The 112,052-nt window shown below is 45.8% G+C and overlaps 3 protein-coding genes across 13 annotated transcripts; all 3 read left to right on the top strand.

Annotated features, from left to right (window-relative positions):
* Positions 1-9,918: 9,918 nt before the first annotated feature.
* On the top strand, positions 9,919-30,757 carry ARFGAP1 (ADP ribosylation factor GTPase activating protein 1). Of its 9 annotated transcripts, XM_032126562.1 has the most exons (16): positions 9,919-10,037; positions 10,273-10,410; positions 13,791-13,854; positions 14,163-14,272; positions 15,261-15,432; positions 16,353-16,453; positions 17,134-17,220; positions 17,714-17,810; positions 19,179-19,235; positions 20,216-20,248; positions 21,546-21,575; positions 23,363-23,419; positions 24,723-24,782; positions 25,626-25,736; positions 25,912-25,988; positions 26,453-30,757. In XM_032126562.1, exons 3-16 carry the CDS (start codon positions 13,795-13,797, stop codon positions 26,778-26,780), a joined length of 1,380 nt encoding a protein of 459 aa, XP_031982453.1. In that variant the 5' UTR covers positions 9,919-10,037; positions 10,273-10,410; positions 13,791-13,794; the 3' UTR covers positions 26,781-30,757. The 9 variants fall into 9 exon arrangements, with proteins under 9 accessions (XP_031982453.1, XP_031982444.1, XP_031982445.1 ...); XM_032126553.1 differs by lacking the exon at positions 25,626-25,736; XM_032126554.1 differs by lacking the exons at positions 21,546-21,575; positions 25,626-25,736.
* Positions 30,758-39,126: 8,369 nt separating this feature from the next.
* On the top strand, positions 39,127-55,122 carry LOC116452284 (DEP domain-containing mTOR-interacting protein-like). 2 transcript variants are annotated; one of them, XM_032126551.1, is made up of 9 exons: positions 39,127-39,405; positions 45,622-45,800; positions 48,789-48,912; positions 50,090-50,268; positions 50,881-51,066; positions 51,442-51,582; positions 51,870-51,940; positions 53,579-53,719; positions 54,837-55,122. In XM_032126551.1, exons 1-9 carry the CDS (start codon positions 39,320-39,322, stop codon positions 54,960-54,962), a joined length of 1,233 nt encoding a protein of 410 aa, XP_031982442.1. In that variant the 5' UTR covers positions 39,127-39,319; the 3' UTR covers positions 54,963-55,122. The 2 variants fall into 2 exon arrangements, with proteins under 2 accessions (XP_031982442.1, XP_031982443.1); XM_032126552.1 differs by having other exon boundaries at positions 39,137-39,405; positions 53,579-53,683.
* A 2,479-nt stretch (positions 55,123-57,601) lies between these two features.
* COL20A1 (collagen type XX alpha 1 chain) lies at positions 57,602-110,913 on the top strand. Of its 2 annotated transcripts, XM_032127206.1 has the most exons (40): positions 57,603-57,969; positions 63,235-63,319; positions 65,659-65,769; positions 67,390-67,533; positions 67,771-67,929; positions 68,829-69,029; positions 70,220-70,375; positions 71,353-71,472; positions 71,646-71,810; positions 73,055-73,219; positions 74,157-74,329; positions 74,926-75,055; positions 75,540-75,685; positions 77,353-77,476; positions 77,936-78,075; positions 78,673-78,802; positions 79,329-79,471; positions 80,546-80,678; positions 85,694-85,836; positions 86,427-86,556; positions 87,090-87,146; positions 90,084-90,122; positions 91,859-91,997; positions 93,661-93,803; positions 94,167-94,276; positions 94,984-95,142; positions 96,499-96,576; positions 97,185-97,271; positions 99,415-99,468; positions 100,280-100,375; positions 100,890-100,943; positions 101,285-101,338; positions 101,665-101,718; positions 103,059-103,130; positions 103,799-103,834; positions 105,104-105,170; positions 106,022-106,210; positions 107,535-107,612; positions 108,421-108,576; positions 109,073-110,913. In XM_032127206.1, the coding sequence occupies exons 2-40, from the start codon at positions 63,247-63,249 to the stop codon at positions 109,084-109,086; spliced, it is 4,422 nt and encodes a 1,473-aa protein (XP_031983097.1). In that variant the 5' UTR covers positions 57,603-57,969; positions 63,235-63,246; the 3' UTR covers positions 109,087-110,913. The 2 variants fall into 2 exon arrangements, with proteins under 2 accessions (XP_031983098.1, XP_031983097.1); XM_032127207.1 differs by lacking the exon at positions 68,829-69,029 and having other exon boundaries at positions 57,602-57,969.
* Positions 110,914-112,052: the final 1,139 nt, after the last annotated feature.

Raw genomic sequence — 112,052 nt, 5'->3', positions numbered from 1 at the left:
TCCTCTTTCCACATATGCCTCCCCGTGCTGGTGCTGGCATGTTCGCCCTGAACATTATGAAGCCCCAAACTAACCTAAAATGCAATGGTTTTTCCCATAAAATTTGTCAGGGAGGGTGCACGTGGAAGACAAACTCCTAAAGGGCGATAAGACAAGGAATTCTTTAAAATGAACGTTTGTGGGTATTTTAAAGTATACCCAGGTTTGAGAATGAATCCCAGCTGACTGGGAGCAGAGGGATGTAGGAGAGCATCTCTCTACCTCCAAAAAGTGCTTCTACCTGAGCACCGTGTACGTACCACTCGCTGTACCCTGCACCTGCAGATAAGCGAGTCAGTCAGCTTTAATTGTGAACGCAGAGCAAACCCACAAGCACACAACCACCTCCTTTACATGCCCGAGTCCTTCCCATTGCCTCCCCTCCCGAAGGAGAAGCAGGATCCAGAAGACACAGCTCATGCCAGCCTCTCCTGCTGCACACACTTGAGGCCGGCCTGAGGAGCAGGTCACACGCCACACGTTGTCATCGGGACAGACTTGTAGCTAAGCTCAACACAACAGGATAAGAAGCTTTGGGAGAGCCTCATCTGGTGACAAGGTCGTCTCTTTGCAATCTCTGGTGGCTCCAGCGTCTGCACAACAGTTTGTTCTGTTGCCTCTGGCTGTCCCTTCTTCCTCTGAAGCAAGTCAGTGTTTCATTTCTGCCTCCAAAGCAGGGTGTGACTCCCCACCAGAACTGATCAGCTCCACTTTCATTTTAAATAAGCACAGCCCACTGCTCGTTGCAGTGGGGTGAGAAGGAGGTGGCGGCTGAAATCACAGCAGCTCTATCATTTCACTCAAGGAAAACACTGCCTGCCTATATCCTAAGGAAGCAGGATTGGTCCTCAAGTGCTAGGAATGTTTAAAACCTTATATTAACAACATTATTGTTATTCATATCAGCCACAGGGAGAAACAGAACAAACAAACAAACAAACTCTGAATACCTGAGATTAGAAGGCAGCCTCTGAATTGATCGAAAATCCTTCTGGTTTTAAATGGTAAAATATATTGATTATCTGACCTGTGCATTGTGCATAACCAAGGCATCAACTAATGCAGTCAGGTACAATAAAACACGTTTTATTATACGTGAAAGGAAAACACCCAGAGAAGAAACCAATTTATTTTGCCCAGAAAACTGTGGACTGAAGAAGCTTTGGCAGTATTCATAATCCCCAGAAGGTGGATTTTGGATGGAATAGGCAATGGAGCAAAGACCAGTTTATTTTTTTCATGAATGCAGATAAAACATTCCTTACAAACCACACAGGGAGGTCTCACTCTGCACTGTAGGGTCAGGCAACCTGACATCAGAATTACAACAGGAGCTCAAGTCGGCCAAAAGCAGCCTGGGGTTAGGCTGGTCTTGTTACGTGCTCTGCAAACTGCTGGCAACAACAGGGGAAAACGGGGATACAGCCATGCAGGTTAGAACCTGGCTTTTGTGCCAGTTCTTAAGGTTTTCTGCATCTCTTGGTCTGCCTCCTGCCTCAAAAAACCTCCTGTAGGCATTGCTATTTTCCAGCTCAGTTGTACTGCAAAGGAGACACTGTGTGAAACAGCAAAAGGCATTGCTGCTGAAAGGCTGAGTTTGACAGAAAGAAGATTTTTTCCACCTGCATTTTCATCTTGATAAGCTGTGCAGAAAGCAAGCCCGGCTTGGCTGGGACTCCACATGCATGTGAAGGAAAACACAGACTTTCCTGAGCTTTTTAATAAGGGTGAAGCCACAGGAACAACGCATTCTGTATTTCAAAGAGAGACTTAAATCTCCCAGGGCCTGATATTATAATTTTCATTCATATGATTTCTTATCTATCTGACCATCTGAATTCTTGCATGAGTGCTGCAGGACCACACATCTATCTTGAAAGTTTAATTTGTAAAACCAACTACAACTTTAATTTAGCAAAAAAAGAAAGAAAACCAAAATTGCTCAGTATCCTGAATTTTTTATTTCCTGAAGTATAAAGCTTTTGATGGATGAAATGTTGCTTCAAGAGTCTAGTCTGAATGTTAGAAAGGATTTCTCCTTATTAAGGGGTTCTGGATGGGGTCTGAGGGATTATTAGCAGGGATGTTGGTGTAGAGGGATATGTGTACACAGAGCAAGGCAATCACAGGCAGCTGCATCCCTCACCATCAGGAGAGGACCAAGGACAAAGAATTGGTCAAGCAGTCATTACTGCAGCCCTCTCCAAATGCCAGGCCACAGAGATGCTTAAGAGATCCTGGTTGTTTCTTTTATACTCCTTTAATTCCTGAGGATGTGCTTTCATTTTAAGGTTCTGATGCACATCCTGACTTCATGGAGGGAATGGAATCCCTCCATGGGATGGGAAATATCCTCAGGTTCAGATAATACTCCAGAGATTGAATGTCCCTGTTCTTAGACAGATTTTGAATCAAGATCCTCTTCCCATCCAAATTTATTTTTGCATGGCTCCAGCTGCATTGCTAGGGATGATTAACCTTAGATAGAGGGACCTTGTTATCACCTGTCAGATTATATCCAGATTTCTGGGAGAAGTCCCAGGTTTACTTTAGGAGAAATGAAGAAACAAAGTTAGCAAGGTTGAAACAAAGCAGCAGTACCTTATCACAGCTTGTTATCTCTAATACCTGCAGCCTCCTCCTCTGACAGATCAAGAGGAACAGTAGAGGCTAAAAGTATTAGCTGGGGACGTGTCTCTTCACAGCCCAAACCTGTAATTGTCACAGCTGCTGAAAGCTGGAGATGGGCTTACATCCCACGGTACCATGGGGTGCATTATTCCACTCAGTTCATTCACACCCACCTCCTCTCCACTTTAATAACGTCAGCTGGATCACAGTGCCTTTGCAGATATCTGATCAAACACAGCCGTGTCAGAGTATTCCAATCTTTCCATCCACACCCCAAAGGCAAAGCGTGCCTGTCCCAGTGCTCCAGGAGCTAATCAGCCAGCCTGCTCCCCTGCTCCAGGGCACACAGCAGCCTTCCCAAGGTGGTATGTCACATCCTATTTCTCTGTCACAATTAGAAGTAAGTCCCACTGCCAGTGGCCTGAGTGACGGCAGCTCAGCACTGCACACAGCAGGATTTCCTGCAGCCACATCCAAAATGACAACTGGGAAGTCTTCACATACGAAGGGCATGAGCTGTGAAGCTTCCTGCCACAGGACACTGTGGAAGTTTAGAATATATCTGGGTACAAATGGATTAGGATAAATCATCTTCCTGCATGGAAGGAGGAAAGGGCTCTCTCCTGTCTGCTCAAGGGTAATGTTGGACGCAGGGAGAGGATCTAACTGCTCATGACCTGAGGTTGCCTCCAGTCACCTTGGGCAGCCAGCTCTGGCTACAAGAACTTGACTCTGTGATGTGTCCCATGTGTCTTACTGAAGATTTTCTACATAAAGATTACTGAACCAGCTAGAAAGAGATTATGAAAAAAAGGACAAGAACTCTTGACCTTCTAATTTTAAACTTGCAAATTTTTAAACCTGCCATTACCTGGGCCTAATAACTAGAGCACTGTTACAGAGCTCAGCTGCTCTGGGACTGAAGCCAGCTGAAGCCAAGACTATCATGGTAGAAGACCCAAGAGAGGTGGCAATAGCCCAGACATGTCCTTCTGCTCTTCAGAGGGACCAGAGGGGCAGAGATGCCCAAACTGAGCAGCACCACAGTGGCACACCCTCAGAAGGCCATGGCCAAAAGAACCACACACTGATCTTCCCCTCCTTTTGCAGCCTGGTGAATTAATTGCTGAGGAAAACAGCCTGATGACAGCAAAGCACAATGTTTCAAAAATTGTTCTCATCACTAGACAAGAAAGGGAAAATTCTCAATGACTTTTACGCTTTGAAATGGTTCCCAGAAGCCCAGGGCGATCTGTAAAATTCATCAGAACTGGTGTGTGAAATCTGTCATTTTCTCTCTGATCCCTGTGAAGTCTCCAGTGTTGGGGGGAGGCAGCTCCTAATCAGGGTTTTTCGGCATTTTTACACCACCATCATCTGCATTTCACATTTGTAATTCTCTAATATTAACTTGCTGAGCTGCACAGCAAATTCTCATCACTCTTTGATGAGTAGACAGAGGTAGAAGGCAGATTCACCAAGCTCTCTGGTACGTCAGAGTAACAGCAAGGTGAACAATTTGTCCATATCTGGCTGATGCAGCTGCCTTGTTTGTGTGATCAAGGGCCTGCATGAAGAAAACCTGACTGGCCTCCTTCCTCCCCTGGATCAAACACATCAGCACCCATTTACCTCTATACTGGAGTCAAGGTTCAAATTCACACCGGTACAGCTCTGCTAATGTGGTAATTCTGCCATAACATCCCACAAACAGCCTCTCACAACCATCTTTTTCTATTTCTCCATGTCTATAAAGGAAAAACATTGAGACAGAAACACCCTGGAAGCTGCCAGCATTTTTGTTAGTCTGAGAGGGGTGCCACAAACCACCTCACCTGAGAAGCAGCACTGAAAATCCTCCCTCATCCATTGAAATTCCCCATCTGTCTTATCGGTCTGGAGACCAAAACCATGTAACAGCTACTGAACTTGAGAAAGGCTACTCAAACTAGTGTTGTAGTAGCTCTGGAGATGGCATGTGCAGGGATAAGACCCAGGAAACAGCATGAAGTTGTGTCAGGAGAGGTTTAGGTTCAATATTTGGAAAAGGTTCTGCCCCCAGAGGGTGGTTGGGCATTGGAACAGCTCCCCAGGGAAGTGGTCTTGCCTCCAAGACTGGCAGAGCTCACAGAGTGCTTCGACAATGCTCTCAGGCACATGAAGGAATTGTCCTGTGCAGGGCCAGGGGTTGGACCTTGGTGATCCTTGTATGATTCTATGTCAGCATTCCTGACAAAACAGGCACAGCCTGGAGCAGAGGAGGCAGTGCCCAAAGGGTTAAACCCCGCAGGGGAAGCACAGCTGACACCCCAGCACCTCAGCCATGCAATCCGAGTAGCTGGCAGGATTGCAGCCGCATTTCAAGCCGCAGTTTCACTAGGCACTGTGACCAAGAAGTAATTCAGTGCAGCTGCCAGGGTCCCTGGGTATTGATACCAAGTGATTATTCAAGGTTTCCATGCAACAGTTGCATTTCTCAAATGATATGACAAAAAAGAGAGCCTGAAGGGTGAGAGCAGTCTCCAGTTTCGGGCACTGGCTTAGGGCGGTCTCATTTAGAAAAGCTGCTTCCCCATTTGCTTAGGAACCATTTTTTCCTCTCAAATGATTACAAACTTCCCCAAGCCAATTTAACAAGTCTCAAGTGATGTGATGGAGAAGAAATCAATAACGAGTTTCTTTCAGCATGTCTTTTGAAGGACATCTGCAGCAGTGTGGGTGTGCAGCGTCAGGAGCCGGCATTTGTGAGTCCTGCCCCGAGGAAGGGATGGAACGTGCAGTCCAAAGATATTCCAACACATACACACACAAACCCAGCTATTCTTCTGCTGTGTTTTCAGTGATATTCTCTCTAATCCCAGGCAGGGAGAGCTAATGCGTATTAAGAAGTCAGCAGTGTCAGGTACCACCAGGCTGAGGGAGCATTTTTTACACACATTTACTTAAGAAAGACTTAATTGCCTTGGAAATAAGCCACTTGAACCAGCCTCCCAGAGTTCATTCTGAATATCCACAGAGTAGATTCAAGCAGCACTTCCAGGCTTTTTCCCTCTCCTGGACCAAGCTGGCCACTTTGACAGCTTTGATTGACAGTGCTACAAATTGTGATGTGAAACCCACGGACGTGACATTAACACAAAGTTAAAGCTGCGTGGAGTAACAGCTGCTTTTAAAATAAAAGGTTGCTTTTCTGTTTGCTGTTCTAATATCAGAGTAAAGCTTCCTGTTGTCTCATATAAAAGCTTCCCAAATTTTGTTTAATTTTTGAAATGAAAAATACGTGTACAGGGAGAAGGGCTGATGGGGGCTTCTAATTACAAGTGTCTGCTTGCAGTTTTGTTTCGGCTCTAGCTCTGAGGTGGAAAAATATAATGAAAGGATGTCTGAGTGACCTGATGGGTAGTAGAAACGTACACATTAAAATGCCCTCCCAGATGTGTGGGGGAGTGGGCATAGGGAGCTCAATCAGCAGTGAATTCCCTATAAATATGCAGGGGAAGGATGGGGGTTGATTACTGCCCTGATCCTGTCTGTGCTTTGAAGAGCTGGACATGAAATTCAGTGCTGGAGCCTGTGGTGGGCGGTCATGACATAGGCAGGACTCTGATTTAGCTGTAGGACTAAACCCCTGCCTGAAGTCTGGCTTCTGGTGCCTGACCACCAGCAGTGCTGGTCATTAGATGGAGTTACTGATTTGTGTTAGTGTCAAGTTAACTAAGAAAATGTATCAGAAAACATGGGTTTCTCAGCTGAAAAGGAAGGAAAAAAGTAATGTTCCCTTGTACAAGGAAAGGAAAGAGATTGTTTTATTAAGTGCCTGTGACATTTCTGTAGCTTAATGGCAATATTCATTGTAGCTGGGTAAGTTTGCTAGGCTGTGGTTGCCAAATGCAATGAATATCAATAATCCTGAGTGCTATGATTAACAAAAGTAACTCTTATTCATTCAGCATAATAAATAATAACATAAAAATAAACATTTAATAACAACTGGTGTTTCATCCCATGGCGGAAAATATTTCACATATTATTTTTCTAGTATTTTTTAATGTGACATAACATTAGTAGGAATCTTCTGTCGAGATTTACAAAGATAAGACCCACTCCAAAGTCACTCTGAACTCTCCAGCCCGTGAAGTTGAAAATGAGATGAAGTCTTTGGTGGCTCAGGTGACAACCTGCAGTTCACAGGGTGCTACTCAGAGCATGCAACATGCAGAAGTGCCAAAAAACCCTGCAGGAAAAGGGTGTTACCACAGTCCCATCAATTAACCAGACTTCTCCTGGCACTAGAAGGGCTGAATTTGGGGTTGCATTATTATTCACACAGTTACAGACACAGTTCCGTGTTACAGACACACTTCCATGTTACATTCACAGTTGTATGTTATTCACACAGTAAGGTAAGTCACACACAATGACAGCTCAGAACTCCAGTGGTGATATTTATCATGCAAGCAGGTCCATTCCTCGCTCCTCGCTCCTCAGATTTATTAAGTAGATTTATCTAAGAAGGGATCTGCGTTTCTTCTTGTTCCCCCTCAATTTAAGTGTTGTGACATCCTGATATAGTGGCTCATCTCAGGTGTGTTGGGAGGGAAAAAGGTAATAAAAATCCATAGTTTCTCAGTCCATGACAAGTGCTGCTACTACTGAGTGTTGTAATTCAGCCCACATAGGTATCAGTAAACAAGTCAAAACAGGTTTTTGTGGTATCTCTTTTGCCTTTAATATTTGAAGCCCAGGCTGCCAGCTATTCTAGAGAATTTTTCAGGTATTTTTGTGCGATTTAAATCGAGCGGTAATGCTGCTTCATTTATGTCAAGGACTGCAATATTTAATAACCAAAATCTAGTCTTATTAATAGATTAGAAACGGTTTAGTAAAGCTGTAAAACAGGAAAAAATGAAAATGAATGCTCTTTGGTTTAAATCCTATTCCAGAGATTTTTTTCCCCTAAGAAATTTCAAAGCCATCAAACACAATCAGTAACTTACAAGCAAAATTGCACACTAGGTAGCTTATCTTAGTAAGCTTCCACTTGCTATTAGTCTTCTTCATGGCAATTATGGTGAACTTATTAATGAAATCTCTGCAGAATTTGGCTCTAGCTGTTTTCTGTGCTCTCAAATCAGACTGACCTTTACATGTTTGTGTATTGTCCTTTTGAAGCCAAGCAAAATTACTTCTATCTGGAAAATCTCAACATGGAAAACAGCTCAAGGATACTGTGCCTGCCTTGTATTATTTTATGCTGTAATTTGTTCCTTATCATCATGTTTCATATGTTCTTGACATTGGGCATAACAATTATAACAATGGCAATTGTGCTAAAAATATTTGTCATTTAGTTTCAAGCTAGAAACAGTTCATAAGCAGAAAAAGAGAACAAGTAGTGAAGGCAGTGCAGGCTGCCTTTGTAAATGTTTCTTCTTGGCATTATCTATTATCTCAGAATAGACATTTGCCACACATAGCAGAGATGGGGAGAGAGCTATGCACCCATCCCAAATTCCAGGAACGGTGCAAACTGGACTTGCCAGGGAATGGCATGCATTTATTTGCTTGGTGAGAAAGGCAAATGTTTGTGGCATCCCTTCATTCCTACTGCACACCAGACAGCCCCATCCCACAGCCCTCACGTAGGTGAGTCTTTGCTGCTCCCTGTGTGTCTGAGGTTGAGGATGACTCCTGGCTCAGGCTGTGAGCACACACATTCACCAGAACCACTGCAGAGCCAATGCCAACACCAATCACTGGAATATCTACCAATTATTTGGAAAAACAAAGATTAATATGCTCATTAGAGCCTGTAACACAGCATTTGTGTAATGGGAACCTCATTACCTGTTGGTCCACGTTTACCAGAAAATGATGGTGCTTATGAGAAGAGATTACTTTCTTCTTAACTGGAAAAGCAAATTATTTAAGCTGAGTTTGCTTTATATTTCATACTCCTTCCTCTGTCGGCCTTACACACGCACACTTAAGGGCCCATTATCTTCTCATTGATGTGAGAGCATTATGTGTGTAGCCACCATTAATGGTAATGAAAATGGCTCCCGTTAATCTCCCGTGCACTGATAGTCAGATAATAGCCTACTTATTAAGTACGGAGGCCAGACTAGGAGTTGCACTGAAATGAGCAGCGTATTGTCTCTATGGGATTCAGACATAAATACTAAACCATTGCCCTGTGCCTACAGCTGATGATTAAAAAGAAGTTAACGATGGCATAAACGTGCTCGCCTGGCCCGTGCTTCCAAGCACCGCAAAGCAACTCCGGGTGCTCTTTCCATCTGATCCACCCTCACCTTTGGGAGGATCTCTGGAGACAAAATCCTGAGTTAGAAGGGACACACATGGATCATTGAGTCCAACTCCTGGCCCTGCACAGGAAACCGCAAAATCCCACCTTGTGCATCCCTGAGAGCGTTGTCCAAATGCTCCTTGAGCTCTGGCAGCCTTGGGGCCGTGACCATTCCCTGGGGAGCCTGTTCAGTGCCTGACCACCCTCCGGGGGAAGAACCTTTTCCTAATATCCAACCTAAACCTCCCCCGACACAGTTTCAGCCATTCCCTTTTGTCCTATCACCAGTCACCAGAGAGCAGAGATGGGAGCTGTTCCTCCGCTTCCCCTCATGAGGAAGCTGCAGACCCGGATGATGTCTCCCCTCAGTCTCCTCTGAACAAGCCAAGTACCCTCAGCCACTCCTCTAACGGCTTCTCCTAGATCCTTCCTCTTCCTTGTGGCCCCCTTTGGATGCTCCTTAGTGGCTTTAGATCTTCCTTACAGTGTGGTGCCCCAAGCCACCCCAGTGCTCCAGGTGTGACCACAGCAGCGCAGGCAGAGCTGGACGTGAAGCTGGGGGAGGCCTGGAGGTCCAACCAGCCCCTCAATCTGCTATTCCCAGCCTGGGAGCATCATGAGGCATCACATGCTAACCCCACTTCGCTCACACCAATAAGTGCCTAAGGAAAACTCACATAATTCAATATAATTCACCCCCACGGGCAGCCTCTCCTCAGAGATAACCCCCGGAGGTCGTTTTTGCAGCCTGGAACCGCACCGAGAGCAGCGCGCGCCCAGGGTTCGCTTTAAAGATTTATTTCAACTTTGCCTGGTTGAAACAAATCCCTTAAACTTCTCCCTGGAACATTCGGAGTTGGATATAATTGGACGTTTTCGGCGTTCCTCGCCCGCCCCGGACCGCAGCGGGTTAAGGCTCGCGCCCACAATGCCTCGCGCCCTGCAACGTCGGCGGCGCCGGGCGGGACCGGGCCGGCGGCCGGGACTGGGATCGGGACCGGGATTGGGAGCAGGACGGGGATCGGGACCAGGGCTGGCGGTGCTGCTTAGGGCCGTGGTGCGTCCCCGTCGCCGCGGCTCTCCAAGCCGGGGTTCGCTGTGCCGGGGCCTCCCGTGCCCCGCCAGCCCAGCCCAGCCCAGCCCAGCGCTGAGGTGGCGGCGCTCGGGCCCGGCCCCCGCGCTGTGACACGGGACGGTGCCGAGGGCGGGCGAGGTGCCGGTGCCTGGCTGGCGGGCAGGAGGCATCTCCCTGCCCGCTATTTCAGCTTTTTCTGCGTTATTTTCTTGCCCAGAAAGCAGAGGCCGGAGGGCTCGGCGGAACCCGGCCATGTTTTGAGGGAGGCTCCAGGACGCCGCTGGGATCCGGGTGCCGCAGGTGTGCCTGAAGGAATCGCCCTTCTCTCGGCCCTGCGAAGCGCTGGGTGAGGCGGGTGAGTGTGAAACTGCGCCGCTTTAAAAGTGTGTCTTTGATGTATCTGTGAACATGAGCCGTGACAGCTCCACGGAGAAAGGCGCAGTGTGTGATTCCAAGGGTTTCTTCAGCCGCTGTGGCCTTTTTGCACTGATGGGACTCACAGGGAGCCTTCAGGTCCATGAAGTCAGCAGGCCACGTCAGCCGCTGACTCTTCATGCACTGAATTGCAAAGGCCTTTGCAGGTTGGCTCTGAATTTGCTGCTGCATCAGAGGAGCAAAGTCCTATTACACGTTATTTCCACTTCTAGTCCACTTCTGTCTTTTTGCTTGTGTTTAGAAACTAAAGATTTCATAACCAGAAAACACATATTGTGCACATCTAGTTTTTGCTCTGGGAGCAGATTGTTTGGGAAATAAGAGTGTGAGATTGGTCTGTGTGAAGCTGTCTATTTCCACTTTGGAACCCGTAGTCAAAAATATTCATGTTTTTCAATGGAAACTTACTCCTAAACTAAACACTTTCTTTACTGCTTATGTCTACTTACATTAGATCAAAACAATGTATTTTTCTTTAAGGTGGCTGTGCAGCTTCTTTCTTCAGTATTTAGTCATTAAACTTAAACAGCACCGTGGTTATATGTCCAGTCAGCTACCAGGGCTCAGCTTTTTGGTGGTAATCAATGACAATTTGAACACTTAAAACTTTGTGGGAAAATCACTAAAAATAAACTAGCTACTTCTAAAGACATTACCTTTTAGAAAGCTCAGAACATGACATTTTTCCCTTGTTCTTTAATTCCAATTGCTTTGGTAGAGGAGGACAAGGTGAAAAGCTAGTGGCTTTAGTTGCCTCCTCCTTTCTTGGATGTCATGGTGTGGATGAAGATCTGCCTTCCCACCAGACAGATGTGATAGTTTGGGCAGGGAACTTGGTGCAGAACTGAAAGTAATTGCTTCCTCTATCACCTTGGAGCTGGAGATCTGAAACTCGTGTATAAACACAAGGGGGGCTGGATATTGGCTGTTGGAGGATGGGTGTAACTTTCTGTTTTAGAGACAATTCCTGGCACGTGCAGAATTGGAGTGGGAAGACTCTTCAGCTTTCCTGTTCAGCTCCAGCAGTGCTCATCTGCCATTGAGGCTGGAAGGCCTTTGCATGTAGACTGCCTTTGTTGCTTATTCTGATTGAAAACCTGTGAAAAAGGAGGAAAAATGGTAAAGGAAGGGTAGTGCTAAGAGGATTGAACGTCCAGCTAAAGAGAGGAGCCTTGGAAGTTGTCAGTAATGCACAGGAAGATGCTGGGGAAATTCATTCCTGAGGAAGAGGCATTGGCATGCAAAGAGAAAGCAGCAATAATGGCAAAGAGGAGGGCCCAGAAGGTGCACTGTTGTCTGTCTGGCTGTTCCTGTGAGTTATTTACTTAATTTCTGTACTGCAGAAGAAAGGAAGAATTCTCCCTTATCTCACCAGGGACAAATAGTGGAATTGAGGACATGGACTGGGAGCCATGTAAATGTGTTTATGGTTGTTATTTAGGGCATAAGCAAATGCATGTAGTGTTATCTCCCTTCCTGCTCACATGCACATGAGTAAGTTATGGAAGGCTAAATGTTATTGGAATGCTATTGGAAAAGGTGTGTTTCATTGTTATCGGATTATTGACAAAAATAACTGTGTTCAGTTTTATTTTAACGCAGGATGACAGGAAGGTTTTATTCACCACTACTTGTAGTAACCTTATGAGTCTAAAACACTTTTATCACAATTACCTGGTTTTGCCTAATGCAAAGTAATTAAGGCTGAAAAGGTAGCACATTCTAAACATCAGTGAAAACACTGCCCCTTAAATTCCACAGAATTAAGCATTTGTCAACAAGATGTTTACAGAGGAATAAGTGCTTTAGATAAAAGGCAGTGAGTTCTGCTACAAGCACCTTCTGCTTTTAGCAGTGGCAATATGTGGGTACAACATTGAGCTTTTTCCTTTCTGAGTCATGTTATCTTAGCTGGTGATGCACAGCACTATTTATTGTACTACTCTGCTCTAGAGATTTCTAAGAAGTTGACATAAGTCATACAAATACATTGTTTTCTTACCTGTAGCATTTTTCCTTTTTAAACACCCTTCCTTTATTTATTAAAGATACACCCTCCCTCCATGCCCTGGGGCTGTGGCAGTTGTATGTAACACTTTAATCATTTACCTTCTAAAATTTTTGTGAGATTGTTCATTTTATTGATGTTCTAAGGACTTTTGATTATTTTGTCAAATAGCACAGTGAAATGGTGTCAGAGAGTTGCATAAAGGTATTTTTGCCTCTCACGCCAGTGCTTGGTGAAAATACCAACCTGCTGTTTTATGCTTTGCATCTTGACTGGCTTGACAAAGCTTGACTCTTTGTAGTTGGTGCTGCTTCTAGTCAGCTTGGTGACTTTTGTCTTTTATTGCATCTTAGAAGTTTGTTTTCTGGAGTAGAAATGAAAAGATGGAGAGGAAGCAAAAAGGGAGAACAGATGTTATTTATTTAAAGTTAATTTAAATATGATGCTATTAGTTGGAAATAGGAATTTTTTTTTTATCTAAATTGCAGTCTTACGCTGCACCCTACACTACAGTTCTTCTAATTATGAGTGCTTTGTGTACTTTGGATTTTTCCAGGCTGTGTACTGTGTGTGAATCACATTTTTTGTCTTAATGTGAATTTTAGCTATAGCTTGACAGCACTCCCTGCTGTTTTCTGCGTCATAAAAATTAGACTGACATGATGTGGTCTGCCAGCGAGGCATGTCTGTTGAATTAGAATTCTATTTTGTGTAAAGGTCCCAATAATTGCCTTAATTTCTTAGAACTCAATTGACAAGCAAACTCAATATTTCTGGAAAATTACAAGCTCTTGTATCATCTAGTAAGGGGTTCTTTTAGCAACGTGTTCAGCACTCTTAAGTGTAAGAGTTTCTGCTATTTTTTGCATAGATCTGATGAGTTGTGTGCATGTGATCCTGTGAAATCATGGATGTTATGAAGTGCTTTCAGGAAGGGTAGTGGATGGGTCTGGGAGCAGCATCCAGTAGAGTCTGTTTTGATACAATTTGTGGCATAGAAGAATTCCCGTGTTTATCACCCCCTGCCCACTTTTCAGCCATGACTGAATTACACCATTCCAGTGATGGAGTTAAGATGACTAAATCCCCCTAGAAGTGCAAAGTAAATGGAAAAGTAAGATTGTGGGGTTTATGGTGGTTTGGTTTGTCTGTTTTTCCTCTGCAGCTGGTTGTGAGTCAGTGGTTTAGATTCCAAGCTCTTTATCACAGAACTGTGCTTGTGAGATACTGAGCATCCTACCGAAATCAAATCCGTGATCATGACTTAGTTTTTTCTTTTTCTCCCTTTGCAGAATCATGGCAAGTCCAAGAACAAGGAAAGTCCTCAAGGAAGTCAGAGCACAAGATGAGAACAATGTGAGAAAATTACGATCTTTAGATGGAGATGAAATCAAAACTAATTCTTTGCTCAGTAATTTCCATTTGCTTGTGTGTATTTCCTCTCTGTTTTTTTGTAGTTAGTACAGTAATTTTTATAATCCAAGAGCATAAATAAATACTTGAAGGAAATGTATGTTATCAGGGAAGGTGTTTCCAAACAATAAGAACTCTCCCTTCTGAAATTATTTTCTATGTTTTCATGATTTGCCTTTTTGAGCTGCACTATGAAAACTTCCCACAGACAGTTATGGCAGATTGAAGAAATAATTGTTCTTCTCTCACAGGTTTGTTTTGAATGTGGTGCATTTAACCCCCAGTGGGTGAGTGTGACCTATGGAATTTGGATCTGTCTTGAGTGCTCAGGAAAACACCGAGGCTTGGGAGTTCACCTCAGGTCAGCCTTTCCAACAGACCATGGACTGAGTTGCATTACCTCAGGGTGCATTATGGCTGTGAACAGCCTGTGTTGCTTTGAAATGTATGGAATGTCTCAAATCCAACATTTCACTGGCAGTTTTGCTTCATGCTCCTCTCCAAAGTGGGCTTTTCTCTCTGTGCCTTGTCTGTAACTAGTTGGGTATAAAGTTAGAGTACAAAACAGCTTTATTCTGTTCAGGAGATTCCTGTTCTCTTTGCAGTATAAATGATAGTTTTTGTTGTTTTCCAAGAAACATGCTCAGCTGAGATGGGAGTCTATGGAATAAGAACTGTTAAGGGTTCTGGAGATCCACAGTGTGTGTATGTAATAGGGCCAAAGCAGGGAACAGTTATTCAAATGAGGAAAGGAGAGAAAGTCCAGGAGGGAAATCACCAAAGCAAGGAGGCCATTCAGAAGTACATTCTTTGCTTTTCGAGGGGTGATTTGAAGCTCATTAGTGAGTAGAAATTGCACAGGAAAGGAGCGATTTGAACTGTTGTGTATGTGGCTTGGAAGAAAAAAGGAAATTTTTGAGATGAGGACATAGAATCATAGAATTGCCAGGGTTGGAAGAGACCTCTGAGATCATCGAGTCCAACCGTCAGGATACATGATAATAGACAGAGAAGAAAATTGCAGAGTGAAGTTATGGGAAAAGTTTCTGTTACATAGTGGGTTAGATTAATTTCTGGACTCGAAGGAAGCTGCTTTTTCTGTCACTTGCCTTCTGTTGACTGTCTCCTTTAAATGCCAATAAATGACATGATTTTTGGCTTATTTCAGTGAGGATCTGCCCACCTTCTTATGATGATCTGTCTTTCTGTACTTGGAGAGTGTTCTCTAACATGTTTATACTCTCAACTTTTGAGATAGGTTGTAATAAGCTTTTTTGTGTCACTGTTGATACAGCAGGAAATTATAACAAGCTGTGGTCTAAAATTGTTTTTTAAAACCTGCTTTTCAGTTTTGTGCGTTCTGTAACCATGGACAAGTGGAAGGATATTGAGCTGGAGAAAATGAAGGCTGGAGGTAACAGCAAATTCCGAGAGTTCTTGGAGTCTCAAGATGATTATGATCCATGCTGGACAATGCAAGAGAAATACAACAGCAAAGCTGCAGCTCTGTTTAGAGACCAGGTAAGCTCAGTTTTAGGTGTGTGCTCACCCCGAGGATCTGAAAATATCAAAGTGCTTTGTAAGCACTTGGTTTTGAAAGGAGACAAAGTTGCAACTCTGAATCTGTGCAGTGGTTCCTGAAAAGGTAAATGTGAGAGAGTGAAATCCTAGAAGAGTTAATGTAAACCTGAATGAGTTCATGGCTCAAATATTTGGCAGAAGAGAAAAGGAATGTTGTCCTGCCAGGGAGATACGGTGGGGTTAGAAAAGAGTGTCTTGGGCAGGCAGGAGCCTTTCTGGACTAACTTCCTTATTTTGGGTAACTCTTTCTAATTTAGCCCAACGGTATCCAGAGGGTCTGGTACCTCAGAGTAGGCAGTCCAGGACTGCCCTCTTGGGACCCTACAGGTCTTAGAGTGCTTCTTCCCAAGTCTTGTCAGAGTTTTCTGTTGAAATTTTAATTTCTGTATTTAGCTGAGGTAGCTCAGATTTTCAGTGCTGCAGTTTGTTGCAGCTGTTTAGTAAGTGCAGCTGTCTCACTCCTCACTTCACTATTTCACCTGTACAGTTGTATCCAAAGTGATTTTTGATAAATCTTTAGTGTATGTAGTAACGTACAACAATAACGTAGTTCTGTTCCCCCATTACTGTGTGATTAGGGCTTACTTGTCTTCATTAATCCAGTCTTTCCTCTTCAAACCAAACCTGCCTTTTTGAGGAAATTGTCTTAATTTTCTATTTCAGTTGCCTGAAATAAAACCAGTGTTCAATTCAACATCACAGCCTGGGAGCCAGAAAAAAAATGGTTTATCGTGAAAACAGATTAATTGATCCATGGAGCTGGCAGCAGATTGCAAAAATAGGTTGTCCTCATATTACAGAACCAGTTTATAACTTCTATGGAATCTCTGACCTATTCTTGACTATTCTTCCTCTTGTAGGTAGCTACAGTAGCTGAAGGCAAGGAGTGGTCCATTGAAACTTCTCCTGCCAGGAACTGGACCCCACCTCAACCTAAAATGTCTCTGTCTTCTGCTCACCGGTACGTGCCCTGCTTATCTAATATGGGTACAGATACAGCATCAGATACAGATACAACATCAAAACCTGATATTTAGTGTCTGCTGGGTTTACCCTGTTGCTGTTGGTGTCTGAACAAGCTGAAGTTATGGAGTATGAGGTAACAGGACTTTTATTTTTGGAATCATTCCCACCCCGTGCACCTGAACCTTAAATGATGGCAGAGACAAGTGAGGGAGAGCAGGGGACAAGCCATGTTTGTGTTATCCTGAGTTGAAATGCACCTGAAATTAGACATTTGTGTCACTCACAGGTAGTGTATGACATCCTCACCTTAACTGTGGTGCTGTGCCAGTTTGATGATGGATTGGATGCTAGGGAAGAAGAAACAGACTTTTCCCTTGTGGTGCTAATTACCATAGGAGCATCAAAGCTCTTGTACCACAGCAATTCTGTTGTTCTGCTTTTGCATGTAGTGGTTGTTACTCTGTGCACTAAAGATACAAGTTAACTGCAAAAGTAGTTGTAAATCAAAGGAACAAGAGCTTCATGCCTTTTAGTGGTTGCATTAGAGTTCCCTACTTGATAGATGATATAATTAATCAATTTTTAACCTGTATTGTGGTGATATACATGAAGCTGCACTGCTGAGCTAGTGGGTTTTGCTTTACATGGCTTTGATTCTTCAATGTTTTATTTCAGTTCTGCTGGACAATCTCACACTGCAACTGCCTCTTCTGACAAGGCTTTTGAAGACTGGTTAAATGATGATGTCAGCTCCTACCAAGGGTAATGCAATATTTACTGACTTTCTGAGTGCCTCTCTCTAGCATAACAAAATGTTTGAAGCATTGAATAAAAAGTTTGTAACTCCAGATGTTACTGTGGTGGGTTCAAGACCAGCGAATTCTGATTGTATGTTGTACCTTACGGTGATTTGAATTAAACAGAGGCATTTATAAAGCTTCTTTCATTCCTTTTCTCATTTTCATGTATCACTTTATTAGGATTTACTCAGCTTTCTGATGTCAGTGATCTGTTAAACCTGGAGAATCATTAAGACCACATTAGCTTGCACAGAGGAAATTGTGTTGTCCAAGGATTCCTCAGTGGATCCTTGGTGCTATGTCTTTATGAAGTGAGTAGTTTTGTATTTTGGGTGCTGGGTGCTAAAGGACTTTATTTTCCAGGTGCAAAACCAATTGTCATTCTTCCATGCTTTTCAGTTCTTCTAATGGCTGCATGCTGATACAGATACTATTTATTCCTTTTCCTGTGGCAGTGGCCAAGAGAATCGCTACGTGGGGTTTGGGAACACAGTAAACCCTCCAAAAAAAGAGGATGACTTCCTGAATAATGCCATGTCCTCGTTGTACTCAGTAAGGAATTGCTTGGAGCTTTCTGTATTACCATTTTCTTCTATTTTGTCCTGGTTTGGGAGAACATAAGCAGAGAAGAGAAGAGAAGAGAAACTAAAGACTGCAGGTGGATACGGAGAGTGCAGAGTATTGGTTGTATTCTCAAAGAGTGAAGAAGATATTGGTGAACTTTAAAAGGGAAAATGGAGAAATTTGAGCAAAACTTAAGAGTTATGTCTGGTATCAGTTCATAGAAATAAGTGAGGATATAGCAGTGGATTAAGACATAATCAACAGGGCTGAAGGAAAAAAATGTAATTACCTGTAGGGAATTAAATCTATTAACCATATTACGGATGTTCTGAGGAAAACAACTGAAATGTGTGTGTATGTGAGTGCCAGAAGCCATGAGCAGTGATGAAAACATTTGAAATACTTGTGACAGGGTGTGAACAGATAACAGCATATGGCTGAACAGTTGTCATGATTCAAGTAAAGATAGTGAAAGATGCATTGTTGAAATAAAATGGGAATAAAGTCAGAGGCAGTCAGGGCCATCCTGGTGCTTTGACAGGCTGCAAAGTCACAGTGCTGAACAATATTTGGGGTTTGGAGTCATTTGGAAATAGAGTAAGGTATCCTACCAAGGTTAGTGGCCAGCAGCCCTCTGTAGAGCCTCACTGGCCTAAATACCCACACCAGGTTCTGCTGTTTATTTAAAAATAAATAAATACTTTCACTAGAACTTACCACAGAAAGGTAATGCCTGAGCCTTTGAAGAGGTTGATCACCATATTCCAGGTGATCCCACAGGCTGCTTGGGATCAGCTGAGTATTTTCTAGGTGTCTCACAGTTTTTAGGCCAGAGAGTTCAGATTAGAAAGCACATCTGCAATGTATTGCAGGTGAGCTGAGACAGCCAAGGAGAGGGGACACTATTCACGTTCCTGTGAGCCATTCTTGGAGCGCAGGATCTCCCTGAATGTCCTGGCTGAAATGCCCTCGTGTGAGCACAGACGCACATTGCCGTGTGCTCTGAAGTCCTGTATTTCTGGGAGGCTGAGTTCTTGGCATGGCTGTTCATCCTGGTGAGGAAACCAATTTGCCTTCCAGTGCACGGGATGATTTTTCCCACATTTGTAGCCATTTTTAGCAGAGTGACATCTGAAACACTCTGGCTTGTTCACATTGACACAAATACTGCAGTTCATCGCTCTATTTCAGTTAAGTGAGAGGCTCTAGTTTTTCTCTCATTAGCAGGTAGTTCTTAGGACTACAGGACAAGCTGTATTAGAGAATTTTGACTTAAGCTAATCTGTTTTCATTAAAACTTGATTATTTGCTATTATTATTAACATGTAGCTCATGATTTTCTTGCTTTCTTTAAAGGGATGGAGCAGTTTTACAACCGGAGCAAGCAAAATTGCCTCAGCTGCTAAAGAGGGTGTAAGTAAATAAAATGTGGTTTAGTTAATTCTTGTGAATTCTGGAGATTCCAATTGTGTTCTAATAGTGATGAATCCTTAAAAGTATTACCAAGACTAGCTAAATTTTGCTCTCCTGTCTTTGCCTATGGCTCATAAAATAGTTACATATTGAATGGAGATCTCTTAACCATTTCTCATGTTTCTGGATGGACATTTTTGTAAATCCGTCCACTGGATTTAAGCATCAAGAAAGAACTCAAGAAAAGCTTTCATTATAAAGCAGAAAATTCAGAATTTCAATCTGTGCCAAGCAAGGCTAAATTGCATTTTTCAGCAGGAATTTGATACCAAGTTAAAAACTGGTGATGGGTTTCTATTTTTCCTTGCTTTGTCTTGTGTCTTAACTGCAGCATTTTTGTCAGTTTAAATAAAAAGCTCATTGGGCCAAGATTGTGTCCAGTGGGATGATTTGGGAAAAACGGAGGCATGGTCTTCATGTTCTGCATGTTCTACAAATTTGCACACTTGAGTGACAGTGATTCGACTCACTGTCATTTAAAACCAGAGGAAATAAGAATGTATTACATTTTGCATAGATGCTGATGGAAAGAGACTAAATATTTTTGTGAACATAATGCATTGCAACTTTTTTTCAGTTTTGCTTAATATTATTCCAAATCTTCATAGACATAACAATTACCTGGTACTTTGGGTGACATTATAGGAGACAAAAATACTGATACTCACCTACACTGGCCCACCAAGGTCTAGTCCATTTTGAAGACCCTTTCTTCTCTCTGCTGCAAGTTGGGAAAGACTGACACTTCCCCAAAGCAATGGAATGCCAGAGGTGGTGATATGGGTGTGTTCTTTTCATTGTGAAATTCTACCAAAGCTCCATTACCTTGGAGAGGATAATGCAGCATTTCTAAATGTGTGTCTTTAAAAATCAAAGGATTTATTCCTGATAAACCTGAATGTTCTTGTTTCTTTTCACAGGCTACCAGATTTGGATCTCAAGCAAGTCAGAAGGTGATTATAGATTAGCTCTTAGTCAGTGTAATTGTCTTTAAATGCCATGTGTTTGCCTGCACCAATTGACTTAGATTTGATCATCAACAGACCAGTGTGCTTTTCCTTCACAGTGCACAGTAGTGTTTAGTTCTAGCTTTTAATTCCATGGGAGTTGCAATCAGCTGCAGTGATCAAATTAAGCAAGAGATAAACAGAGATACTCTGCTGTTTGTTCCTGTTGGATGTATTGGAGAGGCTGCAGAGCTTACAAACTTAACATCCCCTTATCTTACTTCTGTGAATCTTCAACTATCTTGAAGTAGTTTTCGTGGTGATAAAATACAATGCAAGCGGTCTTCCCATGGCTGAAGCCTAGTAAGGTGTTACAAATGTGAACTGCTCATTATTAATAAATCAATTTGCCTGTGTGTATTTTAAAAAGTAGCAATGACAAAAGCATTTCATTTATCAAACTGGGGTTAAAACAGAGTCAGAATTACACAGAGCTCTGACATAACCAAGATCTGTCTGCAAGGAAAAGTTTTAAATTGAAATGTAGAAATGTATAAAAGAATGGGATTCCTAATTTGCCTAGTTCTGGGTGAGATAAGCCTTATATATATTTATAGATGGTTCAGGAGTTTTAATTGAACTCTAACTCTTGTGTATGTGCAGCATTAGCCTGGTTGGCTTTTTGATAGGCATAGAAAGTATTGCTCAAAACAAATGTGCCAGCTGCAGACGTTGGTGTTCAGACAGGTCTATGCACTGGGATATTAATCCTTCAAATGGCCAAACTTGGGCATGTTTGCAACAAAAATGCCTTGTTAAAGTACCCAAACTTCCTATTTCAAAGCTTTAAAGTGTTTACTGCCTGGCTTAAGAAAAACTAGTTTTTCTACAGGTCTTCCTCTTCACTCCTTCTGGCAGTTTCCCTTTTAGAAGCTTTTCTTTCTTTAGTATTATTAACAAATACAAATAGAATATTAAGTTTAAAAGCTCATCACATCTACTGACAAGGACCACAGCAACGTGGTGCTCTAGAGTCTAAGCTGTGTTACTGAAAATTAAATTTTGTTCCTGAAACTTCTGACCCTTTGCAGAAAAGATTTAGCACTTTTTTGATGCACTACATTGGTTAAAAGTGTATTTGGGGTCCAGTGACCAAACACATTTCACTGTTTCTCTTGTCAGTAGATGTTAAAAGTTGGAAAAGGTTCATGCTACTTAACTTGCCTGAAAAAATGCTGCCAATTTTTTGCTAAAAGCTGCTTCTACCTTCCTTGCTCTTTTCTCTTTTGCTCTCTGGGTAAAGTTTTGGGGCTACAAGCAGCAGCCAGAGCCGGTAACACCCTCACATCTGTTCTTGTGCATGGACTCCTTGTCTGTTCGTGCTGAATATGTGCATTTGCTCCTGACCTGTCTTGTCTTTTTCTGCCTTATGTCAAACCTGTTTAGAATTATGTTGTGTGTTTTGTATGGTAACATTTCTTCAAACCTACTTAAAATTTGTTCAGTTGGGTAGAGATACCCGAGCTGTGTGCTGTCCGAAAATTGACTGTGCTGCTGTCCACATTCTGATGATTTCAGGATTTCTGTTTGCATGTCTGCCCCAGGAATGTGCCAAGAGCTGGGTGTTGTTGGAAGGCAGACACTTGAATGGAGTGTTTGTAATGGTGGTTAGAGTGCTGTCCTAAATTCAGCAATAGGAAGGGAAGATGAAGTGATTCAGATGAAAGTACAATTGTACCCAAATCTTTCCATTCCACATTTACAAAATTATGCGCTTGACTAAGAGGGATCAGATAAGAATTCTTTCTAATTGTAGCAGTGACTCTATTTAGGACACCTGAACTGTTAGTCTGGGTGCATTACACTCTTTCTTATAAACAGTTTGCTGGGTTCAGTAGACTCCAAAGGGTTTTTCAAAGGTGAGAACACCCCTTTTTTTGTTGTTTTTCTTAAACACTTTGTAGCCTCACTTCCAAAGGTAACAAGCCCTTTGTGATTTGCATTCATGTTTCTCACTGGGTGGAAGTGGGGTTTGCTTTTGCCTTTGCTTCTCAAAGAACTTCTATCCAGTAAGGAGTAGAAGTACTGGAGACAATGGCTGGGGAAAGGGGAGATCCTGGGAATGCTGTGGCTAAGAGAAAGGCTTCTTAGACACCTGGGAGTCTGTGGAGGAAAGATGTTTAAGGTGCTCCATTCCCGGGAAGAACATGAGTGAAGGCTCACACCCTGACCAATGGTAGTGATAAAATATGAACCCTTAGGAAATGAAACTTAATTGCCTGGCATATTGGCTCTCTTGGATTAACCAGGATCATTCAGAAGGCACTCAGTATGATATGGCAGTTGTGAAGAAAGCTTAAATCTGTCAAAGGCTTAATATGGTCATAGAGAAATGAATGATTTCAAACTCTTCTAAACCTGCTGTCCTTGTCAGCATTGCCTTAGGAAAGTAATTTTGTGACTTAGACTGTGGGCTTACATTTTTGTAAACTGCCTCTGAAGTACAATATCCTTGTGCATCTTGTTCTGGATTGCAACAGATTTCTGAAGTTCATTGTTTTTTCACCCTGCAAACCTGGAGCTTTAAAAAAATAACAGAAATCTTCTGTCACAGCTTTGGCTCTTGTGTATTGCTCAGAAACACTTAGGCTCTTACTAACAGATGACAATTGGAGCACTACAAGACAGAGGAATTGTGGGAAAATCAGCCCAAAAGATCTAATTCTACAAGTAATTTAATTAGTATGGAAAAATAAGGGGGGAATGAGGTCAGTTTTTCCAAATATTCAGCTGCAGGCATTAGTAAGGGGCCCATCCTTGAAGCTGTTGCTGGTTGAATCATTGCTTCTGCTTCCAGTGCAAGGTCAGATTTTGCTTGGGCTCTGGGCATCTATTGCCATGTCTATCTGATTTTAATTTATTGTCTTTTAATGCCTCCTACAGCACTTTGCTGTGTGTGCTTTTCAGCTCATTCTGCTTGTATGAATCAAAGCTAAAGGCTTCATGTGTTTTTGGAGATAATGCTGAGAAATGAGCCTGCAGAAGGTGTTGCCTGTGGGTTTTTATTGGGATTTTTTTTAAAAAAATAACTGACTTTGTTTTTGTTTTGCTTTTAAATAGGCATCAGAGTTAGGTCAGACATTAAATGAAAATGTTCTCAAACCTGCACAGGAAAAGGTAACTTTGGAACTAGTAAATGACTTGCAGAAAAACGGTTATACTCACTCAGGGAGTGGTTGATTCCTCCTGTCACAGCTGCCCAGGTTCTCAGGGGGGTTTTCTGAAAAAGGGAAACATCAAACAACTCAAAGTTAGGCTGTTACTAGAAAAATGTTGATGAGGGGTAAATTCCTTCCACCAACCTTTCTCATGTCTACCAGAGTCTGTCACATTCGTTCTTGTTAGATACCATTTTATAGATTTCATGCTTTCAGTAGTGAACAATGGAACAAGGGGAAAATGCACCCTAAATGGAAATAAAATCAGTTATTTAAATATGTATATATAGATATTTATATGTATTAGTAGTTGTATCTCAGTTAAGTTCCTAGTGTTTTACCATCTACCTGCCAGCTTTATTTTAATTCAGGCAAATATCTTTGAGCCATTTGAAAAGAATGTTTTAATGATACTGCAGACTAATTTCTCTTTCATTACCTTTATTAATTCACCATTCTTTACATGGCGTTTTAAACCACAGGAGAAGACTCTAACTGGTTTTCTGTTCCCTAGAATTATCCACAGCTTATTTCAGAGGGCTTAGTTGCATTATTTTCAGGGTTATTTTTAGGGTGCATTTCCTTGAGCTGATTTTTATTTTGTAGGACAATTTAATGAGGAATTACATATTCTGTGTTAAAAAGAGATCCATTTCCCTTAGGATGTTGTGCTGTTAGTTCTAAATAAGTGTTACTTTTTGAACTAACTATTCTCTATATGGTTATACAAAGTCACTTGCTTTGGAACAACTGCCATTTATTAAGTGGTGAAAGGTACCTGTTGTATTGTGTTTCAGCAAAGTTCAAATCCCTTTTAATATTTAAATAAGCATCTGTAAAAGAGAATAAAAGGGATCTGTTAAGTTTCTAAACACAATCTTTATACGTGGTAGAATATATTCGTAAAGCTTCATGTTTGCAGATGTTTTTTGTACTGGTATTTTTATGCTCAGCAGTAGTGTAATGCTAGCTGAACTGTGTGTAAATGATACCTGCCTCAAACTGGGTGTGATACCTTCCTCAGACTGGGTGTTTAGCCATAGAAAATTCCCACAAACTCAAAGGACCGAGGTTCACTCCACTATAGATCAACGGACTTTGTATATCATTTTCTTAACTTTGTTAATTTGACTTAAACCTATTTTAATTCAGTTTGGGGTTGGGTTTTTATATATTTTAGCTGTTAAGCACAAGTGAGCGTGTCTGAAGGTTTCAGTAATCCTCTGTTTTATGACTAATTACCAATACTTTGGTCCACATAGGTGAAAGAGGGGAAAATATTTGAGGAGGTCACCACGGGGGTATCGCAGTTGGCCAGCAAGGTATGAGGTGGCCTGCCTGGCTTTAAGGAGGCCAAACAAGTCAAGCCAGTCTCCATATTCTTATGAAAAATGATAGAAAACCCCAATGCAGCTTTGGTCTGTGCTTGTGTTGAATACAGAAATTTGGAAAGTGTAATTCTCAGCGGGCAGCACTTCTGCTGGGGTGTTAAAAGCTGCACAGGCATGGTGGTGTCCTCTTAGTAATTTGAATGAGGACATGGTATGGTTATAAACAGCCAGTGTCCTAAACAGCAAAGAAAATGTGTGAGGGAATATGGAGACAGCTTGTATTCCACTGGTCCAGTAAAACTTATTAATGCTCTGCACCTTTCTCCTTTGCCGTCCGCTGCTCTCGGTGCTCGGTGACGCGGTAAGTGCTGCCTGAGGCTGCCAAGCACAGAAATCCTGCACAGACTAACACCTGTGGTGATAAATTGCATGGTGTTACCCAGGAATGTGTGTCTTTTAGCACTGGGAAAGTCAGAACTGGAAACACTCTCACAGACCAGCTCAGTGTCTTAGATTTTGGTACTATTTGAATAAAATAAAATAAATGATGTTACCTGTTCTGTTTAGAGCCTGGCCGCTCTCAGGCTGAATTCTGGGATTCATCCTCTATGTCTGTAACTCAGAATAGTACCTTTCATGGTGACACTTCAGAATTTATATTTCTAATCCAATTCTGGGACTCAACTTTTGGCCTGTTTTACAGGGGTAGTGAAATAATGCTGAAACAGAGTGAAAATAGCTTTTTAGAACAGTAGAAATATAAATTAGAGTTATGTTAATCATAAAATATCAGTGCTTTCATTAAGTTGAATTTTATGTAAGGACTAATTCCAGTATTTTTGTCAAGGAAGTCTAGGAGAGAATTTAAAAGATGTTACACTAATGGGTGAAAAAGCTAAGCCTGACCTGCTTCCCACCCTTTCCAGAATCATGATGCTGTCAGATGTATGTTATCTACATCCACCACGTAACTGCCCATCAAAAACATGAATGAGCTGTCAGTTAAATGTGTTTGATTTATTGGAACAAGTGGGGGAATGTGTTGTGGCTTTTGCTGTTGGACTTGGCAGAGGTGTTGGTTCAATCCAAATGAATGGAGTGTCTTTTTTTTATTCTGTAGGTTCAGGGAGTGGGAAGTAAGGGATGGAGAGATGTCACCACTTTCTTTTCAGGCAAACCAGATGATAATTCTGAAAGGTAATTTTTTGTTCCTATTTTCTATCTCTTTAAACACATGATTTTATCTCCTGTACATTCTCTGCAGTATAATAGTGAAAGGTAATTTTTCAATATTAATAATTTATTCTGTCTTTGCTAACAGTCCTCCTCTATGTAATAGGGAGGAATTCAATATAACTTTGTTTATAACTCTGTTTAAACTGAGAACAAAGCAACGCACACCTCTTGGTTTAAAACTTACTCCAAATGCACATTCCCTTGCCCTGGGCCTGTTAAATCTACTAACAATCTTTGAATTAGACTGCAAACTTACATCATTTGGAGCAATATTTAGTTCTGCCTTTATCATCAGGGTTTTTAGGTTTCTTTTAAGCAAAGGGCAGTAGAATTATAGTTTTCTTTGGAGTCATTGATTTTTGTTGTTATGTTTGGCAAAACTAATTTATTTCTACCTTCCTTCCCCCCTCCCCACTCCCCAAAAGACCAGCTGAGGGAGACAGCTACCAGAACAGTGGAGGGGAGGGCTACCAGAACAATGCTATAGATCAAAGCTTCTGGGAGACCTTTGGCAACTCAGATCCACCAAAAGCTCATAAATCTCCAAGCAGTGAGAGCTGGACCTATGTGGACAATTCCACAGAGAAGAAGAGCTCGGATAGCTGGGACGTGTGGGGCTCGGGAACGGTCTCCAACAAGAACAGTAACAGCGACAGCTGGGAAAACTGGGAGACCAACTGGGAGAACACAGGAGGGGAGAGCAAAACCAGAAAACCTCCTAAGGCAACAAAAAATGCGTGGGATGACTTCTAGGACTCTGTTAACCCTGCTTTGCACAGCTGGGAAAGGGAGGCTGTGCTGGCTGATGGAGGGGAGGAAGTTTTACACACGCCTGGAGTATCATGGTTGACCTTTCTGATCTGTTTGTGCTTCCCATTCATTCTCCTTCCTTCTACCCCGGTTTAGGGAAAAAAAAAGTAGCATCTGAATCTTTTCTTACGTAAAGGTGGCTCTCCCTTTTTTAAGGATAGTGGTAACTATATTCTCCTTGCACTACTGGAGCTGGCTACAGCAACTTTCTTAACACGAATGTTAACGGAAAGAAATCAGTGCAAGGACACTTCCATGGCACAACCTTGCATGTGTAGGTTAATAGGTGTTCATCCAGTCCTCATCTAATTTGAGATTTGGGGTGTTTATTGCAAACAAAGGACAGGGTGTGACTTGGAAAGACAGCCATTAACTGAGCAAGCTGCAATTGGATACATCTCGTTCCAATGCCTTACGGATTGCTCTGACTACAGGAAGTCTGGCAATTCAAGATGGTCTTTAACATATTTTTTATTGGAGCTTTGTTTTTAAACATTGTGACATTATTTTTTTTTAATATTTTAAAACTTATTTTTTCCTTTTAGAATTCAGAAGGAATCTAGAGCTAGATGATTATTCGTGTAAACTGACAGGTTTGACCTGAGCTCTCAAGGGACATCCAGAATGGCTCTACTTGCCCACCTTACTCAGTGGATTGAGTTGGTACTGTGCAGCTCTGCCACACAGAAAAGCAAAGCTGTAGTGTTTTCCTTCCTCACCTACACCCTTGCCCCAGTTTGAGTATTTTATGTGCTCTCTTTTTTCTCTTTCTTCCTTCTACCTGTGTAGTATTTTATTAATGCTGTTAAAAATGAAGTCGTTCTGCTGCTTACGGCCTTCTGGACATCTGTTTGGCAACCTGGCAGTGAAAAAAAAAAAATTATAGAGAAGATTCCAGCAAGAAAAAATGGGTGGAAAATATGAGAACATTGAGGAAAGAGCCTGGCAGCAAGCCCCTTTCAAGATGAGTAGGTGTCTGGATTTAATAGTAAAATTTAATTTAAGCAGATGTTTTCCAAATGATTCTTCGTGTGTCAAGCTGTATCTCTGTTTCTGTCATATATTTCTCCACATTTTCTTCCTGGATCTTGTTAAAGAAACACTATTTTGGAAACTTGAGAAACTCCTTGTCAGCATTAAGGACTGGAACAGGAGATTGAGTTATGTGTCAGTTTTGACCCAACAAATCGCTTTGCATGACACAAACCATAACTTCTAGAGAAGAATTGTGACTGTAACATCAAAGGTGTCATAGGTATCCCATTTTATTTTGGGGGATGGGTTGTGAATGTACCCTCAGCACGAAAACAATCAGCTTGCTTGAAACTCAAATCATGATGTTTTATGTGCTCTGCTTTACCAGCATGGAGTTCTTTCTGTGAACCCTGTAGATCCTATTACTGAGCTAAAAAGCCTTTACTTTTTAAAAATGGTTTACTTGTTCAACAACCAACCAAAGGTGTCAAAATTACCTTAAATAACACTTCACTTCTTTTACTCCTCACAGAGGTTTTTGAGCAGATAGTAATATCAACAGCTTAAAAAGGAAAGAAAATGAATTTCCTCAAAAGTAGCAGATTTTAAAGGCTTAAGCCTGAGTAGAAGTAGCTCTATTTACAACCTGATTCTGTATTTCTATTAGAAGGATCTTTCGGATGGTGAACAGAATGTTTTTCCAGTCTTTTCTCACCCTGTTCCACAAGAGTTGGGATTTCTTTTTTCCCCCCGGCTTCTCCTGATAGCGTGGTCTGAAGCTCGTGGTCTCCAAGCCTCTGCAGCAGGACCCAGAGCTGCTCCAGACCCACATCTGGAAAGTGCTCCTCCAGGCTGAGCCATTCCTGAGGTGTCCTTGCTGTCACTGGCCCTTTGGAAGTGCCAAAGGCACGAGAGCTCTTGGTTTGCAGTGCTGCTCGTGGTACCACTGGCAGCGTTCACAGCCCGACTGTAAAACAAGGATTTTTTTCTGCTTTTCTCCAGTTCCAAGTATAATTTTGTCATAGCTTAGCTGCATGTCAAACATAACTTTGTTTTTTTATGCTTACACCTCTGTTGCTTCCTTGTCAACATGTCTGCTGCCCAGTCTGAAGCTGATTCAGCTGCTTCTGTATAAATTTATTACAGTTTCTCTTTCATAAACCTCCTGAAATGGCTCGTGGCAGGAGAATCTTTATTTCAGTCCACTCAGTCAATGGTATTGTGATGTGTGTGTGCACATTCTCCTCAGCTATGAGCTTTGCCTGGGACAGAAGTGGTTTATTTATGTATCACTTGCAGCCACGATTGGCATAAGCCATTTGTTATTTTGATTTGATTTTTGTAGCTTTTGAAACTTTTATGTTCTAAATCAAACAGCCAGAGCCCTGCTCAAGCAGAAGCTTTGGGTAAGGATTTTCTCTCCAGTTGAGGAGACAGGGACAGAACAGTTGCCATCTCTCTTTCTTCAGTGTTGTAGGGAAGCAACGAAATGATACAAAAAAAATGATACAGAAAGATGTTCCTGGAAGATCCAAAAAACCCAATATAATGGCAGAAGGTGTAACTGCAGACACAAAACCAGTGTGCCAGCTGGTCAGTTTGACAGGCACATGGGCATTTTTTAATGGCTTATCTGAGCCTCAACGTGTGATCATGTCTTCCAGAGGAGAGGACAAAACGAGGGCGTTTTCTTTTGCACACCCTCTGTTTTACTGAATTTTACTTTTTTTCAGAGTAGGTGGCTGGGAGGTTTCTGCGCTATGAAGAGATGCATCCCATCAAGTTGCGGGTGCGGAGCAAGCGTTCATGAATCCGACTTTTTTTCTTTTTTAATTCCTCCTCCTCCCCAGATCCTCCCTTTTTGGCCTGATGAGGAGCAGAGGCATTGAGTGCAGGCTGCTGGAGCTGAGGCTGCCTGGCTGAGTGAGGATCCAGCCATGAGCCTCAGTGTGTGGTTTGGAGGGCCCTGGTGTCACTGTGGGCTCCCCCTGTGCTGGGGTGACCAGGGCTCCGCTCCCCTTTCCATCCCACCCCGTGGAGTTGCAGTTTTAAGTCAAACAAGCAAACTGCCAGGAGATGTGCAGTAGGTGAAATTGCTGCACCAGTTGGACATTGCAATGGCTGGTTCAAATCCCATGGTGACCCAAGCTTTTATTTCTTTGTATGGCTTCAACTTTGGAAAATGCAGAGCAGCTGGATTTCTGCAGGTAGCCTGATAAAAGAAAAATGTCAAGAAATCAAACTAAGTGCCATTTGCAAAAGAGTGGAAGTGTTGGAGAATGCTCCCAAACATAATCCTAGCAGTTAGGGATTATTTTAAAATGTTTCATTTGTGTCTTCAAACCTATTAGTAATTATTACAATTCAAGAAGTGCTTGGCCAGCTCTCCCTCATGGCTGAGACCTCAAGGATAATGCTGCTGCTTTTATTTTCCAGGCCAGACTGTAACATTCCATGGGTTCATAATGTACTTGTCAGTGTAATGGTCTGTGCAATAATTTAACAAGTGTAGATAAAACCTTTGTTTAATCCAGGATACATTTAAAGATACAGTGGTCCTCTTGGACAGTAGCAGTCTGCACAATTATTTCAGTTCTTAGCTTGTTTTGGCTGAAATGCTAAATTTCAGTGACCCAATTAAAGGTTTGAGCAATCAGTGATTTAAACAGAACAGAAACATTTCCATGGCCATTATTAAGAGTCTGATCCTAATGGCTTAGTGGCCTCTAGCTGCAGAACCCTCTTTCATTCCCATGCCAGCAGAACCTTGGTCAGTCTGGAGTACTGTATCTTTAATTTTCCTGCTGTGTTTTTTTGTGAAGTTCACAGGAATGGTGATTTCAGTGAACACTATTCATTGTTCTGTAGAGTGGTTCTGGACTTGAACTGCAGTGTCATCTTTTAAAGAGTATTATAATAAAGCAAAGAGATATGGAGCAGAACAGTGGTCAGCCCTTTTTCAGGAGACTTCAGTTAATTTTCAACCCAGGTGCTGGCGTCAGGCATCTTCTTCCCTGCTAGTAACAAAGGAGAAAGGAAGTTGCCAACATTAATAGAGCCAAAAACATCTTTATATTTCATTGGAGTTTCACAGTCTGACTTCAAACTCTTACTTAAAAACAATTTGGAGACATTGTTTGCCTCCTTTATTGAAGGGCAACTATAAAATAGAAATTAAAGTACAAATAAATTTATGTACTGAGATTTTTATTAGCTTGTCTACAAAGGCACTTATTACAGCAGAAAAAGGTAACTTTTAAAGCAGTTTTCCTGCAAGAAGCGAGATTTCTCTGACAAGTCGTTCAGCTATGGTGGTGGTTCATATTCAGGTTCCAGTTTCCTTCATGAGCCAAATGGCCACGTGAGTACTCCAGGTGACTGCACTGGGCTTTGTGCAAATTTAAAATATCTTCTGTTATGTTCTTGGTCAGCAGGACTGAATCCTACTTGCCCTGTAGAGGTAATTTTACTGATTTTTACTCAAATGGACATTTGTGTTTGATAACATCACTGGTATGACTGCACGGGTCGGCTGTATCTGTTCTTGCCATAAGGGCTGCTCTGTCAGGTGCAAAGTTTTCACATGGGATTACTGGCAGTAAACAGGATATGCTGCTTCTGGAGAGAGGATTTTGGCCCTTTATTCTGACAACATCCAGAGCCAATGACTAAAAACAGAATGCCATGAAAGCAGTGATGTGTATTCTGGATTTCAGACAGCACAGTCAGTAAAAGCTGATAGAGAAAGTGGAGTCTAAACCAGAAAACATCACTCTTGGACTTGAGGGAGGACAGGTCACTGCTGCATTGCCATGGCCCCCTCGGTGCTCTGATCCCAGTACCAGCAGCAAGTCCAGTTGGAGCTTTCTGCCATTATTTCTCTGTGTAGGTGCCCTCCAAGGTAGATGCAGGCTCAGAAGGTGATTCTGGGCTTCACAGCTCACTCACTTTAAGCAACCAAACTCTCATGCCCTCTGAGGTGTGCAGCCAGGCACTGGGGATGTGCCCTGGTTTTCCTCCTCCTGCACTCCACCTATTCCAGAAGGTTCATCCACAGGAGCCTTCTGCGGCAGGCTTTGGGCTCAGGAGCTTCGCCATCACCTCCCCAAACTCCACAGGCTTAGCCCAGTACCCCCATACCCGCTGAGGGTCTCCACTGCTTTGACAGAGGTTTGCAGGATGCAGCCATGGAGTGAAAACTGAAAATCCCATGAGGAAAACAAGGGGGAGCTGCGTTGTCCTGTTGGGAAGCTGCAAACCCTGAAGCTCTGACACACCTGCGGTGTGATCATTCCTTGTCTGTTCAGTCACTGATTTGCAGGAGGCCAAGAGATGCTGCCTGGCTGTGTCAGCTCCAGCCATTTGTGCTCTGTCAGCAAGAAGCTGCATCTCCTCAAGGAGGCCGGAAAAGAAAGGTCAGCTCCTCCTCTGAGCAAGGCGCTGACTTTTGCTTTAGGTGAGATAAAACTGCCCTGGTTTTTTTTATCCTCAAATGATGCTTTGTGTCCAATCTGAGTTTCACCAACACTGCCCTGATGGCAACGTTTAAACTGGCTAAAATCAAAAGAGATTAAAGAAATACTGAAAAGATCTCCAAGGAGAAGCCTTCTTGCACTTGAAATTGCTGAGAATGAGTGGGAGAGAGTCTCTGGCAGGGCTGGCTGCAAGGACTGCCAAGAACAGTCGTGTTGTACCTCACCAGCATCGTGACCGCTGCTCAAGCAGGAAAATCCAGTGCTATCAGCTCTGCACACTTTGGAAACCAGTTCTTGTCTTTCCCTCTAAGCCCTGCCAAAGTGTGCTCCCCTGGAGAGGCTGCTCAGCACTGCTGAGGCTGGTGAATTTTACAATAGATAAATCAGCTCCTGCCGGCAAGCACAGAAAGGCTGGAGTACATCTTTTATGAAAAAAATTTCACCACTTCTGATTGAGAAGTGCTGCTCCTTAGTATCAGCAGTTCTGCACTGGATTGCTCATTTTGCCTTCAATGGAATGGTGTTTTACTACCTAGGGCAAAAACTACTTGTACATACATTTTTTTCCCTACTCTGCTGACATGGATGGTTAGTGTATGTAAATTGATGTGCCAGTCTATATAAAGGCCGTTGTGATCAAGGTCAAACTAGGAATTTTCTTCCTTACAGAAGCTTTTCTGTGTGGTGTTGCATTGAAGCTTGATACCATTCGAGATGGAATTGCTGTTTTAATTCTGTGTTCACAAATTGCCTATTGACTCCAGCCACCAGCTCTCACTGGATGTGACTGGATGTCACTTTTGGGGTGCAGCTCAATGCACTAGACTTGAATTACAAATTTAGTTTGCCCAGACAGGGCTTCACTGGTCAAGACAAGCTGCCCAGTGTTACTGCAGGACTGGCAAGAAGAGATAGAATCTGAAGCTGAGGCTACTGCAACTCTCTTAAACTTCTTGCCCACACCAAGGCGTGTCTCTAAGCTGGTCACAGACCTTGGGAGGGAGCACAAAGCATATCAGAGAAGTGGAATAAATACTTCTTGTGTAATCTAGGCTGCTGGTGAGATCCCAGCTTGTCAAATTAAGCCTCTGCAGAATAAGCTCCCCCACTCCCATGTCTGTTAAATGCCTGTCTTCACTCTGATGGTGGTTGGGAAGGGGCTTTAACCATGTGCTAAAGGCCACAAAAAGCCTCTCTTGCACTGGGTGTGAGGAAGGACTGAGGCAATGCACCAGCTCACACAGATGATGCTGGCCTAGTTAAAGTGTCCCTGCCCACGGAGCAGGGGTTGGAACTAGATGATCTTGAAGGTCCTTTCCACCCTAAATGATTTCATGATTCTGTGAAGATGCTCCTTTCAGAGCTGCTGGCAGAGATCTTCACTTGTCACTTCAGCTTCCTTCCTCTAGAGGGGATTGTGTCACTGGGCATGGATGGCTCTGAGGGAACCTCACATAAGGTTTGAAAGCTGGATGCAGGGTTGGAAACGTGTTCCTGCTCGTGGATCTGCTTATCCACAGCCCCATCCTGTCCTCTGCCTGGGACTTTCATGCTGCATTCAGCCAACACGGGGCAAATTCCTGTCCTCCAGCCACACACAGGTGCTCCTTTGATTTTATATCCTGCCTTGGGATTTCAGCTCCCCCATCTCTCTGCCAGAGTGCACCAGGCTGGATGGAGGCAGTTTAAAGCTCACGCTGTAACAAATACCAGGTTCTAGGCTTTATGTTACCCCTGATATCCTGGCCCTTGCTGTTAAAGCAGTGTAAGAGCCGTTTCTTTACGACGAGGAAGAGCAGACTCGTGGTGCAGAGCCGGGACAGGGCTGTCTCTCGTTGCTCCCAATACAGGTTGGCACAGCAATAGCCAACAGCTCTTTTTAATGGATCATGATAGGATTACACTTCCCCTGCCAGGAGTGGCTCCTTTGGCTGTGTTCAGTCCAGGCTAATTGTAACAAAATTAGCACATTCCCATCACAGCAGGAGACTGGAGACTTCCCCACCTCTGAAGCTGGAGCGTTCCTTCTCTGGGAGAAATGTGGATCTAGATTTGGCCCTGGCATGGCCCTGACCCAGATCAGGGTGTTCAGACCATGCTGGGGAACTCTTGAGTGCTGCCCTGCAGTCTGCTCCTCCCTGAATCATTGAATCATTTTGACTGGAAGAGACCTGTAAGATCCTCAAGTCCTGGGGGCTTCTGTGGAGCTGGGGCAGCAGAGGTGCATCTCAGAGATGTCCCAGAGCAGGGACAAGGAAGTCTCTGTGTCCCTGTCCCAGTGGTCTGCAACACCTGATTGATCTTTAAAAAACACACTGAAGAGCCTCACCCTGAGGGTGAGCAGAGGGAATTAAACTCCTCTTCCCTGCTTTGAAGTCTTACACCCACACACTGGCATGGGAGCTGAAAGGTAAGGACTATTGACAGTCTGAAATGTTTCTTCTGATGTTGAGGAATGGGGAAGTGGAGGTGATGCAGGTTCTGTGTCTTGTTGTGTAAGAGCATTTCTTTTGTTGTCATTTGTTCTTTGTTGGTTTTCTTTTTTCCCAGTGAAAACTTTTATTAGTTCATAAAGAAGGTGAGTACTTGGTGGTGTTTTCATTAAAGCTGCAGGTCCTGAAGCAATGCAATCATGGGAAAAATTAATTTTTCAGTGTTTGTTTTTGGGTTTGTCTTTTTTTCCAAGCTAAAGTTTTATTCCTTGTAGTTGGAGAACCACAACTGAGCTGTATTAGTTTACAATTTTAAGGGCAACAAAGATCTCCCTGTTTGTTACTTTGAAGCCAAGCAAATTACTTGGACTTGGATTTGATTGCTTGGGGTTAGCAGCCTCTCTTTTCTGTGGAAAGAAGCAACATATTGCTCAAACATCCAGGTTTTTTTCTGGAACAAAAGGAAGGACACTCAATGACAGGAGAGCTCCAGCTCAGATTTATTACTGGGTAATGAGAAATTGCTGAATAACGTGTTCGTTTTCTGCCACTAGGTGGGAATAAATCTTCCCGCTTTTCTCGGGCTCTGAGAATGCTGCTGTCCAGTCCCAGCTTCCAGCACAGGAGTGAGGATTCTCCAGGGTGCAATGTGCTTCCCTGGTGCACAGCAACCTCCAGGCTGGCTTTAATGGCTACGGGACCATTCCCTGGCTGCTGTGGATGAGGGATCTCCACGCAAGATGTCCCCAGAATTGCCGATGTGCTGTTCCAAGTGGAGGGGGTTGATGCGAGGTGGCCTCCCGCGTTTGCTGTGGCACTGACACCAAAGAGTTAAGCACAAACAGCCCTGGGGGTGGCCTGTGACCTGTACTGCCAAATAGAAACAACTTTTCCCAAAGCAGCAGGGAGGGCCTGGCTCCCGAACAATGCTGGGCGCTCTGCTGCCAGCCCAGCTGGCCGGGCTCCAGCCCAGGTGAGCACACCTTGCCGGGGACAAGGACTTACCCCAGGGAAATGCTCTCTGGCAAGGAGAACCGTGTCAGCTGGCCTGGGGAAGGCCAGAGGAAACACAGGCCATGCAAATCAGGGATTTTATTGTGTTGATGTTGGCAGCAAACTCATTTTTAAATTTTTTTGAAGTTTTTTTTTGCTTAAGCTAAATCAAACTTGGTGTGTGGGGTGAGCAGTGCTGGCTGGCTGCCGGCTGCAGCCTGCTGGCATCGGCTGTGCCAGCTCAGAGCAGGAAAAATCTGAATCTGTCTCTTGCCAGGCTCTGCTCCCCTGCACGGGAGATTTCTCCATCTCTCTGCTTGAAATGCAGAGCCTGAACTGCCACAGGGAGTACAAAATTTAGGCAAAGGACTAAGGCAAATTTTGCAGCTGGGGACAAGGACGGCTGTGACAGCTCTTGGTATCCTCTGTGCTCACTCCTGGCAAGATTTACAAACAGTTCTTTTATCTTTTTACAGCTTTTCAAAACAAACTCATCTGATTTCTTCCTGTCTTTTCCTCAGCCCTGCCAGGGAAAAAAGAAGGAAACAAAAAAAATGAAAGGATGCTAAACCTTCTATTTGATGGAACAAAGTTGGGAACCGAGAACAAAAATATTTGGCTGTACCCAGAGGTGCCTCTGTATTATCTGAGCACTTAATGAGTCAAACTACTTGCTAATCCATGGAAACAGAAAAATTCAGACACTGCAGTTCCTCTGGAGGGGAGACCTAGATGGACTCTGCATATTTGTTGTAGATTGGACTCTGAAGCCATGCCATGGAAAGCACTTTTCATCTGTAGATCGAGACGATAACGGATTCAACTTAATTAATCCCTGCAGGTATGGGGAGTGAGGGAGACATATCCAGGGATTGTTTTTCCCAGCCCTGAAATTCTGTCACCTCCAGGATGGAGTTAACAGCAGCTTGCTGGGTGTATTCCCTGTATTCCCCTCACAAAAGGGAACAAAATGCTTTGGGGGAAAGCTGTCAGATCTGCAGAGGACACTGCTGAGGTTAAATAAGAGCTCGGTGCTGTGAGCACGGGGCTTTGGTTTAACATCCCTTTTCTCCTGAATTGCTGAGATGCTCTTCCCCCTAAATGTCAGTGTAAAAAGCCCTGAGGTTGTGACATTCAGGATGTTGAGCTGATGGAAATTCTTCTGGGCCTAGATCCTTGCTCTGGTGTGGACCAGGAGCAGAAATCAGGGAAAGAGAAGAAATTGTGAGTGAACTCTCCACTAATGTATTCTTGCACCTTCCATCACTGAAAACAGAAGCAGTCATTTGATTTCCATGTTCTATACCAATGCCTGTCCTGCATGAATTTACCCAATTCCTTTTTTAGATTAGACTTTGAGGCTTAACATCCAGTATTGATAATTTGTACAATTTAATTTTATGCAGCTGAAGGGAGGAAAACCCTCCTCTAGTTTGTCTCGAGGCTGCTGACTCATTTCATGAGCTTGGCCCTGGTCCTTGTTGGGAGAACAGCCACTCCAGTCACCTCCTGGAGCTGCAGGTTTACAGTGGTGCTCTGTCCTCTCAGGACAAGTTTTAGTCCATCTCCCTGCCCATCGTCCCCACAGGCAGCTTTCCAAGCACAGCTTCATCCTCAGCAGCCCTGGATATCCCAGCCTCCTGTGCCCTCACTCTGCTCCCTTGACTGTTTCCCAGGCTTGAGATGGGGAGATAATATATTTTTAGTAGCATCTCTTCCTTGTTTTTGTGTCTTAAGTAGAAACATTAAAGTCTAATTTAAAGGGCACGTTTTACAAGGTTATTTATGGGAACAATAAGCTTTTTTCCTCCTGTGTTTTTCATGGAAGAAGCTGGCAAGAGTTGAAATCCTTTACCTTGTTACTGTAAAACACTCTCAGGATTGGAGCTGTCTCTTTTTTGGTTTTTTGGGGTTTTTTTTAAGGAAGATAGTTATTGTCCAATGATTAAAACAGCAGCAGATTTTCCACAGTTGAAGTAGCACAGCGAGCGATGGGATGGGCAGGTTTGGGGAGCTCTCCCCACCGCGTTCATGTTGGGAATGAAGGATGCTGCAGCAGGGCAGGGACAAGCCCAGCCTGCCCTGGGGGCACCTCAAAGGCCCTTTTGCTGCGACTGGCTCGGACACGCCGGGATCGGCGCCGTCGGAGCGGGCTCCAGGAGCCCTCCTAAGCGTGCCCCGGGGCTGCGGGCTGAGCCCGGCTGTGCGCACAAGGGCAGCCTGTTCGCCTGCCTTGATGGCCTGGCCTGAACAGCGGGACGTGGAGAGAGCGTGCTCTGGGACAGCCTGGATAGAGGGAGTCTTGTTGGCACAGCCCATCCTGCTGCTCCCTGGCTGTTTGACTTGGATGGGAGCACCGCGAGCGAGGTTTGTCCAGCCCTGTGTCTCCTGTTCCTTCTCTGGAACTCCTGGCCGCTCCACGCTGCACTTCCCGAATCCCCAAGCCAGGTGGTTGGATTTAGCAGCGTTTATGGCATGGGGGGATGTAAGCCTGGAAGTCTCTGCCGATGGAGACAACGGCACACTCACCGCCTGCTGATGAATTGCTGCTACAGAGGAGCTAATTAAGGACAGCATTTAGTTTATTGATGCTTTATTAGGCTTTAAATTGAAGCAAAACCTCCTTAGCTGATAAAATTTCCTTCCCTGCCCTCACACCCATCTTCTCCATGCTCTCTTTTGGTAGGTTTCTTTTGTGTTTCTGAGGTTTGGTCCCCTGTGCCAGGCAGTATTTTCCACTCCTGATTTAACTGATGGAAGTATGATTGCACAGGAATCTGACAGTAGTGATGGATGTAATTAACCCCCTCCACATCCCAGTTCCTCTGCCTTTTTCTTTGCTGGTCACCATCACTTTCAGGTCAGCTTTGGCCTTGCAGAAAGTTCCTCAAATAATGAGAATGACAAGTGGTAGCTGAGGCAGGTGCCAGTGCCTGGAGGCAGATTTTAGAGGTGGTATCAGTGTCAGCTTGGCACCAGCAGAGCTCCAGATTCACCAGTGCCCAATCTTGCTATTTACAGCCTGTGCTTCTCCATCCAATCTCTCTGGTGGCTCCTGCACAGAGGGAGGGCTCAAGCTGCTCTGAGTCCTCTTTTAAGCAAGTCTTGCCCATGGTGTTGGATGGATCCCAACCCATGGCAAGGCAGAGTCCTCAGGGAGGAAGATGGGAACAAGGCCCACGGCTTGCATTGGGGAATGGCACATCTTGAACCCTTGCAGGAAAGTTACAGCGTAAGGAATGAAGTGCTTTGTCCACCTTATGGCTCATCAAACCACTCCTCCTCCAGCCCGTGTGTGCCCGGAGCCTGCCGGAGTCATCCCCCGGCAGAGGGGACACTGTCCCAGCCTGCTGGGAGCATCCCGGCCACCCTCCCGGCTGGCAGCTGGAGCCAGCGGGTGAGCAGCCGGCAGAGCCGGGCTCGGATTGCAGCAGGCTCCTCCTCCGGAGCCGGCCGGGAGGGCAGCAGAGGCGTGGAGCTGGAGTCAGCAGCTCCGGGCTGCCTCACCTGCACCGCGCCAGCGGCGGGGCCCGCACGGGGACCAGCATCTTCCCCACCCGCATCCCATGGGGAGCATCTCCCCCGCGCCGCCCCCCGGCAGCCCGGCATGGAGAGCCTGAGCAGCAGCCTGAAGAAGAAAGCCACGGAGCACCACTACAGGGCTGAAGTGATGATTGCTGGAGAGCAGCTGAGGTAGGAGGTCCCGGGGTCCTCCTGCAGCCCGGGGCAGGGCTGTACCCGGGGGTCTGGGCTGTGTCCCGTTAGCAGCAGGCTCAAAGTTTTATCCTTGAGCAAGCTCCTTCCCCCAGGTGCTGGTACCCCCCTCCCCAGTACCTGCTGACCCTTCCTACACCCACCAGAGTGGTGAACCAGTTCCTTTCCTGTTATACCTTGTCCTGCTGCTCCTCTCTGGCGTCTCCTGCCCTTCACCCCCAGGTGCCAGGGGACTGACGTGCGAGTTTAGATGGCAACAGATTTTTTTGTCCCTTTCCACCTTCCCCCAAGCACAGAGAGTGATGTGGTGGCACTGAGCAGCCCCCACAAGGTCCCTGATCCTTGGCTGGATGAGGACAGCAGCATTTCTGAGGATGCTCGGACTTTCAGGGTGACTTGGAAGAGCATTCCATGGGTGCCATGTGCCTGAATTGAATCTTCCATTTCCTGAAAGTCTCTTTTGGGAACTTCTGCTGGTTTGTAGTCCCCGTTCTTCAGCAGCTTCTGAGGGATTTCCTCTTATGGAGACAGAAATCCATTCTCCTATGCTATGTGTGGCTGAGAAAACGTGTTCCTCGTGTATCTGGGGTCAGAACCTTCTCCTTACTTCCAAGCATGTGACTGGGGCTTTCCTAGCTCTAGAGCAGAGTTTGCTTGTTTGTATCTGGAGCCATTCTGGTTTGTTTTGAAATGAGGATGGAAACTAGGAAATATATCTTTGATAATGTAAGTAGCCCAGAGCCTGAGTGTGCTATCATCAGATCCCTGAAATGAGCTTGATGTAGGTATGTTGTTCATTCTCAGTGAGCACTGTTAGCTTTAGCTTTACTATTTGTACTGTACCAAGGATTGATAACTTCTGGCTAAGGATTGGGGCCCCATCTTGAAAATACAGCCAAGGGACAGAGCAGTTTATTCATATTTATATTTCCAGTATTTTACTCATCTGGAGTGACTGAGGTTTAAGTTGAGCCCCATAGCCTGGGCCAAAGGAAGGGGTCAGGTATTCAGAGAGAACATAAAATAATCAAGCTGTGTGTTGAAACTGTGTTCCACATGAGGGGAGTGATGTGACTTCCCCATACCTGCTGCAGGAAAGGAGCAGATCAGGCCCTGGACCATTTGGTGATTGTGACTGTAAGCACAAGAAGGGGATACAGTAAATTTGTTTGAGAACAGAACTCTTCCAGTACACTGCACACTGGGCTGACGTTGAATAGAAACCACAAAATTTATGTAGTTTTGGGGACATCAATCTTTTTTTTTTTTTCTTCATTTTTTTTCCCCCATGGCTGCAGTGCCTTAAAGTTTCTTGGTTTCGGGAGCTCCCAAAATCTGAGAGTTCACAGTGAGGGAGAGGAGGGTCCTTTTGCTGGGGCTGGGCACACAGCAGCTGCATCCTTCTGCTTCGGTCTGGGCAGGAGCCTGTTCCCAGTGCAGAAGGATGGGAAGGAGCTGTTGGTGTAAAACCTGGGGAGGAGGATGAGGAGATGGACCCCAGCCTGGAGCTGGGCTGCTCCTTCTACTGAACCTCTGGCTGGAAGGAGAATTGAGTGAGGCAGAACACACTGAGTGTTTCAATTTCTCTTCTGTATTTTGGGGATCTCACAGCCTGGCAGGTAAGGACTTAGAGTGGTATGAATCTCCTGGGACCTGGATGGCTGGTGGAGAGCAGTGGGGAAACTGAGGCAGAGGGGCTGGGTGATGTCTCAGACAGCAGCAGATGGACAGGGCTAAATGTCCACATTGTCCTCTGCTTTTCCCCAGATGTGGAATACAGAGGCATGGAAAGGAGCCTTGCAGCTGGCCTGACTCTGTAAACCTCCATCAGCAAATAACGCTGCTGTGTCCACATGAAACATCAAACATTTGTTTTTCCCTGCTCCCCACTTCCTGCCCTGCCTCCCCACTATTACATTAAATCAAACAAACCTTTGCTCCATCTTTGCAGTTCTTTGGCTTCCCAGCAAGTTTGCAAATGCCTCCGAGTTTGGCTTGGCCAGAGGGGTGAGTCTGTTCAGTGTCAGGATGGGTTTCCCAGCCAGGAATAGCTGCACGAGTGAGGGCTGACAGAATGCTCCGTGTGGATGACTGGGAATGAAGCGGATCCTGAAGGAATTGCTGGGAGATTGGCTGGTGTGGTTTGGGTTTGCCTGTCTGCCAGGGTCCCTCTGCTTCAACAGCTGCCTGGTTCAGGGAGGAGGAAAAATAATTCTGTATTTTGAGTCTCTCTCCACTAAAAAGATGAAGATAAAATTTTCGCTGCTATTTTGGCCTTGAGTTTGAGAGGGCTGCTGGCTCGGGCTCGTTCCTCACGTCTGCTGTCATTCCTCTTGTGTCAGACATAAAAACTTGCATGAAAATCACATCGATTTTACTAGGCGTTGGGTATTCCTGGGTGGCATTCTGTAAGAGAGGCCCAATTAGTCACTTCTAATTGCAACAAATGGCTTATCTACACAGAGAGATCCTGGAACAGCTTCCTCGCTTTGCATTCACACCCTGCTGTAATTGGAGTTCCTCAAGTATGGACAAGCCCTGGTGCACTCTCGTCTGGGTATTCCCATGGTCAAGAGAAGCAGCTGTGCTCTAATAGCTCTGTTAAGCTGCATTAATCACTCCTAAACATAAAATATACTCAGTAAATTTATGTCTTGCACAGAGAAAGTGAGAGGAGAAGGAAGCTTTTTTCCTGCAAAGAATAAAATTGCAATTTCTGCCACTGTCCAAAACTTTCAGAGGTGACGAGTGTTTTATTTGGATACTCAAACTGTGATGCTGATAAATAAAGTGCTCATTATTTTGGTGCTCTGGAAATTGGGCTCACTTTAAGGTGTGTAGCTGAATGTGCCAAAATTTTTATTCTTGCCCAAAAGTCATTTGTCTGCAGGAGGTTTGGTGGCTCCCTGTTGGACTTGGATCTCTTGTAGTGAGCATGACTTCCTTGAGGGATCATGGGACACTGCTTGATGTAGCAGTGAGTGTTATTCAAAGATGAGACTTCATGGTCAGAATGACCTTAAAAAGCTAATTATTAAATTTCTAGCACTGGTGAAAGGGAGGACTGGGAAGTAGAATTGTGCTTCCTGTGATTTCTTTTTGAGATTTAAGCCTTCCTATACTTATATTTAAATACAAGGAAAATAAAACATCTCAGTACCACTTTGGGCTGTCACAGGCGTGCAAAGCCCTCCCTTGTCCCCAGATGTACTGGTGCTTTTTCAGACTGGGGGTGATGAAAACTGGGGTTTCCTGAGCCTGTTTGCAGCAGCTCTTTTGCCTGGATGTGCCTCCCCAGCAGCAGCTGCTTTGCAGAAATGCTCCTGTTTCTGTTGCTGCCTTTTAGTGAGCACTTAGTTGTTTGTGGTTTGGGGATTTTTAAAAATTTGTTGGATTTTTTTTTCCCCTGTGAAGATAGGAACAGAAAAGGTCTTTTGGATGATTCATCTTTCCAAGGCCACTCATTTGTTCTTAGCTGCTGTGAGAATGAACTGGAGTTAATATCCTTGAAAGATCCACCTTGTCATTTGAGATGCTCAAGGTCTGTTTACGTGGGAGGTGAGGAAGAGTTTATTCCTCTTCTGTTTGGATGTCCCTTTCAACAAGGTTACCCGGGGTGACTAATGATGGCTTTGTAGTGACCTTGACAAAGAAACAATTTGCTTACCCAACACAACCTACCCAAAGCAAATGCACGTGGAGGCTCCGGCTGCCAAGCCAGGAGTGTTTCATAAGAGCCCATTCTCATGTTCCAGCAAGTGTTTTATCCTGACCTTATTCTGCCTCCTTTTTTTTTTTTTTATCCTTTTGAAGAAGTAATATGTCCACAGGGTAGATTTTGCCATCTAGAAAACTCATAATATTGCATATTATTATATATTTTCCCTAATCTTTTTTATCTGGAAGCATGATTAGAACCCACTCATGGTTTCACCAGCTTTGTTTTTGCAACATCACACAAGAGCTCTTACATCCTGTGCTGAAGGACAAAGTTTGTGTCTTCAGGGTTGACAGGAAACAGTAAACAAGAGGAAAGTGAGAAGTCCACAAGGACACTCAAGCCGAGCCTCTTCCGCTGCCCTGGGTCTGCAGGGCAGAGGGAAAACTTGTCACAGGCTTAAACCAGCCCTTAAAGGTCCAAGATGCTGCTGGTCCAGAGGTGCTGAAACACCACTTAATTCCTGTGCTGGCAATTGGTCCCAGTAGAATATTTCCAGAGTAAGTGTATTTTTAAATTTTTAAACCTTAGGCTTTAGCAGCATTGCTTGCTAAAAAAATTATTTTATTTTTCTCCTTCAAAATCCGTGCATTTTTTTCTGTATTCTGAAACATGATTTTAAAAAGGGAGTAAAGCAGGGGAAATAGTGTCCACACAACCAGTTTCTATTCAGGCCTTGGGTGATTATGGTCCATGTGTTACTGTATGTACAGGGGGTGTGTGTGAGTGTAAATATATATATATACACACATACATATTCGTCATGGAGTCCTGCAGACTCTTGATGGCAATAGAGAACTCTTGGAACGTTTCTTATCTTTACCAAGCGTTCCTCTGAAGTGCCTTCCCACTTGCTGATTGTGAAAGAGAGAAAACATAAAAATTGGCTGTGTCTTCCCTCATAGGTGGGGAGCCTCTTTTTGCAGTCACTGCTGACTGTGTCTGGTTGCATTGTGATGGTGGACCATGAAATAAAGGAAGAAAAAAGACAAAAACTCTAAAAATAGCAAGGCAGCTGTCTGAGGACTGTTCTGTCTGGGTAAAATCCATCTGCAGAACAAGTGCTGGTGACATGAGGGAATGAGTCTTCCAGGTAAAGAGGGAAATACTGGATATGGACCTCAGGATTTGAGGGAGGTCTGTGCAAGGCAAGGCCAGGAGCTGGTTCTGCATAAATCTTTAGTTTAGTATTTTAATTAGCAGGAAGGTCTGAAAACTTCTGTCAGCTTCTCAGCATTAATTACAACAATCAATTACTAATTATTCCCCTAATAAAATGTTTTATGGTAAAACTTTTAGGAATTTAGTATTGGTAAATCCTACAATATAAGACAATCCACTATTAGCTGATAGCTTTCTAGGGTACTTAAACTTCTTGTGAGGTACCTAAAAGTGTAATCCAACAGGCATAACTTTTCCAAAAAAAACCAAAAGAAATTGAGACATGAAATAACGAAAGGCTGCAGTGTTTAATGGCTCAGTAAAACTCACTGGCCCAGGGCAAAACTGGGAATTGTGATGAATAATTTGAACGAAAACCATCCTGCAGTTACAGAGGTGTTTATTTAGTATCTCTCCTCAGAGCCTGCTGCACACACTGCGCATTTTCCAGCGCTGGTGTTTTGGGAACGGTCATGACTACAGGGCAAAAGTTTGGCCCCTGGACAGATCTCCTGCCAAACTGGGCTGGCTTTGGCTGGAACACAGAGGAACTCTGTGCCTTGTGGCTCGCTCAGTTGTTAAGGTCCTTTTGAAAGTCAAAGCCATGCTCACCTGAGTAACCTTCCCCCATGTATCTTTCCATCAGAGCCGCAGACCAGCCATAACAGCAGGGTTTTCAGGATAGGAAGGTTGTTGTTTGGGTAAGCTCTGTCCCAGTCAATCCCAGCTGGAACCAGAAAATGTCAGGACTGTTGTCCACTGTTGCTGTGGGTTAGTGGGTACATGGATTAGGTAGTGATGGGATCCACCTGGCACTCATTGCTTGGACAGAAAAAAGGAGGGCTCCTGTTACTGCTCCCACCTGGACTTCTGAGTAAGCCTCTGTCCTCCAAGCTTTATTCCTGCTTTCATGGCCACGGGGAAGGAGAATGAGACACAGAATCATGCCAAGATAATAAATACATGTACTGCTATTTTTTTTTTTTTGTGAGTTTTGCCCCTCTTCACCCCCTTTACTTGGCTGCTGTGGGTTTGAGAGGCTTGTTTAGAACAAAAAGCTACATATGGGTCAGACTGTCTGCTCAGGCAACCTGAGTGGTGGCAGGAGGAGAGAAGGGGATGGTGGAGAGGCTCCTTGGGATTGACTGGTGCAGTCTGGCAGTGCCAGGCGGTTTGGTTGCATTTATCAGTCCCTGAGTGCTTGGCGCAAGTCCCAGCTCATCCAGGGTGGTCTCTCCCGGCTGGACAGATCTGGGCCATCAGATCCAAACTCCTCTGTGAGCCCAGCTGTGCTCAGTGGCTGCCTTTCCCCCCAGGCTTCGCCTCCACGATGGGAAGCTGATCAAGGACAGGCGGTACCACCTGCGGACGTACCCGAACTGCTTCGTGGCCAAGGAGCTCACGGACTGGCTCATCGACCACAAGGAAGCGCCCGACCGCGAGACCGGCATCCGCCTCATGCAGAAGCTGATGGATCACTACATCATCCACCACGGTGTGTGGGCGTCCCTGCCACCCCCAGGGCGGGGGCTGTGTGTCTGCTCACCCTGTGTGTCCCTCAGCCCAGCCACAGCAGCGTGGCCAGGTCCCTGTCTGCCACCCTGCCATGGGTGAGGGCTCCTGGAGAGGCTGGATGGGGCTGGATTTGTGTGAAGCTGCTTTGCTTTGGGGGATGTGCCGGTTCCCTGTGCGCCAGAGAAGGGCTTGGGCTGTGCACTGGTAAATGACATCTAAAGTGTCTCCTCTTTGAAATCAAGCTCAGTGGCACCTGAGCTGTATTCCTGACCTGTATCCCTGTATCCAGCCAGGAGGATGTTTGTATAGAAGCTGGTCTGGCTCATGTTTATGTCACACAGAAATGGAGGCTGAATTACAGCACACGCTTCACATCTTCAGGGAAATCCATTTTCTTACCATAAGACCCCAGTATTCCTTAGTTTCCCCATGCTGGGACAAATAGGGCTGTGGAGTCTACAACACTCCAAGGCAAATTTAATCTGACACCTGTGGACCTGGAGCTGCAGCAATCCTGTAGGAAAGCCTCCCTTGGGATCTAAGTGTGTGCTGCCATTACAAAGGTTTGTCTGTGAAACCTAATTTAAAAAAAAAAGGAAGGAAAAAAAGCGTGGAGAAAAATCACCTTGAGGCTCAAGCCCAGCTCTTTGCAGTATTCAAGGGTTTTTTTCTTTTTAAATTTCTTTGGAACTTTCAGGAGTTTTGGATTAACTCCGATCACATGCTGAGCTCTGAGCTGCAGAGCAATCCCCAAGGTCCAGCCCTTGGTCGTGATGTAACAACAGAAAACACGTGCTTCAGGTGGGCAAAAAGCAATTTCTGTCCATGTGGTTTTCAGGCCCAGCCAGGAACAAAAGCCCCAGACTGTCAAACAGCCCTGGGACACCTCTGCCATCGCTGTGGTTGAGCTCTCTCGCTCCCAGGGCTTTGGGACAGGAGCTGTGGCAGCCTGGAGCTGGGTGCTGGTTTGTCACACAGGGATGTAGCTGCGGAGACAGAAGCAGATGACGACCACACCAAACCAAACCCTCTCCTCCCCCCTCTTCTCTGGGGTCCAAAAATAGCTGCCTTTGACCACTGCAATGCAAACACTCCCTGTTGCCATCTGCTCCTTGCTGAGGGTAATGCCCTTTACATTAAACTGCCTTGAATAAACTGCTGCGGGGCTTTATCACAAAAAGCTGAAGCAGGGAGTTCTCAGTTAACCATTAACACTTAAACCTGATTATTTTTCCATCTCTCCAGCTGACAGTTTCAAACAAATCCATTAGTTAATTAAACCTGTGCAGCACTGGGTACCAGCACTGTTTTGATTACTTATTAAGACATGTCCCTCCTGCTCCTATGATAATTCCTGGCAGGACACAGAAGTTGACTTTCCAACTTGCTTTTTGTCTATTAATTTTGTTAGTCCTGTGGAAAGAGGGCTGCCAGCTAATGCAGCACTGCTCTGGGTGCTTGGCAATTGTCTGGCTACACTGTTTGCCCTCTTCTCCCCTGGCATCCAGATAATTATCTCATGCAGATCATCGTGCTGCCTCTTAATTGTCTGGTGTGCTTTGAGCTTTGGTTCTATTACACACTGGAAACACATTGAAATTGGTCTTTAAATAGTAAAACTGCTTTGGTTTTCTATGGGCACAGCCCTATAGGGTTTTATGTTCTATTCCCAGTTGCAATGGCTTTGGGATATTTGCTCCTTGGAATTATGAAGCTGCGAACTTTCACTGTTAAAACAACCTTCTCATCCTGCCCTCGTGCTCGGTGAGTCACAGGCTTTAGAGTCCTGATTGCATCTGAGACAGCTGCTCTGCAGGAATGATGAACGCAAGATAATCTGACGAGTTTTGGCATTTCACTGCTCACCTGAAGGGGAATGTGGTTTTGCTGGTCTGCTCAGATGGATGAAAAAGTGTTAAAATTCTCACAAGAAGTATCTTGAATCTTTTGAATTTCACTCTAGTGGATGATGTTACTTTAGTGAGGAAACATTTGTGGTTTTTCTTTTTCCCTTTGACTAATTTTCTTTGTTTCCCAGGCATATTCTTCATTCTGGTTTTGTCGGTTTTTTGTTGTTTGGGGTTTTTTTTACCACTTGACTTTCTTCTTCTTGCTTCACATGGGTGGACCTGAAGGCAGGCTGACTTTTAAGATCTGAACTATGACTTTTGAGCTGGGTTTTTAGTCTTTGTTTTAGTTCTTTTTTTGTACTTGTAGTCTAGGAGTGTGTTTCAGGCAGGTTTATCTCACAACTATATCCCAAATATTTACCTGCTAAAGGTTACATGAACTATAAAAATGTGCATTTACAACCTGTGTGCCCATCCCCAAGATGAATCCAAGGCTTTTCATAGAAATTTAATTATTCCAGTTGTATTGCACCTGGCTTTGAAGGAAATCTTCTCTTGAGGTTAGTTTGCCATGCAGATGAATTGGGCTGGGTTGGCACCAAATGGTGTGGAAAAGTTTATGCCATTTTTTATTTTTTAGCTTATGAGCATTTTTGACAGAGGTGATTTTGTGGGGGTTTGAGTGCAGTGTGGTTTGTTTTCCTCTGTCCTCCAAGTCTGCTTCCATGTGGCTGTAGCTTTTTAAAAAAGTTGATGGAGGCAATTCTGTTCATCCTCTTTTAATCTAAATCCAAACAACAACACTTAAATGAAAAAAAAAAAAAAAAGCCCTATTTCTTCTAATGGATGTTTTAGTGTCTGGAACAAAATGCAGACTCCACCTTTCCCAAGGTCTGTACATTGGGACTGACCTCTGCCACCAGTATGAGCTTCCAGTATTCGTGAGCAGGTAATTTTTGGGGACGAGGTCTCGGATACTGATTGTTCCATGGGACAAGGGGCACAGGGAAGGACATGGCATGAAGCCCTCACAGCTATTAGCCTGGAGACAACATCCTGCTGAGTGTGAGCCCTGTGTGTTCCTCACGGACTGACATCCCTGCCCTGTGTTCTTCCAGTCTGTGACGAGCACTCGGATTACAAGGATGCCAAGCTGCTCTACCGCTTCCGCAAGGATGACGGGACCTTCCCCCTCAGTAAGGATGTGAAGGTGTTCATGCGAGGGCAGAGCCTTTATGAGAAGTACGTGAGTCCTCCCCTGGCACTGGGGCACTGGAGCTGTGCCCTGCTGGCTGTGCCTTGCTGGCGGTGCTGGCTGCTGGTGCTCTGCAGCTGGGAGCCACAGCTCCTACTGGCTTTGCTTTCCCTCCTCTGCACTCCCTGCTGTCCCGCTGGGAAGTGCTGCTTCCTGAGCCCTGTCACAGCTGCAGGACAACCAGCATCCTTGGGGATGGGACAGGAGTCTTACTATGAACTCATGGATGCCTCCAGGGGCTCCAGCCCAAGTGCAGGTGCTGGGATCTGGTACATTCCCAGCACTCTTCCAGCCTCCTCGTGTTAGCTGCTTCCACTGGCTGTATTAGGACTTACGTCCTGCCAAAGTCAGCAGGGTATGGGATTTTCAGGATCCTCGTGGGTCTGGGTCCCTGCACCTCACTTAGCCTGTTTGCAAAATTTGTAATGGAAAAGTTAATTTCCAGAGAGTACAGAAAACTCCTTCCACCTCCAAGTGTTTAGTTTTCTTTGTGTTGACTGTTTATGGTTCTAAATCCGAGCCATCTTTCCAGAGTTCAACCCCAACCCGCTCTCTGGACCAGTTTCCTTTAACATGCTCTTCACATTTCACATCCTCCCACTCTGGCAAGGAGAGTCACAAACTGGCTCTGAAGGAGAAGTCCTTCATCCAGGCGGGTGGTGATTTGGGGTGTGTCCCTGCCCCTTTGCCAGATGTGCATCCCTGTACTTTGCTCTTGATCCGCAGCAGTGACTGGGATGGGGAGAGCATCCCGGCAGCCTCATGGCTGAGCCGGCTGCACCCTCTCGTGGAGACGCTGGATTTAGCTCTCACACGCTGCCAGTGGAACACCTGCTGACTGAAACGCACCTTATCCATGCACTCGGACTGTCTGCCATGTGTTACCCACGCTCGGTCGCTTGCTTGGCTTTCCCTGTGATCTTTAGCTGAGGTCACAGCCCAACTGGTTTTGCTGGAGCTGCTTCCTCGCCTCCGATGAAGATTTACAAAGGTACCCGACTGCAGCTCCGTGTTCCGCCCTCCCTTCCCGCTGCTCCCCGGCAGGAATGTTCTGGCTGCAGTGCTTTGCCTGCTTCTCTTGGCCTTGCTTCACCCGGCTGCAATTCCCGTGGGGACTGGCAGGGATGTCAGGCATCATGGGGGCCTTGTCCCACCTTGTGCCAGGCTGGTGAGCGTGGAAGAGTCAATCCTGAAGGTGAGAGAGGAGAACTCGGTGAAGTACCAGAGGACTTTCCTGGGCTCTGAGATGATCGACTGGCTCATTCAGGAGGGAGAAGTGGAGAACAGGCAGGAAGCGGTGGAGCTGGGACGGGCACTGCTGGAGCACGGGATCATTCAGCATGGTGAGCCAGGGCCCGGCTGGAGCCGGGGTGGAAAGCCAGGGATGAGCGTGGCTGTGTGAGGAACAAATCCCCATTCATGCCATGCAACAAGTGCTGGTCAAGTGCCCACTTGGAGATGGCAATGGAGCCTTTTAGTTCTATGTTTGGAGCTGGTGACCTTTGAAACCAGAGCAGTCTTCCACCACCCACAAAAGCTTTGAGATGAAATCTGAGCCCTTGCTCTTCAGTTCTTCAAAGCTGCTGGCCACAGGGCTGGGCTGCACCCCTGGGTTTGGAGGGCTGGGGTGTGAAGATGTGATGTTTAGCTCCACTTGGCAGATCATGTCCATCTGCTATAATTAAACTTCCAATTCGGAAGGCAGGGAGTCCTCTGAGTGTCTCAGGACAGGAGCAGGTGGAGGGCTGTGACACCGAGTGCACCCCTGGGAGATGGCACCTCTTGGGGGGGTGGCCTTGCTGTTCCTCCCTCCCTGCAGGCAGCACTCCCAACCAGGCAGAAAAGCTGCAGTAGAGCACAGGGGCATTAAAAGCAATTCATGAGAGTCCCTCAGGATATTTGTTATATATTTTTCCACCCCCTCAGCCTCTGCCTCCTCCCCTGTTCTCTCCTAGTCTCCAATCGGCATCACTTCTTTGACAGTGACACCGTCTACCAGTTCTGGATCAACTTCCGCCGGCGGCGGCGTCTCACAGAGTTACTCAATGAGAACTCTTCCCGTGCCCTCTCCGAGAGCCCTGACAGCCCCTTCTGCCTTCGCAAGCTCAACCCAGACACAGGCAACACCAGCTTCCTCTCTGGTAACTGTGGATGTGTTTGTGGAGGGGAGTGAAAGCAAGGATTGCATTACCAGAGTATCCCAGGGCCGAGGGTGTTGCTCCAGCAGAGTTTGAGAGGCTCCTCTGGGCATCCCATGAAGTGAACACCCATCCCACTGCTTTGTGGTGGATGTCACAATGCAGTGGCAGTCTCTAGCACAGACCCCTGTCCCAGGAAAACAGCTTAGTGTCAGCTCAGCTCTTGATCTTTCTTTGAACTGGTTTTATTCTTTCTGAGCTCAAATGCCATCCTCAATCCACACATGCCTTTCAAGTGTAGGTCAGGCTTGGGGGAAAGTTTGTTACTTTAAACTACTCTATTTTTTCATTGAAAAATTTTTTATCTGCCTCTTTCAGTCCAGACCAACAAGGAGATCAAAGTTGTCTCAGCGGTTCGAAGGAGCAGCATCACTTCCCTCTCTGGAAATTCCAACACCTACTTCAGTGCTCCTCCTACATTAGTATTCCCTCCTGTGGCTGAGTGCAACCCCAAATCAGGTCTGGGCTTCTGCATTGCCTGTTGTTATATGGGATGCATTGATTCCTTCAGGGCACGGGCTCAAGACCCATCGAGAGGAGAGGGTCAGCCTCACCTCTGCACCTTGATTTGAAGAGTTGTGCATGTGTTTGGAAAAGTCGCTGAGGTGGATGCAAAGGTTGCTGTGTGCAGGAACTGTGGTTCTAACATCTGTTTTCCAGCCCAGGGCAATCCCCAGGCTGCCTTGTTATGCACTTTACTGTACAAACCCCTTGATGCTGATAGAACCTGTCACCTTCTGCTCTAGTGTTAAAGAGACCCGTCACCAACGAAGAGCTGCTGTCCCCTGGGGCCCCCTACGTCAAGAAAACACTGACTGTGAGTGACCATGGGGACTGGCATTGCTAATCCAGCATATCCAGCTCCCTGCCTGCTCTTTGGTGGTTTTCTGTTGGCTGCTGTGACCTCTCTATGCTAAAACTTTGACTGCATGTCACATCATCGTGGCTTTTTGTTGGTGACTCTCTAGGGGCCAATGTCTTCACATATTCTTGTGGGTGGAAATGTGCTCAGCCCCTCTGAGGGTTTAATGTATATCCATGAGGTAGATCAGGAAAAAAAGTTTCCTGGGCAGAAAAAACCTCCCATTTTGGAGATTTTTTGGCATTGGTGAGGCCCTGGCACAGGGTGCTCAGAGAAGCTGTGGCTGCCCCATCCCTGGAAGTGTTCAAGGCCAGGTTGGATGGGACTTGGAGCAGCCTGGGATAGTGGAAGGTGACCCTGCCCATGGCAGAGGGATCAGAATGAGGTGATCTTTAAGGTCCTTTCCAATCCAAACCATTCCAAGAATCTGTGATTTCTGTTCCATCCAGCTCCATGCAAACCGTAGAATCAGTAAGTCTTGTGACACTTGGGACTGTGACACTCACCCTCTGTCCCAGGGCTTTAGGCGCAGCTTTATGCATCTTTCAGGTCCCTCTGCAGATCAGGGGTGTTGATATGGTCCATCAGCATCTGGTGAAGCTGCATGGAATGGGGGGAGCATCCAAGGGCTGCTCTTGCCTTCCTTGTGTTGGGCTTTTTACATCTCCAGGACTGCAGACAACCTGAGTTTGGGGCTTTTGCTTTTTACATTATTTCTAAAGCTGTAAGACTGGTCAAGGCAGGGATGGTGGGTGCTGGGTGGAAATGTTGCAAGGCAGCTCCTGCCCTGTGGATCCTACCACACTTGGTTATTTTTGTGTCTCATCCCTTCACTGCCCACCTCTGAAAGGGGCAGTCTCACAGAGAGCAGTGTAGGAAGCGTAAGGGCTGCCTTGCCGTGCTGGTTTGGCACAAGCAGGATTGCAGAGGAACTGTGGATCAGGTTCCCAAATTAAGTGTGCTGTAGAAAGTAGTGGGAAGTGGCAAGAAAAGTCAAGGTGGTGATTAGCATGGCACGTCTGAGGACATGCTGTTCATTCTCCTCCTGAATGCTCTTGCCCTGCCCTTCAACTCTGCCAGCCTGGGCCTTTCATGGCTCATTTCCTCCTGCTTAGCTCTGCAGTTGCTGTTATTTATTTATATGGGTGATGTGCAAAGTGCCTTGGGAATTCCTTTTCTCTTCTGGTCACATCAGAGGGCCGCAGTATTGCAGCAAAGTGCTCTGGCAGGCTGACATCAGAGTGGGGCAAGGAAAGAGCAGCTCCTTCCACCCAGGAAATGCTCTGCTGTGCCAAGGAAAAGGCGCCGTGTGCGTGCTCTGGGAATGTTCTCAAGCATGCTTGTGATGCATGCCTTGCACTTCAGCTTGATGCTGCCTGTGATTCTCTTTCCTGCACTTGCTGACAGGGAGTTAATCAGAAAGCAGCTTTGCAGGGAGCAGTTAATCAGTTCTGCATCTCACTTAGTGCACAGCCCTTTCTCTCCCACCCATAACGGGTTAGGATCATGAGCTCTCCATCTCTCTGGGAACTGTTGCATCTCCTCTCTCCAGCCCATTCATTGATTTTTAAACCCCTTTTGTTCTGCTTGCAGATTGTGGGGGATGCGGTGGGCTGGGGGTTTGTGGTTCGAGGAGGAAGACCTTGCCACATCCAGGCAGTGGACCCAGGAGGACCTGCTGCTGCTGCAGGGATGAAGGTACTTCTTACTCATGGAGACCAAGCAGGAGACAGGATTTGTGTCCTGTTTGAGCTTTTTGGGCTGAACACATCCTCCATGATAATCCCTTCCTGCAGTGGACATCAAACTGATGGAGTGGGCACGTGGAGTTCTGGGAAAGGTGGAGGGAGGGATGCTCTCTGCAGGCAGAGTGCCCTGTGTGCGTGACAGAGTGGAGGATTTGCCTTCTTCAGGGCAGCACGGGGGCTGTGGGCAGCTAAAACTCAAAAAATTCTGTCAAAAGTAAACCATCCCTGTGCCAGACCTTGGAACAGTCAAAACTGTTTGAGCTACTAAAAACAAAGCAGAGAATTCCCAGCTCAGTTCCAGTGACTTTATATAACCCCAGTGAAGCAGGGAAGGAGCAGAGCTTTGTCCTGAATCACCTGCTCATTTCAGTTCCTGCGCATTTTATTTCCCTGCTATTAGCAATGGACTTCTGCATGGAGCTCTTTTCCATGTACACTAAACCTTAATAATATTAAATTGATGCCTTGATTTGATTCATCAAGTAACTTCCAGTATTTCCAGCTCAGGTAAAATGAACTTCGAGCTTGAAAATCACTTTAGGCCCAGGCATGTATGAGTTTCATGTGTAGAGTTTCAGGCATGAATGAAAGAAGTGTTGAGTTTTCCAGTTCCCTACAAAAACCCCAACAGCGAGGGAGTAATTTCTAAAAGCTGATATAAGTCTAAAGTCACATGGATATTTGAAACAGTGGGATTCTTCAGAGGCAGAGTGTGACTCCTTGTTTGCTTCAGGCAGGATTGGAAGGGGATGGATGAATTTGTTTCATTTACTCAAGAGCCCAGTTAATTTCTCCTTACCTAATCTCATTTGCTACCAAATTGCTGGATGTTAATATTGTGCCTCATTTCCATGTGTGAAATGAGCCACTGCTCCTAAATTAGTCTTTTTTTCCTCTGTTAGCTCAAATCTAAATCCCTTTGGTCCTGTTTTTATGACACAGTGATTGCAGCACTGTGATTATTGGTGTAGCTACGGGGTGGTGATGCTTTAAGGTTTCAAGGATTTTGACACAAGTTATTTGCATCACAGCCCCTGGTTCCAGTTAATCATGGGCAGGAGGTGCTGTGGGGCTGGAGGTAACCTGTCCCTCCTCTCTTGCAGGTGTGCCAGTTTGTTTTCTCAGTCAATGGAGTGTATGTTTTGCACCTGGACTATCAGACCATCAGCAGCCTCATCATGACAGGACCCCGGACTCTGGTGATGGAAGTCATGGAAGCCATTGAATGAGCCAAGGAGTCTCATCCCGCTGCTGTTTGGAAAGGCAGGACTCTCCACTTAGCAGGGATGGACTGTGGGGAGGGACCAAGCTCAACCATTCACTGTGATGTGTTACCCAGGTGTTTTGATGTATTTTCAAATAAATACATTCTAATGGACAAATCTTGGACTTTTATGCTCTTGAAATATTTGTCTCTACCTGCTCTTGAGAGTGTCTAAGCTCTTGCAGCTCCTTTTTAAGGAGCCACTGTGAGAATTCAGCACTTAATGAACCCCACCTTTCACCAGCCAAGCTGGGAGGCAGGTGGCAAAGCTGGTAAGCAGCAAGAAGTTTAAACCAAGTGAGTCTGTCTGAGCTGCCCTGAGCTGTCTGTGCAGTCTTCCGAGAACACAAATGTGCTCCCCAGATGGCCCCATAAGCTGTGCCACCGGCTCTGTCAAGAAAATAAGGAAATGAATACAGGAATGTGTGTTTCCTTGTAAATTCTGAGGCTCCTGCTACTCTCATGGCTTAGCCACACTCACAGCCAGGGCTAGTCGCTGTTCCCAGCTGTTTCTTGAAAAGGCGACACTTCCATGATGGTGCATTTTGTGCCTCCACCCCTTAACAATGCTTGATTTCATTAATCAGCTTCGCCTCAGCAAGGAGGCAGGCAGAAATCCCAAACATCATAGGCTGCTACCAACCTAGTGATGGGAGGCAGCGAGGCAAAGCAGGGACCAAAACCAGAGTGTGCCCGAAAGGAAATGTGTCCTAGTCTGAGTTTGACTCTGGGAAGGAACAAAAATGAGTGAAAGCCACCAAAATTCACCCCCCTGTCCCTTGCTGCTTACAAGATGGCTGTATTTGCAGTCAGTGCAAAATATTCCTTGCAAACTGCCCTGAAAGTGAACTAAATATAGAAAAACAGGTGATAACAAGAAGCTAGGGAGGTTTCCTTCTTTCCAGTTCACAGAGCATCCTGTTTGTGATTAGCCTGCAGTGCTGTGCATAGATAGGATGATCTCCAGCACTCCTGCTTAGGGCAGGGTCCTCAGTGCAGCTCCTTTGGTCACAAACCAAACCTTAAAAAAAAAACCAAAAAGGCCCCAAATAGTAATTTTGATTTGTGTTAAGATGGGGTTGACTTGCTTGGAAAATCTGGTGTCAGCTGTGTATCAGGTATTGCCTTAGTGCTGGCTGCCTTTTTTCCCTTGGTATAAAGGGATATCTGCTCCCCCAGTGCTGGTGCTGAGGTAATGGGACGACTTGGAGCACAGAATTCCTGGAACAGGGTCCAAGCAAGACATTTGCATTGATAATTGGGGTCTTTCCAGCCCCTAAGTGGAACCAGACCATCTCCTCAGCCGTTTGTCAATAAACTTACAGTTGTTATTTGTAGCATTCAGTGCACGAGTTAAGCAAACTCCATCTGCCTTTTTGCTTTTTAAATTCTATTTAGGGAGAGTTTGGGTGTCTATGATGGCCCAAAGGTTTAACCCAGGGTGATTGGCTTGGACTAAGGTCAAAGGCAGAAGATTTAGGCATTGTGTGGGCACCTTGGGAAAGGCAGGCCAGAAAACAGCACCATGAACACAAGCACTGAGAACAGCTCCAGATTTTTCTGTGTCAAAGCAGGAATTTTTAATTCTGTATCTGAATTCCTTGAAAGCACAGGAGGTATGTGCTCATTTCTTTCTCTCTTACTTTTAAAGAAAACTGTAGCAGCTCTGAGCAACCTCAGAAACCCAACAGGAACTACAGAAGAGGTAATTTGTGGTATTTATGCATAGGGCAGTGACAACCCTCTCTCCGTGGGGTACCAAATGCTTTATGCTTTGTTTTATTAAGATTTGTTGCCCACTTTTTGCTCAGGGAAGCTGTGGCTGCCCCATCCCTGGAAGTGTTCAAGGCTGGGTTAGACGAGGCTTGGAGCAATCTGGGATAGTGGAAGGTGTCCCTGCCCATGGCAGGGGGTGGAATAATATGCTCAGTTATGTCCCTTCCAAACCAAATCCTTCCGTAATTCTATCATTTAAGTGCTTCGTTTTGGTGTTATTCTTTGGTCTGTATATTGTGATGCTTTTAAGTGCTTACAAGATTATAAAACAAAACTGCAAAGAACTAACAAATGTTTGTTTATTGTGCAAAATACTTTGAAAAGTGTGATATTTTCTTTCCCATTTAACTTGAAACTTCCAAAGGTGTCCCTGTTTCCTGCTGAATGGCAATGCATCTTAAACTTTGCTCAGTTGCAGGGGGAGACTGATGCTGACAGTCCCTACAGATGCAGCTGAAAATCTGGCCTCTGTCTGTAATGAGAAATGTCACTGTCAGTCATTCCCTCCTGGCAATGAGGACCAAATCTGTCCAAAATAAGTTTTGGCAGGGAGCTGGGTGTCTCTCCCAGGTGCTCCTGGTGCTGAGGATCTCATCCCGGAGGAGCTCAGAGCTGGATCCTACAGCTGGGGAGCCCGCAGCACCATCGAGCTCCAGTTCATGATTCAGCCTCTGGGCCTGCAAAACTTACAGATGTGCTTAATTTCCTTAAGCAAACGAAACACAACCCCCCTTCAGTGCACATGCTGGGCTCTCAAAACTATTTAATGGGATGTGAGTGAGCCTGGACTGACTTCATCCCGGGGAGTCTGAGGGTGGGCGGAAGCCAGGACTTGTTGCTGCGTTCTAGGAAATCAGCGTGCAGCCTCCCAGGCAGAGATTTTATTTTATTTCATTAGCAAAGCCCCTAAAAGCTGTTTACTGCTGCCCATAGAAGCAGCCTCTTGCTTTTCATGCTTTATTTGGCCGCGGGAAGGGGCCAAGCCGTGCATGTGGAGAGGGAGGTGGGGGAATCCCATCCCTCTCCCTCTGTTCTCCCTCCCCTTCCTTATCCCTCCTGACGTCTGGGAATTGAAATCTTTAATCACGCCGAGGAGCAGATGAGGCGCCAGGGCAGCTTGTCCCACAGCTCCAGAATGTAGCCGGACCCGCCGCCCGTCCCGGCTGACTCCAGGGGAAGCCGCGCCGCTCCGAGAGGTCGGTGCCGCGTTCGCCTTCGGGGCTGGGTTTGCAGCGATGCCGAGGAGGGGCTGTGCTGTTTTGGGGCACGTGTGGGTATCCCAAGCAGGGAATTTCTGTAAGGTTTTGCTCTCTGGGAAGCTTGGAATTGGTGCAGCGCCGGGCAGGGGTGACCGGTCCCATCCTCTTATGGTGAAGTGGCTTCAAGACGCATTCCCTGACAGTCAGTCAGTCTAAATACTGCCAGGACTGCCTTGGCAACTCTTTCGGGGCTGTGAGGAATGCACTTTTTTTTGTTGGTTTGATTTTTTTTTTTTTTTTTTTTTTTTTTGCCTTCTATTTTGTGGTTAATTGTCCAAAACTGCAGGATATTGCTGCCAGAGCGTACTTGGAAGGGTTTGCTACCAGTGTGGGATTTTCCCACCTGGATGAGTGGGTGGGTTCAGCCTGATAGGCTGGGGGAGCTGCAAAAGCTCAGCCTGGGAGTGCAATTGTACCTGTTTTGAGTCTGGTGCTGTGATGTTTGAGACCTTTTGTTCAATAGTGGAACTGAAATAGAGGAACTTTCCAGGAGAGAACAGAAGGGGGTTGATGAATTGGGGTTTTTTAGTCCGTTTTAGGTCCTTTAACCAGCAAAGCACTCGGGGAATGTGGAACAGATTTATTCCCTGCAGTTGGCTGCCTCGGGCAGGTCCCTGTCTCTTCTGCAGGGCTGCCCCTGGTGCTGCTCATGTGTCCAGCAGGGAGCGGGACACGAGGTGACATTGCTTCTGCCAGCACTTCTGTGCAGAGACAGTGATGACCTCTGGCATGAGGAAATGTCCCCAAACTGTGGCTGTGGAGGATGGAAATAATTCACAGTGCCTCCAAATCCTCACCTTTAGTTGTGCTGATTTAAATATGTGGCAGGCATTTTTTTCCCTTTAACTAACGTGACAACATGTAAGATTTCCTGTACAAAAAAGGGGATCTCTGACTGCCTTAACCTCCAAATCCCCTCCAAGCACACAGCTGGAGCAAGTGGAAAGGGGTGTGTTCCCGACACACATTTATTTTCCAGGCCCTGGAAATACTCACCACATGCTCCATATGTTGCTGCCTCCAAATTCCTTCCCTGGGGGTGAGTAACAGGGGAGAGGCATCAGTGTGCTGCGGGCTCCCTGCCTGCCAGCAGGCTGCTGTCACTGTGGTCCCCTCAGTCCCAGGGTCCACACTCAGCCTGGCTGGCTGGTGGCACCACTGATGGCAGAAATGGATGGGGAGGGACCACAGAGTCCTGGGGTGGGGGCTTGGCATGTGGCAGGCGAGTTGTGGAGAGGGAGCTCCTCTAGAAATGTGTTTTCCACCACTTCAGACAGGTGCATTTGTTATTCCTGATTTACAGGCAGGAAAATGAATGTTGGAGAAGAGGCAGAATGGCGATGGGTTTGCCTCTGAGCAGGCAGAAGAGATGAAGTCCCTGTTTCTTGCTTTAAAATCACAGTAAAGATCCACACCCTGGGGTCCAACTGTGCCCAATCTGTGTTAAAACCAGGATTACTGTGAGGGTGGGGAGGCCCTGGCACAGGGTGCCCAGAGAAGCTGCGGCTGCCTCATCCCTGGAAGTGTCCAAGGCCAGGTTGGACAGGGCTGGTGGAAGGTGTCTCTGCCTGTGGCAGGGGGTGGAATGGGATGAGCTTTAAGGTCCCTTCCAGCCCAAACCAGCCTGTGGTTCTATGATAAGACTGAACTGATCCTTACTGATGCATCAGGGTGGAAGCTCCTGCCTGAATCAGAGCCTGCAGTAAGCCCAGATCGGTGCAGGCTGGAGGAGTTGATTTTTCTGGACTTCAGATCCCATATAACCCTGGTTAACGGGAAAAGATCACACACAGACCAGTGCTTTTGCCGGAGCTTGGCATCCTGTTTGTCAGGAGAGTTGCACAGAAATTTCAAGGAAATCAAGAGCACTTTGGTGGCATTACAAAATGGCAAAAGTGAATTCAGTGAAGTGACCTTGTTAGAAGATGTGAAGAAACAGAATTTACTCCAATATGTATAAACTGTTTTCCTTAGTAATGCTAATGTATTTTTAGTGCATCACATGAAGAAATCTAAAGCAATACTGTTTTTCTCTTGACATGTTCCTTTTTTCTCCATTGCTTGCATCTCATACTGAGGGCAGTTAAAGTTTTACCTGCCCTGCACCGTCTCCCACCGTGTTTTCAGTTGGATACAGCAGAATAATGCTGTGAGGAGGCTTGTGCTGATTTCATTGGGCTAAACTGTCCTGTTTGACTCCAGACTGCTGAAATCTGCCCTAATCCCGTCGCTGTTCATGTCCTTTCTGTGTTTCATTCATTGTTGTTTGAGGTAACTGTTACCTTGTATTTGCTATTTACAGGATCTTGTCAGAATTCTGAGAGAATTTTGACAGTTTTTTCAGCCAGTATGTGCTTTTTTTGGAACTGATATTATACTTAAATTTCTACAGTATGAAATTGCCTAGAATATATTAATTTTTTGCCTTATTTTAAAGATATTGAGCCTTTGTTGCTCCCATTGCATTAGTGGTTTTTCATCTGAAAAATAAACAGACCACGCTGGAAGGACTGAATTTGATTAACTGAGGATTTGCAGCCCAGCTTTTGATGTTGGTATTCATGTGTTCTTATTTATTTGAACTTTTTGTGGATATTTTTGCTAGTAATTCCATGGGAAAGTGACCTTGTAATTCAAAGGTACCGTATATTTGCTACATTAAAAGTGAGGTGCTGCTCTGTTTGTTGCTGGGTTGTGTTTTCTCTCAGGATGGCACCTCTGAATTTTCTTGGAGAAAGTTCCAGTGCTGCAGTGTGGGGTGGAGGGTGCAGCTCAGCACACCCCGGCTCCTGTCGGACACGGGGAGCCATGAAAAAAATGGGACAATTCCATCCGGGATGCAGGCTGGGGAAAAACCCGGACGGGATTTTTCCTGGAGTACGGAATGGGGAAAAAACCCGGACTGGAATTTTCCTGGAGTACGGAATGGGGAAAAAACCCGGACGCGACTTTTCCTGGAGTGTGGAATGGGTGAAAACCCGGACTGGATTTTTCCCGGAGTACGGAATGGACTCTTGTGAAAACCCGGACTGGATTTTCCCTGGAGTACGGAATGGGGGAAAACCCGGACTGGTTTTTCTCTGGAATACAGAATGGGTATAACTTAAATTTCACACTTAACATGTTCATGTGTTCAGCTGAGGCTAATCCAGAGGAAAATAAAGGGAGAGAGATTGGAAAGGGAAACCCCAGAATATTCTGTTGCTGAAAAATCCCTTTGTTTTGCTGTTTCTGTAATCTTTATAGTAAGCTTTACAAAGCTCCTCTGTGAGGTATCAGACAAGAATTTTGCAATCAGAACCTTCTGCTATTTGAGGTTTTCCTGATGTCCAAGCCTTCCTGCCCTGCACTGCTATTTAACCTGTTGCTGTTGTTTGTGAGTCTCAGAAGATCCCTCCTGCCTGCCTTCCCACACTCAGTTACCATCGTGGCCTATTTGACATGATCTATTGCTTTTCTTCTCACCTGAACAGATCAGTTCTTCCGTAATTCTTCCTTTCACAACTTCCAGAACTCTAAATTAATTCTTTTCCACTTCTGAAAGAGAATAATCCTTATGCCCAGTTAAAGCAAATCAGGAGAATGGAAAATTCTGTAAGAGGTGTTTTCAGAGAAGCCAGAACCTTCCCCCTGCTCTCTGCCACTCTGTTTCTTAGTTCAAGGAATCTGAAAAAAGCCGACTTTTTGCTGCTGTTTGGAACATGCACCTCTGCAGCCAGGGCAGGCTCTGCTTCCCTGGAGGTGACAGTCAGAGCCCTGAAACCCACCTGTAAAATGTTTGCTGTTTTTTATAAACAATGACCTCATTTTATTAGCTGGAAATATAAAGCAAGTGCTTCCCATGGCTAAAGGCTTCAGTTACACTGCAGTTGTTCGGTTCATCTTCAATCAAAAAAAAAAAAATCACAGACAGGGAAGGGTGGTTAACAACTCCCTGTTACAACTTGCATGTTTTTCCGTTCATTCTTCCAGCAATTTAGATCTGATTTAAACAGATCATGCCTGGGTCACTCGTGCATATTTATTTTTCCTTGAAATTGCTACAAAGCTGCTGTTTTTGAAGGGAAACAGGCATTTGCCAGGAGCCTCTGCATACCTGTCCATCGAAGTGAATAGAAGTGAAATGTCACTGCAGGAGGCAGGGCTGGTTCTGCCAGAAGCAGTGAGGCTGAAATGTGGAGCACAGAGATGACAAAAGGCCAACAATGTGCGCTTAAAACCCAGTTTGTTGAGACCCACATGAGGGGATGGCACTGTTTCCATCAGGGTGACTTTCTGCTGACGTGAAATTCCTCACCCAAACTGAAGAGCACTGAAATTCAGGCCAGCAAAGCCAGCTGCAGGTGCTTGAGGTCTGTGGGCTGAGGCTGGCTATCCTCGGTCAGTCAGCTTTGGCCACGCTGCAGAGGTTATTTCTGAGTCACATTGATCCTCTGCCATGGCTAACCCTGTAACTGCCACTGCTTTCAGTCTGTTCAGTTAAAGCAAATCTGTTCCAGCAAGTCCTGAATGCAACTTCTTGGGAATGAAGTAAGAAATAAACCCTTTCTTTTTAAACTGTTCACATACAAACTCCACCGGGTCTGTGGATCCCTCCTGCTACAAAATTCCTTTATCACAGCAACTGAGGTCATTAAATCAGTGGTTTGAGGAGCCTGGCTGTTCCTCTTGATGCTTTTCATCTTAAGATCGGTGTATGCATGGCAGGGACATGAGAAACGTGCTGTCTGTACACCTGTAATGATCTTGGTCATGATAATCAGAAATAATTACTTCTGTACAATTTAAACCAGAAGTTATTCTGGAATCTGTCTGTCCAGTCATTTGCCAGTGTTGCTCATTTCCACGATCAGAGCAGAACCCATGGCTTTGAGTTCCGCTGCTGAGATTGTCCTGCCCAGAGAGCAGTGCCCAGCCCCAGCCCCAAGCAGGCTGAGAGGAGTGTTCCCCACCAGGTTTATAAACACAGTTTAGTCCAAGGCACTGAACAGCTGTATTGGAGAACCAAAAAGATAAAATAATATGTAGGAATTGCAGGAAAATCTGTGTGTTCTTCTCCACCCACCCTTTCAGTGCCATCAATGATACCTTGAGCTGCAGATCCCAGGTTGTGGTGGCTTAACTGAGATCTGCAAAAAACTGGGTTTAGATGTGATGAAATATAACTTTTACTTCTCCCTCCTGACATTTGCCCTCTTGTAGGTCCTGGTCACAATGCTGATTCACACTTGGTTCTTCCTTGCCTGCCTACCTGTGATGAGCCATGTCTGGGGACGAGTGGGCCAAGGTAAGGAGCCTGCCTGCCCTTGTGGGGCTGTTCCCTTGTCTGTCCCCTGGGATAACCCAGCCCTTCCCGTTGGCAGTGGCACCACTGTGAGGGACATTCCCAAAGGCAGGCTGGATTTCAGGGGGCTGCTGTGCTCTGGTGTCTGTTGGTGAAGCTCCAAACAGCCTTTCCCATGCATGAAGAGAGATGAGGGATCAGGGGGCCCATCTGGGGAGAGGCTCTCTATCCCTCCCCACTCTGCCAGGCATGTCCTCATCTCTGGCAGCAGTCCAGCCACTCCCTTGCACCAGGGATGCATTTCAGCCTGTGCAAGCAATGAGGGGGTTATGTGATCAGTGGGAGCCTGAGAAATAGGAAGAAAAAGGGTGTTACTTCTTTAGTCACGGCACCTTCCTGCTGCTTTGGGTGTATATGATGAGATGTGGTGCAACATCTGGGTGAGAAAGCAGGAGGTGATTCCTCCTGTATCATCCTGCTCCCCAGAGAGACCAGAAATTACCTACAGCACCTCAGCACAGCCTTTCTGATGTGGAAGAACCACCTTAATGTTATGCTTGAACGTTGTGTGGAAGAGCACAAAGGTTTCTAGAAGGTGATGGCACTGCAGGGCTGGGACAGATGTGTCTCCCTGCTGTGTATCTTCCACACTGCTGCACTTAAGCCTGGTCTTAACTCCCTGTCAGCTGGAGAGCAAGGTTACAGCATCGAATAGTGCACATCTAACGAAGGGCAAGGAAACAGTGGAGCTTTCATGGCACTGGGGATCATTTGCATCCAGCACATAATGGTGCTTTAGAGGATGATGTCCTTTCTGGTATGTCTGGGGACATTCTTGTCTTTTTAGCTTCTGGGCTCCTAGAGTGATGCCCAAGGAGCTGGACCACACTTGGCCAAAAGAAGAAAACTCCATGTTTAATCTAGCTCTGAATTCCCCTCATTGTTTCATGATCTTCGACCATTTCTCTTAGGCATGATTTTGGGATTTGCTTTTTGCCCTTCACCCCTCTTTCCCCTGTTTTCTTTCTTCCTCTTCAGATTTGCCTGGGGTGAGATGTGAATCTGCCCTTTGTTTCCCCAAATAGTTGTCTGCTTGTTGGGCAGCTTGCAGGAAGTCTCTGCAAGGAAAGGTTAAGGCACAGATGTTGAGCTGAGGCAAGCAAGACCTCACTGCCAGCTCTCACTGCTTTCCTGGGTGGTGACATCATGGCAGGGATGTCAGGAGGTGTCTGGGCATCATGCAAGACCAGAGCAGGGACTTGAGGAGCCCTGGGTGGCAGTTTGGCAGCACTGACCAGAAACTCCAGGTCAGCCTAAGCTTTTTTTTTTTTGTGAGTAATTGTAAAGGGAAAGAGATTGGTAACAGCTGCAAGTGAGGGGAACACTTGGGTGCAGATGTTTATAGTGTGCTCACTCACTGCAAATTAGGGCATCCTGCTGGAAAGGCAGCTCTGGGCACGGTGTCAGAAGGAAGGGAGAGAAATCTGCTGAGTTGCCATCCTGCATCCAGCCAAGTGAAAAAGTTTCATATGGTGACGTTTGTACGACAGGAATCATGGATTCAAGGAGTGACACATGAGCTCCAACCTCTAGCTGGGGTTAACAGATAGCTGTGAAATCTGGAGATGATAAGGGAATGTGCTCTTTCTTCTCTTTACCTCCTTGTCTGATACTATTTTTTTCCTCAGGATTTGTCATTTAGTTTGCAGCTCCCTGCAGCAAACTGATAGAAGCTGGTGCCCATGAGTTATGGTCCTGCCAGGAGCTGTTATTTACACTTTATCAGGTTTTTCTTTCCTTTTTTTTTTTTTTTCTTTCTGTTCTTTCTAAACCCAGTTGGTCCTTGGAGCTGCCTCTGAAATGATCTTTGCAGAAGTGTGGGATCCATCACCTGGGGAATTTCTGTATTTTTCAGCAGCCCAAGCCTATTGAAGAGCCTTGCTGAGCCCATTTACGTGTTTGCTGCCCTCCCATTTCACGTTTGCACTGAACACTCTTGCTGTACAAAAACATTCAGCATGAAAGCTCCTGGAAGAGCCCTTCAAGACATGAAGGGTGCAGAGAAAGCCCTCACCTCTGTGGGAGGCTGCTTTGCCTTTCTGCAGGGGTATAAAATGAGTACCTGAGAAACTGCTCTTTGCATGGGAGGCTCCAGGCCTGCAGAGGTGCAAGGGGACTGCAGGAGCTGCCATGCAACCCCAGGGGATGCTGAGGACTTGCCTGGGATGGTGAAGGTTCCCTTTGTACTGCAGCTGTTCCTGCATCCTTAGAGGAGACAGCACACATAGGTTTTGTGGGAGGAATTGCACCGTAACAGCACGGACATATCTCCTCCTCCCCAGGGTCAGGCCGGCTGAAACTCACTGTCCTCTCAGAAGACAGGCTCCAGATGAAGTGGAAAGAGACTGAAGGGAACATCAGTGGCTACAAAGTTCGGGTAAAGCCCATGGCAGGTATGTGCTGACACCCTGGACATCAGACCCAGCAGAGATTTGTGTGAGAGGGAGGGACTGAGCTCTACCTTCCGTCTGGTGGCCAACAGGACCTAAGCATGAGCATTATTTAGACCTTAAGGGAATAGAGACAAGGCAGAGGGACTTATCCTGTTCTGGTTCCAGGTGCTGATTTCACTGGGCTGTACATGCAGTATGGACAAGGAGCCTTGCTGGCCACAGTGGGAGCAGTCTGTAGCGCCACTCAGTGCAGGCACAGTCCCTTTATCACTCATTCACAGGAAAGAGATGAAATTCAGCTCTGTTCATCCCAGGAGAAAGGTTTAGCCAGAAATGCTGTTCTTCAGGACTCTGTGAGACAAATATGAAAAAGGTTCATTGCCTGGCTCTTCTATGGGAGCTCCCAGCTCTCCCACCACCTGCAGACACATGGAATGGGAAGACTTCGACCCTATTTGTGTGGGGAGACTCATCCCTCTTGCTCCCTACCCCTACTCCCTGACTTCAGATGTTGAACCTGGTGGTGTTGGAAGGACACGATGTCCCGTAGTGGGGAGGAGGGGCTGCAGGCATCCTTAGTCGAGGCTGGCATTCGGTTTCCAGTCGCTGCTGCTTTCCCAGTGAGCCGGAAAAGGGAGCTGCCAGGCAGGAGTGCGGGCGGCAGCTCCTGTGATCATCCGCCCGCTTTTAGCTCAGCCCCCACCTGTTTCCCAAGCTGGAGCAGGAGGTTTCCCATTCCTTCCCTGCCCTGCTCCTCCCCTGAGCCTCAGCTCAGCAGAGATTGATGAGCATCCCGGGAATGCAGGGAATCCCCACCGGCCTCCTAGCACATGCCTGAGGCTTTCCCTCTTAGGCTGGGGAGTTTCCAGCCTTAGGCAGGGGCACGGGGATGGTTGGGTCAGAAACAGATCCATCTCCATAATTTCAAGCTTGCAGACCTTTCCTGGTCAGAGGGGTTTAGGGAGCTGCTGTGCCTCTCTCTGGAGCAATCGCTGCCTCACTCTATCTGCTCGCTGCCCTGCCAACACAGAAGTGCCCAGTTCTTGGCTGGTCAAGGCATTCCAGAACAGGGTCCAACAGCCTGGGACATGGCTGTGGAGGGGTCTGGAGGCAGTGCCAGCCCCAGAAATGAGCTGTCTCCTGCAGGCAGCAGCTGCCCTTGCACAGAGATGGGGCAGAGACAGCACAGCTGGGATAAGTAAGATGAGTCCCAAGTGCCAGTGGTAACCTCCAGAGACATCGAGTCACTTCCTCATTTTGTCACATATAACCTCAATCAGTTGGGTGTCTTCATTCAGCAGTTGCCAGTCTTTACACTCTGAACACCAGCTTTTTACTCAACAGCTCCTTGGGAAGCTGGTGAGAGTTGCACTAATACTGGGTGGGAAGTAATTTCCTAATTTGGGCACATATCAGGGACTTTAAAAACCCCACCTCTATCTTCTCCACTCTACATTGAGAAAAAGAGTAAAAATCGGAGCTCCTCAAAATTTAAAGAATAAATAGGAGCTGACTGCGGTCCCTAGGCAGACATTCCCTGCATTTCGGTGCTGCTTTTGCTACTGTCAGCTTAACTTTAAGCTCTGACAGGCTCTGAACTGTGGTTTCATCCCACCTCAGGGGACTCGGAGCAAGAAGTCATGCTGAAAACCAAGACTTCCAAAGCCACGGTGGGAGGGCTGAGCCCCACCAAGGAATACACCCTGCAGGTCTATGTGCTCAACGGCTCCCAGGAAGCCCTGTTTGCCAAGAGGAAATTTGTGAGTAAGTGGAAAGGGCTAAATTTTACCACTCAGAGCTCCTGAGGCTCCTGGGGATGTGGCTGCACAGAGCTCATCCTCTGGCACACACCCTGCAGACTCTTTGGCAATCACAGAGCCTGGTACTGTTTTGGTTGGAAGGCTGGAAAGGGAGATCGGGAAGATTCAGGGGATGAGGGAGGGACTGTGGCTCACAGGCCTCTCTAGATGGGCAGTTTCTCTGTTTTTGGTCTTCCTACAGTAGAGGAACTCAAAAATGCATCCCAGACTAGAAATAACCGAAGGAATGCAGGAACTGCATCAGGAAAGAACCTCACCTCCTCGGGGAGCTCAGCAGCTGAGCACAGTTGGGTGGCAGAGGCCACCCCACCACCCCTGAACACTGCTCTGTCCCAGACAGGTGGGTGCTGTCACCATTCTGGAGTCACATGGGATTGATTTTGAGCCACGGACTGTGCCGTGCTGCCATGGCTGGAGCACACAGCTGTCCTTAAAACCATTCCCACTTTCTCCCTGCAACCTTCCTTCATCAGATATATTCTGTCAGTGAAACTTGCTAGCCTGGTCTCATCCTTTGCATACAATTCTTAGCTACAGGAACACAGTAAAACACTTAAAAATATTTGCCCCTCATTCCAGCCAAGCTGACAATGCACATCCAAGCATCCAAATTCAGCAGATGCAAACTTATCCTTCAACTGAATGTGGATCCTTGGAGAACAAGCTGCTCCCTAAGCACTGCGGCTAATGGTGCTTTTCCCCCTAAGCTCTGTGTTCCAAGGCTGGCTGCCGGTGCTCTACAAGAAGGATTTCCTCAACCTCCCTGGCTGAGGACTGTATGTAACTACAGAGTCTCATGTTTCCACGAGCTCAAAAGGGAATTACACCTGCTGATGGAAGAAAGATCCATCATGGCCATTATCCAAAAAGTCTTGGGTGTTTGTGAGCCACAGATTGCTGAGCTCTGGAGAGCAACTGGTATGAAGTCCCTTGGGATGTTTTCCCTGGTTTATATTTTACAAACATTCATTGTTTTTCATCATCAAGGATAATGGGAGGGACAAACTTGCTGATGTGATCCGTTACTAACGTTAACTCCTGAGCACACGTGCAGCCCTCTCAGAGAGGTGTGAATGAAGGTGGTGTCAGTCTATGCACCTATTTGCATAAATCTGTAGGAATTTTACCCTCTCTGAGGTCCTTACACCTGTGTCAAGTGTGGCTCAAATCAGCTGAGAAGTGGGGTTCCGTGGGGATAACACAGTTAGGGACAATGGAATTTTTTTATTTGGAGCACAGCAAAGGACAGAGCTGAAAAGAAAAGGCAGAAGGGGATTCAGCCAAAGAGCTCCGGAGAAACGACAAGAAACCAGCCGAGTGTGGAGGCCAGCGTGACAGAAACAACATCAATAACCCCAAAACCATCCCCGCGTACTCCTGAAAACACAGAGCGAGAGTCTCCAGGAAAAGAAAAACCCCCAAAGGATTCACTGAGGCGAGGTGAGAAGGGGTTCAAACATGTCTTGCTCCTTCTTCCCTGCTCTTTTCCCTAACACACACTGAATTCAAGCTTTCCACCCCACCCTCTGCCCCCCCAGAGTACAGTGCTGCTGGTTGTGCTTCCAATCACTAGGTCATGCTTTGGGAGCTGTCAGAGCTCACTGGAGAAATTTGGAGTTCTGTAGAACAACATGAATTCTAAGGAAAGCTGGAGTTAGGCCAAAAATTCCTTCCAGATGATTTAATTTATTGATTTTAATTGATTTGGCACTATTCTCTCTTCAATGTTGTCATCTCCCCCTGCTTCTGGCAGATTCGTGTAGGCATTTGTGTTCTTCAGCAGAGCACCCCCAGCCATGGACCTTTCCAAGGTGTTTCCTTTCCAAACACTAGGGATGTTTGTTACCCAGCCTGCTCCTCCTTCTAGGCTTGTTCTTCGTGTTTCACAGATAACTGATCCATGAGGATCCTTCAGATTCAGTTGAGACTGAGATGGCTCCCAGCTTGGCTGAAATGGTGCGAATGGGATGGGCCAGAGAATCTGTGTCTGTGATAAGAGACAGGCCCCTTTGGAGCCTGATAAATAAATCTTAATGGGATAATCTGTTTCCCCTCCACCAAAGATGCAAAATCTGAGAAATACTCCAGGAAGATGCATTCAATTAGCAACATGCTGTATCTTATCCTCTGCTAAGCTGAAGGCCTGGGGTGGGGACGAAGGCAGGGCTGGAGTATCCATGGTGCCAGCAGGTTTTTACGGGGAGATTGGATTTAATATAAAGCCATGAAATAATTGTAGCCCACAGGGGATCTCGTGATGGAATGGAATTAAGCAATCACCTGCAATTCTTGGAGACTTAGGCTAGATAAAAGGAAGCACTGGGCTGGGGCTGAGATGGAATGGAGCTGACAGCTTGCAGAGGGCAGTGCTTGGGTTAGCACACGCTTCTTGAGAGCATTAACCCCTTCTTTGCAGAGGTGCAGCTCCACACCACTCCGTTTCTTGGTGCTGACATGGGTTATGCTTGGCTCTGTGGTTTTCACGAGATGCTGGCATGTGCCAGACTGGCAGATGGTCTATTCCACCATCCAGACAAGGCCCTGCACAGCAGATTTGCTTTTTAGCTTAAAACTGAAGCGGGTTTCCTCCTTACAATTGGTTCTCTCAGTATCAAACCTTTCCCCTGCAGGCTCCCAGTTTCAGTGTGACACACCTGCAATGACTGATATTGTCCTGCTTGTGGATGGGTCCTGGAGCATTGGACGCAACAATTTCAAGCTCATTAAGGAGTTCCTGAGCAATCTGATTTCCCCATTCAGTATTGCAGAAGACAAGATAAGAGTAGGTAGGACATGCTCCTGTTTCCTGACCTTAGGATGTTGATGTTTGAAGGGGCCTTGGTCTCTTGCTATGTGCTCCTCTTGGGAGCTCTTATTCCTTTAGGATGTGGTCCTAGAGCTGCTCTTGGAAGCTTTTCCCATCTGGTAGCAAGCTCTGGCCTCTAGTGGCTGTGAAAAATATCTGCACAGTGAACAGAAGTGCTGTCTTTGGGCAGCACCAGCTTGGGTGGTGATGCTGAGATACTTTTGGGATTTGCTACCATCTGTGACGAGGTGCTCAGCCACCAATGCACTGTGTGCAGTGGCAATGCCACACTGGGGCTGCTGTGAATTCAGCTTGGAATGGGGCTGCTTCCAGCTCTGAATGCTACTGACAGCCGGGCTGTACATGAAATAGGATGATGTAAATCTCTCTCAGCCCTTGAAACTGATTGTTTGACCCTGATTAACTTTGACACCTTATCAAACACCTCTGATCATCATGAGATGATCATGAGAGGGGTGTGTACCCCTGTACCCCGTGGGGTCTGAGGCATCGCTTTGCCGCCTGCATGGCAGGACCTTAAAATCAGGGAATATCCTGAGTTGGAAGGGACCCACAAGGATCATCGGGTCCAAGTCCTGGCCCTGCACAGAACACCCTGAGAATCCCACCCTGGGCATGAGAGCATTGTCCAAATGCTCCTGGAGCTCTGTGAGGCCTGGGACTGTGACCACTGCGCTGGGGAGCCTGTTCAGTGCCCAACCACCCTCTGGGGGAAGAACCTTTTCCTAATGTCCAACCTAAACCTCCCCTGACTCAGCTTCATGCTATTTTCTCAGAACCACACAGAGAAGTGGAGTTAGAAGCCTCATCTACTCACCCTCAGTCCCTTTCATTATTTTGTGTCATCCTTCCTGGCAATCGTGAGACCGGTCCCAGAGTGGGTCTCCTGCAGCTCACCTGGGCTGGCTGGATGCCCATAGCTCCTGTTTTTCCCAGGGCTGTCCCAGTACAGCAGTGACCCCCGCACGGAGTGGGATCTGAGCGCTTACTCCACGAGGGAACAGGTGCTGGAGGCCGTGAGGAATTTGCGATACAAGGGTGGCAACACCTTTACAGGTAACTCCACCTTACAGGGCTCTAAACAGCCCTTGCAGCCACAGTGGGGGAAGCTGTTCCCATGGGACAATGTGCTCTGTGGGGCTGTGGCTGCTGGGGAGCAGAAAAAAGAGTAAAGGCATTGGGGTTGTTCGGAGGGCTGTGGCACATCCTCCATCTCTGCTCTTCCCCAGGTCTAGCACTGACCCACGTCCTGGAGCAGAATCTGAAACCAGATGCTGGTGCCCGGCTGGAGGCTGAGAAGTTGGTAATCCTCCTGACTGATGGGAAATCCCAGGATGATGCCAGCCTGGCTGCTCAGACCTTGAAAAACCTGGGCATAGAGATATTTGCCATCGGTAAGATCACAGCCATTGATAATCTGTAGGACAAAGCCAACCTATTTTTGGTCATCTTTAAATTGAAGATTATGTTCCCTCAACTTTGAAAGAAGGATCCTAAGGCTGTAAAACTGAAGTAGTGGATGAGACCTCATTACATTAAGGCTAAGAGGAAAGTTAACTCATTTATTCAGCACAGGCAGTGTTTTCAAAGAATATATTTTTTTTTAGGAAAAGCATTCACGTGGGAGATGTCACACCTCCCACCTAAAGACCTTTGGGAGCCTCAGGGACCTGTGCCATGAGAACAATATTCTCAGCTGTGGAATTAGGCAAGAGAATGTTGTATTGGGGATGGCAGGAGACCTCCTGTATTATTACTGCCTCTCACAACTTCCCATTTCTCTAAATAACAGCATTATCTGCTCTTCACTGTCCAGCAGCAACACCAAGACACAAAATGGCCTTGAGCAGCTCCGGCCTTGATGACCACAAGGTCTGCTAGAGACTGATACATGAGCAATAAAGTTACATAAAAACTCTCCTGAAATTGCAGTCTCCAAAAGTTTGTGCTAAGCTGTGTTGGGAACATGCAAGCGAGCGTTTATTGCATAGGGTTATGTGGGTAAGTGGCTTTTATGGAGTGAGGAGAGCTGCTGAGCCTCCTTGGACAGTGGTAGGGAACCCTGAACCTAGCTCTGGGAAGCAAAATGAGTTGTAGTGTGGAGCTTGGTCTGCAGAGAGTTAATGAGGATGGGGAGCTGAAGGATGGGGATAGAGGATGCTCTGTGATGGAGAAGTTCTGTTATACAAATGGGCTGCTTTTTGCTCGTCCCTGACTCTGTGGGATGCAGAGTGATGTTCTGATGAACAACAGGCTCTCTGTGGGGAGTGCTAGCACCTCATAAATATAAAATGGTTGTTTGTTCATTCAGTCCCTCATCCGTTTATGCCAACAGCCTCTCAGGTTGAAAAATACCTCCCTTCCTGATAGCAAAGCCTGCAAGTGGTGAGGAGGCAGGAGGACAGAAGGAGGATTCACCAGACTGTCTCCAGGTTGCTAAAGGCCTTCTGAGCTGAAAGCTCTTCCCAGGCTGGGCTGAGGTGGTTGCTGCAGGAAAGCTCAGGGCCACTAAGACACCACTCTGCCACTGGGACAACTGGGAGGCTGTTCTTGGAGAGCAGGGTGATGGTAAACCCACCTCTGGGGAGTCCCTCTGCTCCTGTCTGGGGAGGTTCTCAGCCTCGTTCTCTGGTCGCAGGGGTGAAGAACGCGGACGAGGCGGAGCTGAGGCAAGTGGCCTCGGAGCCGCTGGAGCTCACCGTGTACAACGTGCTGGACTTCCCCCTGCTCAGCTCCCTGGTCAGCAAACTCACACGGGTCCTGTGCACCAGGATCAAGGAGAGGAGCCACAAGGAAACCACAGGTGATGTGGGACCTCCTTGGTGAGAGCTTCCTGCTGCTCACCATCCCCCTTCTTCTTGGTGGATAAAATCCCCTCAAGACAATAATAACCACTATATGGAAAAGGAGCTTCCTTTCCCTCTTCCTTTATATATGGTGTGATAAATGTGTTGTAACCATCTTCTTTTCCGAGTTTCTTCCAACGAGGCAGAAAAAGCAGGAGAACTAATAGGAAAATATACTAGGGAAAGTCTATGGAGTAAATGTGGAGGTAGGGTGAGGAAATAATAAAGCACCTAAACATATTAGTTTTTTCTCCACAAAACTTTTAATATTGGATCTCCAACAAGTTAAAATCAAGCAGCCATTTCTTTCCTTTGCTGGGAACAGCTTGCATGATGAAGAGCATGAAGAACCACTCCAGATGTTAACTTAGATCCTCAAGAGAAATATTGTGTACATATTTCCACCTCTTTCTGCTCTAAGATTGACCTAAGCAGAATGGGAAAGTCTAAATTTCAAGCATACTTTCATTTAATGCTCTGGAGATTCGTATTAATAAATTCATTTATTCTTATTGATTTGTATTTGGCATAATTAGACATTTTACAAAGGTGAAGGTTAGGCTGAAGAAAAATGGGCTTGTCCAAAAAGAAACCAAAGTAATTTTTGCTTGTTAATTTTGGCAAATTTTTGAGATTAAGGAACGCAGACTTGTGTTGAAGAATTATTTGCAGCACCCAGCAAAATACACAGCCTGTTCTCTATGGAGTATTTATGTTCTCTGTACAGCCAGTTTTAAAATATTTATTTCAGAGCAGTCTGGAACAGTTTCTATACTCTATAGGGAAGGAGACTGCAACTTGGTTTGAAAAATGTCACTCATGTTTATGAGCTGGAAAGTACATTTGGCATGAGAAGTGTGAATATAAGAAAATAACTGTGCTTTTAATTCCTAGGCAGCGCTGTGAAAGATAACCCTGCCAACACGGGTCCCCAGATCAGCCCAACTGACCTGAAAATATCTGCTGTGACCTCCAAGAGCATGCACTTGGCCTGGAGCCCTCCTCTGAGACCACCAAAGAAATACCGGGTTGTGTATTATCCATCCAAGGGTGGGACACCCAAAGAGGTGAGAGACCTTTCCCTGGACACCTGAGACTACCACAGCTTCCAGATGGTGGCTGGCAGTTTAAGGAGGCTTGGGTGGACAAAAAGAGGATGGCAATGGGGTATCAGTTAAGCCAGAGATGAAATTAAATGCACCATGAGTGTAAATGTGAAGAGGTAATAGGGTGATAAGATAGAAGACTCTGATTTTTCTCTTAGCCAGTGTTATCCCCTCCCTAAATAATGTGTTTTGACTTGGAGAGGACTCTCAGGTGCAGAGAGCCAAGGATATCTGGGATGGATATGATTTAAAGAAGCAAATCCAAATCGTGGACGAATTTCCATTGATTTCAGTGAGAGCGTGGCTAGAGTCCTGTGCTCGGTGCTTGCAGAGATCCCAGGTTTAGAGGACAGGAATCCTTTTTGCCTCTCACCTCTCTGCTTTGGGGAGATGCTAGCTATCACAAAGTGCAGAGAGAGGGCAACTGGGCTTCATGTTTCTGGGCACAGATCTGCCACGGAGAAGCCACACTGGCCAGGGATGGCCAGTTCAGCCGTTCCATTGCTGAAGGGCAGTAGCACCTCCCTGCCCTGACAGCCCTCCCTTTGTGCTTGCAGGTGGTTTTAGAGGGAGCAGAGTCCTCTCTGCAGCTGTCCAACCTGACCTCGCACACGGAGTACCTGGTGTCGGTGATCCCTGTGTACGACACCGCGGTGGGGGACGGGCTGAGAGGCGTCACCTCCACATGTAGGTCGTGAGTAGAGAGAATTGTGCTGAGGGGTGCTGAGGAAAGGCGAGCAGAGCTCGATCTCTGACCACCTCAGACTGGAGAATGCCATTGTACATTTCCTCACCCCCCAAGTTCGGGCTATCTACAGCTCTCTTTATCTGCGGAGGTGCTCAGAACTCAACCAGGCAAGACCCTGAGCAACCTGTGCTTTGAGCAGCAGGTTGGGCCAGAGACCTCCAGGGATCCTTTCCACCTGTGTCATTCTGCAAAGCAGAATGTGGCAGTAACACACCCTGCTAGAAATATATTGCAACTCCTCGCTGGTTTTTTATCCATGGCGCTGAGTGAATTAAACTCTCTGTAAAGTAGAGACTGTGTTAGATGTGGGGTGGGTGCCTGCCAGCGTGCAGTAGCTGTTGTAAAGCCAGGTGTCCCCTGGGTTTTGAGTTGTTGCAGACCTCATACACTGAAGGTACCTTTGTGCCTTATTTTTCTCTTTAGTGCCTTTGTCTTCCCCTCGTTCCCTGCGTGTCTCTGAGCTGAGCCACAACAGTCTGAGGCTGAGCTGGAAAGCAGCCCAGGGAGCCACGCACTACCTGGTGCTCTGCTCTGCAGCCCCTGATGGAGCAGAGGACTATACAACAGAGGTAGAGTTTGTGACAATAATGATAATACTGTTTTTTCTCTGTCTGGGCTGAGTTTAGTGCTAGCTCTAAGATTTGGCAATTGGTATCATGTGGTCAAAGAAAAAAAATCTATCAGAATTATTGCCAGAAACAGCTTTCATAAAAGATTCTTTTCTATGGTTTGTCTCAAAGTGATTTATAACTGTGAGGGTTTCATGTGGGAAATCAAGGCATGGGAGAGATCTGACTGCCTCCTGGGGCCCTGGAAACCCAGGCACTGAACTCACATCCTTGCAGCCCCAAGTGTAATTGTTGTATCCTTGAGGCTGTACATAAACATCTTGACTGTGTGTATCTTTAAAAGTTAACTGAAAATGTGTTAGGGCGGATCTGGCTGACATCTGAAAACAGACCTATGACACTGCAGATGAAAGAAACAATGCTTGACGAATGGAAAATCCTTAAAAACATCTAAGAACGCTTCGTTGTGCATTTTAACACATTATCTAGAGTACCTGTAGGCTGAGGATATGAATTTTAAAAAAACAAAGTGAGTGGGGAGGAACATTTACTGCCTCTTTGACTAAGATTGCCTCTCTGAATGCACAGCAATAGAGGCAATTGCAGGATGGTTTTCAAAACAGATCAATTAATACTCTGCTTTCAGTGCATACTAATGGGGTTTTAATAAGATTCAGAACATCTGAAGCAAGACTGACGCTCAAATTTGTATTTCAGAATATTAAAACATTTCCACAGTTACCTGACCTACTCCCTGTTAGAGTGCAATGCTCCAGGCCGATGGGATGTCTGCAAAACCAGCATTAAAATGTTCCCAGCTTTTTATAAACTGTGCTCCAGTGTGTGCAGACTCCTAAGTGTCCCCGTGGTGCCTTTCTGCAGCGAGCAGGCTGCGGAGCAGAGCGGTGCCCGTGCCGTGTTAGCAGCAGATGGCAGCAGCCCGGCTGCTCTGGGGCTGCTGGCAGCGCTCCTGCCAGAGCTTCCCGTGTGTCTGAGAAAAGCGGGATCACAGCTCTTGAATACCCCCCGATCCAACCCAGAGCAGCAGCGTTTTGGTGTGAGAGAATCAGGGCTCTGCAGAGCAGGGTAGGAGGAGGTGCTGTGTATCCCCAAAGGGCAAGAGAGACAGAGATCACCTGCCCAGGTAGGGAAGGGACTGGAGAAGAGGAGAATGAGGGGAGACATCACTGGGGTCTGCAGCTTCCTCATGAGGGGAAGTGGAGGGGCAGCTCCCCTCTGTGCTCTGTGTGACCAGCGACAGGACCCGAGGGAGCAGCTGCAGCTGTGTCGGGGCAGGTTTAGGTTGGAGGTTAGGAAAAGGTTCTACCCAGAGGATGGCTGGGCAAGGGAACAGGCTGTGAATGGTCACAGCAGCAGCAGCCTGACAGAACTCAAAGAAAATTTGGACAACACTCTCAGGGACACGGTGGGATTCATAGGGTTTTCCTGTTCAGGAACAGGACTTGGATTCTGATGATCATTGTGAGTCCATTCCAACTCAGGATATTCTGTGATACTACGATTCTAAGACCATTCTAGATTGGAGAGGACCCCTAAGTGTAACCAAAGGGTCCTTGGCCCATGCCTCTGTAAGGTCCTGCTCTCTTAAGTGCATTGGGAGGTACCCTAGAGCTGAAGGGTACCCTAAACCCCCTCTCTGTTGGCAGGTGAAGGTGACCCAGCCCGAGGTGCTGCTGGAGGGGCTGTCCCCCAGCACTGGGTACTCTGTGGCAGTGTATGCCATGTATGGGGAAGATGCCAGTGATCCAGCCAGCATCCAGGAAACCACCTGTAAGTGCTGCTGCTCCTTACTGAGTTGTTATCAAACACTTAAGGCAGGAGGGACGTGTGAAATGAGGTGCTTCCCATATTGTGCATCTGGCCTCTTTCCTGCTGGATCTGAAGCAAGTATTGGTCCTCAAGGGGATGTCTAATTGCATGGTGAGCTATGAAAAAGGAGTGATGCTCCCCTGGTAATAAAGGACTCCTGAACTAGGTGTTCCTTGAAGTCTTTGTTGTCTGGGGTGGGAGAAGGCAATCATCTGGCTCATCCTCACCTAAATCTGCGGCAGCCCTTCATAAGCTCCCAGATGTGTGTGTGGTAGTGAATAAAGAGAATATTTGCCTGCATAGTTGAATGAGCCTCTTGGTTCAAGGTGGGATCATCTGAGGGCAGCAGGAGGCAGCGGGTGGCATTGCCATTGTGCAGCCTGTGAAGGCTCAGAGTGCTGTCACTAACTGTTGTTGCAGTGGCCTTGAGTCCTCCCAGGTACCTGAGCTTCTCCGAGCTCAGCCACGCTTCCGTGCGGGTCAGCTGGGAGGCCGCGGCCCCGGCCGTGCGGGCTCACCACGTCACCTATGTCTCTAGCAGAGGGGGCAACGCTGGAGAGGTGAGTCCTCAGGGGCTGGGGGAAGGAAAAGGAGCTTGGGAAGTTGGATAATGCCCTGTTGTCCTTCAGCTGCATGATTCAGGGAGAGCTTGTGTGCTGGCAGTGTGTTAACTCTGAAATGGGCACTTTTGCTGCAATTATCACCAAATGCTGACCTCTCTGCAGCTGTGCTCTCTAGAGCCATAGGATGGTTTGGGTTGGAAGGGACATACGTAACCATCTAGTCCAACTCCCCTGCAGTGAGCAGGGACATCCTCAACCAGATCAGGCTGCTCAGATCCCCATCCAACGTGGCCTTGAATGTTTTCAGGGATGGGGCATCCACCACATCTCTGGGTAACCTGTGTTAGTGTTTTACCACATTTGTTGTCAAAAAGTTTTCCTTATATCTCATCTGAATCTACCTCTTTTAGTTTAAAGTCAGGACCCCTTTTCCTATAGCAACAGGCCTTGCAAAAAAATTCTGTTCCCATCTTTCTTAAAAGCTCCCTTTAAATATTGAAAGGCTGCAATAAGGTGTCTCTTTTTCTTCAGGCTGAACAAGCCCAAGTGTCTCAGCCTGCCTCATAGAATACTCACACAACTCCCCCACTGCAGGTGGAAGTTCCTGGCACTGCAACATCCACTGTCCTGAGACCTCTGTCCTCCCTCACCCAATACTTCATCAGTGTCAGATCTACATACGATGAAGGGGACTCCTTTCCAATTACTGGCAATGTCACCACCTGTAAGTAGGCAATGGAAATACTTCTGGTCTCAGTAAGAGATGACAAAGCTGGTTTGTGGGTATCTGAACTGGGATGTTTTGAAGACTGGCCCCAGCAGCTCGTGGCCAAAACCCTTGCACAGAGTGCAGATGGCTGCTGTTCTTTGTGTGTGGAGTATGTCCAACTGTGTTATGCTCAAAATGAGGTGGAAGGGATCAAGAAAAGAAGCAAATTAAGAAAAGCATAATGTATCCCTAACATCTGCATCCTTGAGAGCCCTCCTAGCCTTCTTCCCTTTACAAAACTGGTGTGATATGTGTCCTCTCCGTAAATGAGATAATCTTTCTTAATTACAGCTTTAAAAATAATTTACCCCTGTCTGTCCTGATGACTGTTGTCATATGGGTCTGAAGAAGCGACAGACAGGCTGGTCTCAGGCATCTGTTTGGTTGATGTTGTGCTCCCCAGCCATCTGCTCCCCACCTTGGCTCTGACATGGTGCTGTCTGTGCCTGCACTTCAGCTCCTTTCCTTGTGCATCCCTCAGTGAAGGTCCCTGCTCCTCGCGCTCTGAAGGTCACCGAGCTCTCCGGGAGCAGCCTCCGCCTGCAGTGGGAAGCTGTCGCTGCCTCGGATGTGGTTGTCTATCAGATCAAGTGGAGCACAGCCAGTGGAGAGAAGCCTCAGGAGGTACGAGCCCACACAGAGCTCTGGGGAGGCTGGGCTGGCTCTGAACTCACCTGCAGGAGTGGCAGAGAGCTGTGTAAAACTATTCAGGCAAATGCACTCCAGCAATTGAACAGTTCAGCAGGATCGCTCCTGGATCTGGCCCTAAGTGGAGCAGTCACCTTGAGTGCTGGAAGCAGGAGGGACAGCAGGGCAGAGTCCTACAGGCTCTGGGAAGATTGCAGAAGTGTTCTGGAAAACCTCAAGGATGAAATTTAATAGGGACAAGCAGAAAGTGTTAAGCTTAGGCAGGAATAATTAACCACAGGTATACAGGATGTAGAACAAACAGCTAAGAAGCAATTCAGTAGAAAAAGATCTGGGGTTGCAGAGGATCAGCAGCCCCCAATGTCAAGATGCTGTGGAAAAGAAAAAGACAATACTCAAGTACTTATAGCTGGAGATATTGCTTCTAAGAAGGCAAAGCATTTTCTCTTCTCAGTGCTAGGAAGCACTGATACTTTTGGGATGCTGCTCTTTGGGAAGCATGAGGTCCAAGTGAGGAGCACACAGAGGAGAATGACCAGAGACAGAGCTGGTGCAGGTGTGGCAGGGATGGACCAGGTGACTTCTTCCATGTGAAGCCCCTATTTTCAGTATGAGGTCAAACAGCAGTTTAAATGGAGGCTTAATACCTGAGTGTCTCCTGCAATAAGAGAGACCAAACATGTTCCATTTGGGCTGGAACAGAGGGCTACTGGGGCTTCTGTCCCTAGGTCTCCTAAAAGCTGGAAACTGAGCAAAGGGATTCAGTGCTCCAGGCAGGCACTGCCTTGTGTCAGAGCTCTGTGTGGTGGTGCTGAAGGAGCTGCTAATTGTAACTGGGCTGCAATGCACAAGCATCTGCTCTGCATTATTCAGGGCTGGAATTTTGCCTTTGCTTACATGTGTGCAACCCCAAACAGTAAACTTTGGCCCCAAAGCCCGGTGCTAACTAATTTGTGCCCACAGACAATCTATGAGCCTGGCACTTGGGTGGCATGAACCAGCCTGGGGCTGCTTGGGAGTGGGACTGACTCATTTCCTCCCCTGCTGCAGCTCTCCCTCGCTGGAAATGTGGCGACAGCCGTCCTGCCAGGCCTGCAGAAGAACACTGACTACAAAATATCCATCTGGGCCTACTACAAAGATGGTGCTCGCAGTGACACCGTTTCTGTTCACCACAGGACCAGTAAGTGACCAGTGCTGGGATCCACAGCCCAGGGATGACAAACAGGGCATGGGATGCCTCATAACTCAGCACGCACCAGCAGCTCAGACTGGTCACCTTCAGCTCTGAAAACCCAAACCTGAATGTGTGAAAAAGTCTAGAGACATTTAGGCTTCTGTCTGAAAACGTTCTCAATCTGCCCTGAGAACAGGAGGCTGGACAATCACATCAGGCTGGTGCATTTTAGAGGTAACTGATAATCCTTGCACATGTTCCATGTAGAATACATTTCATCCCTCCTGTGCTTCTGTGCAGTGCATGGATGGAAATGAATTCTGAGGGTGTCCAGCTGAATGTGTCACTGTGCTGCCTAAGGAACAGTTCCTGTTAATAAAATACTGCCTGTAAGGAGGGTGAAGATTTCCTGAGCTGTGTCGTTGCTGGGCTGTGCCTCACTGGGGGCATTACAAATATGGGAGGGAATCCTGCAGGCACACTCTGCCTTGGAAGCATTATCTGAATCTGGCTTTGTACAGGCAGGATATGAGATTTAAAAGTGGCACTCCCAGAGGTCCTGGTAATTAATATTGCCTGTAAAATCGCTTTGTTGGAAGTGAATGGAGCACAATCCATTCAACACCAGCAGTCTTCCCTCTCCTCTCAGATCTCATCCTCCTCTGCAGAATAAACTCATTTAGGCTGATGTTGAGCTGATGAAACCTGAAGTAAATGGTAATCTTGGAATAAGAAGCTCAGGTTTTATTAATAATAAATAATAATAACATTTTTATAGGAAACTATCTCAGACAAGTACCTTGGAGCTGCATACTGACAAAAGAAAAATAAAAGCAAGCATCCTATTGACACATGATGACAAGAGGACCATTAGAGCTGTTTGGAGGGTGTAGGAAAATTAATTACTGTGTTTTAAGCTATGAATTATGAAATGTCAGAGGAGCTCTCTCAGTCCAACAAAAGGACACGTGACAGTGCCCTTCTAGGCACGTTTGCACAAGCCAGTCCTTGCTGCTGCTGGCACCCCAGTGGGACAAGGAAAGCAATTTGATTTCTACTTGTCAGCTGCTGTCCTTGTGCAGGAGCCCTGGGAATTGTCAGGCTTTGCCTTCTGCATGAAGGAAGAAAAATTCTGCAGGAAGCCAGGTGTGCAGCTGGGCAGCCAACACAGGGTTCAGTGCCTGGGTGCTGCTGATCCCTTTGCAGGAGCAGTCAGGACACTGCCATGCTTCTCCCAGGCATTATTTGCATGTGAAATCAATGGTTTTGATGCTAATTATTTTCTCATGTTTAAAGTAAGAAGTGCCAACAGAGGAGAAGTGGCACGGAAGAGGTGGCTGGTGATTTCCAGTGCTGCTCTGGGGCAGGTCAGGGGAAAACTGGGGATGCCAGAAAATTGCTGAAGGCTTGTGCAAGGGATGTACAGGAAGATGTGGCACTAGGCAGGACTCTGGGGAATCCTGGGACATGGTTATATTTCAAATCTTCAGTGTTTCAAGCAAAAGCTGCCGCCTTGTGCTGTGTGTGGTCAGGATGGCCGGTGGTGTTAATCTACCATCAGAGCTGGTGGATAGTAACTCATTCAGACACAGCATGGAAATCTCATATGTTATCTGAAAACCCAGACCCCTTGGTCTGATCTTTGAGCCCTCTGCCCCTTAATTTTCATTATAAAATGAAATTCTGAGGGCTGAAACATCGATGAAAGCTCTCTGGTTCTCCTCCGGGTGGCAGACTTTGGGTTGCAGCCTGGTGAACAGCACTGATCAGGCTGTGCTGAGCAATACCAAAAGTGTGTGCTAGAGGAGGTTGTGGAAGGGAGGAAGTGTTTTCTTTTGCTTTCATCATTGCTTTTCTCTTTTTCTTCCTTGGCACCATCTCTTTACATAAGGATAGGTCAAGTCATAAAGTTTTTCTTAAAAATGTCTTGGTAGAATTTCCAAGAAATGCTGATGTTTAAGGGCAGTGACTGAAGCAAAACTCAGCAGGAACTGGTAACACAAGAGTCTCTCCCTGTCCTTCATCCTTCCTGGAATACTTTCTTCTTTGAAGGTCAAGGGAAAACATTGCTGGGTCAGAGCAATGCTCTTTGCCTCTGGTTTTGTGAAATGGAACTGAGTTCTTCCCCTGGGGTGAGGTGAAAACACCAAGTTCATTTTATTCAGGGCCAGTAATTCCTCTTGTCCCACCTGCAACACCCATTTTGAGACCAAATGTTTTACATTCATGGGACCCTGCAGACACCAATCCCTCACAAAATACAGACCACCAGAAACATCATCCTTTTGTAAAAACCAACAACACTCATCACTGTGATGTGTCATTTGGAAGGACTGGGATGAGGTCTCTCATCTTTCTGGTAGGAAAAAAAAGTTGTTTCAAAGTTATGGTTTGAGATTTGTCATTTTATGAACTCAAAAGCAGTGAATAGCTTTAGCTGGAGAAGAAAATTCAGAGACAGTGATATGGTGCAGGCCCCTTCTTGTCTTGGAGGAATTGGAGGTTTTTAATTCTTTGTTTTGACTAGAGGAAAGAAAAAAGTTTGGGATTATTTTTCAGTAACCCAGTTAGCAAACTTTTCCCTGCAGACTTTCCAAGAGGCAGAGCAGGAACAAAAGCATACTGATGTATTTCCCACAGACAACAAAACTGTTAAAATGTGCTGCTTACTCGTGGTTCTGATGTTTCTTTTTTCTTTTTGTTATATTTAGACTGAATTCTCATTTGAGTTGAGCTCTCCTTTCAGCCTGTTTTATAAATTGTCAAGTGTAGCAGAGTCCTTATCCTTGACCAAAGACTTTCACAGTGATCATTTGTCATACTAATAACCAGCCTTAGTGGTACTTCAAAGCCACACAAACCCTCCAAGCAAGCACAGGGCAGCAGATGATGCTTTCCTGAGAGGAATCTGCTGGGACATGGAGGTGCTGCTGAATGGTGGCCCTTGGAAAATGCTGGAAAGGATGGCTTTGGTCCTGCTGAGAATCAGACAAGGACCCTCCTTTGTACTGAGGGAGAGTTCTTTCATTTAGGCTGAGGAAAAAGAAATTGAGCAAAAAACCCCAGTCCCTTGTTAGTCCTGGAGAAAAAAGAGAAAGTAGTTTGGATGGGAACTGCTGCTGAGGCTGGGCTGAGCCACCCTGGCTGGCTTTGCACTGAAGTGTTTTACAAAGTGCCTGTGTGCCAGCAGCTTCTCCAGCCTGGGGCTGGGAAATCTCTTTATCCAGCTCCTCAGTGAGCTCTTCCTAGCAGAGCGTGCATGGTAAATAAAAGGATTTGAAATGGGGGAATGAAGCTTCAACCCATGGCAGGAAAAAACATGGCTTATAGTGAATATATAATAATCATTGCAGGTGAGGATTTTGATGGAGTGGAGCCCAGGGTTTTCTTATTTGAGAACTTAGGTGCCTGTGATGCTGGTTAGACCTGAGAGCAAGCAGGGATTGCTCCTGTGGAGGACCAGAGGTTGAAGAGGTCAAAGACACAGATGGTGGCAGAGATGCTTCTATCCTCCAGGGCAGCTTCAGAAGGTGGCCTGTCCCCTGTCTGTCAGATCCATGCCATCAAATTCTGCCAGGCCTGAGGGCTTTCCAGAATAAATCTGACTAAAGACTTCCCCAAACTTTCCCTTTAAAGTTCACTTAAGCAGAGTCTGCCCTTACCTCAGCTGAAGGAAACAGGCAGTGCAGGCAGCAAAGATGCAGCACTGACTAAAAAAGTGCTGCTGAAGCGAATTTATTCCTACTCTTGTTTTCTTCTCTGCTTTACCTCGTGGTCGTGCACAGCAACAGCTTCCAGCCTGATTCAGCTGCTGCAGTCTTGGTTCAGCCTCAGTAAAAGTAAGCTCATTTTATACACAAAAGGGAAGGAGAATCGATGAAGATGCAAATGATCTTCACTCAACCTGTGCTTTAAGGTCACCCCAGGCTTTGCTGGGTGGGCAGAAGATCCTTACAGGGAAAACTGCAGAACAAAAACCTCATCACCTGGGCGTGTTTCTTTGACTGTCTTTAGGGCTCACCCATTATTTTTAGTGTCTTCTGAATAAATTCTCCCTTTGCTCTGTCCAGGACTTCTGTGTCTTCATACCAGCACAGGTTCAAGGGCAGACATGTGATTTTATGCTTGGAAACAAGCCCCAGGAGTAGATGTCCCCATGCTCTCAAGCCTCTTTTTGAGCTCATTATGCCCCCTCTGCCTTTCCCTTCCTCACTCTCCATCTCTGCTCAGAGAAATCCCTCCAGCATAAGAGCCTCTGTCGTCAGATCCAGTTTGCTGCACAGTAGGACACCAGGGAAAGAAATGCATTTATGTAATTAAAAATGGCTCAGCTTTGGTCTCTGGCAAACTCTCTTCTGGCTGTCTGGCTCAGCCCACCACCTGTTTGGGATACAAACATCCCAGGATGTATGTCCATACATCCCAGCCCAGGGCCAGAGAAGAGGGAGTAGCTCAGGCACGGTGTGTGACCCAATCCAGGGCTGTGGGTGTTGGTGTCAGAAGCTCTAGACAGAACACTGGTGTGCTGGATGCTCTAGATTTGGGGTTTGTTTAAGAGTAATTTTAAAACAGAAAAAGCTGAAAATTATTAGAAATTAATAATGGATTAACTCTGATATGTGATCCAGGTTTAATTGCCAGTAAAGCTGTTTGTCCAGTTTGATGAAACTCAATTTCAGTTTGAGTACCCTTGGTGTTTGTTTATCATGAGTACAATGGGTCTCTTTTCCTTGTGCTTTCAGGATTCTTTCACTCCTCCAAGCATTTTTCCCATGTCCTAGACTTGGAACTGATGAATGCTTGAGGTGTGGTGTGTTATACTTGGGCAATCCTCATGCCTCCAGAATCTATTTTCCCTCTTACCTGATGCCCAGGATGCCCACATCTGCTCTGAGCACTGATTACCTGCACAGCAGAGCATTGAGGCCTTCAGAAATTGGCCAGGAAGCAAATGCTGCTGGCTCCATTTATAGAGATGTCTCCCTGCTTTTGATGCTGTACACCTTCCATCCCTGCCACAGATTCCCGAAGCCCACCCACCAACCTCTTCATCAACTCCGAGACCCCCAGCAGCCTCCAGGTGCACTGGACCCCTCCTGATGGCCGTGTTCAGCACTACAAAATCACCTACAGCCCTGTTTCTGATGCTGCTGCCCAGCAAACTGTGAGTGCCCAGCTCCTTTGTAGGGGAAAGACATTGGGCCAGAAGCCCATGGGGACAATGTGTCCAGAGGAACTCTGCTCACTCCAGTCAGGTTTACTATCAGGACTCAAAACCAAATCTCCTCCTGCTGATATGTTGCTTTGTAAACAGGACTCCAAGACTCTTTTGTAATTAAGATATTTTTCTCCATCAAAGCCACTGATAATGCAGCTTTCTCTGCTCCCTGAACTGGGGTGGGGAATTCTTGGAGGCAGAGGAGCGGGGGGATAAACCTACTGCCCCTCTGGCTTAGGGAGGTTAAATATTATCCTTTTAAAACACAGATTTCCTACTTAAACAGCCTGATTATCCTGTTATAAGGCCCTTCTGCTGCATTTCCATGAGGAATACTGGGGTCTTTATAGGAGAAAATGCTTTTTCCCTGCACATGGCCAGACCAAGAGCGACACAGCCAGGCTTCTTTGGCTGAGCTGAGCAGGAATGCTGCTGTGAGCCTCACATTCCAGGAGTCAGCCCCACCTCACCCTGGGCTGTGAGTAAGAATTGGAATGAGAACCCCAAACGCTGGGATCTTTTTTCCCTCGTTGTAGATCATGGCTTCTGGCAAGAGCAGCAGTGTGACCCTGCAGTCCCTGCTGCCTGATCGAGCCTACAAGGTGACCATTTCTGCCATCCACTACACAGGAGAGAGCGAGAGCACATCCACGACGGGACGGACAGGTACAGGGATCAGCTGGAATGTGCACATTCTCCATCACCCTCCATCTCTCAGCCTCGAGGCAGCCTCTGCTCGGACAATAATGGCCTCACTTCCACTTGTCTCTGGCTGAGGCCAGGGTTTTGCTCAGCAATAGAATATTAGCCCTGAAAAGTGGAAATCCTGCCCCAATTTCTGTAGTCCTGTGAGTTATTGACAATTCTGGGATGAGCAGGAAGGGCTGGCAGCCCTTTGGGTTTTGAGCCAGGCATTGCAATCTTGAATAACAGAGCTCAGGCATGGCCTCAAGTTGAGCTAGGAGAGGTTCAGGTCAGATATTAGGAAACATTTCTTCACTGAAAGCGTGGTTGAGCACTGGAAAATGCTCCCCAGGGAAGTGGTAGAGTCACCGTCCCTGGAAGAGCTAAAAAACCGAGCAGATGTGGCACCTGCCAATACGGTTGAGTGGACGTGGTGGTATTTGGTCAAAGGGTGGACTTGGTGATCTTTAAGGTTTTTTCCAACTTTATGATTTTGTGATTGCTTTCTCTTTCAGCTCCGGTGTTGTCTAAATTCCCTTCCATCCGAGGATTTGCCCCACCTAAAACAGAGGGTAAATAATCTCTAAAGTCATGCTTTGTTGGTGGTGGTTTTTAATTCAGTAGCAAACAGCACAGTGTGGGCTCTGCAGAGCAGCAGGAGGGGTCCATCAGCTCTTGACAGATGTCCTTGGGGACAATCCAAGGACAACCAGAAACCACAGAACTTCTTAACATCAGGCTCAGTAAAGAGACCGATGATATTTTAGAGGACTTCTGCACAACTTGACCAAAATGTAGTGCAGGGAAGTGTGACATGTTTTAAATTAAAATTCCCTGTAAAGTCCCTTATTAAATTTAATGAACGTATGCTCTCATAGCTGATATAAAGCAAACTATGAAATGGATTAGTGAGAAATGTTGAATTAAGAGGGTTATAAAAAGTTTTTAATAAGTAAATATTAGAATGCAGATATTGTGGCAGCGCTGCCTTTTCCTGACTATTTGAAACTATTCCAAGCAAAATTTCAGTTTTAAAATTTATTGAGTGAAGTCAAGATTGAAGAATGAGGCAGCTTAGATGAGAAAAAAAAATTAGTTTATAGGCAACAAAGAACATACCAGATTAAGTTTTCAAGTGGTTTATTGAGGTGTTCAGATCACAGTGGAAAAGTTCTGTGAACTTGCAAGCAGAAAACAATCCTCCCAAAAGGCTGATGAGTCACCTTGCAGAATTTAACATAGCTGTTTGGCTATGACAGCTGAAAAGACGATAGAAGAAATACTAAACTCTTTATGTTTTATAAGGTACCTTTTTTTTGAAGAAGGAGAGACAATATGTAACAATGCCGGGAAAACATCTGGATGTGCAATAAAAGACTCTAATATTGATATATAACGAAATTATTGAGAAAAATGGTCTGACGTTGCAGGAGTGAATGTTTATTGTACAGTGAGTAACTGCACTGGGCTGGGATGTGGAGAGAACAACAAAAAAACAAAGAGAGTAATGACAGCAGGAATCCTAGGCTGCAAAGTCTAGGGAAAGATTTTCAAAGCAGAAGTGTAACTGCCAGTGTCAGGGATCCTTGTCCTGACTCTGAGATGCTTCACCCAAGCTGAGCATTGCCTGATCAAAGAGCTGTGAGCAATCTCAGAGCCTCCAACCTGGGAAGGAGGGGAGAATTGCCAGGGATGTCAGCAAGAGGGACTCTGAGGCCTGGGCGAGAGTCAGAATGAGCTCACTGACTCCCAAACAAGAAAGTCAGATACCTGGAAATGGAGGAGCTTGCAGCCTGCTTTGGGATCATTTCTTTTTTGTTTTTCATTCACCATGCTTCAATTCCAAGAGAGCTGGAGAGGGAGAAAGGTGTGGAATGATAGAACAAGGGGGAATGGCTTCAAATTGACAAAGAGCAGGTTTGGATTAGATGTTAGGAAGATATTGTTCCCTGTGAGGGTGGTGAGGCCCTGGCACAGGGTGCCCAGAGAAGCTGTGGCTGCCCCATCCCTGGAAGTGTCCAAGGCCAGGCTGGATGGGGCTTGGAGCAACCTGGGCTAGTGGAAGGTGTCCCTGCCCATGGCAGGGGGTGGAATGAGATGAGCTTTAAGGTCCCTTCCAACCCAAACCATTCTCTAAGGTTTAGAAGAGTTGGTTTCTGGAAGGGGAAGAGGAAGAGCAGTGTATAGGTAGATGATCCCAAATGCAAGGACTGGTTGCACTCAGAGTTTCAAGGCTCAAGTTTCAGAAAGTGATTTTTTAATGGATTTCCATAGATTCCTTATATAGTTTTACACCCAGTTCTACAGGAATTATGGTATGTAAAAAATTAAGCATCAGTTTGAACAACGGAGGTTCACAGCAAGTCTTTGTGTTTAAATCCTGGCTTTAGCAGCCCCGTGGCCATCAGAGTCATAGGTTTGGGTGCCCTTTCTTCGTCATGAGGAATGTCATTGAAACTCCTCAGGCTCAGGAATCTCGGGTGTTTTGGGGCAGGTCAGTCACCTCCTTTAAATGTTTTACACATTTTACAAAAGTTAGGCGTGAGAAATGGAAAGCCCTGCTTTGGTGATGAGGCAGGAAATGGCATTGAGGCAAGAATGGCAAGGCTATGCCGAAGCCTCAGTACAATGATCTCTTAGATTCTATTGTCCTGATGACCTAGAAAACCCCTTGTGAAACAGCCCATCTTTCTAGTATCCTTGATTTTCAGGGACATTCCTCATTTTGCATCAAGCACTCCCTTTGTCCCAGCTCCCTCTGGCATCCATGGCCTGGGATTTACATGGCAGTAGACAATTGAAAGTAGCATTCATGAGCTGTTTCCTAAAACACCCCCTTACCCGAGCCTTTACAGAGTGCTCAGAGCACTGGTGCCTCATGTTCCAGCTTCACATCCCAGTCTCTTCTCCTCTGGTCTTGCTTTTTGTCCTGTGGCATCTCAGAGGATTCATCAAGAGGATTTTTGAAAGACAAACTGCAAAACTTTTTAAAACTCTCTGTGTTTTCCTAAAGAAATCAAAAGCCAAGTTCTCACATTTTTGCTGCGTGTATTTTTAATTTCAGGTACAAAATTTGCAACTGCATATATCTTTATTTTACCACACTACTAAGGCACTGTAGAAAGAAAAGAAAAATGTTTTGATGTCTGTTTTTAAAAAAAAACTTGCCAAAAGTGATGGTTCCTTGTGTTTCATATCATCAGGTGCCAGGTGAGTTAGTCAAAAGAAAGTGATCATGGAGATGTTTGATGATGAAAGACACTACTTTTATTTTTGTGACTGGCAAGCCAGGAAACAACTTTTATGTTTGCATAAACATCAATTCTCTCTTTCTCCATACATGTATAAACAAGGTTAAAGTCCAGGCTCTGAATGAAGCTGCAGCATATTCTAAGTTTTGCTATGCTTTTCTTTGCTCTGCCTAAAGGAACTGTGTTCATTTTGCTTCCATAATCCCCTGCTGTCTTTTTTTCCTCTAATGGTTTTCCCTTTTTATCCTGTTCTCACAGCCTGTCCCACCATCACCTCCACGGAAGGTTCCATAAGAGGTACAGTAGCATATCCAAGCCCTGGTGCTGCTGGGCTGTGACTGAAAACACTGCCTGGTCTTGATTTGGAGACATGTGCAAGAGCTGAGTGGGGGGAAAATGTCCCAAAGAAAAGGGGAGAAGTGTGAGAACCAAAATTGGAACATCTATTTTGCCAGGTAGAAGGATATTTTGCGGTACCTGAATTGTTATGTTCTTCTGCTCCGTCAGCTCGTGCTCTTGGCTGTCAGTGCTTAACACCAGGATATTCAGCAGCCTTAAGGAGGTAAAGCTTCAAACAGCCATTGAATTTCAAGAGGATTTGAATTCCTAACTCACAAAGACTCCTCAGACCCCAAACCTCTCAGTCTGTCCCCAGGATCACCTGTGCATCCTCCAGAGGAGGTCTCGCTGCCCGAGGAGCTCTCTGCAGTCAGGCTGCACAGACTTGCTGGGGCAGCGAGTTCCCCTTTCTCCTGTCTGTGCAAGTGTTTCTTACTGAGAAACCGTGAGTTCTGCTTAGAAAGGGGTATCACCTCCTTCCCAGAGAGTTCTGTGTCACAGGTGAGACTGAGAAACCGGCTGCAGCTCTCAGGTCTGGTTAGTCTGTGGCTGAGTCACTTCATCTTTGCCCAAGGCAGGTTGGACGTGGCCCTGAGCAAGCTGACCTTGCAGGTAACACCCCTGCCCATGGATCCTGATGATTTTAAGGTCCCTTCCAACTCAAGCTGTTCTATGATTCCATGATTCTGTGATAATAATGGGATTGTATTTCAATATGTTTTTAATTGTGACTCAAGCCTTCTCTTCCTGCACATTTTAAAGGAAGTTTCAGTGGCAGAAGCTCCATACCAGAGATAAATGGCCCTCAAGTAGGTCATTTATTTCAGCAGACTCCCTTGTACTCTTGAGATATGAAAAAAAAAATAAAATAAAAGCACCCTGGGCCAGCCCCCAGGCAAAATAAAAACTCAAGCCAAGAAACTGCAGAAGATTGTCAATGGTGAAGGGGTGAGGGAATCCATACTGAAAGCACCACACTGAAATGAAGCCCTTCCATTTGCAAAGGAAGGAACCATCTCCTTCATCCCAGTCTGCTGCAAACTCAGATAAACTCAAAAAGAATCCAAAGGGTGAGATCTTGTCTTACTGAGCAGAAAACTGAAATGAAAATGACTTGGAGCTTTAATGATGAGCTGGGGGAGAGAGACGAAGCTGCCTGAGCCAGAAGCAATGTCAGAGGAGAACCTCTGTAGCCCACACAAGGCAGGTCACCCCTGGGTGTCTCCTGAAAATGGAGAGAAATGGAAATGTTCATATTTTAAAGTTTTTTTCCTATTTTTTTCTGGCTCTTACATTTAAGACATTTCAGAGTAGAAATAATTTTCTCTCCCTGCTAGCAATTACTGGACTGATTCCATGCCTTTTGAAGATAATACTTTGTGTGTAGTTGAAAAGAAGAAAGTGTTGGACTAGCATCTTTCTTGTTCGTTTTTTTTCATTCTGAAGATTTGAAAACACAATTGTGAAAGTCTCCATCCTTTGTCCACTCTCCTTCAAGAGGAAGAGATTACAACAAATGTGCACACAAACTGATTTTCCCTGGCTGCCATTTGAGGAGTACACTCGAGCTGGTGTTGTGTCATTACGTGTACTTTCTCCTGTCTCCTTCTCTGTGCTAATTCAACCTGCTCTTCGAACACACTTCTTTTGCACTCTTGTCTAACCACTGATTTGTCTGTTTTCCTTTGTTCCAGGATTTGATTTGATGGAAGCTTTTGGCTTGGTAGAGAAGGAATATTCCTCCATTAAAGGCGTAGCCATGGAGCCCTTTATATTCAGTGGTTCCCGCACCTTCACCCTGTTCAGAGACATTCAGCTCACCCAGAGGACCAGGTGGGAGCAGAGCTGCAGCTGTTGCCATCCTCATCCTCAGTCTCATGCCCTGTACATGGTAAAGGAAGGTCATTTTGGGAAGGAATGGTGCAGCCCCGCTGGCAGCTTCCAAATGAAATGATAAATACGACGAGCTAAATCAAACCACTGGTAGATTGAAAAAACAGCCAGAGGGTTTTTACTTAATGTATTAATAAATAAACACCTGACTTTCCTCAAGATGAGTTGTCATGCAGAAATTAAGGGGACACAATAGTATTTATTATACATTTGTAGAGCCCAACATTTTCACAGTGCTGTTTTTGGTTTCCCCAAAATCACTTTTTTCCAGCTTTTTAGTTGCTGTGATGGACATGAGGATCCTGTCGCATATGGACACTGCACCAGCCTTTAAGCATTCTGTCCACAGCCACCTGCACTTCAGTGATGGCAGTTTGAGGTCACATTTTCATCTTCAATCCCTTCTCCCAGACATCTCTGGTTTGGAGAGAGATCTTTGCTTTAGAAAATATCACTCTTGTGGCTGCTCTCTGCAGCCTGGGCTGCATTGGTGAGAGGGAATAACCACTGGCTCTGGGTTGTGGCTTGACCCCATTCCGTTGCAAATGAAGCTTCTCCACAGGGTCCCGAGTGAGCCAGGCAGCTCCCATGACCTCATTCCTTTTTTATGATTATGAATCAGGAGTGATCTGACTCCTAACATTCATTGCTACTTTGTTTAAAGCCTAATTACTGAGCCACTGACTCCGCTTAATCTTTGTTAAAGAAGCAAAGCTGCTTAGAGTAAACAGAGTCAGGGAGATTCAGAGAAGCCTTTGGTCTGAATACTCAGAAAATGATGGGCAAATCCTTTTGTTCAGCTCTTATAGATGCCTTTCCAAGGACACCACCCCTTCAGAAAGCGAGAGAGAAAGAAAAAACTTGTATTATTTATGAATCATTCCTGAAAAGATGTCTGATGGGCTGTGTTTATGCTGTGCCAATGTGTCCTGTTTCAGATTGGAGGCGTGTTTCAGGCAAAACCAATTTGACCTTCCTTTATTGCTTTGTATCCTCTCACTGCTGCCAAGCCTAAATCCTGCAGCAGGGATGTGGGGACCCAGAGGGGGCTTTTTTGTAGGCTCAGTGCTTATCCCTGAAGGGCATTTACACTGATTTAGGATAATAGAATCATTAAGGTTGGAAGAATCACTGAGTCCAGCCATTAACCTAATGCTGCCAGGTGTGCCACTAAACCATGTCCCTAAGCCAAGAGTTTTGTGCCAAGGTTTAAAGATTCACCCCATGATGCATGGCAACCATTCCTCCTTCTTGAAGAGGAGACCTGGGTGAACCTGGCAGGGATGTTTCGTAGGCCTCCATTAGTCTCTCTTGTGAAAAGCATTAAGGCTGCACTCACTGAGGCAGCTCTGGCAGTGATGGATTGACACCAACTGCTCCTGGAGGACTGAGCATCCTCCAGCCATGAGGAGAAGGCCCCCATGAGTGCTCATCACTCAGCACAGACTTCAGCAGGTCCAGGCTCTTTCTGGACATATCACCATCAACTCCCGGGAGCAAAGCTTTTCCAGGCCCCCCTGCCCAGCAAACACACTGGGTGAGGCCGCAGGATGTTGCCTGGTGATTTAAATCACCGATGTTCCCTTGGTTTGTGTCATTCCAGTGATGTCCACCTGTTTGCCGTCCCACCCGAGCACACCATCATCATCCTCCTGCGCCTCCTGCCCGACACCCCCAAGGAGCCCTTTGCCGTGTGGCAGGTCACAGACGAGGACTTCCAGCCTCTCCTGGGTGTTAACCTTGACCGTAAGCTTTCTTGCTAAATACATTAAATTCGGGTGTTTCCATACATTTTGCAAGCAGCAGAACTCACTTGGATAATTTTAATGGTTTCCTTGCTCAGCAGCAGTTTCTTGGGAAGCTTTGTTGTGGCTGCCAACCTGACATTTAAAACAAGGCCCAGTGCAATTAAAAGACATGTTTTCATTTTTATTCTACTTGTAACATATTCTTTATTTTTACATATTTTTTTCTGTTGTTTAAAAGCATTTCTTGATAACATAGGAAATCTTCCACCATGTTTAAGCCTAATTATTTACTATTTTATATGTGTGTGAAATCAACTTCTCTTTTAACTCCAAGCTGTTTTCTGTCCTATTTTCCCTGTAGCCAGTAAGAAATCCTTGATCTATTTCAATCATGACTACAAGGCTGATTTACAGGAAGTCTCCTTTGACCAGCAGGAAGTGAAGAAGATATTCTATGGGAGCTTTCATAAGGTCCTTGTCAAGAGAGGGGGAAATGTGGCTCATGATCTCACTCTGCTCTGGGAGTGTTTTGCCAGCAATGTGTGTTGTTCAAAGTGAGGAGTGATTATCCAAATGCTTTGCATCCTGGTTTCCAGGGAAATGGCCAACCTCTTTGATATGCTGAAATTCATAATTGTAAAGAATTTAAGTGGATCTCATGATCAAAATGTGATCGCCACATATTGATTTTTCCCTTTTCCCCCAGACTCCAAAAATTGAGGTGTTTTTTAGGTCTTTATAATCAGAAAAAATTGAAAAAAATTTTTTTTTTTTTAGAATTTAGAATTTTGGTAACCATTTAGTTCTGGATGAAAGGAAAAGAGAATCCAGCCTTAAGAGAAAGCCACTTTATCACTCATAACAGGGTGGAGGTTTTGGCTGTGTCCTCATAGCAAAGGTGTTGCACCCAAATGAGCGATGAGCCCCTCCTGTGGGTATCTGTGGTCAGGTTCATTACTCAGCTGCAGAAAGCTTCTCCCAAGGAGAGTTGTGGGCATCAACAAGGGAAAGCACATACTAAAACTTATTCCTGAGCCCCCTCAATCCATTCACTCATTAAAAACACCCCACCCGTGCCAGCAGCAGGCTGCAGATGGGACAGAAGGTGTTACTGTCGGTAGGAGACCCCCTCATCCCACCACGGAGCTCCAACACCCCTTTTTCCACCTGCTGCCCAGGTGCACGTGGCCGTGAGCCACTTTAAGGTCAAGCTCTATGTGGACTGCAAGAAAATAGCAGAGAAACCCATCAACACCCTCGGCAGCATCTCCACCGCCGGCTTCATCATGCTGGGAAAAGTGACCAGGACCAGAGGGCCCCGCAGCGGCTCCGTGCCGGTGAGTCCTGGGAAGCGCTGCTGGAGCTGGCTGGGGCGGGCACACGGGCAGGAGTGCTGTGTCACATCACGCTCACTGAACACCTCCAACACTGCTGTGATGCACGGCTGTGTCCTGATCCCACTGATCCCTGGGGTTTTAATGAGCTTTCCCAGCACAGGGAGAGCATTTTTGTCCTTCTCAGCTCCTGCCTTGGTGTGGGGACCGTGATGGGGGGCAGCAGCATGAGTGTGTCCCAGAGGAGCCTTCTGCTGGCTGCATCCCCTGGGGTTGGGGAAGCACAGCACTGAGATGCTGAAGCAGACAGGAGGGTTGGGGAATTGCTTCTGCAAGGAAAGTTGTGCACATCAACCCACACGGGGTGATGTCGGGAAATGCTGGTCAGTATTTACTCAGTAAATACTCAGTCAGTATTTACTTGTTTCCTAAATAAATTCTGTGCAATTTGATCACAAGCCTGTGGCCATCAAGGCAGGAATCTATGCTTCCCTTGTCCCTCCCAAATTCTCCCTGCTACCACCTTAACTAGACAGGTCTGGCCAAATAATGAACAGCCTTGTGCCGTCCCTACTGCTGTTGCCTTTCAAGCACAGCAACATTTCACATCTTCCACAGCTCTGCTGCCCTTGAGAAGACACAGTGCCTCATTACTGGTTATCATGGAACCTTATTTAATTTAAGAAATCTTTAAATGCCACTTGATCTGCTGGGCTCATCTGTATCCGTAGGGTGTCTGTCACCCTCCCTGGGCTGTACAGCTCGCTCCTTGTTAAATGCATGGAGTGAAAGAAAAAAAAAAGAGAAGAGAAATGGTGCTGAGGAAAGAAAAGTTAATCTCTGCCTCGTTATTTTGTTTGGCTTTGTGCAGTTTGTGCTTTTCTGTTAATCAGAATGGGAAGATGTGGCTGCTGTGAGGGAGGCAGTGAAAGACCAGTTGGGGTTTCTGGGAGGGGATCACATCTGCCCTGGGAAATGCTGCTGCCACATTTACTCTTCTCTCCATACCCCCAAGGGGAGCAAATCAAAGTTTGCTTTCATGTTGTGGTGGTGCTGATGCCCAATTAGTTGAGAACCTGGTGCTATTGCAGGGCTGTGAGTAAATTGGAGACTTGCTGTGAAGCTGCTTTGTTGACTTGCTTAGCAAGACAGAGACCTGAGGGCTTGTGGAACGCTCAGTCTGGGCATAGTTTTCATGTTGTGGCTTTTTTGGGGCACAGTTATAATTGGGACCACACACAAGAGTCCTGTCAAATCATCCCTGAAGATTATTTTTATCACTTGAACTTCATAAGATTTGGTGACGGGTGGTGGGAGCCAGTGCTACTTTCTTATCAAACTCTCTTTTTTTCCCCCCAGTTCCAGCTGCAGTCTCTGAAGATCTTGTGCAGCAGTGTAGGGGCAGAGCAGGACAGGTGCTGTGATCTCCCTGCAGTGGTAAGACAAGGGGCACACTCTGCTCATTGACAGGAAGCTGGGGAGGATGGGACAAGTCCATGGCACTGAAGTGATGCTGCAAATGGTTTTGATAGACTCAAGAGGGAAAGCATTTTTCCCCCTCTTCTCTTGGGAATAACCCCAGCATGTTTCTTGATGAAGTAAACAAAACTATATTTGCTTCAAAAAGAGTGAAAACTTCAAATTCCTGTGCAGTGCTTGTTTCTCCTGTCACAACCTCATCCAGGAGCCCTGGCAGTCCTACAGCTTTGCTGCCATCTCATGAGGCACAGCATCCCCCACTCTTCCTTTCACTTCTCAACACAGAGAGCTGCTATGTGGGGTGTATAAATATGTAGAAAGGAGAAAATTATCTTCCAATATGTGTTTTGCATATTGCAGGCAGGGCTAGTTCATAGGGTTTTTGTCTAAACTTGTAATTCAACAGAAAAAATAAAGCATTCGATTGCTCACAAAAATCTCTCAGTGGAATAGAAAAAAAATCTGCTTTTCTTCAAGTAAAAGACTGAATTTTGAAACACTGAGTGAGCCATCCTGCTCTTGCTGTGCAGCTGCTCATGATTGTTTTTGGCTTGATTTCATTTCAGAGGGATGAGGACACCTGCCCTACCTTGGCTCCTGCCTGTTCTTGCTCTTCTGGGCGCCCAGGCTTGCCAGGACCCCCAGGGCCCCCTGTAAGTTCACCCTCCCACCCCGTGTGTTGCATGTGCTGGTGTTGCTTCATTTTTTGTGGCATGTTGGGCATGTGGATCACACTCCTGGGGCTCTGGGAGGTTTTAGAATCACAGAATCGTTCAGGTTGGAAAAGATCCTAAAGATCATTGAGTCCACCCATTAATCAGGGCCACCAAGCCCAGCACTAAACCATGTCCCCAAGTGCCACATCTACCCCTTTTAAATCCCTGTAGGGGTGGTGACTTCACCCCTGCCCTGAGCAGCCTGTGCCAGGGCTTGACAACCCTTTTGGTGAAGAAATTTTATCCTCATGTCTAATCTAGACCTCCCCTGGTGCAACTTGAGGCCATTTCCTCTCATCCTAACTCAAGGAGCTTTTCCAGGGCAAGGCTGAGAGTTTCCCTTTGGAATTTGGATGGTGATGAAATGGGGAGATGGAGAGTTGGCAGCACAACAGCTGCAGCTGGGAACAGGCTGAGCAGCTCCTGGTGCCACATTAATCCTCTTAGGAGAGGAGGACGGGTCACCCTCAGTGTCTGCAGAGATTTCATCTCATGGATTGGAGGCTCTGAAACTCTCTGTGAATTTAAAGAAAAAACAACTCACCAAAAAAATCTTCCTGTCTGGATCCTGTTGGAGTCTTGTAAGTGTCTGTGTGGGTGGACAGTGCAAAGAGAAAGGGGAGACTTTGCTATCCTGTCTGTCCCCAAAGCTCTCTTTCTGAATGTCACTCGCAAGAAAACCCTGAAGAAATGAGGGGGAAGAGAAAACAGTCATTACATATGCAGTATGCTCAGGAAAAAGGGCATAAATTCTGCCCTATCCATTATGGATGCAGGAAAGCTGTCATGGGCTTAAATCACAGGAGAAAATATTCCTGTTAAACACTAGGGAACAGTTATAAAAAAAATTGCTTTTTGAAAATTTGGGGGAAAACATTTGATTTGCACAAACCAGCTGAAACCTGACAGACAGCCTGTCCAGAGCACCTCAGTTCAATCACTCCAGGTGCTTTTCTTCTGGAAAATAACCATTATGGAAACATTTGCCTCCTTTTTCAAGTGAAAAGGTCTGGGATAACCTCCTGCATTGACCTGTGGTTTAGCTGTGAGTTCAGTTCTGTGAGAGGAAAGTGCCTCATTGCAGAGTAATTACTTGCTCATTCCGGTGGAAGTTTAATTAACAGCACACTCCACTGTCACAGTCTGTTCCAATATCCTAAGTGCATAATTACCAGCTTGCATTGCCCTGTGGTTTAAGCATCTCCACAGACAACTCCTTAAAGAGCAGGACTCTTTAAAGCATTAGAGGAAATCAGGTTTTGACACATAACCTTCTCCTCACACCACTGAACCCCTGGTAATTTGCTGCAGTTACAACAGCACTCACTGCTATTTTTAAAACTCCAGTTAGCAGGACATGTCCCACCTTGTATTTATCACTGTCCTTAATGAGTGTTTCTGACCAGATCCAGCTGGCTTCTGGAATGAGTTTCTGAACACTTCTGAAAGCACTTTTCCCAAAGTCCCCTGCCTGTGCTTCTCAATTCAAATCCATGTTTTTATTGGATTCAAGAATAGCAATGTTCAGATTAAGATGTCAAAATTCACACACAATGAGTTCATGCCAGAAGGTTGATTTCTTCTCCACACCCAGTGTCAGGCAGAGGCAGAGCTAAGCCAGGTCTCCCAGAGCCAGGTGCTGTCCCTGATCTCAGCACGTGTCTCTTCTCTGGGATGGAGAATATAAAACCCAACAGAGTCTCAGAGGGGTGTGGATGTGAGCACCCCTTTTTTTCCTTCTCAATGTGTTCCCATGCCCATATGAGATGTCGTCTCAGCATGGATCCACTGAGGGAGTTGGAGGGAGCTGAAACAGGTTGGAACTTCCTCTCTCCCTGCTGGGAGTGAGTGCTGTGTTCCCAAGGCTGGTCATGGAGGGGCTGTGCTGTTCCTTTCTTCTTCCCTTTCCTGCATTTCCTGGACAACTCAACTAATTTTCTTCTTGTCTCTATTTGGTGTGAGCTCTGTGGGGCAGGAAACATCTTTCACTGTGGGGCAGTGAAATGCACAAAGTTCTGTCCCCCAGGCTCCTCATTACAGTGCAGTAAATATGATGATGTTCTTTGTGTCCCACTGGCAGGGCAGCCCTGGGAGGAGAGGACCTCAGGGGGAGCAGGGAGAGCCAGGACCCAAGGTGAGTCCTTAGGCTGGAGATTATCTCACTGCACCAAGCTGAGTCCAAACAGAGTCTTAACAACACATCGCGGAGGATGGGATCACTTATCATTAACTAAATGCTCAGCTGGGCTTTGGAAATTGAGATCATGAGCCCAGTTGTGCTGAATTAATGCACTGTACATGGTCAGCAATGCCCTCTGAGAGCAGCTGTGCTGGGACAGGGTCAGGCTTTGCACTGTGCTTGTTGTTGCTGCCAAGCCTCCGGAGCAGACACATTGGTACTGCCCTGGGGCTGAGCAGCATGAGGAGCTGAGCACGGGGAATAGCTGGGTCTGAATCCCCCAGCCCTGGGGATGGGAGCAAGCCCTGGTGCAAGTGTTCACAGCACATGGATCAGCACAGGGCAGAACCAGAGCAGCCCGCTGGTGCCATTTTTTGGGATTACATCTGGGAAAGCAGCATGGCTACAGGGGAAAGGTCTGAGGGAAGGAGTGAGAATGGATACAGATCACAGCAGTGGGCTAAGGAACGTTTCCCTTTGCTCTCTGACTACATTGAATAACAGGAATAACTGCTTGGAAAGGTGAATCGTGCTCTGCAAAGCACCCTTTGCAGCTTTGCTGTCTGCTTCCATGAAAGATGAACCAAAATCTTGGATCTAAAATACAAAGGCAGCTGAGGTTACCGGAGATGTCCTTAGTGCCCCAATTTCATCTCGAATCCCGTAGATGGTTCATGCTGACCCAGCTCAAGCAGTGCAGCCCATGAGGACAGCAGGCACTGACCACTTCCCTTCCCTATGATTGTTTCCTTGTCTTTGGTTTCAGGGTGAACCAGGCCCACCTGGACAAGTAGGACCAGCGGGTCCCAGTGGCCAACAAGGCTCTCCAGGTTCCCAAGGAATCACAGTTCAGGGCCCTGTGGTATGTGACCTCTTCCATTGCCTTTTTTTTTTGTCACTCGCTCTTTGCAGTTAGAACCTGTCTCAGAAATGGGTATCAATACTGTGATTTATGTATTTACATCACCCTCACTAACAGCTGAACAGCTGCAGAGGGAGAGATGACAATCAATGAGTTTTATGCTGATGAGGCCCTGCACTTAATCATTCTGGCCAAAGCTTGTTTTTGTCCAGACTCTCCTTAACGGGCTTTTGTTGAAAGCAGCCCAGTGGGGTCCCTTCCAACTCAGGATATCCTATGAATATTCAGGCATTTTGCTTTCCAGCGATCATCACTGCTTGGCAGGGAGTAGTGGCAAGGACTGCCACATGTTTGGGATGGCAGAAATCCCCGTGCACATGCTGTGGCTGTAAATTACCCTGGAACACTGCAGGGAGCAGGAACAACCCAGGACGTGGATGTGGAGCAGCAGGATGCTCTTTGCCTTAAAGCGTTCTGCCACACACCCAACTGTGTGCTTCTGTTTTTATCCAAGGGACCACCAGGAATTAAAGGAGAGAAAGGAGACACTGGAATCCCTGGCATGCAGGTAATGGTAAACACCACTCCTTCTACTTGTCCCGAAGATTTTCCCTTTTTTTCTGAGTGACTACTTGAGGGAAGTCTGAAAAGTTGTTGCTGTTGTCTGCTTGGGAACTGTGATTTTGGAGTGTCATCACTTTCCCAAGGGAAACTGAGTCACTTGGTGTAAGAAAGATAAACCTACCTGGAAGCTAGATATGATGGAATTAAAACTGGGACAACAGTCCTTGCTCTGTTTAATGAATAAATCTGTTTCTTCTTTGACATTTTTCTTCTGTCCTCTGTTACAAGATGAATTAGGGCAGTGATAATCAGATGCTGACTTTACCCAGCCATTCTGATTTACAGGGCATTCCTGGTGTGCAGGGAGCTCCAGGCAGGGATGGACTTCAAGGCGCAAAGGTAAAACACTTCACCCCTGAGGTTTTATGTGAGGTTGCCTAAAAATCTGCTGGGAGTGTCCCAGCAGAGACCCAAAACATCCCAATGCACTCAGTGTAGAAGTGAATGGTCTTTTCAAAAAGCCAGAGGGACTGGGGAAAAAAAATGGGATCATTTCAAGTTTGGCCAAATTTGAGCAGGTGCCACCCTTCTTCCTGCTCGACAGATGCTTTTTTTACCCATCTGTAGCAAGTTCCTGTTAAAAGCAGCACATGGAAAAACATCTCACTGCCTATGAGGTCTCTTAGAATCCTCTCATTAGTAAATGACTGGATTTGGTTTTGCAGGGTGTGAGGGGACTAGAAGGCACAGCTGGACCTCCAGGACCTCCTGGACCAAGGGTGAGTACTCGCTGTGAGTGATGCACATCAAAATCTGTTCCTCAGCAGAGTTTCGTGGTTTCACCTGAAAGTGTCAGGGCAAACCCCCTTCGCAGGGTACCATGGGGAACACCTGGCACATTGTGCAGGAGCCCCCTTTCCCTGCCACTCTCAGTGTGAGAAGAAAATTCTTGGCTTCCTCTGGCAAGTCCTGAGGAAGCTTCATCCCAGCGCGGAGATTCTTGTTTTGCTATTTTCACTTTCCTGACACTACTGCTTTCCAACTGCTGGTTGAGTTGGAGGTGATTTGGCTTGCTAGACCGAAATCAGCAGGAGCTGGAGGATGCAGGCAGTGTGAAAGGTTTCCCCCCACATCACTGCCAGTATCTGCTGCCAGGGCTGGAGCAGAACTTTGAGATCTGTTGATTTACAGCTGTTAATTGGAAGGCACCACAGGAACAGTTCATTTTACTTGGGAAACTGAACCAAATTTGGGTTTAGTTGATGGCTGGTGGACCTGATAAGTTACTGATTCTCACAGCTGAATCTCACATCTGAGTATCACTGCTGAATTATAAGGAATTTGGCAGTAGTTGTGCTAAGTTATTTATGGGAGCCAAGGTTGAATTCAGCTCGTAACTTTGACTTGTTCATCCTGGGAAGATGTGGAGCTGGCAGGGTTGAACCTCAGCTTTTTCAATATGAGGAAAGCACTGTCATCTTCAGAGCAGGCTCTGCAAGCTGTTCTGGTGCTGCCTTGAAAACTTTTCTCATTTTCACTGTTCAGAAAAGTTGCTAATATCTACTGAGTTTAAATGTAATAGCTGGAAAATTCTAAAAGAAAGTATTTCTGCTAGTTGTGTTTGGCTAATTTTTTTCTTCCCTTTATGGCTCCAAAAGGCACAGAAACTTCACAAAGAGGAGATGAATGACCACAGAAGGTGCTTCCCACTCTCTAAGCTGCTGTTAATGTTGTAAAGTATTAGAGGCCAGCACAGGTTTTAAAGGAAAAAGAAAACAACCATGTGGTATTGGGAGGCTGAAGAAAAGGGTTGTGCTCTAGGCTATGTCTAAATCTGAATATGTAATGAAGGATCAAAAGCCTGTAGAGTATAAACTGCATTGCAGTTTGTTGGTAAAACTCAGCTTTGCTGGCTTGGCCATAGTTGAGATGGGGATGGGAAATGATGTGAACGTAACTCACACACACAATGTGCTTTTAACAGTGGGCTCGTGGCTGGACAGGAAACTTAAGGCTACTGTTCCCTTGCTTGAGTCCTCTAAACTCACACTGCTGGAGGCCCTGTAGCCCTTGAACAGAAAAAGAAGTTTGGAAATAACTGGATTTTTAATGTCTGCAGGGTTTCCAAGGAGCAACAGGCACCCGAGGCAGCAGTGGCGAGAAGGGACCTCCGGGTGATGTTGGGCCAACAGTAGGTTTCTGCTTTTGGGTCTCAAAGAAGGCCAAGGCATGGAATAATTGAATGGAAATGAGCTGTTCCCACAGCAGCTCTCCCTCAGAGTCTAAAGGATGCTTTAAATTCACACTCATCCTTCCTAAGGCAATGTCTGGGCAGTCAAAGCCCAGGCTACTAATCTGTTGATAAAACATTCAACAAATCCCACCTCCCTTCGCCCTCTGTAGATTCACCTGCTACACAAAATCTAAACAAATTTCTGGTGTAAGCTTCTAGAATAAAGCAAGAGAGTCACTCCTGAGCTATAGCAGCCAGCATTGGGCTTGTAGGTGAAACCCCAGATCTAAATGTCGCAGGTATTTCTTCTCTTCAGATGTTAAAAACCACCTGCCCAGTTGGGAAATCTGTTTGAAGATCACAGCTGAGAAATTTCTGCTCCCCTGCAGATGGTGCTTATCCCACTGCTCCAGTTACTGATTTATTATTATTTTTCTATAATAACAAAGTGTTCCTATAACTTAAAGCTCTTACAAGCACTGCCAGAAGGAAACAACAAGAGTGTGAGAAACAAACTTTGTGCTCCATGTCCCACTAATGTAACCCACACCCCCACTGAAAGTCTTTGTTTCTTTTCTGTTCTTCCATGCCTTAACTTATTTATTTTTAATTTTTTTTCCCTATAGGGACTGCCAGGTCCAAAAGGAGAAAGAGGAGAGAAAGTGAGTTTTTCTGGTGCCAGGTGACACTGTCAGTTCATCCTACACTCAAAAGAGTGGGTGTGGTAACCTGAATTGCAACCTTTGCTTACAAATACAAGCCAGACCTCTCCAGTGATGACTGTACCTATTGCTTGTTGCCTTTCCTTTCACCTGCAGGGGCTGGGCTGGTGGGATATAAATAATCCCACAGCAGTCAGGAGCTCCTTAGTATCATTTGTAGTAATGAAGCAGAAATGTCAAACGCAAATCTATTCTTTGCTGAGAAGGAAAAAGTCCAAACCCACTTTGTTCTCGTTTAATGTGTTGCAAAAGGGAACTCATCTGCAATAATCATTGTCTGTGCCCCAGTACAGAACCCTGGCAGTCAGGACATCCACACTACCTTGGAAGGTTATTTTGTTGGGAAAAGAAGTTTTTCAGGTTTTTCTCATCCTGACTTCTGGTTAAATTAAAATGCCATGTCTTTCTAGGAGTCATTGCCAAGATTGATTTATGCAAATTTGTCTTCAGACAGGGATGAGGTGCTTTTGTCTCAAGTTAATGCCTCAGAATTATAATTTTTAAGACCATTCTCCTTCCGATCCCACCAGCTTTTCTTTTTCTAGACTTTTCTTCACATTGGAACTTTCAATTTCCCCCTCCCTTGGGTGTTGCACCAAGCAGTTTTTTAAGCCTGGATTATCTGCACTGTGATCCAGCCAGAGATGTATGTTTTATTAACAGTTCTGGAAGTACATGCATTAGGTATGAATTTTCAGTCAGTGTTTATTTTTAAGCAGGTTTTTGCATTTTTATCACTTTTCCCTGCTTTACTAAAACTTTCTAGAGGGCCCCTTATACATGATTTATTCAAAATACAGGAAGAATCAATATTCATAGAAGATGGAGTCAAAGATAGGACATTGTAATATCTGATCATACTAAATATTTTACATATCACAGAACACTGAGTTATAGACTTAGCATCTTTTCTGATAAAATTTGAGGGTGAAATTTGCTCTCCGTTTTTTGGTAATTATTTAGATTCAGTCTGGGCCTTTTGATGTGCAGGAGAAAAGCAATTATTGATGTTTCCAATTTCAATTTTCTGGTTTCAGAGCTTCGTGATAAATAAATAGAGCTGCATTTCACAGTAACTAATATCTCTGGAATGCAAGCTGAGAAAATGAATGGGCTGAAAGCTATCATGCATTAGGATATCGATCCTTTCTAAAAGATATTAATACTTCCTTTTTTTCTTAATTAAAAAAAAAAAATACTTCATTTTAGGGGGAGCCACAGTCTTTGGCCACAATTTACCAGCTCGTTAGCCAGGCTTGTGAGCGGATGATTCAGAGTGAGTACAACCAGCCCAACTCCCGAGTGCGTTCATGTGGTGATAGGACAAGGGGGACTGGCTTTAAGCTGGAAGATTAGATTTATATCAGATATAAAATTGTTCCCTGTGAGGGTGGGGAGGCCCTGGCACAGGGTGCCCAGAGAAGCTGTGGTTGCCCCATCCCTGGAAGTGTCCAAGGCCAGGTTGGATGGGGCTTGGAGCAACCTGGGACAGTGGAAGGTGTCCCTGCCCGTGGCTGGGGGGTGGAATGAGATGAGCTTTAATGTCCCTTCTAAGTCAAACCATCCTGTGAGTCTGTGATCCTGTGATCCACTCTCCAGCAGTGGAAAACCAGAGGAGAGACAGCCTGAAGCTGTAGTGATCCCAGGAGCTCCACCACCCTGTGGCCTGCTGAGCACCACAGATAGCACATGTCCCATCTCAGGCTCTAAGCCCTACTTTGGCTTTAGCAGGTGGCATTAGCACAGAGAAGACCTGTGAAATATTTATTTGCAAAACCCTCTGGTGTTTTGCAAAGCCTCCTTTATTTCTTAAATGGAGAAGCTTGAAACTAATTTGAGAGAAATTATTATTTCAGTGATATGTGCTGATTCCTCCCAAGATGAGGCAGTTTTGTAAAGCTCCTGTGCTGTGATGTGCGAAGAGAAGCAGTGGCTTGTCCAAGGTCAGGCAGCAAAGTCATCACTCAGCTGCCCATCTTCATCTTCTGCCTTTCTCAGTTGGGACTGACAGCTTTTTAGCACTAGCTGATCATTTTGAGTACCTTTTTAGACAAAATCCTTTGATTTTTATGTCTCTTCTGAATTTCTCAGCCAAGGAAACATTTTTTTTCTGTCTTGCCTTCTCAGCTCATGTGTTGAAGTTTGATTCATTCATACATGAACATGCAAGGAAACCAGTTCCCATTTGGGAGGAAAGGTTAAAACCAGGAGAACCAGGACCACCAGGTCCTCCAGGCCCACCTGGGAGCAGTGGAGAAAAAGGAGAAAATGGCATCCCTGGACAGCCAGGCAAAGATGGGTATCCAGGAGAGAGAGGTATGGACAGAAGTGTTCATAAACATTTTTCACTGTATCTTTGATACTTTAACTAAACATCTCAGTGCCTCAAGCAGTAATGTAAAGGTAATCCATGATATTATCTAATTTCATTGCTGTTTTCCTTTTGGACTTCTCAGTTCTAGGAAGAGACACCCAAGTTATAAATCTCAACGAGTAGGGAGAAGCCAGATGGAGCCCACTCTATCTTCAAGCTCTGCATTGACGGAAAGGCCAGTTTGGCACCATTTGTAGGGTTGGGGGGCATGGAGAGTTTAATTTTAGAGGGCAGGAGGTTTTTCCTATAGAAAGACAAAAGAAGCAGCCTTTTGGGTGAACACATGGTGGTGGAACAGATCGGCTTTGGGCAGAAACGAGAAGTGTTGGAAAACGCTGATGGAGGGCATGAGGCAACTGAAGCAATCTTTAAAGGGGAAGCAAGTTTCTGGAGCAGTAGTTTCAACAATGAAAGACTCAGATGTGACTAAAGAAATAGATTAATGAAATCTCAGAATTGGCCTCAGTTACTGGACACAAATGAGTGAAAGGTGGGAAGATGTTTTGCTTGGATTTGCAGATGATGTTTGTCAGCGGCTCAAGTAATTGTTCATCAAAATAAAAAGTAAAACATTGGTTTGAGCAGTGTCCTAACACCTCGGAGTAACTGGAAATGTTCTGTTTAACTCCTTCCTCCTGCAGTAATCAGTCCTAGCTGGTATCTGCAGAGTTTATCAAAATGTCACTTCAGAGAAAAGGGAATAACAACCTGCAGATTTTTCCAGCCTGCCGAGCAGGAGATGGGAGAAGATGAATTTCAATGAAAATGTCCACCTGAAGGACATGGCTGATCGAAATATTTTCATCTTAAAACAATGAAAAATCATATTTCGTCAAAATGTACCTGTTTTCTCTGAGAGGTACTGGTTTCATGAGTAATTTAACATGAAAACAGCAATCCTGGCTAACCAGCACCTGGTCAAAGAGACAGCTCAGCTTTGTGATTTGTCTGATGCGCATGAAGGGCACAGAGGTGGACCTGACCCTCAGGCTGGTGCAGTAACACTACTGCTATGAATTTCTCTGTGAAAAATGTTCATTCCCACCCCTCTTGGGCTGCAAATCAGTGCTGTGTGGATCAAAGAAATCAATGTCCTGTTGGTCACAGCAAGAGTAGGTGCCCGGACTGAATGAAAGCAGATGGACGTTTCTCAGTGTTGCCAAGGGCTGTGACTCCACTTTGACACGTGGGGAGACTGCAGGAGCCTCAATGCAGGGTTAAATTTGAAATACAGTGAAGCAACACTTATCTCTTATTTGTGAATAGGTGCCCCAGGGCCCAAAGGAGAGAAAGGGATGTCTGGAGCCAGTGAGGAAGGGAGCCAAGGACCCAGAGGCAGAACAGGTAGAGTGACCACAACCTCTATTTATTGATCCAGCAAGGCCATGTGATGGCCACCAGCTCTCAGATTCAAAGCATCATGCAGCTGAAGGAGCACTGTGGTGGGGTTGGACTGACCTTCCCACCACAGCCCTGCTGGCAGCATCCTTGGTTCCTCTCTGCTAAGATGCAAGAGATTACTCCAGGCAGCTTCTTCCCTCTGGTACCCATTCCCAGGGGATGATGTATTTTAAGGACCTGAGACACATCCAGGCAGTTTTAGTTTTGCTGCCTTTTTGCATGCAAGACCAGATGCTCAGGAGACAGAAGCTCTGAAAATTCAGCTCGTGGAACATAAGGGTTTGTGAGTAATCTGTGAGGATTTGGTGTACTCCTCCACCCTGATCCCTGCTACTTGGGGTCTGTGGGAAGTTTTCCACTGGCATAACAAACCAGGCACTGTCAAAAGAGTGTGGTCAAACACATTCTTCATTTCATTTTCTATAGCTGAGATGTGAGACACAAAACCCAATGACTCTGGGATGGATCCTGGGGTTAAGGTGATTCTCTGCATTAACGTGTAGGTGGATTTTGTGTTCTCATAACCAGGCTCCAGTTTTAGCCAAGCTGGGCACCCTTAAGGTCAAGATTACTGGGATTCAGTTACTGGGATTCAGAACATGTTTTCCGACAGGCAGGTCCTATTTGTCCACCAAAATGAGGAAGCCATGCTCAGAAAATTACCTGCCATGTAGGATGGAGGAAAATACAGAAGAGGTATCACACTGCTAAAGCAGATGTGCTACAGCTTACAGTGCTTCTCCTTCTGCAGGCCCTCCAGGAGAAGTTGTGCAGGGAAAACCAGGTCCGAAGGGTTACCCTGGGAATGCCGGTCCTCCAGGTTTCCCTGGTGCCAGAGGGCAGCCTGGGCAGCCTGGGTATCCAGGGGGCTGTGATATCTCTGGATGTTATGAGGCCGACAGAAGAGGTAAGTCCTGACTATGTCAGTACAGAAGTTATGATTTTATGGCTGGTCTCTGGTTACTTCTCTTCAGCCAGGCAGAGATCTCTGTTCATCCTTCAGGCACCATCAGTGCTGCAAAGCCTCCTCTGAAAAGCAGTCAGGGTGATTCCCATGCAATCCACATGGATAAAAGCCAGCTCCATGGGCTGTTCCTCAGCCATCTTTCAGGGATTAACACATAACTGCAGCAGTAGTCAGGCAGGTGGGGAGTGATCATGGGGAATCAGTTCTTCATGTCCCCAGCAATGTTTCCATGGGGGATGGAGCGAGGAACAATTCCTCAGTTCCTACATTTACATTTCATGGAGGCTCAGTGGTACAAAGACCTGGGCGATGAAGAAATTCACTGGCATGGAATAAAAGGTTTACAAGGGAAAGGGATTAATTCTGTGCCATTCCTTCTCAGACCCTGACACTGATTTATTCATTTGCTCAGTGGCTTCATCCTTTCCACACACAGGTTTTGTCCCCTGATGGCTGGGGCGGAGGCAGCTGAAGACATTGCTTTTCCCTGGAAATCTCTGGAAGAAAACTCCACACGCTCCAAAAGAAGCAGCAACCCGAATAGCAGATGTGTTATGTTTTTTTAATGCTCCATCATTTCTGTATGGACAAGTCAATCAAACTCCACAGCCACAGCCTTTGTCTGGGGGAGCCATCTGTCTGCACAACTGCAGTGCTCCAACTCACATCGCACGTCCCACAGCAAGAAAAAAGGCACAGCTGGACACTCAGGCTGACAGACTTGCAAGAAGAAGAAATAGTGTATTGAAATGCTCAGAAATAACAAATAATTTCTGCCTGTTTGTCTGATTGTGGTTTCTCTATGTCCATTGTTGTTCTGTGTCCCCAGCACAGAGAAGAATAGCACCTCATGACCAAAGAGGCAAATCCACTGGAGTAAAGCTGCATTTTCTGCTGGCTGCCAAGGTAACAAAGTCTAGCACCATCTTGGCTCTTTCTGCTTTTGGCAGAATGCTGATGGTTTCCTTGCAGGGGTGTTTTGTACACCAACATTGCAGCCAGAAATCACCTCACTGTGATGTGGCAAACCACTGTTCCACTCCTTCTCTGGGGCTTGGTAACTCAGGCAAAGCCTTACATGAGTCACAAACGTGTGCTGAGAGGAGCTGGAGATTAACCTACTGCCTTTTCCATGTCTCTCTCCTGCAGGCTGAGTAGCTACTTTACATTTTATCAGGTGGAATACTGAATAGCTCCGAGTCTGGCTTTTACCCATATGACATGGAAGTAATTGTCATGTTACACTCCTTTCCTTGCCATCAGGTGAGATGTGTCTGCAACAAACCATGCAGATACGGAGAAAAATGTTCCTCCTTCTTTGCAAACACTGCTTCAGGCTGTGCTGGATCACTGCCTATAACCTGCCCCTGCTTCAGAAACAAACCTTCCTGAGCTCTGATTTAAACCCTAACCCTACAGCAGAGGGGCACAAAAAGTATCAGTACAGGTTTTTCAAAGCTGTTAAGAGGTAAAAAATGGAGCATCATGCACATTCCTGTGTATTTCTTCTGGATGTGTAATTCCTGCAGTTACATGCAGGCTGGCAGCCTGGGTGTTCATATGGCTACAGCCAACCTTTGAGCTGCAAATGTATCACATTTAGAAAGCAGATTGCCACATCAATACCAAGGAGAAGAGGTTTACCTTAGGAGAATTGAGTTTTTTAGACAATGAGTCCAAACATTATGTCTTCCTGTGATTAAGGAAAAATCCTATAGAGCTAAGAAAATCTGCTAAAGGAACATTGGAACATGTCAGACTCTTGTGGGAGCCACCCTGCAACAAAAGTGAGATAAAATATGGTTACTGCATCCTGTAAGTATTTAAAGTAGTCCTTGGCTTTACATGTGTTCATTCTCTAGAAACTCCCAAGAATTAATATTTTCAGTATGACATACATTCCCTTTGGAGAATACAGGAAAATGCACAGAAATGCTGCTCTGATAGAAGTAACATTTCTGTTCACTGTGGAGCTCTCCAGACTTGTCTTGCCATATAAAATGGAAACCTTTCAGCTCAGATGAAGAGTTGTTGCAGACAGAGCTCCAGTCAGAAGAAAAAGGAGAGGTCAAAGGAGCTGGAGGTTCCAGCACAGCAGGAACACAGTGTTTGGAAGAGACACATTCACAGGAACACCCTGCACAGGTGTTGGGAGTTGAGGTGTTGTGTGACCTGTTGATACAGGTCAAAGAGCTTTGGAACTGTGCTTTACCTATTCCTTGGAAAAAAAAACCCAACAAACAAAGCAAACCTGCATTAAGTTGGTTCAGAATGGTTCTGAATTTAGCACTGAGTGTGAACTCCAAAGCTGTGATAACTGGCAGGTGAAAGCAGTGGGCAGCAAAGGCAGGGAGGTAAAAGGAGTGCCTGCAGAGCAGACCTGAAGATTATTACCATGAAATGGTCACAAAGTGGGGAAGGTGAGCAGTGCAGTGAGGAATATCTGCATTTGCAGGTAATTACTCTTCTTTTCTGACTTAAGCCAGTGCAGCCAAATTCCCAGTTCTGAACTTGCTGTTCTGCCTCTTCAAATTAGTGACTGCAGGTGATTTGAGACAGAGCTCCTTTATGTTTCTTTATCAACTGTTTTTGAAAATTGCTCACGTTCCCTCACTGCCTGTCTTGGGATTTGATCTATTTTGATAGAATTTCAAGTAACATTTGCTTTTGTCTGATTATTTCAGATACAACAGGAAGGGTCAGGCTTTAACACAATTGGGTCCCAGCAGGGCTATTGATTAGGAGACAGACAACCTGCACAAACAATTTGCCCATTTATCTTCCTAAATTTTGTCCCATGAGTAGTTTTATTTACTTGAAATCAAGGATATTTAGTCCATGAAGTGTCACAGAGCCTGTGCCAGAGCTTTGTAACCCAATTCCTTGAGCCAAAGAGCTTTTCTGCTGGGAGATTTTGGGCACTGAGAGTTTGACCCACCTGGTGTAGGTGGATTCTGGCAGAGGCTGAGAACCTTTCAGTGACAGATATTTTTGCTAGAGCATCTTTTTGAGGTGTTACCTCTGTCTCAGGAGTAAGATATAACCACAGGAGTAACCAGCAATGCTGTTAACAAGGCAGCAGAGATTGTTATGCCTTTTCTCCATGACTCAACAGCTTGGCTGGACCAGAATTAAAGGACTGGAAACAAAAAGATATCCTGGGAGAGGAGGAAAGGTCTCATTGATGGATATCACTGCAGTGGGGGAGGGCCAGGTGGGACCATTGAGCCAGGTGGGGATGTTATGGGGGTGGCTTTCTAAGGACTGGGCATGAATCTTGCATCTCACAGCTGCATCTCTCTGCTTGTCTGTCTCTACACCAGTGAATTTCCTTGAGTCCAGTTTCTTGATAAATGTCTAGAGAAACTTATCCAAAAGGGAGGTGTTACAAGCTATGTGGATTAGCTCATCGGGGA

Source organism: Corvus moneduloides, chromosome 17 (genome assembly GCF_009650955.1).
Source record: "Corvus moneduloides isolate bCorMon1 chromosome 17, bCorMon1.pri, whole genome shotgun sequence".
In the NCBI taxonomy this organism is placed as follows: domain Eukaryota; kingdom Metazoa; phylum Chordata; class Aves; order Passeriformes; family Corvidae; genus Corvus; species Corvus moneduloides.
Note: the sequence above shows the minus strand (reverse complement) of the source record. Positions and strands in the feature narration are given on the sequence as shown.

What these genes read in the sequence shown, in the direction of transcription:
- ARFGAP1 (XM_032126562.1), top strand. Translation starts at nt 13,795, where the DNA reads ATGGCAAGTCCAAGAACAAGGAAAGTCCTCAAGGAAGTCAGAGCACAA. An exon ending in CCATGTCCTCGTTGTACTCA is followed by an intron (nt 17,811 to 19,178) that starts GTAAGGAATTGC and finishes CTTTCTTTAAAG; the next exon opens with GGATGGAGCAGTTTTACAAC. An exon ending in ACAAGCAGCAGCCAGAGCCG is followed by an intron (nt 21,576 to 23,362) that starts GTAACACCCTCA and finishes GCTTTTAAATAG; the next exon opens with GCATCAGAGTTAGGTCAGAC.
- LOC116452284 (XM_032126551.1), top strand. Translation starts at nt 39,320, where the DNA reads ATGGAGAGCCTGAGCAGCAGCCTGAAGAAGAAAGCCACGGAGCACCAC. An exon ending in GCACGGGATCATTCAGCATG is followed by an intron (nt 50,269 to 50,880) that starts GTGAGCCAGGGC and finishes GTTCTCTCCTAG; the next exon opens with TCTCCAATCGGCATCACTTC. An exon ending in ACGTCAAGAAAACACTGACT is followed by an intron (nt 51,941 to 53,578) that starts GTGAGTGACCAT and finishes TTCTGCTTGCAG; the next exon opens with ATTGTGGGGGATGCGGTGGG.
- COL20A1 (XM_032127206.1), top strand. Translation starts at nt 63,247, where the DNA reads ATGCTGATTCACACTTGGTTCTTCCTTGCCTGCCTACCTGTGATGAGC. An exon ending in CATAGAGATATTTGCCATCG is followed by an intron (nt 71,811 to 73,054) that starts GTAAGATCACAG and finishes CTCTGGTCGCAG; the next exon opens with GGGTGAAGAACGCGGACGAG. An exon ending in CTGGAATCCCTGGCATGCAG is followed by an intron (nt 100,944 to 101,284) that starts GTAATGGTAAAC and finishes TCTGATTTACAG; the next exon opens with GGCATTCCTGGTGTGCAGGG.